General features: G+C 40.0%; 9 protein-coding genes, 1 long non-coding RNA gene and 1 other non-coding gene across 12 annotated transcripts; 7 read left to right on the forward strand and 4 right to left on the reverse strand.

Moving 5' to 3' along the window:
• Positions 1 to 21,396: 21,396 nt before the first annotated feature.
• On the reverse strand, positions 21,397 to 31,721 carry LOC117449713 (ATP-dependent 6-phosphofructokinase, muscle type-like). Its single transcript, XM_034087546.2, has 22 exons — positions 31,546 to 31,721; positions 30,218 to 30,291; positions 29,790 to 29,867; positions 28,839 to 29,028; positions 27,965 to 28,130; positions 27,601 to 27,645; positions 27,084 to 27,192; positions 26,884 to 26,979; positions 26,410 to 26,502; positions 26,192 to 26,317; positions 26,032 to 26,096; positions 25,647 to 25,710; positions 25,360 to 25,506; positions 24,631 to 24,701; positions 24,451 to 24,538; positions 24,183 to 24,335; positions 23,938 to 24,102; positions 23,267 to 23,328; positions 22,757 to 22,868; positions 22,565 to 22,664; positions 21,859 to 21,964; positions 21,397 to 21,763 (listed from the first exon to the last, which is right to left on the reverse strand). Exons 1-22 carry the CDS (start codon positions 31,634 to 31,636, stop codon positions 21,622 to 21,624), a joined length of 2,343 nt encoding a protein of 780 aa, XP_033943437.1. The 5' UTR covers positions 31,637 to 31,721; the 3' UTR covers positions 21,397 to 21,621.
• Positions 31,722 to 34,643: 2,922 nt separating this feature from the next.
• troap (trophinin associated protein) lies at positions 34,644 to 40,060 on the reverse strand. Its single transcript, XM_034087544.1, has 14 exons — positions 39,876 to 40,060; positions 39,533 to 39,619; positions 39,024 to 39,261; positions 38,454 to 38,940; positions 38,037 to 38,155; positions 37,806 to 37,857; positions 37,290 to 37,432; positions 37,123 to 37,177; positions 36,952 to 37,034; positions 36,779 to 36,865; positions 36,436 to 36,519; positions 36,052 to 36,334; positions 35,774 to 35,970; positions 34,644 to 35,146 (listed from the first exon to the last, which is right to left on the reverse strand). Exons 2-14 carry the CDS (start codon positions 39,592 to 39,594, stop codon positions 35,072 to 35,074), a joined length of 1,965 nt encoding a protein of 654 aa, XP_033943435.1. The 5' UTR covers positions 39,595 to 39,619; positions 39,876 to 40,060; the 3' UTR covers positions 34,644 to 35,071.
• Positions 40,061 to 43,410: 3,350 nt separating this feature from the next.
• Positions 43,411 to 53,471, forward strand: LOC117449721 (differentially expressed in FDCP 6 homolog). Of its 2 annotated transcripts, XM_034087563.2 has the most exons (12): positions 43,411 to 43,607; positions 45,217 to 45,357; positions 45,462 to 45,647; positions 46,479 to 46,706; positions 46,791 to 46,937; positions 49,685 to 49,744; positions 49,864 to 49,972; positions 50,078 to 50,376; positions 50,463 to 50,629; positions 51,456 to 51,654; positions 52,154 to 52,244; positions 52,695 to 53,471. In XM_034087563.2, the coding sequence occupies exons 1-12, from the start codon at positions 43,512 to 43,514 to the stop codon at positions 52,889 to 52,891; spliced, it is 1,920 nt and encodes a 639-aa protein (XP_033943454.1). In that variant the 5' UTR covers positions 43,411 to 43,511; the 3' UTR covers positions 52,892 to 53,471. The 2 variants fall into 2 exon arrangements, with proteins under 2 accessions (XP_033943454.1, XP_033943455.1); XM_034087564.2 differs by lacking the exon at positions 49,685 to 49,744 and having other exon boundaries at positions 43,412 to 43,607.
• An 839-nt stretch (positions 53,472 to 54,310) lies between these two features.
• On the forward strand, positions 54,311 to 62,160 carry ppardb (peroxisome proliferator-activated receptor delta b). Its single transcript, XM_034087402.2, has 8 exons — positions 54,311 to 54,718; positions 56,771 to 57,145; positions 57,249 to 57,400; positions 57,503 to 57,641; positions 58,002 to 58,204; positions 58,979 to 59,185; positions 59,662 to 59,905; positions 61,670 to 62,160. Exons 2-8 carry the CDS (start codon positions 56,830 to 56,832, stop codon positions 61,915 to 61,917), a joined length of 1,509 nt encoding a protein of 502 aa, XP_033943293.1. The 5' UTR covers positions 54,311 to 54,718; positions 56,771 to 56,829; the 3' UTR covers positions 61,918 to 62,160.
• A 2,200-nt stretch (positions 62,161 to 64,360) lies between these two features.
• On the forward strand, positions 64,361 to 68,218 carry mkrn4 (makorin, ring finger protein, 4). Its single transcript, XM_034087698.1, has 8 exons — positions 64,361 to 64,498; positions 65,590 to 65,712; positions 65,819 to 66,057; positions 66,133 to 66,215; positions 66,313 to 66,569; positions 66,661 to 66,768; positions 67,157 to 67,256; positions 67,340 to 68,218. The coding sequence occupies exons 1-8, from the start codon at positions 64,467 to 64,469 to the stop codon at positions 67,478 to 67,480; spliced, it is 1,083 nt and encodes a 360-aa protein (XP_033943589.1). The 5' UTR covers positions 64,361 to 64,466; the 3' UTR covers positions 67,481 to 68,218.
• A 397-nt stretch (positions 68,219 to 68,615) lies between these two features.
• fance (FA complementation group E) lies at positions 68,616 to 73,025 on the forward strand. Its single transcript, XM_034087337.1, is given in 11 exon segments — positions 68,616 to 68,895; positions 69,509 to 70,085; positions 70,636 to 70,680; positions 70,778 to 70,834; positions 71,522 to 71,665; positions 71,743 to 71,793; positions 71,795 to 71,867; positions 71,973 to 72,048; positions 72,161 to 72,227; positions 72,324 to 72,449; positions 72,872 to 73,025. Coding segments are annotated over 11 exon segments (1,533 nt in total). The 5' UTR covers positions 68,616 to 68,683; the 3' UTR covers positions 72,977 to 73,025.
• A 1,047-nt stretch (positions 73,026 to 74,072) lies between these two features.
• rpl10a (ribosomal protein L10a) lies at positions 74,073 to 76,515 on the forward strand. Its single transcript, XM_034086865.1, has 6 exons — positions 74,073 to 74,141; positions 74,567 to 74,638; positions 75,010 to 75,090; positions 75,739 to 75,887; positions 75,996 to 76,168; positions 76,299 to 76,515. Exons 1-6 carry the CDS (start codon positions 74,137 to 74,139, stop codon positions 76,467 to 76,469), a joined length of 651 nt encoding a protein of 216 aa, XP_033942756.1. The 5' UTR covers positions 74,073 to 74,136; the 3' UTR covers positions 76,470 to 76,515.
• A 4,957-nt stretch (positions 76,516 to 81,472) lies between these two features.
• On the forward strand, positions 81,473 to 81,824 carry LOC117449272 (uncharacterized). The gene is made up of 3 exons (XR_004552465.1): positions 81,473 to 81,544; positions 81,631 to 81,671; positions 81,762 to 81,824. It is a non-coding gene; the product is annotated as an uncharacterized lncRNA (long non-coding RNA).
• A 2,712-nt stretch (positions 81,825 to 84,536) lies between these two features.
• Positions 84,537 to 94,816, reverse strand: inavaa (innate immunity activator a). Its single transcript, XM_034087941.1, has 10 exons — positions 94,767 to 94,816; positions 90,378 to 90,474; positions 89,828 to 89,961; positions 89,061 to 89,183; positions 88,731 to 88,965; positions 88,575 to 88,628; positions 87,653 to 87,860; positions 87,103 to 87,249; positions 85,752 to 86,430; positions 84,537 to 85,293 (listed from the first exon to the last, which is right to left on the reverse strand). Exons 2-10 carry the CDS (start codon positions 90,439 to 90,441, stop codon positions 85,201 to 85,203), a joined length of 1,737 nt encoding a protein of 578 aa, XP_033943832.1. The 5' UTR covers positions 90,442 to 90,474; positions 94,767 to 94,816; the 3' UTR covers positions 84,537 to 85,200.
• A 2,560-nt stretch (positions 94,817 to 97,376) lies between these two features.
• LOC117448891 (protein FAM107B) lies at positions 97,377 to 100,099 on the reverse strand. The gene is made up of 5 exons (XM_034086192.1): positions 100,070 to 100,099; positions 99,416 to 99,443; positions 98,810 to 98,960; positions 98,090 to 98,234; positions 97,377 to 97,480 (listed from the first exon to the last, which is right to left on the reverse strand). The coding sequence occupies exons 1-5, from the start codon at positions 100,097 to 100,099 to the stop codon at positions 97,388 to 97,390; spliced, it is 447 nt and encodes a 148-aa protein (XP_033942083.1). The 3' UTR covers positions 97,377 to 97,387.
• A 1,757-nt stretch (positions 100,100 to 101,856) lies between these two features.
• Positions 101,857 to 102,246, forward strand: LOC117450199 (small Cajal body-specific RNA 2). Its single transcript, XR_004552576.1, has one exon. It is a non-coding gene; the product is annotated as a small Cajal body-specific RNA 2 (non-coding RNA).
• Positions 102,247 to 104,754: the final 2,508 nt, after the last annotated feature.

Genomic DNA, 104,754 nt, shown 5'->3' on the forward strand with positions numbered 1-104,754 from the left:
TGATACCCAGAAAGAAAAAGGTTTCAAATGTCCTTTTTTTTTTAGATCACACAAGTCTTTAGGGTGGTATTAACATAATGACTAACACAAACAAAAAATATTTAAATGTTTTATTTTATTGTGTGTCCTTTGTAGAGGACATCGGGTGTTAGTTATGCGATGCATACAAACAACAACATTAACATACAAGTACATTTAGACAACATTAGAGCACAACAACTCAATGCAACAAATACTGAGCCCTCATTTGTAGTACTCCATCCTTTTTTGAAATGCAGAGATAAATCTGACACTTCAGGCACTTGATGTGTGTTCCCACTGCATCCGTCTGCCATGAACCCTAGAAACCATACGTGTGGCCCATAGTCAGGGGCGGACTGGGGGGAAAAAGTGGCCCGGGGATTAATTGACAGACAGGCCCACTTAATGCGCGGCATGTATCGGCCGGCCGGCGACGAAATATGTTACTTAACAAAAAACCTATGCATTTTATGTTATTTTGGACAATTATTCATATAGTAATCACATTACCTGAGCCCTTGAGTTGCCTAGAGCAAAATAGTTAAGGCATATATTTAGTGATTTTAATGTTAACAGATCATTGATGCAATAACATTTTGACCCAATTTGCCTGACTTGACACATGGAATAAAACATGGGCGTAGGAAGCATCCTCAATGTGGGTAAGACAATTTAACAGGGGGTGTGGGCAGGTGGTGGTCCTCACCTCCTCTAGGGGAGTCCGGGGGCAAGCTCCCCCGGGAAGATTTGTTTTTAAATGTTGAAGTTAAATGCATCAATCTGGTCCATTTTGAGAGCAAAATTAGGGACTAAATCTATGACAGTCAGTAGGGGCTTGGACTGTGAGCCGTAGGGTCGCCGGTTCAAGTCCCCGACCAGACCTATTTGGAGTGTGGACTTCTACTTGGAGAGGTCCCAGTTCACCTCCTGCCGTGGTGCCCTTGAGCAAGGCACCAGACATCCCCCTTCCCCCCTCACTCCCATTGCTCCACGGGCGCTGTACAATAGCTGCCCACTGCTCCTACTAGACTCCTGGTACTAGGATGGGTTAAAAGCGAACACATTTCACTGTGTGTGCTGTGTGCTCTGCATGTGTGACCATTAAAGAGGGTTTCATCACTCCCAATTCTTCTTCTTCTTCTTCTTCTTCTTCTTCTTCTTCTTCTTCTTCTTCTTCTTCTTCTTCTTCTTCTTCTTCTTCTTCTTCTTCTTCTTCTTCTTCTTCTTCTTCTTCTTCTACACCCATATAAAACAGAACTGTAAACAGATTAACTTTTTCTTTCAACATTTATTTGAACAGCAAGTGGAGGCAAAAGTGACTGCACCCAAAACAATAAACCTGCTAGCTAACTAGCCTAAACTCAGTAATAGAATGTGGGCAACACGTTCTTCTCCACAGCCGCGCGACCTCTGAGTCAGACATCACTTCCCCCTTTTCTATCCTACGGGTACAGCCGTACAGCCACTCCCCCTGAACCCTGTTGTAACAACATAATAAACTTTTTGGGGATGCAGCTTGGGATGTGAGGACATGGCTTAGAAAGGGCGTGTCGCCTTCTGTCCTGCCAGTGTTGGCAGGACATTAATTAAAATGTCGAACTCGGACTTCATTTTAAGGACATTTCGGCCAGGGATTTAGAGCTATATTTGTTTAAGCACCGGATTGGCAAAACATGAGAGTGTGTGCACCAGTCTGCCTTGATCTATGTATTCATGTCTGTGACTCTCACAGTATCTGCTGCCCGCAGCTGTTTTATAGAAGGAAACCCTCCTTCACTTCATGAAATCTCTGCAGGTGGGGCTTGATTTTTGTATTCTGATTACATAACACCGTTACATGTATTCCGTTACAACCCAACCCTGGCCACACCCCAGTGGGCTGGGCTGGGCCGGAACACTTACAAATTCTCAAATTACAGTTTCTGACCATTGCATGTATGATATATGTGTAATGTGTGTATATGTAAAGCGCTTTGGGTCATTGAAAAAGCGCTATAATAAATGTAAGGAATTATTATTATTATTAAATGTGGGCCGGTAGGATTTAGGTAAACAAAAAAAGAAAAGGGAGTGGCCGGAACACTTACAAATGTGGGCCGGTAGGATTTTTTTTCTTTTTTATAAATTTGTTTTGTTTGTTTTGGCCCTCCGGCCCCCACACAGCGCCGGCCCACCGGGGAAACTCCCGGTATTCCCAATGGCCAGTCTGCTCCTGCCCATAGTGGACGATGGGCCTTTTTTCTGTAACTGTCTCCAGGGGGGTATACTACGAAGCAGGATTTTCGCTTAGCCGGCTAACTTCAGGGAAAACTCCGGGTTTCCAGTCCTACGAAGCTGGTTCTCTTTTTAGCAGGCTCTCCATGGTAACTATATGCTGTGCGGCTAACCTGGTCGGGACCAGGGGGGTATACTACGAATCTGTTCAACCTATCCTGGATATGTTTTGAGTTATCCGGTTGACTTAATCCAAAACAAAGCCGCTCTCGCTAAACTGTCCTACAACGCTGGCTATCAACTCGTTCGTTACTTTTCACTTTACTGCTTGTTGCACTCCTGGTTAGAAGCTAAACTGCATTTTGTTGTCTCAGTACCTGTAAATTAATATGTGCAATAACAATAAAGTTGAATCTAATCTTGAGCAGGAACAAATGTATTCACTTAGTACATATCAGACATTAACGATTAAACACATTTGTGCATTCTTTATAAATGCAAACCGAGTCAAGCCGACTCCGGAGGTGGCGGTATGCATCTTAAAGTTGTTTGCAATCCACCAAAAAACCGAGAGAAGAAGAAGAAGAAGAAGAAGAAGAAGAAGAAGAAGAAGAAGAAGAAGAAGAAGAAGAAGAAGAAGAAGAAGAAGAAGAAGAAGAAGAAGCCGACTCCGAGCTGTCCGACTTCAGGCGAGCTTTTTGAGACCTCCCCCGGCTGCGATCGGCTCCAGCCCCACCTAGTGTCAGCAGAAAGTATTCAAAATAATGATTACAAAAAAATGCAAATAATAAATTAAAAAATATATTAAACATATTTTAAGATCATGTTTAATCATCTGATTCGTCTGTACATTGGTGTTTTAGTCTGAGTTCTTCTAATTAGTGACAGTGTATGCCCATTGAGCTGTTTAGAGCCATGTGGGACAAAACCCGATCCTGCCCCTCCCTCTTACTGTCTAAGTCAATGGTGACTGTAAAAACTACACTGCGCATGCTCAGAATATTTTCCTATTTAATGTGTGTGGCAAAAAAATAATGACCATAGGGGCATAGAGCTGCCATCCCCACCATACGTCATCTCACATAATTCAGAACTGATTGGCTGTAAGTACGTGTGCCGCGAAAAGTGTGGTGTGTGAAGAGGAGATGAGAGAGCTGCAGTGACGCGCCCTAAAACCCGGAAGTAAGCTGCGCATGGCTTCCCTAGACAAAAAAGCAATGAGATTTCTCCATAGGATTTTAGAAAATAGCTCCAAATAAGATCAGTGGGAAACATAGCTGTTAGATAAACGCACGTTTTGTTCAGCCGGATAATATCCACATGTCTACCCTACTTTTATAATTTTCGAATCATAAATCTATTGATTAGATTAGATTTATGATAGACTTTTGAAACTACAAGAAAGGAGGACTTTTACAAAAAGGTAATAGAGATTTTTGTCCTGAAGGATAGGCAAATGGACTTAATCTTCAAGTCAAGGTAAGACTGCAATTCTATTGAAAATGGGATCTTACTAAGAGAGAACAATTCAATATTTAAATGATAAAATTACATTTTTTGGGTATCCTTCTTCTGTTGAACTGTATGTTTAAAATTAATTGAAGCATCAGACAAAAAAAGCTTTTGAAAATAATATTATATTTTGATTTAGGTCAAAATATAATATTTGTAAACCTGAAGAGTCAGTGCCAGTGCCTCACCAGCCATGAACCTCACTGCAGAAGCTTATAGACATCTAAGTTTGTTGTGCCCCACCTCTTTTGTACATATAAAAACGCCACTGATCTCAGCAAATGACAGCTCTGCATGCATCCCCTGAATATTATTTTAGAAACTGCTTTAATCGCGTCGCGATGTTCCCAGAGAGAACAGCTGTGAGGTCCGTGCAGAAAGCAGAGCAGTGTGTATAATATATATCACTCAGTATAATAGGCCTACTCTCTTTATTTGCTTTAGTTTAGTAGATATCTAACAAAGAGTCGATATTTTTCTAAAACCATTTAGTGCTTCACATAATAAAATACACAACGGCTGTAGCCTGATTATGCTTTAGGAACTGTAGGTGTGTGTGTGGTACAGTGTGTAGGTGTGTGTGTGGTACAGTGTGTAGGTGTGTGTTGTACAGTTCGTAGATGCGGCGGACAGACGGGTCCCGACCAGGGGGGTATACTACGAATCTAGTTCAACCTATCCTGGATATGTTTTGAGTTATCCGGTTGACTTAATCCAAAACAAAGCCGCTCTCGCTAAACTGTCCAATAACGCTGGCTATCAACTCGTTCGCTCTAGCCAGCCGTGTCCTATCTAGTTAGGTGCGCGTTCACATAAAAGGGGTGGTATCTGGAGCATTCGACCAATCACAAACATGGAGAAGCGCACTGACAGCGCAGCGTCATACGATCCTGAATGAAAAGTCAACTATAATATTAGTCAAATATGAAGAAGTTAAACTTTAAACATCCATGACTTAAACACTTTATCCAGGATAAAAGCCACACCTGCAAGGTGAGTATACAGCTGGTAACAGAACAAGTGTTTGAATGCGTACATTAACAGGTTTATGATATCACTGCCCCGTCCAAGACACGATCTGACTTTAATTACATTTGACTCGAGTGTTTCGTCAACTTAATGTGTTGCTTAAAATAATACTTCTGCATACAGTATGTGACACTGTGAGTGTTGCACAGCCAGATACGGCTCGGCTGACTCAGATAAGGAAATATATGATACATTATGATGCATGTGATATGATGTGATATGAATGATAATGGGACACATCGACGTCTGCACCATAGGTCTGCACTCACAGTGCCGCGGAGGCTATACGTAATGTTACTTTTATCTGGTTACTTATGTTGTGGCAGATATTTAATTAAGCTTTCTTAACATAATAGTATAATGATAGTTATAATAGTCCGATTGCTCTGAAGATGGGAGGTGTTATTCTATTCATTTTCACGTTCACACAGTCGGTGATTTTGGCTGGCCGTCTTTCCTGCAACCACAGTTTAAACTGTATTTCCTCCGCACACTGAGCTCTGATTGGTCAGCAGGCGTGGTGCTTTCGCTGAGTTGATCTCTTATCCTGGAACATATCCTGCTTCGGAGCACAGACTAGGTTCCAGGATAAGTCACCATGGAGATCTATAGCCGCTAAAAAGTTAACCAGCTGAGCTTCGTAGTAGGCTACCGGAAATCCCAGAAGTTATCTTGCTAAACGAAAATCCTGCTTCGTAGTATACCCCCCAGGTTAGCCGCTAAGCATAAGTTACCATGGAGATCTAGCCTGCTAAAAAGAGAACCAGCTTCGTAGGACCGGAAAGCCGGAGTTTCCCTGAATTTAGCCGGCTAAGCGAAAATCCTGCTTCGTAGTATACCCCCCTGCTGTCAGACGATCAGCTGTGCGGCGTCATCACAAACGGACGTCGCTTCACATGACGCCCCGGAGGAAAGGAAGTCCCATTGCTCTTAAAACTCATTTCCCTGCTTCTCGTGGTTTCCTTGCGTCTCTCCATGCTTCCCTGGTGGGAGGGACTAGTCGCAGGGAAACGACGCAAGTGAGGGACGCAAGGAATCCATTTAACCGAAGTGAGAAGGACCCTAAATCTCGAGGAGGGGAGTCGAGGAGGGGAAATTTAAGAATTGAGAAGCCTCTTAGGTTCCAGGATAAGTCACCATGGAGATCTAGCCCGCTAAAAAGTGAACCAGCTTCGTAGTACCGGAAATCCCTGAAGTTATCTTGCTAAACGAAAATCCTGCTTCGTAGTATACCCCCCTGGTTAGGTTGCAGGCTAAGAGCTCAACTCAGTGACAGCACTGCCTGCTGACCAATCAGAGCTCAGTGTGCGGAGTTTAAAGCGATCAAGTCATGTTACAGGAGAAAGGAAATACAGAAAAGCTGCCGTTGCAGGGAAGACGGCCGGCAAAAATCACCGACTGTGTGAACGTGAACATTAATAAAATATCCCCTCCCATCTTCAGAGCAATCTGACTATTATAACATTAGCGTTAAGAAAGCTTACTTAAATATCTGCCATCTGCCATATCACTTCATAATGTATCATATTTCCTTATCTGAGTCAGCTGAGCCGTATCTGGCCGTGCAACACTCACAGTGTCACATACTGTATGCAGAAGTATTATTTTAAGCAACACATTAAGTTGACGAAACACTCGAGACAAATGTAATTAAAGTCAGATCCACTCGTGTCTTAGACGGGGCAGTGATATCATAAACCTGTTAATGTACGCATTCAAACGCTTTTTCTGTTGGCAGCTGTATTCACCTTGCAGGTGCAGCTATGTGGCTTTTATCCTGGATAAAGTGTTTAAGTCATGGATGTTTAAAGTTTAACTTCTTCATATGTCTAATATTATAGTTGACTTTTCATTCAGGAAGTATGACGCTGCGCTGTCAGTACGCTTCTCTATGTTTGTGATTGGTCGAATGCTCCAAATACCACCCCTTTCATGTGAACGCGCACCTAATAGGACACGGCTGGCTTGAGCGATCCACTTGATAACCCGGGTCGTATTACCGTTTAGCGAGAGCGCGTCTGTTTTGGATTCAGCCTGTCCTCCTACAAAAAACGACCATATAGGTTGATTGTTCAGCAGCTAAATACGACCCAGAGTCACGTTTTAAAGTGTAGCACCTCTAGTGGTCGTGTAAGAAACAACATGCTCCTGTCGATTGCAAACGCTCCGGAGGGTCGTTTATACACAAATAACCCTCTCTGGAAAATCCTAAATTGTGGAATAGTTTGGCCATTAAAATGCTTTTTTATTAGATTTCTAGCGAGAAGTGTATATTGTACTTTTATAATCTACGTCCAGTGGATGTGTAGGATCTACAGTTTGATAGATATACGAAGATGATTTGAGGTCTCGCCAGGAGAACGTGTACTGTATATGGGGCAGCTTCCATGTAAAGTTAGCGTGGGTGAAAACAGTATTTCCGGTCTCGAAGTTTTCATAATAAAACTGGAAGTATTCCCCACACTGTCAAATGATTACACAGTTATATCTCCATTACTCATCCACTAAAAAACATCAGTTTATCCTTGTTAATTACACAATATTGATTGGTTTAAATTGTGTACAATGCTTTTGTGTTTTTAACCTTCGATTAGGAGAGACAAATTGTTTTTTCGGAGTTTAGACACTACAGAGTTTCCGAAGAGACTACACTACCCAGAATCCCCAGCTATCGTTTGGGACTAAAACATCCGCCTTGCTTTACAAACCCCGTGATTAGCCCTCAAGCTCTGTGATTGGATGTTGGGTTACGCCGAGTATGAAACAGCTCTTTGAAATGGAATGGAACCACGCCAGACTATCCAAAACTGGACTTGGACGGGTCCAGCCCAGCCCTCCCCCCCAGAATTACACATGCTGGCTATTGTGTGTTTCGCAACATGTTCTATGGCACGTCTCTACTGGGAATTGTAGTTTTAAAAGAAGATGCCAGTATTAAACTGTATACATCCCTGGAGGTTTAGGGGATACGAAACACATTGGTATTATCAAATTTAAAACATAATACATGGGTGAAAATTGCTTGTGTCCATAATGGGCAGCATTAATATACCCACATGACAGCTAAGGTCAGAAGAGCTTTATTTAACAGCTGGTCTTATGTCTGTGACCCCTCCTGTTGTTAATTGATAAGCCTGAAACATGCACTTGTCAAGGTTCAGATGCACATTTAGCAAATATGGCAGTAGCCATCGATCATCTTAAGATAAGATACTTTATTGATCCAAAGTTGGGAAATGTTTTTGTTACAGCAGCATACTACTTTGTTCTACTCCACTACAATTCAGAGGTTAACCTGGTATTTTTACTCCACTACATTTATTTTTGTTACTTTGCAGATTCTGATTAATGATGTGAAATATAAACAACTCTTAAATCAGACTTTAGTTACACCTGAGTAAAATTCAGCCTTATCAGTTTGTCTGTTTTGCACATCCTCCTGTTAATATCTTTGGACGTCCTGCACTAAACTGTTTTATTGTAGAGATCACTACAGTATCCTCTTGATATTTTCTATTCTATATTTCTATCATTGACCCCTATTTTGTATGTAGGCTACTCTTAATATTTAAATGTTTTCATCAAATATAACTTATTCAACAACTAAATTCAATAACGTGCTTTAACCACTAGGAGGTGCGGTTTAAAAAACCAGTGGTCTAGTTAATAAAACATAATAATATCAAACATAATATGACTATTCCCTTTATTGTGAAATTAAAACAGAACGGTAAAGGAAAATACAGTTTCAGTCTCTCGATGTGAAGCTTATGCATTGTAGGCCTACTATGAACCTGTATGAGGAGTTGGAAAGATAGTTCAGAAAATCAGTAATATCTTTAAAAACTACAAAAAAGTCCTTTTCTATCAGCTGTGCACCGTTATGGTGTAAATACAGACTATCTACGAATTGGATCAAATATAAAAGTCAGCCGAATTAGTGTTGATTCTGAAGGAGACGTATTGTGTGAAAAGAAATGGAAGATGTTGTTTAATTGTTGATATATTTATGGTCCACGTCACGTATTCAGTTTTGGCGGCATCTCTTCCAGTTTGTCAAAAGGTCTTCTGATCAGGGCTCTATAAATACATATCTAGGGCAGATATGTAATATTTAATGCAGCCGAACCGTGTATTACAATGCCGTTATGTGATGACTTTCAAAGAGAAAAGCAAGAACACTCGGAATAAAGTATTATTTTATTTTTTTAAAATGTTTTCCGATTTCATATCACATAAACACCATATCCCGACGTGCATTGCGGCGTGATCAAAACCTCTGAAAAAAGAAATATGTCTCTCAGAATCGAAAGAGAAAAACCTATGGGAAAAACACAAAAGCATTGTACACAATTTAAACCAATAAATGGCGTATAATTAACTAGGATAAACTGATGTTTTTTAGTGGATGAGTACTGCAGATATCACTGTTAAATCATTTGATCATTGGTTTTATTATGAAAACGTCGAAACCGGAAATACTGTTTTCAACCCGTAACTTTACATGGAAGCTTGCCACATATACCAACCCAGTCTCACGGCATTTCGTGTTCACCAACACGATTTTTAATCTATTGATTCGTGTTCAGCAACACGATTTGCCCCTTTTTTTTCGTGTTGCACAGCACGATTTTAAAAGCAATGTATTTCTACTGCCTGCAGCACGTCTTTTTCTCCGGTCCGGTCGTGGGAGACCGGAAGCTGTGTGGTTAATAAAAACATGTTCTTACTCAATATCAAGCCACAATTATTGCTTTTATTTTAAATCGTATAATTTCGGACTTTTGTTGCCGTCTGTGAGGAAAATAAATGGGGCTCAGACAATAAATGGGGCTCAGAGCCTCAGAATACGGAAATCTGTATTTTTAAATATTTATTTCCTTCTAATTCGTTATTCTTTTCAAAATAACACACTGTTATTTACTCACCAATAACACACAATTATCCTTGCTTTTATTTATTGGTTTAATTCCATAATCTCTGGCTTTTTTGGCGTCCGTCAGGAACTGAATTTCAAAATAAAAATAACCGGAAACAGACGTAGGCCTATAAGGGACATTTCGAGCATCATTGCGATTGTCAACATTTCTGAGTTTAGGATGGCCGAAGACACTACACTACCCATAATCCCCAGCTATCGTTTAGGACTACAGTCCCCTAAGGTTACGCAGAGCGTCAAACAGCTGTGTGAAATGGAACGAAACCACGCCAGACTATCCAAAACTGGAATCAAACGCCCCCCCAGAACTACACATGCTGGCTATTGTGTTTCGCAAAATGTTCTATGGGACGTCTCTACTGAACGTTTTCCCCACAATTAGAAGTTGCCAGTATTAAACACATTGGTGTTATCAAATGTAAAAGATATAATTAATAAATGGGTGAAAATCGCTTGTGTCCATAATGCGCAGCATTAATATATACCCACATGACAGCTCATTGATACTTTGTAATTCTACTCCACGACAATTCAGAGGTTAACCTGGTATTTGTACTCCACTGCATTTATTTGAGTTACTTTGCAGATTCTGATTAATTATGTGAAATATAAACAACCCTTAAATCAGACTTTAGTTACACGTGACCTGAGTAAAATTCAGGTAAGGTGATTGTCAAGTGCCAACAATCAGGAGAGATATTTGATAGTTGGTGCTTGAGAAGACTAAACATGTATCTGCAATTGACATGAATGGAAACGAGTAATAAAGTATATTCATTACTCGTTATTCTCTACTAATAGTTAATTAAAGACCGTATATCATGGCTATTTTGCACATCCCTTTCAAGATTTTCAAAGGTTTATTGACATATCATATACACAACTACGGTGTAGTTATGCAATGAATGAAACACTTGGGTCACAGGTTCCTCAACAGTGCATTACAAGACATCTATCAATATGTGTGTACCTCCACCATTAAACATATTCATATTCTGCACATTTCTTATTCTATCTACATACATAAGAATATAATTCATATGTATAATATCAGTTAAAATAAGTGCTTCAACAAAGTTAACATTGCAGGAAAGCAATATATTAGACGTTACGTACTTTGTCAGGCTTAATATTTATCTGTAGATAGATACCCCCAAAGTTTTTTTCTTATTTAAAAGAAGACCTTAATCTGTTATTTAATGTTTAAATAAAGGTTAATTCGTTTTTCTGTTTTGCACCTCCTCCTATTAATATATTTGTACATCCTGCACTAAACTGTTTTATTGTAGAGATCACTTATAGTATCTTCTTGATTTTTTATATTCTATATTTCTATCACAGACCTTCTACTTTCCCCCTATGAAAGTATGTACTCTTCATATTTTTATTCAAATATTCAAATAATATTTGATGAAACAAATATTAAGAGTACATGTATTATTAGTGTAGGACACGTTTTATTCATGCTTTCACATAATTTTACAGCATATTGCTATACTATTTCAGACTCAGTATTTACATTCTTACGTTCAAAGAAAATCAGTAATATCTTTAAAAACTACAGTCCTTTTATATCAGCTGTGCACCGTTATGGTGTAAATATAACCTATCTGTGAATTACATCAAATGTAAAAGTCAGCCGAATTAGTGTTGATACTGCAAGGAGACGTATTGTGTGAAGAGAAATTGAAGATGTTGTTTAATTGTTGAATATATTTATGATCCACGTCAAGTATTCAGTTTCGGCGGCATTTTCTCAGTTTTTCCAAAGGTCTTCTCATCAGGGCTCTATAAATAAAGAACTACGGCAGATCTGTAATATACAATGCAGCCGAACCGTGTATTACAATGCCGTTATGTGATGACTTTCAAAAAGAAAAGCAAGAACACTCGGAATTAAGTATTATTTTATTCTTTTAAAATGTTTTCCGGATTTCATATCATATAAACACCAAATCCCAGCATGCATTGCGGCTAAAACATCCAATAAGCGAGCTTAAAACCATAGCTGAGGATCTTGGTTAATCGCTCGAAATGACTACGTCTGTTTCCGGTTATTTTTATTTTGAAATTCAGTTCCTGACGGACGCCAAAAAAGCCAGAGATTATGGAATTAAACCAATAAATAAAAGCAAGGATAATTGAGTGTTATTGGTGAGTAAATAACAGTGTGTTATTTTGAAAAGAATAACAAATTAGAAGGAAAAAAAGATTTAAAAAATACAGATTTCAGTATCCTGAGGCTCTGAGTCCCATTTATTTTCCTCACAGACGGCAACAAAAGTCCGAAATTATACGATTTCAAATAAAAGCAATAACTGTGGCTTGATATTGAGTAAGAACATGTTTTTATGAACCACACAGCTTCCGGTCTCCCACGACCCGACCGGAGAAAAAGACGTGCTGCAGGCAGTAGAAATACATTGCTTTTAAAATCGTGCTGTGCAACACGAAAAAAAGGGGCAAATCGTGTTGGTGAACACGAATCAATAGATTAAAAATCGTGTTGGTGAACACGAAATGCCGTGAGACTGGGTTGCATATACACGTTCTCCTGACGAAACCTCAAATCATCTTCGTAATATCTATCAAACTATAGATCCTACATATCGACTGGACGTGGATTCTAAAAGTACAATATATATTTCTCGATAGAAATCTAATCATAAAGCGTTTTAATGGCCAAACTATCCTACAATTTAGGATTTTACAGAGAGGGTTATTTGTGAATAAACAACCCTCTGTAAAGTTTGCATTCAACGGGAGCACTAGAGGCCAACAATTTAAAAACGTAATTATAGGTCGTATTAAGCGCTTAAACAATCGACCCATTTGGTCGTATGAGTTGGAGGACTTGTTGTTTGGATTAGGCCAACCGGCTAACTCAAACATATCCAGGTTAGGTTGAACCAGCTTCGTAGTACAGGCCCCTGCTCTTCCTCCTCCTCTGAGTTGTCAACCTCTTCCCAATCACTGCCTGTGGATCCTCATCATCTGACAGGTCTATGTCTGAGTCTCCTTCAATGATTCTCAGATTTATCTCTGCCTTGGTTAGTGAGCTGCCTCCATTTGTGTTGTGTAAAATGGGGGAAATAAAAAGTTAGCAAATCCCCATGTCCTCCTCAGAGGACATTCATAAACACATTTAGTTTTAGGTCAAATCATTAATACACTGCTCTGAAAACTCACTACACTAACTCCTAAGATGTTCCCTTACTATAATTAATTAAAATATTGAACTCACAACACTGGTATTTACAAACGTACCATTTCTCTTTCTACAAATAGTGCTTGTGTTGATGGACGCCATTTTGAAATACAATGAAATTATCTTTTTCAAAGCCACACCCCCACACATGTCATATGTTTGAAAAGCCCAGGGCTGCAATCGAATAGTCCATTTAGCTTAGGAACTTTCCTAACCGAGTGAAATGACCCGGAAGTCCCTCAGTGGCAGCCATGATAAGTGCAGTTCGAATTCTCTACATGATAGGAAAGGAGGTTTCAAACTTCCTTTATAACCTCCTTTAGCTTAGGAACCACTGGACCTCCCTTACCGAAAGGAGAGGAGAAAATAGGCTTGTTTGAGACGAGCTGCGGGTCGCCTCGAAAGTAGACGAGAATAGCCGATCGCAGCCGGGGGAGGTCTCAAAAATCTCGCCTGAAGTCGGACAGCTCGGAGTCGGGCTGAAGTCGAATAGTCCATTTAGCTTAGGAACCTTCCTAACGGAGTGAAATGACCCGGAAGTCCCTCAGTGGCAGCCATGATAAGTGCCGTTCGAATTCTCTAGATCATGGGTTGGCAACAGGCGGCCCGCGGGCCATTGTTGGCCCGCCAGCAATACTATTTGGCCTGTAATTATTATTATTTTTTTACAACATAGGACCGACAGTCGCACATCAGGGTTTCCGTTAGCCGATCATTACCGGTTTTTATCTGGTAAAATTCATTAAAAACCGGTAAATTCAAAACCTGCTGGTCAAAATGTCTGGTAATAATTAGGGATGCTCCGATCGATCGGCCGCCAGTCAAATTTTGTCCCGACATATCCGTTTACATTCATAATGTCAGCGGAGGGAGGGGAAGCGGCGCTGTGGAAGAGCAGAGTGGCGAGGGAGAGCTGTCATCTTCCCTTTACAAGCTTCAAGCATGTATTCATCGTGTGATTTTGGAAATAAACGTTTCATATTCTGAAAGCCAAGACTTTGTTTATTTAAAATCAAACAAAACACCCGAACCCCGAAAAACTATTTTTTTACGCAAATCCACTTTAATTTTGAAATGAGCCGTTGCGACTTCCGACTGATTTCGATAGAGTGGGTCACATATGGCAAATGTGTGGTTGAGGGGAACCATGGTCAATTAAAGTACTTATTTAACTATTAAATACATTGAGTTTGAGTAAAATACTTGGTTACTGATTAATTTAGGTTATAATATATTAAATTGCAAAGCAAAACATGCTGTATGGGCTAATTGATTAGACCCTCCAGAAAAACGCGATTCTGCGATCGCAGAATTTTCCGCATAATCAGCAAAATGGCGCAGATTTTTAAAAAGCCGCATATTTATCAAAAGGCCGCATAATCCCCGCATTTTTCCACACAAAGTTGGAAAAAAAAGTTAACTCGTCTTGACGTGAAGTGATGATGATGCGCGACGTCATCAGCTCGCGCATCACAGAAGGTAAACAACAACGTAGAGTGGACGTGTGGAGCTCACACGATGAAAAAATCTAATCCATCTCATTTACCGACGAACATTTCTGCTAAAGACCGGGCAAAGCAGTACCCCGATGTCTTGCATGAAAGTGGGGCGAAACTATTCTGCACCCCGTGCAACTGTGTTGGAGCATAAGAGAACATCGACGGTGACGACCCACTTTGATTCATTCAAAGATTCGAAAATGCTTTCTGCTGCTGCGGACAAGAAAGCCAAACAACTCACGTTCACCCGAGGCATCAACCTCCAAAACCCTTTCGAGGGCTGCAAGAAACGAGGTGAGAAGCCTACAAGATTGAAGCTGGTCAGATAACGAACGAGTAAATGAAAACAGAATGAGGCGGAGAAGTGTGTGCGTGTGTGTGTGCGTGTGTGTGTGTGTGTGTGTGTGTGAGATTAAAATAGCCCAATTGCTTTTACAATAAATAAACATTGATTGTGTTTAATTGAATAGTAAAGGGGTTTAACGTTAGTGGCAGGTTGTGTGTGAGAGAGAATAAATAAATAAGACAGCCCAATATTTATTTTTTCCGCATATTTTGCAACTTCCCGCAATTTCACCGCATAAAATCACATAAAACCCCGCATGTTTGATCGCATAATCAAGGATTTTAGCCCGCATAATCTAGGATTTTTGCCCGCGTTTTTCTGGAGGGTCTAATTGATTTATTTTGTCCTTTGATATTTTTTAAAGGTTTTCAACCTGAAAGAATCCTAATGTGTCCTTGAAAAGTTGAAATAAAGAAAAAGAAAAAGGATTCCAGTTGTCCATGCGTCCTCTGTTGCCCCTCAAGCCTCTCAAATGTGGACAAACACTCAAATAAATGCCAAAAACCCAGAGAACTTGACAATACTTATCAGAATAAAAGTATGTTAAATAACACTGCTAATTCCTACTTTACTCAGTGGAGGCTCGTCCATTGAGGAAAGGGAGGACCATCCTCCCTAAAATTTCAGAGAAAAATGTACTTTGAAGAGAACAATAAATACACCTCAATTTAAAAGATACGTCTGTTAAAATGCAGATAATAGCCCTGGCTTTGGGACTAAAATGGGGCTAGAGAGGACGAGCCTCCCTTGGGCGGGTCTAGCCAGAGGCTCTGGATTGGGCATCTATATCATCAGTGAACCAATCAGCGGATCTGACTGCGCATCAGAGTGTTGATGGGGAGGGTCATCAGCGATATCAGAGTTTTTTCCGAACCGGGGAACAGGGGCGCTGCGTTTACCAAAATCAATTCCTTGAATTAGGCTTTGATTATGTTCTGGCCCGCCATCTTGTGGCTCCTCAAAAAATTGGCCCACGGCCAAACTTACTTGCCTACCCCTGCTCTAGAGTCTACTCTAGATCAGTGGTTCCCAAACTTTTTGTCCCCAAGGCACACCAAAGGACAAGTCAAAATCTCAAGGCACACCTATTGTGCAAAATAGCCCTGATAACACGTGTTATCACTCATATGTAAAATATCTGTAAATGTGCATAATTATTTACAAATGCCAAATAAAAGACAACTATATTACTCATGAAATATTTAGTAACGAAATATTTCAGAAATGAATTTGAAACGTTATCAAATTAGGCTTCATCAAAGCAGCAACACACTCATTTAAACCAGACAGGTCACAACATTAAAAATGAGACAAAGGAAATTCAGCACAGATAACTGTCAATGCAAGGAAGCTGCATTGTCCATGGTCCTGAACTACAAATTATAAATGTAACATTTCAGCAGAGTCGTTACTAAAAAAAAGTAATATATTACATATTACATATTACTTAAGAATTACACTACTTCGTTACTCTCTACATAAAGTAACTCGTTACTTTACTCGCAGGGCCGGCCCGCCCCTCCCTGCAGGCAGATCACGCAGACTGCTAAAGTTTCAAATGTTCTCTTTAGTTCAGTTTCCATCCTGAATGTTTTCCTATCTGACCATGGCTGTTCTCTGTCTCCTGCTATCTGTATATTTTGCGCAGTCTATCTCTGCTCACTCTGTTGCGTCGGCGTGTTCTCCTGCGTGTTGGCCATGTGTTGCACTGGAACCAGACACCGCAAAGACTTCAGCCGAGCACGTACGAACTGCGCATGCGTGAGTGGCAATAACTCTCCTTACCAGCAGGCGGCGGTAGTGTGTATTCGTCATTCAAAACAGGCAACAACCGGAAGACAGAGAAGAAGAACAGACTGATATAAACAAACAAATAGCGTGTGCGGTAGCTCCACTTTAGCATGTGTTCTTTGCAGGTGCTTGTTGAGGTTTGACGTGGTGTTTACAGCAGTGGATAACAGCTTCTGGCCTGGACACAGTTTGCACCTCACCGTCACATTCCTGTCTATTCTTCGGATGAACTCAAAATAATGGGCATACGTCCTCCACCCCTCGAGAGTTATCGCTGACTCAGCCATGTTTATGCAGCACTGCAGGTGGAGATGTAGTCGCACAGATTACGTACATATAAACCTACAAAGTACTGATATAGTAAATAAAAAAATAATTATTTTTATGTAGTTGTATATTGCAATAATAACGTATGGTTGTCATAAAATCCCACGGCACACCCGGACTTTCCTCACGGCACACCAGTGTGCCGCGGCACACCGTTTGGGAACCACTGCTCTAGATGATAGGAACGGAGGTTTCAAACTTCCTTTATAACCTCCTTTAGCTTAGGAACCACTGGACCTCCCTTGACGAAAGGAGAGGAGAAAATGCTGCCCCACAATGCGTTGTGGCCGCAGCATTTGCCGTCACACAACAGTCGGCCGTTCGCGGAAACAACTGATTATGACCGAGAAATGATATCATGAAAGTTACGGTGCTTATTAAGCATTTAAAAACTTATGTGGTAAGTTGCCAAAGTGCTTTGTTTTGAACGTTCATCAGTATTATAATCAAAGAGAAATATGAACATTAGTTTTGACTGAAATTATCAAATAAAGTCAGCATTTCACAGTCTTTACTGAGCTGTGTGGGGTTTGTTCAACTTTTAAAATATGTTTGAATGGTGATATACACAGTGATAGATGTTAAGGACTTACGTTTATAATAAATATACATCTGTATTGATTTTAAGATATTTTCATAGTTCATACAATCATACGTATTGGGATCATTTGTATTAATGTGGACCGGAGGGAGAGGGTGACGAGCATAAGTTTCACTTTCCTTTTTTATTTAAATTCCAACTTTGGTCATGAAGAATATGTTTCTCTGTTGTCCACGTTCATAAAGCATAAAACAACAGCATCAGAGCACGGTGCAGAGTCTCTAGATGAGTTTACAGTAGTCCCTCGTTCTTATTAAACATCCATGTTGTAGTCCGCTGTATAGAAAACTGTAGTTTCCTTAGTTTCCCCACAGCAGCAGACGCACAAAATGACGTCCGCTGCGCATCATAAACACGTTGGATAGTGAAAGTGCATTCTGATTCTCTAAAGCACTGCACTCTCTTCTCCTAAATCCTTTTGAATTCTCCTATCCACTATCCCTTAACCCCGTGACGTTTCACTCAGAGGTCAAGGAATAGACGATAGGGTTAGAATTTAGGAGCTGATTTGTGGACTATTCGACTGCAGCCCTGGATGTCCTCTGTGGAGTACAATTGGACTTAATGCTGTGGCATGTATAACCTCAAAGTAATAGACCAAAAACCAATGTGCACCACAGAGGACAAAAATGAATGGGTGGGTCTCTGGAGGATAAATGGAGAAAATAAATGAAACACAAAAGCCTTTAAAACTGTGAGACTGTGCAAGTTAGTCATTAATCCCCCAAGGATGTTATGGCCTACAAGGGGAAAGTCCATAGCCGCGTTCACACCGCAGGACTTTCCCTGGTACTTTAGTTCTTTAGTTCCGTTAGTACCAATAATGTCGCGTTCACACCGCCGGGACTACTCAGTGCCGGGAACTCTTTTGGAACTCTTTTGGTACTTTTTAGTCCCTGCTAGAGAGGTGGTACGAACCTGGTGACAAAAGAGTGCCAATTTCTATTCTATTTCTATTGGCTGGGCGAATTGCAAACCACGCCCCGTTAGACTCTGAATTTGTTTTGTTAGGCAGCCATTTGTTTCCTCGCTACAAAACCACATCCACACCTGAGCGAGTAGTTTTTTTGTACTTTAAAGCAGTTATGACCACACGTACTACAACACCGGAGCGGTGGAATGATGAGGAAGTGTCGGCGCTTCTGGCAATTTACTCCAAGGACGGGATGCAGCAGCTTCTACAGAAAGCAGTTCCCAACTCCAAATGTTTTGAGCGATGTTCGCTACTTGAGCTGGGAATCGTGCACAGTGCACACGGATGCCGGGTAAAAATAAAGAAACTCAGGCAGGACTATAAAAAAATTAAAGACCACAATAATAAGAGTGGTAACGATTTTCTATTGTTATTATATATATATATATATTGCCACTGTTTTTTAATACTGACACCTAACTTGCACTAAGGCGTGTCTGCTGCTATATATATTGCCACTGTTACATTGTTTTGAAACTACTTACACTTTATTTTACATTTCACACTGTTATTTAACTTCAATTTACATGCATACGACACACCTGGAACAGCATGATGCTGTTATTGTTATGTCTTGACTGTGCAATAAAACAAACAAACTGGTGAAGCTTTATTTATTGTGTCCCACCCCAAATTTGCAGAATAGAAGAATGTGAGAGCAGACAGGTGTCGGTGGTTGAATTTATCAGAAACACAAGTCTTACACACATAAACACAAGTAATCGATCATGTCATTTGTTTTAGATAAATAAGGGAAAAACACCAAACAAGGGTTGATGTCCTTTTCCAAAATCAGCCTGAGGGGGCAATATATAATAAATAAAGATAAAGTCCATTGTTATAATGGGGTATTTTATTTGTAAATTACCCTTATGAACTCCATCATGTCTGAGGTCGGAAAGTAAACAAACGCCTCATACAGCGGATGGGCTTTAGTGCCGTGGTACTTTAGTGGTACTTTAGTGCCGGCACTAAAGTACCGCAAGTCCTGCGGTGTGAAAGCGGCTCATGTCTGGAGTTCAATTCACAGTTTAGAAAACACACATTTAGGGTGTTTAACAAAAAAAATAAAAGAACAGCAAAATGTACAAATAGAAAGAGACATGTACACATACAATAATTTCACATACATACAGAAACATACTGTAGGCTACTGTTTATAATTTGAACCTTTTGTTTAATATACTGTAATAATGTGGGGTGGCATAATGGACCTTTGGCTCAGGTCACCGGTTCAAGTCTCCAAATAAAACAAGTGTGAACTGGTAACTGGAGAGAAGCCCGTTCGCCTACTGGGCACTGCTGAGGGGCGAGGCACAGGACCCCACACTGCCCTGGGGGCAGGGCCGGACTGGGACAATAAGTCAGGCCGGGAATTATACACCCAGCCAGGCCACTACCAGTTTTCTTTTGTACCATTTTGCTGGATTTATTTGTCAATTTTTACAGCGTTGCTGCCCGTAGTGATAGCCCTCTACATCTACTACCCAAAAATAAACATATGGACATGGGTTACTATTTAAAATGTGCAAATCTATTTAGGAACCTATGTGAACATATTTTAATTGTGGGTGGACCTCAAATCCTATAGGGGGGTCCGGGGGCATGCCCCCCCCGGTAAGATTTTTTTTTTTTTTTAAATGTTGGACTTAAAGGTGGGGTAGGTACGTTTGAGAAACTGGCTCGAGATACACTTTTTGTTATATTTCATGGAATGCTCTTAACATCCCGATAGCAATGAATATCTTTTTGTTTTGCTAGTGGAGTACTTCGTGACCACAGAGTGTGAACGTTGTGATCAGCTGTTTTAGCGCAGTTCTTCAGTGAAGGGGGGAGTCTCCTTCCGCAGCCGGTTGGCGTAATTTTGGCACAGTTCCGTTGTGCAGACCGACGTTAACAGCAGCCCTGTCTGTGCACACGGAGACCGACTCTGTCGTCCGGTGATCTAACCGCCTTCTGGAAAAGCTTCACAAGTACGTCGGTACGCAAATGCGCTTTGTGACACAAGTGACGGTACGCATTTCAGATTACGCACATAACCTGCGTACCAGTTATGTGCACCCCTGTACCAGAGCCATATTATTACTATTATATGGCTCTGCCCTGTACTACAGCAAAAGTATTCTCCGTCGGGACTTCCTGCAACAACACCACGCCGTTATCAAAGATGTTCTATTGAGAAGACGATCACTACGTGACAAAAGTTTTCAAAACCGTGGCTACTGAAATCAATCTTACTAACTGCTGTCTGTGCAATTTACTCCGCGCGAGTTGGCAGACTTTATTTTGCTTACTTTAACATCATTTTTCAAGGTGGGGCTAAGCCATTTCTTGGTATGGGTGTAGCCTACCCCAGCCATACCCTGGCGCTGCCACTGGTGGCACGTATGGGGCGGGCCATTCCGCACATGCGTTAAATATTTTAACGCAATTAATTAAAAAAATTAATTACCGCCGTTAACGCGATAATTTTGACAGCGCTAATATATACATTGAAAAAGTCAGTCCACAATACAGAAATATGTATGTTTCTAATTAAACACATACATTGGTGAATGTATATGATTGCAATTAAGGGATTAAAAAAAGGAAATAAAGTAGCAAAAAGAAATGCCAACATAGGGGTCAACATAAATAAATTGTTACTAAAAACCTTAGATGTATTTGTATGTAAAGCACTCCGGCCTGCTTTTGTATGGTGCTATACAGATACATTTGGATTCAATTAAACTCCACAAGTGAAATTTCCCCCTGTAGACCGGAAACTCAATTTGTTAAACACACACAGCATGCTCAAATCATAATTGGTGAATAACTTATCAATGTTTTCAATGTACATAATGGTATACTGTATTTTATTGATTAAATTCTTATTTTAATTGTTTGCTTCTCAGAACAATTCACATTCTACATTATATAAAATAAAGGACAAACAATCACATTTTTGTAAATATACTTTAATTGGTTGCTTGGTATCAGAATCACTAAAGGTTTGAGACTTGTGAGAGATACAGCATAACTGTATATACACTTGGGGATTAATTAAGGAAAAGAGTCATAAGTATCATAGATTGAGCCAAAGCCCTGTACTTCAATGCTGAGAAAGGATAAGACAGAAAGTGGGACAAGAACATTTGCCTGGCTCTGTTCTTGGGAGAATACTATTTCCCCAGATCGCCCCTTTTGTTGATCACATGCTCCATGTCGGTGTGTTCGGATGTGTCTAGTTTGATGTCGTACTTGGCCAGGATCTTCATGATGGGCCTGATCTTCAGCCACCACTGTGTCTTAGGGATGCGGTGCCTGCAGCAGAAGGAGGAGGGATGTTACTCACCATATATTTACCATTAAATTCACCATCACAATTAGTGCAATAAGTTATATGGAAAACATCTGACTCAAGATCTGTGTCTGCCTTCAGTTCAGTCAGAGGCTGGAAGGTGAGCGCTCTCTTCCTCATTCCCAGCACACAGGCAGAGTCTGGTGTATTGGCGAAGATGCGACCTAAAGGACACAGGAATTTAAACAATTGCACTCAGACTTTACTTTCATTAAAATAGCAATACCTAAATGTAAAAATACTGCATTGCAAGCCAAATTCCTGCAATCAAAATTATACAGAAGAAATAGGAGACATGTATGTATCAAGAATCTAAATCATGATTTTATATTTGATTTATATGATTTTATTGTATGCATTTCTACATGAACTCAGGTTTGCAATTAAAATGAGATCCCAATTTTGATGGGATTTACCTGATTTAATAAAGATTATCTAAGATAATGTAGCTATCAAAATGACTCATTATTGCCCCCCTGTGTGTTATATGATTACATAATTACTCATTCATTGTGTAAGTGGCATTTTAATTCTACAATTTCACAAACTTATTTTCTGTAGTTTGCATCAGCTGAACATGTTTTGTATATAAGATTTTCATCTGCAAAGTACAGATTAATGTAGTGGAGAAAAAACTAAAGTATCTTCCTTTAAGATGTAGTAACATTTAAATAAAAAGCAACAATAATAAAATGGAAAAGCTCAAGAGGGTACAAGTACATTTCATATTTGAATATGTGCAACAGAAACTGATCTGCACATACCGTGTCTGTAACACTCCTTGAGTTTGTCTGTCAACCACAGAACGGTCTTGGCACCCATCTTTGTGCCAAAGTTTCTGTCGAAGGGTGTTGGAGTGCCACCCTGTAGACAATGAAGGACAAATGGGTTTAGCATCGATCCAATTGTAATACATCAATAACATGGGAAAAGGAGGTTTTGCTGCGTGAACAGACCTGCTGCATGTGTCCGAGGACGTTCTTACGGCAGTCAAAGATGCCTTTGCCCTCCTCTGAGTACAGGTTGAAGATGAAGTCAGTGGTGTAATTGGCATTAGAGTTCTCATTCCTATCGTAGAAAGAAAAGAGACGGATTATTGAACTTTATCTGGAGCGATATGATGTGACTGATTCTTATAGTGAGCATAAGGCCTACACAGACGCAGCAGTAAAAGCTTAGGTGTTACTAATAACATTAACAATAGCTGTAATCTATTTAAGTGTTCCAGTAAATCGTGAAAGCGAGCCAGCATGCACCACAACAGGACCCTGAAACTGGAGCACCTAAATGGAAGTCATCCATCATTTATTCTATTGTTTACACTTTGGAAATACTGTCATACATCATGAAGTGAAAATGTGCTATTTTTACAACATACATCTTGAGGAGTTGTGTCCTGAAAGAACAAATGTAACATTATACTGTACCTCAATCCATATCTGCTCCACACCCGATTAAAATCCTACCTGAGAATCAAACCTCTCTTCACTGTTGTCTTCATCTTCTCCACAAGATGCTCCACGTTCAACTATAGTCCACAGATCACAATCAGAAACAGAATCCTAGTCAACCCTCATCCTACAAACATAATTAACATACAAGGAATACCTGGGATCCTGGAGACTCCAAGCATAAACAATTCAAAAATGGTATATCTCAAATGTCTTATTTCTTCTCAAAACATTAGTTATAAACAGAGTTTAATCATCTTAAGATAATACATATTAAAGGAAAGTTACAGTTAATTTAAATGTTGTATAACGAGCACATAAAAAAAATGGTCTACTACATCTGTGAATGTCTCCTTAAAAATGACTGACACAACGCCGCACCTCTTATATGGGACTTTAATTAAGACCCATAGTCAATATGAGCCACCGACTTAAACGGATAGCTGCGCTCCACCAGTACACAATCACATTAGTATTTTAAATATGCACTAATCAAAACAGAATCACAAAACCATGATATGACGTCATTATGAACACATTGATAGACACAGTCATGAAATGTTTGAAAGATAGAATACAGGACCTGTGAGATATCAGAGATATGGTCTGTAGGGCCCCATATAGGATTAAGGTGGAGAGACACTTGAAACTGAAAACTTGATAAACATGTTGTGGTATCAGCTCACCTCCAGGTCTTTAATGTTGAATTTGTCCTCATAGATGTAGGCGGCATCAGCCCCAGCAGCCAGACCAGCCATAGTCGCCAGGTAGCCGCAGTACCCCCCCATTGTCTCCACGATGAACACGCGGCGCTTGGTCCCTGCTGCTGACTGCTTGATTCTGTCACAGGTCTGCAGAAAAGACACATTAGAGAAAGGCATTAAGCTGGGTATATGTGTGCGTACTGTATGTTTGTTTTTGAGACACTGACAGCGGTGATGGTGTTGAGGGCAGTGTCAGCGCCGATGCTGAAGTCAGAGCCGGGGACGTTGTTGGAGACGGTGGCGGGGATTACCACCATGGGAATGCACATCTCCTCGTACTTCTCTCTGGCCTGAACCAGCTCCAGGCCTCCCACAAAGGCCTGCACCGCAGCGGGGAGAAGAGGAAGAACAAATTTCATGGCTTTTTTAGTGAGATCATTCAACACTTACACGACTACTGGTTTTAAAAGGAATACAAGCGATGACATCTGTTACCTCAAATCCACCGATGATCACCAAAGCGTGGATGTTGAACTTGGCAATATTTTGGCTGATTTCCTCCAACATTTTTCCTGGTAGAGATCTTTGGGAAAGAGTGACAGATTAAAGTGTGAAACATTTTGTAGTGTGAATTGTGACAAAAGCTGAGGAAAAGGGAAACAACTTGTGTTGTACCTCTTGGTGCCCAACATTGAGCCTCCTTTTCCAGTCCAGCCTGTCACTGAAGTCCATGTGATAGGCTCAACCTGCAACAAAAGAGCATTCCTAATTTAATGTTTGTTATCTAACGAATATTGAAAGATGGATAACTATTTAAAAAACAAATACAAATCACCCAGTTTGGTTTACAGCATATTTCATGTGGGTGTGTTATTTAGGGACTCTTTGAGACTAAACTTACATACCTTTTTCAAATGTATGTATGTTATTAGTATAACCTAACCAGAGTGAACAGGTCTCTTGTCCTTTATACTGTAAAGGTTTACCATTAACACCTTGTGTGTTTATATATATATATACCATTTTTTTTTTATCTAATAAACTATGTTTCAAGACTACAAATAAATTGACACTTGACATACTAATATAAGAAGTTGAAATGCATAATTTGGTTAGAGGTTCAATTGATTTTAGGTGTAACAGTTTTAAACAATATGGTTTTATAATAAATAAGAATATTTCAGAAAGCATTTATTTATAACTTGGCATGCTGTTATTTTTTCACACTAATCACAGCGTGTTTAAATCTATCTTTGCTTTTATCTTATCTACTATTTTTCAGAATCTTAACTTGTAAATTAGATCAATGATTAAATAAATAAACAAGTATTAGAAGCACATGTTTTACCTAACTCTGTGAACAGACTTCACCGAACTGTAGCAAAGACAGAAGTGAACACTTACTTGTCCGTGAGCCAGACCATCGAATCCGTCATGCACAGCCAGCATGGTGTGGCCCTGGATGATTCCCATCCTGACAGCTGAGCGGACCGCAGCGTTCATCCCAGCGCACGGAGCGCCGATGTTCATGATGGCCACATTGATGTTGCTCTGGTCAGTGAGAGAGGGACAAAGAAGGAGAAGAAAATTGAGGAAAATATGTTGATTAAAACAATAAAATCATAAATGTTATTTCCATTAAGACTTATTTTTATCACAATGCAAGGGTTTGACTTTGAATATGACCTTACCTTAACATCGGGGGGGTTGATGTGAGCCAGCAGCTTGTATGTCTTCCAGTTGTTCTCAAAACTCCTGCACATCATAAATAGATTTGAGTGTTGGTAGTTTTTCTTTTAATTATTTTATTATTCACTTCTATATTTCGTTTGACCCATTTATTTCAATTTTTTTTCAATTTATCCTCCAAACAAGTTTGTGCTATTCTAGATTCTGGAGAGTGGCACCAACAATATCGCAGATTTCTACAGATTATAGTGAATTAACAAATCAACTAAATAATAAGAAAAGTGTAAATCCATGAAAAATGTTTCTATCTGATCATTATAAGCCTAAAATAAAAACATGAAGTCTGCCATTTAAACCTTGCATTGTGCATAGCAATGTCACACTTACGTTCCTCTGAGCTTGATGGCATCTTCAAATCTGCCCTCAGCCATGGCGGCAGTAACATCTTTGGTCTGTAGCACAGTGAACAACAGAGAGTGTGAGAGAAGCAGGAGAAATCCTCAGCGCACATCTTATAAATCAAAATAAACTAAATATTTTGGCGTACCACTTGCACACACTCCATGAGCGGCAGTCTGACTGCCTGGTTCCCGGACAGGCTGACCACACAGGCAGGAGTGTCTGGAGTGGCCTCCAGCAGCGCCATCACCGCCTCCACACCCATTCTGCTGCCCTGGACAACACACACACAGATTCAGATCATCAGGTGTGTGAGTTTGAGCTGTACACTGTCCTTTATATAAAGTACTGCATTCAGACATGTACCAGAATTCTATCGAAGGCGGAGGGGGTTCCTCCTCTCTGCACGTGTCCGAGAACAGTGATGCGGGTATCAAAGCCGAGCCTGTCAGTCACCAGCTGGAGACAAAAAAAAGTAATTATGTCATTTTAGATTTTCTCCTTGGAATAATAATTTATCACACTGGCATTAGAAACAAGGGCTTGCCCCAGCATCCGAAAAGACATCCTATAAATGAAGATTCGATGAATATAATAGAAAATGTGGCAAATATTTTTATGAAGGGAAAGGCAACACTGTGTGGGGATTGTTTTGCGGTGCTTTGTTTGTCTTAAATATTTGCGTCCACTGAATACAATGAAGGGTATTTATGTTGACAACATGGCCCATTGTGTATGTCATGGTTAAGGGTGGAGGGTTTCGATGTATATTTTGTGATACATTTAATGTTGTACTATTTTTGAAATAGTAAAACATTTTAATTCGGCAGTAAGGCTTGCCTCCTTGATCTGGTCAGATGTAATCGGTTGGCCATCTCTGGACATCGCTCCCTCAGCCACAATGATCACATTCAGGCGAGAACCTCTGGCCCTTTGCTAAAAAGAAAAAAATCAGAGGAAAAGAAAGAGCTTTCTGACTGACACATAATGTATTGTTTCCTCTGAAATGCATTATCTTCTGCAAATAGAGACACACATACGTCTGCCAGCCTCCTGCACAGATGGTCCTCCCAGCCATCATCTGGGGGCATCTCTGGGATGAAGACCCAGTCGGCCCCGCAGGACAGAGCCGACACCAGGGCCAGGTACCTGCAGACAGACCCACAAGATTAACCCATGTGCCAGAAATATCTCTACAATATTCAGCCATGAGTATAGGATGAGAACATCTTGATTCCTTAAGTGGATTTACTTAATCCCAGGTCTGTTCAATTGGCTATATATATATTGGCTATATTCAATAGGTTAAATCTGGCCCTTTAAGGACCTTATTCCGGCCTTTTTGTCATTAATAGAAACAATTATTAAAATATTTTCAGATGCGTTTAAAGTTGAATTGTTGTTTTTTTAACTCCCGTCCATCTGCCCTGCTATTGATGCTGTTACAGACTGTTAAAAGCAGTATCCATTTTCTAGCATAATCATGAATGTGAATATGGTATAGGCGTTGAGTTTTAGATTGGAATGTTAATAAATACAGACACACAAGTTACTGACCCACAGTGTCTGCCCATCACTTCCAGGATAAATGTCCTCTGGTGGCTGTGGATGAACAGAAAGCATTTTGTACAAATAAGAAAAGTAAACATTGGCAAGGATAATTTGTACAATGACATAAAAAGAACACACATTTTAAGTAAACAATACAGAATCAGACTTCACAAAACATTAAAAGTGTCAGTTATTTGTTTAGTTCTGGATGAATTGTATTGCTTTGCATCAGAAATGTGATGCTTCATATACTTCATGTGTACTGCACTGTACTGCTGCTATGACCTTCATTCAAATGTGTATGTTGTATATTGAAGTGAATCTCCTCAATCACTGTGAGCCTGGGCGAGGGGTGACAGCGATGTCTTACCTCTGAGCGGTCGTGGTGATGGCGTCCACCACCTCGATGATGCGGTGCAGGGCGGAGTCAGTGCCAATGGTCATGTCGGTGCCACAGAAGTCGTTGTCGATGGAGCCCACCATGCCCACGATGTTCAGATGGGAAGATTGCTTGGCTTCCGCTTCAGAAATCGAACCTGCATAAAAACAAACACGGCAAACAGAGATGTAACGCTAATAAAAAGAAGAATATAAAGCCTGTCAAAATGTTCTTTTCGTTTACACAGGAATGATCTCTGGTTTAAAATGTAATTGCCTCCCTATCAAAGACAACATATGAAATATTTCCCCAACCCAAAAAAAACCTGAAACAACTGTGATACTCTGCTGGAAAACCACATAAACAACAAGAGTCTAGTGCAAGTAAACATGCTCCCAATATCGAGCAATATTAAGTATTGAACGTTTTTGCAATGAACATTTTCTATAAACACACATACCCAATGACCTAATGATGGCGACACATAAAATGTAAAAGGGTCATTTATATTCTTTAGGGAGATGTGTGTACAAACAATCCATGCAAAAGTTGTCAAGAAATGTTCCTAAAAATATTTAGTGGATCATCGTCAAAAGTATTCAGGATTCATCCTCTGGGGGCAGTGGGGGCCATGAATGTCTCAACAAAATGGAATCTTAATGCATCAAATAGCTGTTGTGATATTGAGTCCAAGATGTTGGATACTTTATAAAGGGTTTGTGAGAGAAGACCCATAAGTTATTTCACCTCATCTTTAACGATATTATAATGGTAGAGAGGACATGCTAAGTCGTTGGCACAGTTGAGGGGATGAGGCTGTTGATGATGTCACTCAGGACTCCTCACAGCCTCCATGTTTGTTTACCAGCGGTGACGAGGTCTCCCAGCAGCCCGCTCCACTCGCTCCTGAACGCGTCGGCTCCGGTCAGACTGCCGTCCCCCCCGATCACACACAGGTTGGTGATTCCCAGCTTCACCAGGTTGAAAGCGGCCTTCCTACGACCCTCTCTGGCGCGGAAGTCCTTGCTGCGGGCGCTGCCGATCACAGTTCCTCCCTGACATGGAGGAAGAGAATATGTTTTTAAAACAGTTACTGAAACAAACTTATTTCTTGGGTTTGGAGGAAGAAGAATTAAATAATGTTGAAGCGTTTGCTGACAGTTATGTCAGTTATCCAATATATTTTTACTGTGGGATGAGCATCACTGAGGCTTTATGAAATTGTGGAATTAGACTCATTAAGAAGTCTTTAAGTCATGTAGTAAGGCTGCATCATGCTTAACAACACAGGCACTGAACAAGCGACATCCTAGAAAGCTTACCAGCACCCGTTCCCACTCCAATGCTCACTTCAAACACTTCATTAATCTGAGTTTATCGTTCTCCTATCCTCTTGCCAGGCCTCTTTATTTAGTCAATGATCATACAGAAAGAAAATGGTAACCCTGAGCTTTACAGTGTCGCATTTCCATCACCCTTCAGTTGCAGGGATGAGAACAAATTTAATATCATCACTCAACATTTCCTAAATGTTGAGGAAGCTTTTGACTCTGAGTGAGTGGTGTGTTAAAGGTTAAAATATCAGGTCAGGTTAGGGTTCACTTTCTAGGAGATCCGTATAGTAAAATATCAGAACAATAATTCAAAATGCCTCATTTGTAGTACTTCAGATTGTTTTGCTATAATAATATCATTTGAAGGAAAGTGGTGTAATGATGTCTGCATGGTTTGACACCAGCGAAGGTGAGTGAAGCTTTTTGGGGGTGGCCTGACGCTTTAAAACACCACCAACAATCCTTGTGTGCAGATCACTCACCAGCTGAAGCATCATGGACACACTCTCCCATGTGGCGAGGTGAATGTTGTCTCCTCCATCCACCAAGCCCTGGTAGCCCTGCAAAACACACAGCACAAGAGTCAAGAGTCACAGACTTATTTGAACCCCAAGGTTAATATTTTAATGCTTTTTTTTTTCTTCTTTTGAATACTCTGTCTTAAATTTGAATTAAAATACTCTCTTGCTCATGGTTTGCATCATTACACAAAATCACTTTCCTTTTAAGGTTAAGCCTACTTGGCAATAAACTGGATTCTGATATAATAGAAACATTTGCAATAGAGAATTGGTAAACATATAAAGAATATGTTTCTTTTAAAACAATGCTCTGCCACCTTTTTTTCATAACATCAATAACGCACAAATTAATTAAGAATTCTTTAGTTATTTGTATTTACTCCCCGTACCTCATGAACAAAGTAGACCTTTGCTCCGGTGTAGAGACCAACTCTGACTGTGGCTCTCACAGCAGCGTTCATACCTGAGACACAAAGGACATGAGTCTCATTCACTCATATTATAGCATAATGACAGACTCTAACACTTCCTGTCGGATTTCAGCTTGAGACTCAACCTTTAAGTGACTGACACATTGGCACTAGATGAGACAAAAATAGTCACATGTAAAGGACAGAGTGAGTTCCTCTGGATGGGCAGCACACTAAAGGCCACTGCATGAGCTTGTGTTGTGACAGGATGGCATGTTGCAGCTCTTGTTTCAGCAGACAGCAGCTGTGGATGGGGGCGTTTCTCTCCTTAATACCAGAAAAAGGTCAACTCCACTAAATTTAGCCCTGAAGAAGGGAAATCAGGGAACGGTTGGGTACATCATTATTGGTTAGACTCAGGTTTGAAGAGCGGGAAAATTAGATTCTGAGAACTTTCAACTTTAAGTGGAGTAATTTTCTGAAGCTGCTTAATGTCAGTTTTTTAGGTTTAGCAGCCCCTGCCTGAACTATAGGGATGTCAAGACATATCAGTGAACCACCATTCCACCAATCCAATAATCAATTCAATCAAAAGTACTATGGGCACTTGTAAATGTCTATAACTATGTAAATGTATAATGTCCTTTATTGTTTTATGTTTCATGTGGAACCTATATGCTGCAGGTCTCCCTTGAAAAAGAGATCTATGATCTCAATGGGACCAATCTCGTTAAATAAAGGTTTGAAATGAAAATAAATCAAAAGACATGTTAAACAGAGTCTCTCAACAAGATATCATGCAAAAGCATCACTTTAAAACGTGTGTGTTTACCAGAGATGTTCTCATGAGTTTATTTGAAATACATCATTTGTTGCAGTATAAAAAGATGACAAATACATTAATTATTTTTGGTAGATAGTTTGACAAAGAGTAAGCAGGCCAATCTCAAAATGGATTTCTAAAGCTTATGCACTTTATCTGCTGCACATTTTATTTTGTGCTTTGCCTATCACTTGTAAGGACATTTGTAGTTTTCCTGGATACACTGCAGGTGTTTTGAATCCGAGAGACTCCGACAGCTGGCCTTCAACCGTAACACTTCCTGGAAGAAATGTTGCTTGCCCTTTCTGTTATTTGGCTCCTGGATTTACTTTGGAACTAAACATGATACTTCAGTGGCTGCGGCAAGATCAAAAGGTTGGTTGGGATTCAGCAGCGAAGCCAGAGTTTACACCCTCCGACTCGTATTGTGTTGTAACAGTTTATTCAAAACCATCTTAAAATGAATGACTCATCCTTTGCTCACCTTGTGCGTCTCCTCCTGACGTCAGCACGGCGATGGAGCGTCCGAGCCCCATCTTTGTGGGGTCCAGGGTGGGATGGAGATCACTGGACATGTTGCCAGAGGATGGGCACGACAAAGGGAAAAGAAAAAGAACAAAGCTGTTCTCTCTTCTGCTCCTCAGGGGAGGCACGAGTAAAGGCACAGGCTTTATAGACTGCTGCTGCCCGAGCCCCCTCCCACTGACTCCCTTACCCCCTCTCTTACAGCTCTCCTAAATATACTTCAGGCCCACTAACACCTGCAGCGGACAGTTACAGACAGTGGGACACAATGGCACATAGCACTCACATTTTGAATGCATTTCAAATGAGTTTTTTCCAAATAATGTGTACAAAGCAACAAATTAATGAAAAGGATTTTGAAATTATTTTGACACTTCAACATGAAATGTATGTAGGACTGTCGCTCCCAAAAATCTCCCCAAACTTATGTCTGCATTATATTTGTATACATTTCTTTATGCATTTATTGGAAAGCGCTGTCATTCAAAGTGTGAACATATTGATACATCATAGTTCATTTGTTTGGGGGTTTTAATATTACGCCACAACCATTTTTCTTTTTTATTAATCTCTCCGAACTCCATTTATGACGTTTGACATTTAATAACCTCAATAGAAACTGCCTGTCAGAATCGAGCTGATTCAGCAGCAGGGTGTGTTTCACATACCGTCATTACCATCTTCTCTGCCGTGTCGCATGGTGTTGAAATGTGCACCTTGTTTCCAGAACAAGGCTTTGACATCTGCCCCAGAGGCAGCATGGTGAATGCAAGTCAACCTGATGTATCTGGTTTCATTCATTTCAGGATGTGTGACTTTTATTTAGTCTATTGTTCATTCATTAAATCAGGGGTGTCAAACTCAAGGCCCGGGGGCCAAATCCGGCCCACGACTTCACTTCATGCGGCCCCACAAGAGCTGGCAAAGAATATAATAATATATTGTTTATTATACGGTTACATGGCGATTTACGGAAGCAGGTTGCCCATAAACTACATGTCCCACAATGCATCACAGACTTGCAATTATTTGCCCTAGACTTCTGCTTTCAGTCGTAGTTAATTATGAAGTTATTACCCTATCCGATAATAATCCAATGCAGAGGCAATAATGTAAAAATAATACATTATTTTAAATATTTATATTTATATAGTCTTAAAGTTACAACCGGCCCTTTGAGTGCAACCATAATGCTCATGTAGCCCGCAATGAAATTGAGTTTGACCCCCCTGCATTAAATGAACGTTTTGTTCATGCAGCCGTGTTAGTCAGGACTCCCTTGTCAAAGATATTATCGAATCTCAATGGTCACATTTCTGGTCAAATAAAAAAGGTATAAAACAGTCTTTCCTTGAACAGTCCAACATTTTCAATTTACTAAGGGGAGAGAAGAGCAGCAAATTGTGATATTTGAGCACGTTCAATAAACAAATATTTGAGACTTTTCCTTCACAAATACATTTTTAAGTTCTTGATTATCAAAAATTGTTGACAATTAACTCTCTGTGGATCGAACAAATTGTTAAATTGTTAGATCGTTCAGCACTGAAGCTAACAATATCATGGAAATGTATCATAGTCTGCTTTAAGCATAAATAGGTCACTGTAACTTTGATTTTCTACTAAATGTTCTCAAGCTTTCAACAGACAGGGTGTCGCTTTGACCATTGTCAGGGCTATTACCATATGGATGGAAGGTAATGTGATCACCATGTATGCATTGTTACCATCTAGCCACCAATCTTCAATAGCCTGTAATGTAAAATTTGATTGGCTAAGACTTTCCCTTTCCTGTGTCTCTTCCTGTATAACGTACTTGCCTTTCTGTTGTAACCTTGTCAGATCTTGTGCTACATTGCTAATGTAACTCTTAATTAAATAAAACAACTTGGTTTAAACTTGTAGATGTGTTAATTTCTTAATAGAAATGGATTAAGTATGGATTGTAGGAGCCATGAAACGTGTTTAGTAATCCTTTATGTTTTTATATAAGATATTTGTTTGAGCACTATTGATTGGTTGGCTTGGGTCACATGGATATGGGCGGCACTCATTATAATCCTGTTCACCTGCGTGAGGTGTGTGTGGAAGAGAGGGTGACACATGGTTGTTGTACTTTTTTGTTGACCGCAAGTTGAAATGATTGCTTCGAAGCATCCTGAATGTGGGGGGGACATTTAATGGCAAGAAATAAACTATTAAAGGACAAACATGAACTGGAGGAAGAGGAGGAGCAAACTTCAGATGGAGGAGGAACGAATGAGGAGGAGAAAGGAGCAACTTCAGATGGAGGAGGATATTGCAGCACACATGGCTAAATTAAATGTGTTGCAAACACGGAGCGTCCTAAGTGGGAAAAGTTCAAAAACAAAGCCTTCGGGTGGAATGAACTCCTATTGAACAAAGAAACCTTAAACCACAAGTCCTCTACACTGCCATAACAATATAAATACTCCACAAATGTTGCTAAACCAAAGGGAGGCTAGCAATGACTACTTGGACCCAACAACACGGCCTAATGAGAACATTTCACCTTGGTTCCATTCCTCAGAGCCAGTATCCCATAAAAAAAAATCTAATTTGAAAACACAAATGAATTATGGAGATAGCTTGAACGCAAATGAAGATCAAAACAACATACTGGGCATTATGAGAAAATGAAATAACCACCCTGTTAATACAACAGCAATGCCTTTCATCCTTGCCAAAGAGAGAGATTCCAGTTTTTGATGGTGACCCGTTCAAATATCACACATTTATGAAGGCTTTTGAGAATGGTGTTGAGAAAAACACAAACAGCTACAGTGACCCACTCTATTCCTGCTGTCGCTATATGGATTTCCAGCACAAACTATTTAGTGTTTTTAGAAATGTAACCGTTGTTCGACCTCAACTGCCTGATAAATGTCAACAGTTTAAAAATTCTGTGCGGAAAGTTTGTAAAAGCTCCTTCAGAAAGGTGCAAGACATTATTCAAGTGTAGGATTTAGACGAATGATTGTGACACCCCATTAAATAATTTTAAGATCTGAAAAAAATGCAAATCCAACATGGTCAGACAGTTACATATACATTTATTATAAACACTGTACATAAAGAAAACACAAATAACTCTAGTGTGACACTCTGAGGCATTCTAATCTATCTGTATACAAAAGCTTTAACACTGATTATGTCTTTAATTACTTTTTTTTTTTAAATATTAATTTTTTTAAATGAGTCCCTACTGTTTCAAATATGCATCATTTAACATGTATTTTTCTTTTCTTAGGAAAGCATTTCATGAGCTCAGTCATAAAGATTCAAAAAACAAAAAGGTATCTCACACAATTTAACTAGCAGCGTTCTTTGGACTTTAGTTAAGGCTGACAACAACAGTGTGGGGACCAATCAGTTCCATTTAAAAAGTATTATCAGTACTCCAGAGGGACCTTATCCCCTCCGGATATTACCAGTGACACAAATACTGTACTTGTAGTGCAAAGTCATCTCTCCTGCAGCGGGGAGCTGCTCGGAGAGGAACAGCCGGACAACAGATCAAAGCCGATTGGAAGAAATGTCTGGAAAACAAAAAAGAAAACGCGTGCAAATTAAATGGTGTCTCTGTGCGCACATACAGGGAATGTTTAATGTGTTTTCAAGGGCCATATGTTGCAAATTAAATAACTTGAATAATAACTACTACTCAGATTGTAGCTCTACAATGTGTTGGAGCATTTTGTGTTGTAAAATAAAGGATTTGTTCAATATTTTCTGAATATGTTTATTATATTTCTTGCTTTCTAAGAGTGTGAATACTTTTTATAAGCAGTGTACATGTGAATGTTCTGAATACTTAAACCATGCTTAGATTTGGTCTGTGGTGTGGACCTGGGATATAGCATCAGTCTGCCTCAGCCTTCGCTCTAATTCTCAATGTCATCATCGTAATATATGCAGTTTTATTACACATTAATAACTGCATAGGAATGAATAATTTATTCAGTTTAAATGGGACATTTTGCACATCATGTTTTGATCTGGTGACCTAGGCTGAATATTTGTTATTTTAAACACTTGGTTGACTAAAAACCTATTGATTGTTTAAAAGAATTTCAATTTGAAAACGAATATATTTGTCATTTCATTTAATATTGCAATGCTTCGTTAATACTTCTGTTCTGTAAATGCACAGCGTGTGTACTCACAAAGGACTCTTGGAAGTGCAGTGTGTAGGCCAGGGGGTTCCCACAGCGGGGCCGGGGGGGGAGGAGGCAGGGAGCGTTAGGGACGGAACAGTAGGAGGCCACCTCCTCGTCCATACGCAGCTCCTCCGGAGCAAGAAGACGCTTCCGCAGCAGCGCCACGGCTGAACTCGGAGTAGAAGGCTTCTGGGATATGAGGTCTATAATAGAAGAAATGAAACCTTAAAATATATTCACAGTCACAGTCAGGAAAGATGTAGACTTTGAGGTGTGAGTGTTACCTTTGTGCAGACTTTGTGCAGGGTTGATCTGACAGGCAGACACAGGCCTCGTCTCTTCATGTACCGGCAGCACCGGGCCATGCTCGTCATGACGGACGGAGTTCTCCTGCTTCTCAAAACGTGGAGCTCTTAGCAACGTTTTGCCCGTCGAGAAAAAAATGACAGACTCTCTCTGCGGTGCTTGGAAGAACGGCTGTCCTCCCACAATCCTCTGCTCCTCCTCTTCATCCTTGTCGGTGCCGACCCCGCTCGCTTCGACCTTTACTTCATGGTGCACTTTAGCCTAGAGGAGTGAGGGTTGACACCAAACACCAACAGACATTTAACAATACATCTTAAATAAATAACAAGAACATCCCTTTTTATTTTGTGTTCACTTCTTACAGTTGCGTTTTGAGTCGGGAGCTGCTCTGCTGGTTTCCCAGGATGCTCTTCCTCCTGATCATAAAATAATCTCTGCACGATCTCCTGATAACAGACAAAAATATTAAATGAATTATGATACAAAACCTATGATGAGAAGGATGAGGTCAAAAAACTTTAGCTGTTGTTGATTAATTAAATGTATAGCTAAATTATTGAAAACTCTTCAAGAACAATTTGGTTTTTTGCCTGAAACTGTATCTGCACACAGATTATGTTTCCCGTTTTGCTTCAAGACTTTCAAACGGATTTGTGTAAAGCCCTCTAGACAAATTATGAAATGGACATGACTTTCTGCTCTCACCTCCTTTTGTGGTTTCAGGGTGGATTTGCAGCGCTGCAGCCCGGGAGTGATGGCGAATGATGACCGATGTGATGACAGAGGCCATTTCTGAAAACAGCAGCATGGTGAGATAAGGGAGAGACTCTGACAACTTAAACAGATTTATAATCATACAATATATGTGTAATACTGACCATAGCAGACATGGGCCGATTTCTGGTGCAGGGGACCCTCTGAGGGGTCCATTGCTTCTGCGGAGTCTCTTTGAGTGCTAGAACTGAAGATTAAACAGCAGCGTCACGTCAGGGTAAAAGGACACAGAGATAAGAAGGTTTCATAAGAAGAACAACGATTCTGCATCTTACCTACTGGTCCCTCGGTTGCCTCCGCACGATTTTTTGTAACCGGCACTCGCTTAGGCTAAAACAGCAGGTGAGGCATTACGTTAAACTGTGCTTGTCATTCAAAAGCAATGTGATTAGCTTATTTAAAACAAATTGCCAGAGTGAAAACATATTGTATGCAAACCTACATGTATGACTGACGTGCCTCTGCCCGGACAGACAGGGATTCTGGGTGTGGCCCCCAGAGGCCCTCCAGCCTTCACTCCTTCATTCTGCAGGATACTTTGAAGTGCAGCGACGTCTGGGGAGAACTGCACAGACTTCATCAATCCTGGAAGAAGAGCACATGAAGACCGACATGTTGCTGGGTTACATGGAGTTATGTCCAGAACTATTTCTTAGTCGGTCTGTAATGAATGTAGAAACAATATTTCCCAGAAACTCAAACTACTTTTCCAATAGGCTTCCAATTTAAAAAGAGATGCAAGTGCAAATGCAGGCCTTACAGGCCAATAACCAAAAACAAAACGCATCCCCAAAATAACAAGATATCGCTTTACAATTCTTCGACTGGTTTGGCTGAAAAATATTGATGTGAGGAAAGGGAAAGTGAGGACACATTTGTGAATGGGTTTAACATACAACTTGTAATCACATACTGTTTATTCAGGTACACATTATGTTTCTGAACTTGTGCTGCTTACCTGAAATGGGTCCTAATTTGTGTCGACTTCTCAAGGCAGACACTCTCTGGGGCTGCAAACAAGAGAATCACCAGCATATTTGTATTAAACACATTAAAAGAAAAACAATTAAAAATGACTATTCCAAGAAAACGGAATCAAAACCTCAATAGCTACCACATCAGTTAAAGCGTAGGGACCAACACACATTGTAAAACAATCATTTAAAGAGCAATTATAAAATCCACTCACCAGATTGTTATAGAGCTTTGAGTGTGGAGTTGTAGATCCCAGACCTGTGGCACTCAGTCCTTCATCACGAAGGATACTGAGCAAAGCAGCGTGATCCGACTGGAAGTTGTCCCCTTTGTCTGAAATACATAAAGTGTCTGGTTATAATGAGCTATGATTCTAGCTATCCAACTAATAATAAGCTAAAATTGTGTTGTGAGATACATTTGTTTCCATGAAAAAAATGCAGTTATTTTTGTCCTCAAAGGGCGAAGTGCTTTTGCAGCAAGACATACATGAGGTCACCTAATAACTGGAAACAGAGTGCATTAACAAATAAGTTTGAAGATGTGCAAATATAGGCTGCAAATATATTGAAATGTATTGTGCACAGAACAAATAAGTATGCTTTTGAAAAGACAAACACAATCAACTCACCGGTTGAACTTTTGGATAAAGGGTCCTGCGCGGTCAGCTGCATGTTCTGGGTAGCATGGGATGTCTTGGCTGGATCTTTGAGACTGAGCAGGCTCATGTTATCCGAGCAGGCCTCTGCACTAACAGCAGGCTCTGCAGAAGAAGCCTCTTTGCTCTGAGGTACAGCGTTATTAGGAATAGATGATTGAGGTTTAAATAGAGTGGCAGATGTCTGTAATGCGTTATCCTTCGCCTTTCCTTTAAATGTCCCTGTTCCTTTGGTTAAATCTATATTCCGCATTAAGGCAGCCGGATGTTTAATAGGCTTTGCATTTACGTTTTGGGTTTTAAGATGATAATTGCATACACCGTTATCAGCATCAGTGCCAGTTCTTGATTGTGACACAGTGCAAGGCTCTTGATTTTCATGGCCCAGTCTTGAGCTCTTGGGCTGACAAAAGTTGAAAGGTACCGGCCGGGTGTAAGGCTTTTTCTTCCTCGTTTTCCCCTGTAGAAAAACAACAGTATTAAGAACAAATGCTTGATCTAGTTAAAACATTGAAATATGCAGGACAGGAAGAAGTAACTCACAGCTAGAGGCTTGTCCTCCCACTTATAATTAGATAGGCCGAAGTTGGACGTAGTCTGAAGATGAAGGGACTTGGCAAGCACAGGAAGCCGACTAATACCTGGTCGCAACGCTGCCCTCAGACCCATTTCTGATTTGACTGGATCCTGATTCTCAATATTAAGGTTGGAAAGGTGATGTGCAGAGAAGAGATTGGAAGGCTTTGGGTGTGCAGGCATTTTGTTATGTTCATTCTTTGTTCTGTGTAAAGAAAACCAGTCAGTTACCAAAATAATAAATGCAATTTGAGTTAGACATTGTTTGAAAAGTTGCAATTTTTACATTCAGATATATAAATATCTCTCCTGGTTTTTATTCAACAAAACATTTAAAAGTTTGCAAATGTTAAATGAAGAGGTAAGCAGGCATATTTAACTTTCTATCAGCTGCCCCAGACAAAGACAAGGTTTTTATTTCTAGCACTAAGAGCAAAGGAAAATAAAGTGAACATATATCTCTAAAACTGGCTTACCTCGTCAACTCACTGCGGATTTTGTTCTGGCTTTGTTGACGAAGGACTGGAGAGGAGTCCATATTGAAAGCAAGGTGTGAGGAGCAACTAGAGGAGCAACAAATGGCAAACACAAAAGATCAACAACACTTGAAACACAATAAGGGTTAATGGCAAACTTGCACCAGCAGAAACCTTTATTAATATCCTTCCAAAGTTTAAAAACATCACATTATCCACTCGGAATTTAAATAGAAAGCATACTAGGTCAGCTTAAGACGAGCAGAAGCCTGAGTGGTTAATGTCTTTTCTCGCTAGCACATGCTAGATGGCCACAGAGCCGTTTAAAGGAGTCGTTACATACTTTACAAGAAGAAATGTCCCGCTGTAACTTCCTTCTGTGCGTCCGAAAAAGTATTCCTGATAGGATTAAGCCCAAAATATATGTTTTAGGCGTTTAGGGCCGGTTTAAAGGTCCCTTGTTTTGTCCCTTTCACAAAGCAGTGGGCTGTCAACTTCCTGAACCCGCAGCAGTTTGTAAAAAGCGCGTTTAGCTATTGGTCGTAAAATAAGGCCGTATCAACCAATGAATGTGCCTACTTAAGTCATTGCAAAATTGTCGACCAATCAGGAACGCATTTTCATAAACAGCTCCATGGTAACGACGCGAAAGTTGTTTAATCACGTGGTTGCTTTTTGCCGCGGACTGTGTAGAATAAAAAGGTATTGTCCACCAGAGTGGAATAGATTAATGTCGCCAAAACGCAGCCGAAGAGCAACACACATCAGCAACAAGAAGCCACTGCTACGAAAAGCAAATAAAATACATCACAATAAGTACAATTATAATACTTTAAGAAGCATAAAACATTGAAAACATGGCATAATATGGAGCAAGATTTGTCTCGGTTGTCTTTGAGTTTTGTCTGGATATGTTAGTGGTATTAGTGGAGGCAGTTTGTATTATGTATTTTCTTGGTTGACCTATGTATTTTCTTCTCTTTATTTATATTTCAAGGTGTTGTAAATTATAGTTTACTACAAACACAAATTAACTCAGTGCATCTGGTTCATGTGTTGATCATTTATTTGTATTGTGATTATTTCCAAACCCAAACAAATCTAACTATCAATACTAAAGATACACGACTACACCGCAGTTAGTTTACTCTCAAAGGGCCTCTAGAGGTCAGTGTTTTTCGTGCCATCTTTGGAGTTAGCAGCAGTCTGATATAAGAGTTAGTAGACATTGGATTATGGTTACCTCTCACTTATTTAATGACTGCATTATTTATTTGAATCCCTTGACAAATGGTGAGATGAGGTGACATCAGGCTGACGTTAAATGGCTAGCAGGTGAGTTACTCTTGCAGTTTGTTTATTGTTAAAACAATGTAAAAGACTCAATAAACAATTAATGTTAACTTTTAGGCGTAGCTTTGTTTTAGCTAGTCCTGAAGCTAACAGCTAAAGGCTCATTCGTCGTAAATAAACTGACTCAGAGAGCTAACAATGGACCAACAGTTTAAGAAAAAACAAAACTAGCGTCACCATTTATTTTCACATTTCGACTAATTACGCCTCCTAGAGAATTCCAATGTTTAATGTTCAATGTTTTCATTTATAGTATATCCAGTCCCTGAAGTCAACAGAGGTGGTAAGTAGTAGGCTACATATTGACTCAAGTAGTAGCTGTACCTTATTGCAATTTGAAAGTATTGAGTATTTATTAATACACGGCATCTATTGCACGCCTGTCCGTCCTGGGAGAGGGATCCCTCCTCTGTTGCTCCCCCTGAGGTTTCTCCCATTGTTCCCTTTAAACTGTAAGTTTTTCCTTGTACGATGTGAGGGTCTAAGGACAGAGGGTGTCGTATTGTCATACTGATATTCTGCACAAACTGTGAAGTCCACTGAGACAAATGTAACATTTGTGATATTGGGCTATATAAATAAACATTGATTGATTGATTGATTAATACTACTTCATATATAAGGAGCATTTATTTACTTTAATCGTATTTTTATCAGAACAAGATTTTGCTGACAAAAAATATATTTATGATAAAACATGATAACTTGTTTTAAACGAGAGTAGGCTACCATACATATAAGCAGCTTGTCAAAAATTATCTCCACTTGGACCAACTTTATACATCATAAACATGCTGATTACACATCAATAAAAGTCAATGATAAAGAACATTGCCTACTAAAATAGCATTAAACTATAAAGATAATACATCTGTTTGAAATACACTGTCGGCAAACTGTCGGCTTTTAACTGCTCTCCATTAACAGTAACACTCAGTTGGATTGAATCATACCTTACTGGTAGGCGTCAGCATGTTATCGTCAATAATCGACTCTCTCCAGCTCTAGACTTAAGCACCGGAGTACCACAAGGTTCAATACTTGGTCCACTTCTTTTTTCCCTATATATTAATGACCTGCCATCTGTCTGTCCTGATGTGGAAACACAGCTATATGCCGATGACACTGTGATATATGTGCATGCCAACACAAAGCAAAAGGCTGCTGATAAACTGACCTCAGCTTTAGTGCTGATCACTAGCTGGCTACACCGCTCCTGTCTTCAGCTTAATGTCAACAAAACAGTTGGAATGTTTTTCACAAAAAGAAAATGCAACATTGTGTCAAATATAAGCATCTCAGGTGAAAATATTAACATTGTGCCTCAGGTTAAGTACCTTGGAATCATTATTGACTCTAATTTAACATTCAAAACACAAGTCAAAAAAGTGACCCAAAGAGTCAAGTTTAGCCTAGCAAATTTTAAATACATAAGAAACACAATGACATTGAATTCTGCAAAATTATACATGAATGCCATGATCATGTCACATCTTACATACTGTCTCACAAGCTGGGGTCAAACTAACAGCTCCACACTGAAGCCACTAGCAACCCTGTACAAACAAACCCTCAAAGTACTGGACCAGAAACTTAACCGCTCCCATCACTTCAACAAGCACAACATCCTGAGTTGGGAAGATTTAATAAAGTATAGGAACATCGTTCTGGTTTACAAAATCCTGCACAATACAGCCCCTCCACCTCTTAGCTCATTGGTTACTCAACGTAACAACACCAGACGGACAACTAGAAGCTCCACACGTGGCGACCTATCAGTCCCATTCAGGAAGAGTACTTTTGGTCAGTCATCATTCTCGGTCACAGCAATACAAAACTGGAACTCTCTACCCACTCAAATCAAAGACATACATACACATACCACCTTCACAGCTCACTTAAAAACATGGTTCACTGAGAACTACACCTGCACACACTAGTCTGTGTTAAGTATGGTGTGAGTGTTACATGTTGTGTTACATGTTGTGATCATGGATGTTGCCCCTCGTTTCTGTGATGTGATTGTGATGTGCTATATGTGACATGTACTGTATATTGTAACGTGTGTTGTTTATTGTTCTCTTTTATCCTCTTTCCTCCTTTTTATTTTATTTTATATATTTTCTTATAACTAATGCATTTGATATATTGTAATTTTAAGGGTGTCTATTACCATCTGGCCGGGGACAACGGCTGGAAATTAGCCATGTCGGCTAAAGCTGCTCCATTTACTGTTTTTGTGACAGTTCATCGATGGGGACTGTCCACGACACTATAAATAAATAAACTAAACTAAACACTAAAGTATACTATGTACCAAGTACTTGGACTTGATAATAATTATTCTTTGTTATAATATTTCTTCTTTAAAGGCCCTTTATATTTCTTTCAACATTGGAAGGCAGGATCACAGATCATGTAGTAAACGATCAGACCCTCCCTCTCCTTCACTGAGTGTGAGCGGCCTGCAGGGGTCGCTGCCTGCAGCCCAGCCAGGCACAATGCCCTTCTGACAGCAGCAACACAGTGTGGGTGTCTGCCTGTCAAACCAGAGGCCCTGTGTCAACAGCAGAGGGAAGAAGAAGAGCCGTAGAGGAGGAAACCAGAAAGTAACTCTGCTGCAGACATGGACCTGCGGTCTGAGCTGCTAAAGTCCATCTGGTACGGTTTCACAGCCCTGGATTTGGAGAAGAGCGGTAAGGTGTCCAAGTCTCAGCTGAAGGTGAGTGTGGGGTCTTCTACCTGAAATATTATACATTTGTCTCTATAAATTCACTCCCTTTTTCTGTCGGCTACCTAATTTCCTACCTCAGTTCGTACTCCATCACGTGGGCTTACTCTGAGGAGGTTGAGGTGAACATATTTGAAGTGCTTAGCAAACTAAATGTCACAAATGCAAATGTTGTTTGTTACTTTTGTTTCTGTGCTTCAGGAACTAAGTGTGTACCCAACCTGATATATAACCGTCAATGTTTAGAGCGTTTAAATCCTGTCCAACAAGGAACACATTTGTTCTCTATATTTTGAGTAAAATGCTCTCCCTGCTGAAAGAGGGTACAATATGCACCTCTGTCTGGCCAGTGGAGCACCAGAGTAACAGTTTGCTCTCAGTCTGTATATGAATGGGAGCCCTCATCTCCAAGCTGTGCTTTCACTGGGCCTCCATGTACCAGCCTGTAGTGCAAAGGGTCCTCTTGCACTGGACCTGACCAGAGAACAGCAAGTTGAATACACCGAGTATGTATAAAAGAACATTGTTACAGTGAGCGCAAGGACAAAGTGGAAACATGTTGGTTATTGTTGTCCCCTCGCTGCAGGGCGTCAATGAAGTCTCTGTATTTTGTTGGTGTCATTGTTATGTCACTTCTTGGTCTTGCTGTGGGTCAGACTCCATTTCCAGCCGCTGCTGGCTCACAGCTAGTCAGCCTCATGACATGGCTTATCCCCCTCATGCATGCAGCCTGTGTACAGGCACCATGTTCTTTCAAAGCACTCAGAAGCTAGCAGGTTGCATGCCGTGGCCTCAAAATGTACAGATGCTGTACTGCGCTGGAGACTAGAGACAGGATGTGGTTATGGCTCAACGCGCAGTGACTGGTTGCCTGATTAAATGCAACTGATATCTCAAGATGTTGCACGCTCACTTATGGAAATATATTTTAGTAAAGGTTGAAAAAACTACCCTGATTTTGTTCGTTGTTGTTACTTATAACTTATCTTCTTACTTTTCAACATGTCTCATTTATATTTAATTCCTTTTTGGGGGGGATTTTACTATTTTATCATTTCTTTATTTTACTTGACTTTTATATTTTTCAATCTTATGTCTAGATTCTATATCACAAGTCTCTATTGTTTTATTGTGTTTCTACTTAGTTTGTCAGTCCCCTGTTAAGCACTTTGTGCAGCACTAAGTGTATGAAAGGAAGCTGCTGCAACATTTCTAATTTCATTTGATGAAACCAGATAAAGGTTTTCTTTTTGGCATTTCAAACATTGATTCATAAAGTGTCTCACTCCAGGCACCCAACCTTTTTCTTTGCACTTATGGGTGTATTCAAAAGTATTTTTAGAAATACGATGCAGCAGAAATGAAACATTTCAGTTCCTTAAAGATCAAATGTCCATGGTCTCCCTGAATCATCTGAGGGTTTTTACCACACATGTTTTATCCCAGCCAGATTTACATTGTGTCGTTTTGGAAATATTGTAACATCCACTTACATGGCATTAAAAGCATATCAATTTGTATCTGATTAGCTCTGCATCTCCTTGCTGCAGTGTGTTGTCCTTAAAATCACCCCCCCCCCCTGTATATTGTTATTTTCCAGGTGCTGTCCCACAATCTGTGCACAGTCTTGTGTATCCCACATGACCCTGTCGCTTTGGAGGATCACTTCAGGGATGATGATGACGGTCCCGTTTCCAGTCAGGGTTACATGCCTTACCTCAACAAATACATCTTAGATAAGGTGTCAAAAACACAGCTACATTTTCCACGTTTTGTTAAATTGCTAAGCTTTGTAGTCAAGGCTGCTGTTATAGTCTTTTTAATCTCTGCATGTTGTTGTTGTAGGTTATTGAAGGCTCTTTTACTAAGGAAAACGTAGATGAACTCTGTTGGACTCTTACGGCAAAGAAGAACTACCAGACGGACAAAACCAGCAGCACAGTTCTGCCAGAGAGGGATGCTTTTCGGCTTTGGTGCCTTTTTAATTTTCTCTCTGAGGACAAGTACCCTTTGGTTATGGTTCCTGATGAGGTAGGTTCAACTGGAATAAGATTTAAAGAATGACAAAAATAAATAATATGTTTTTTAAAGAAGCATTTTTGGTCTGTAAAGAGTATTTAATTGTTTAAGACTGTATACAAAAACAAATATGCACATCTTCATCATCGTCAGGTGATGGTGGCTACATTTTAATGATAGTGACAATTGTTCCTAAATCTAGCCAATTGGATACTTTCAAGTTATCGTGCTTGTTTTTGAGTACAATTCAGAGAATGGAGTCAGTCATCTTTTTCCTAAAAGTGTTGTTGGGTCTTTTACAACCACTAAATACACCCTGCCTGAAACTTTGTGTTTTGCCTCATGGAACGCGGCACTCTTTTTATGCAGCAGTGTGGGCTTGTTTCTCACTTGCATGTCGTTTTGGTTTCCTGTCGTGTGTTTTTCACTGTCGCTGCCAAGACAAAACCCTCCATTTCAAGGGCAGAGTAGTTTCTATCATGAGTTTAAGAAAACATTATCCAGTTTATTTTAGTATATGCTACAAACACCAACCACTGTGCAAACAAATCTGTGATGTAGTGAGTACTGCAGTGTCGTAAATACTATTGCTGAAGAACATTTAGTTAAGAATAAACATGAGTAAAAGTTACCCTTAAGAGAGGTCAATGTTGGATGTTATTTGTAATGTTGTGTTTATGTTGAATATTTGACACTACACTTAACGTAAAACCAGACTGCTCTTATCTGCTATTGAACGAATAGCATGAATAGCTCTCAGGCTGTTATACAGTGAGGACAGGTAATTTAAATGAGCCAACATAATTCTCACTCTTGAGACCTTTGGTTTCTTTTCCTCTCCAGGTGGAGTACCTCCTCAAGAAGATTTGCATGTCTATGAGTATCGAATTCAACTGTGTTGAATTAGAAGACTTCTTCTCCCAGGACTCAGTGCAGCAGACCGGCATCACTGTGTGGGTTTTTCTGGAGATGATGAACTCGGGAAAGTTAACCAGAGGAATCGATAAGAGCATAACCAGTATGGCTATAGAGGAAGTTTACAGGGAGATAGTTGGTGATGTCCTCAAAGAGGTAGGAGACCTATCAGATGTCTGTGTTTGGGTTCATGCTCTGCATTATGTTGCTTACAGACAGTATATGTGTGTCGGGGTGCAGGGTTATCTGTGGAAGAAAGGCCAGCTGAGGAGAAACTGGAAGGAGCGCTGGTTCACTTTGAGGCCGAGCAGCTTGTCCTACTACACCGGGGAGGACCGCAAGGACTGCCAGGGAAACATAGTCCTGGATGGGAACTGCTGTGTGGAGGTAAGCAGCTGGAGGGGATCCTCTTTCAAGGCTAAACATTGTCAACACTGGTTAACTCAAGCTTCTAAAGTACTGCATTCATTGTTAGGGTTAGGGTTAGGGTTAGTGTATCCAGAAAAGAGATACATACTGCTCCTTGGCTTTCTTTGTACATGTGAGTGAAATCTCATTTTTTTAAGCCAGAGGGTGAGAAGTGTTGCAAGATGAGGGTGCAAGTGACCACAAGATGGTTTACTGTTTTATTTTTAGAACTTTCCACATCCTTCTTGTAAATAATTGTTAAATGTTATGGCTTCAGCATGTAAGAAAATGATTCAAATAAATAACTTGTTGCTCACACTGCTCACAGTCAGTAGACCAGAAGGCAGAATTTTATGTCTAAAGTGCTATTGTATATTTGAAAGCTTTTCTAAATTATGAGATGGACTGCAATACATTCTTTACTATATCTTAAAGTAATCTAACACAATTGAATTGGTACAACTTTGACATATTTAACTTAAAGGTGGGGTAGGTAAGTTTGAGAAACCGGCTCGAGATACACTTTTTGTTATATGCCATGGAATGCTCTTAACATCCCGATAGCAATGAATATCTTAAGTGCTTTGACAAAAAATCCATAAAGAAATGTCATCTGTGGAAGCCGTAGTACTGTAAAAAGCACGACCAATCATCTGAGCCGGCCCGGCTAAAATAACTGGATGGCCTACCTGCCTGTCAGCCTTCCATCTGTGCACAAACTTATCTCGTGCCCTCATTGGTAATGTGCGCGTTCGTGTGTGTTGGAAGAGGGGCTCTGGAAGGAAGTGGCAGATTTTTTCTGGCTGTGTATTTTCAAATTCTAGCGCACTCGAGCTGGTTTCTCCAAAATTACCTACCCCACCTTTAAAGTGTAAAAAGTATTTCAAATGAAGTACTCCAATTTAAACTTCACTAAAGTTCTCCATTCATTTAGATATGAAGACTTATAACTATGTTAGGGTTGAAAATCGATGCAGTAAAACAAAGATTTGTTATGCTTTTTAATCTAAATATTCTCTTTGGTGTTTTAACCTACCTAAACCACACTGCAACTTGACTGCAAACATTTTGTCGTAGATTTTATTGTGTAGTAGTGTCATGCAGAGACAGATAGCGTGCTACAGAGGTCTGGTAACCTCACTTCCTCCGCTCTAACCAATTATCAGATTTCAGGCAGCTCTCTCTCTTGAGCCACAGACACCTTTATACACATGTTCCCCTTCAACATGTTGAATTATTTTATAAACAATTTATTCATAACTTCAGTTATCATAATGCTTTCTTTTAAGATTCTGATTAAAGTGAAGGAGGGAGGTGCGGTAGAATATTGACAAGTGATGTGACAGTCTTCCCCTAAGGTCCCCATTCTCCCTTGCAAAACATTTAACCACCTTTCCTTTACCAAGGAGAACATTCCAAACCTCCGCCTTTCACTTAAAGGTGGGGTAGGTAAGTTTGAGAAACCGGCTCGAGATACACTTTTTTTTATATTCCATGGAATGCTCTTAACATCCCGATAGCAATGAATATCTTAAGTGCTTTGACAAAAAATCCATAAAAAAACGTCATCTGTGGAAGCCGTAGTACTGTAAAAAGCACAGCTAAAATAACTGGATGGCCTACCTGCCTGTCAGCCTTCCATCTGTGCATTACATTACATTACATTTAGCTGACTCTTTTATCCAAAGCGACTTACAATAAGTACATTCGACCAGGAAGACACAACCTTGAAGAAAACAGAATCATAAAGTACATCAGGTTTCATAGAGCCAAGTATTTCAAGTGCTACTCAACTGGCTATAGATAAGCCAGTCCTTTATTAGTATATAAGTGCTCTGTTAGCAGTTCTTTGTTAGTAATTCTATCGCTCGAAGTGAAGTCGAAAGAGATGAGTTTTCAGTCTGCGCCGGAAGGTGTGTAAGCTTTCTGCTGTCCTGATTTCAATGGGGAGCTCATTCCACCATTTTGGAGCCAGGATAGCAAACCCACGTGTTTTTGCTGATGGGAACTTGGGTCCCCCTCGCAGCGAGGGTGCAGCGAGTCGTTTGGCTGATGCAGAGCGGAGTGCACGTGCTGGGGTGTACAGTTTAACCATGTCCTGGATGTAGGAAGGGCCAGATCCATTCGCAGCATGGTACACAAGTACCAGTGTCTTGAAGTGAATTCTAGCAGTTACCGGAAGCCATTGAAAGGAGCGGAGGAGCGGCGTGGTGTGGGAAAATGTAGGAAGGTTGAAGACCAGACGAGCCGCTGCATTCTGAATGAGCTGCAGAGGTCGGATGGCACATGCAGGTAGACCAGCCAGGAGGGAGTTGCAGTAGTCTAGGCGTGCACAAACTTATCTCCTGCCCTCATTGGTCATGTGCGCGTTCGTGTGTGTTGGAGGAGGGGCTCTGTAAGGAAGTGGCAGATTTGTTCTGGCTGTGTATTTTCAAATTCTAGCGCACTCGAGCTGGTTTCTCCAAAATTACCTACCCCACCTTTAACATAACAACAACAACAAAAATATGAAAGTTGTCTCAATTATTATTTCGTCAAAAGTCCCAACTGAACTACAGATAACTATCCTCACTATAATGAAATAAGGGATTGTTACCTGGGCCTCTGACGTGACCACTAAGTCAATTATTAGCTCATCAATGTCACACAGTAGCAGCCTGAGTTATGTCAAACCAGGTCAAGTTCTGCTAAACAAGCATTCATTCTAAAACCATGCTTTATTATAGGTAGTAGGTGATGAAATAGTGTTTGGTCCTTCAGAATGGATCAAAAACGCCCTTTTCCCTGTGAGTTTACCATTTTTCTACTAACAACTGTTTGTTTAAGAAATGGTCACAACAAATGTTAAAAGAGAAATGAAGAAGGGATATTATATTAATTGGAATCAATGTTTTTTGTCAAACAGGTGCTACCAGACCGGGATGGGAAGAGGTGCATGTTCTGTCTGAAAACACTCTCCAAGACTTATGAGATGAGCGCATCCGACACCAAACAGAGACAGGAGTGGACTACAGGTCAGACAGAACTCATATTATCTGATACTAAACCCTGATAGCTCATGGATCATTCTGAAAAGCTTCCTCTTCCGATAGAGACATTAAACATGATCTTCTTCACAGCTATTCAAACAGCTATCAGGCTGCATGTGGAGGGTAAAACGTCCCTCCACAAAGATTTGAAGTTGAAGCGGCGTGAACAGCGGGAGCAGCGGGACAAGAGATGCCACGCCAAAGAGGAGGAGCTGCAGAGGCTGCGGGCCCTGCAGGAAGAGCGGGAGCGGGGGCTGGTCGAGCTAGATCTCCTCAAGGAGGCGCAAAAGCAGGCTCAGGCCCTCCTGGAGCAGGACGAGCAGCGGAGGCGGCAGCAGCACGAACAGATGCAGCGGGCCCTGGAGGTCCAGCTCAAGGAGGCCGAGGAGGTGAGTGTGGAGAACAAAAAGAGTTTGAAATCAGAAGCAAATTTATGTGAGTTTTTATTACTTTGCTTCTTGCTGTGCGTGTCAAGGCTCGGGTCAGTATGCAGGCTGAGATGGTTCTGAAGGAGGAGGAGGCCGAGAGGCAGAGGAAGAGGATCCAGGAGCTGGAGGAGATGCAGAAGCGTCTGGAGGAGGCGCTGCATCTGGAGATCAAGGCCAGGCGGGATGAGGAGGTCTTCCGCTACGCTCAAGCAGGGTTGAGTGTTATATTTAGCTACACATCGACACTAACACACTCTTTCTCAGCACAATAAGAAGTCATTTGTTTAGGTTAACAGCTTGTAAACAATCATCAGTCACTTGTAAGAGGGAGGTGTTGTGTGCCAACAGCAGGTTTTAAGCTCAGCTGTTGAAGGAGATCATGTTGCGTTATGTTCCTGAGGAAGTTGAAATGCCGGCAGAGGAAGTTGTTTTATGCTGCTATCAGTCAGATCTATTGTATCACTGTTTTTGTGCTATCTCAAAGTTTTCAAGTAAAAGTTTCTGATGATCCCACAAATCTGCAAACAGCTTGCAGCAGGCTCTCTGTGCATCAAGGAATGGTGCTACCACAGAACATTTATAAATATGTACCTTAATGAGTGAAATAATATGTCATTTATCCAATATTATTTACAATAAAAATGTGGGCATCAAATTATTAATCAAATGTTTAGTTGAGCTTTGCACTATGATGTCAATCAATCAACGATGAGTGTACAGTTGAATGCACTGCCCACTTTGAATGACAGACCCCTCATTTGCATAATAAAGAAATGCATAAAGAAAATAATACAGAACAAAATTATATATATTTCAATATTAATAAATACACCAAAGATATGAATGAATGAATGCCTACATTTAATTTAACTGTTATCACATCAGTTAATGGCATGTTTTTTTATTTGTTGACACTTCAATTATTTTATTTTATATTCTGGCAGCTTCTGTCCTCTATATCAGTCGTCTTTGATTGTTAATGCTTCACACTATGTCTTGTGTACAATAATGTTATTGTTTGTGTCCTCTGTTGTTTCCAGGTTACTGGCTGAGGAGGAAGAGAAAATGAAGGCCCTGATGTGCCTGCAGGAGGAACAGGAGGAGTACATCCTGAAGACCCAGAGGGAGAAGCAGGAGCTGAGACAGGAAATGGAGGTTAAGTCCCGGTCCCTGGATGAGGCTCAGAGGCAGCTGGAAGAGGTGCGGGCCAACCGGCACAAAGTGGACCAGGATGTCGTGGTAAGAATACAAAAATAAAAACCCTTAGAGGTTAATAATAAAATCAACCAAATATCAAAACTACATTTAAGTTAATGATCTATCTTAGAGGGATTGTAGCTTGTTTAGGATCTGGTTTGATACTTGAGTAAAACATTGAACCAACAGCAGCAGCTGCTCTCTTGTCTGTCCTTCAAAACCATTAAATGATTTGAAAGTCCAATCAGACATAATTATAGTCTTTGGAGACTTTATATGACTCATTTTATGAATTGTATACTTGACGATGGTATCGGTAGCTAAATCTTTCTGCTTATCTCACATAAGAGAGCCAGTATTTTAAACACCTTGTATTCTGTCAATATGTTTTTCTTTAACGTGAGAGATCCTAAAAGCTAAATGATTCCAATAGCTGATATTTATAAATCAGTTATATATGCTGCTAATGCTAACAGCAGTTTAGTTCATTATTGCTTGCAGGTATTGTGCATTTTAATAAGCTGCTCTTTTTCTGTGACAGGCTGCTCAGAAGAAACTCCGCCAGGCGAGCACCAACGTCAAACACTGGAACGTCCAGATGAACAGACTGATGCGACCCATCGGACCAGGCGGTACGTGTCCCATGGTGCAATGGGTGACATGAACAACAAGCAGCTTAATTATCCAACTTTCACACCAGCAGATGAAGTTCACACCTTAGGGATTTACAGTAAATCATTTGTAAATCCCACTTAGCTGTTTTAAATTCAGGTGTTTCTGGTAATAAATGCTATTTTCCTGGCGTCCACAAATTATATTATACGACGAATTGTACAATTGCAGAAGGGTGCAGAAAGATGAGAATCTAAATGGTGGAAAACAATGTGTAGAACATGATGAAAAAATGATATTTTCCCTTTGTTTTGTTTTCATTGCCATACTTCCTGAAATGTCCTTTTTTTATTCAGAGAATTCCTCTTCTAATTCAGCGTCCTCAAATCCAGACCACTATGCCTGACTTCACTTGCCTGCGGTGAACATTTACTGCATTTTCTGAAGCAATTTGTTTGTGCTGTTTTTAGAAAAGAGACCATCGTTGGGAAGTTCCTTCGCAAGCTTCCAGATCCCGACACAGAGAGATCCCGGGCTGCGTATCAGGAAGAAATCAGGATCAGAGGATCAGGATGAGGAGAGCAAAGAAAACGTTGACAACAGTGCTGGATGTGATTTAGAGAAACGGCACTCCCATGCCTCAAATGGAGACATGGACATCCCATAAAAACATGAATTCAGAGGCTACGTAGGTTTCTGAAAAGGATGGTACGAGATTAAAACAGTGAAACACTTCAAACTGAATTAACTACCAAAAGTACTACTGTTCCTATTAGATGTTGAATTTACTGACTTCATATCACAGAAAGAAACCATTTTTAACATTTTAGCAAGAAGATGCATTTGCATAAGCAACTAATTCTTTGAATGCAGCCTGTGTGAGGCCTGTTCGGGACATAAACCATACCTCAGTGCAAAAAACATGAGCTGTAAGCAAGATCCTGAAATAACTAATTAAGTTGTGAAGTTTAAAGGCTAATACTTACATACAATACAAGGAAGCTCATATGTTTAACTCTGTAATATAGACACATAACAACATTTCATTTTTAAATGTGGATTCTTTTGGAGTGGAAGGCAGCTTGACTTTTTTACGTAAAAAGTTGGATCAGTATTAGAGTTTTCAGTCGATGAGTATCACTCCTGATAAACAGGAAAGAGTGAGAGAGAGAGCAGCTCTCATTAAACTTCCTGTTTCTGTTGTGGGTTAACATAATTGTAAATAAAAGAGTGAATTGATTCCTTAACCTGATTTCTGTCTGCATCTTTACTGTTGAAATAAATAAAATCTCAATTGATACAATATTTATACTATGAAAATCTTAAATAAATCATATTTATATGTTTGAAATGGTTTCATTTGTTTTACCAAGGTCACACTATGGAACAAGATGAAACCCACACTGCTGAATTTGCAAACTGCACGTCCGCTTGAGTTTGAATTTGTGTCAATCATTTTTTCAGTGTCAAAATGTGTCATCGCTGACTGCTCCCACTGAAAAAGCGTTTGGGTATGAGTAGGCCATATACTGTATCTATACAGGAGTGAACAGAGACATCCTCTGACAAACAGAGCAAACTGCATGGAGGCTGGAAGCATTCTTAACTCAATAACTGCTTTCAAAAAAAATCTCATTCTTTATACACTTTAGGTCTAATAGTTTCATGGATTGGTAATTACAGAATTTTCTTTTTTAGTGTCCAATTTACACTTATATTATGCAGTTTTAAGAGGATTTCACAAGAGTAACATGTAAATCATGAAATAAATACAGACAATAAATGCATAACAAAATTAAGTATTGGAAACGTTTATCTATAGACAGGAGGAGACTTTTTAACACGTTTTTAAATACAAAAACAACTATGGGATTAAGAAATGTTTGTCCTATGTATTAATCATGATATAAATTATAATTAAGTAAAGTGAAAAAAAATTCATCATTTAGAAAAAAACAGACACTTGCTGGAAGATGTAATCCTGCAGATATGATTAAAACCAAATAAAAAATGCCCATGTTGCATTTTATAGAAACAACAGTTCATATTCGTGTTACCACATGTTTCAGACCTTGACTCCCCAGAAAGCTGTTTGTTGGATCCACTGTGTCCGAATGTGTGTGTTTGCGTGTGTCCTGGCATGTGACGATGGAGGAGGAGGAGAGGGGGGGAGTGAAGCAAAGCAAAGCTAGGAACAACAAGGAGAGAGTCGGGGAGGGATTATCAGTTCACTATGCTTATCATATGCTAGTGAGCAAAAGTGTCCAAAGTGTTTTTCTGCTCAGCGGTTTGTCAGCCACATGAAGGCCTGAGTCAATCTAAGTTTGAGTTAGCAGACTGACGTTAGCTCCTGCTGCTAGCCTGGACTTCATATCACTTGTCAACAGCCGATCGATCCTGGACGGGGCTGCTTTCGCTCACATTTTATTTTCGGCCTGTTAGGTAACTCCACGTAGCGTGAAAGTCTTCTCAACCAGCAGCACTATTGGGAGAGGTAAGTAAGCTAACTTGGCAAGCATGCTAACGTTATTTAAAGCCACTCACGGGAATGTGGGTCAGCCACGCTAACAGCTAGTAGTAGTCAACATTCAAGGTTAGCAGCTAACTAGCTAAGTGAGCTAGCCGTGCCGACTCTCTTCGACGGCCGACTGACAACATATATATATATATATATACTTATTCTAAATAAAAACGCTTGACGCCAACCGTGTTGATAACTTTGCCGTCTTTCATTCTTTTAATGTGTGTATCCAGTTACAGTCCTGTCATTAACAGGGCTGTTGCCAGATATTTCCCAGAACTAGTGTGACAGGTTGTCTGTGGGACGACGAGTTTTAACAGTCCAGGTCTGAGGTGTCCGGACCTGTTGCATAAACCTTAACACAGTTCGGACTCTGTCCTGCTATGGGACATATTGTAATAATAATATTAAGTCGGAAAACATTAATACAACTGTTGTAATAAATAGACGCTGTGTGTTTGTCAGGGCACATCTACGAACTACATGGACGGATTAATCCACTAGGGGGCCGCGGGGCAAATATTTAACCCCCAAGCCCTGTCCCTTACTGCCGCCCTCCACCAGCGATCAACACTGCTCAGTGTGTACATAGTGCATCCTCCGGTCCCCTTAAGCACCCACCAAGTACACTGTGTGCACCCTCCTTATCTACCCGATCTAAGGCAAACAATAATACAGATGTCTCCCAAAGTTTACTTTTTAAGATTGTAAAGAACACACTGTTTTTAAGGATAGTCTACATTGTTCTCTATATCTAGCTGTTTGTCTTGGGAATCGAGAGTTGTAGGCCCTTTATGCTCATGAATTTGGGGCTCTTATTTGATTCTTGGCCTGCATTTTTATTTAATGTAAAATTGTAACCTCTTTGAAATTAATTAAGAGGTGGGCGTTAGCAGTCGCTTTCACATATGCTGCATTCAAATGCTCCTCCGGAGGTCTCGTTTCCAGTGTTGGGAATTTGTTCAAATTGGATGTATTGTATGTCCTTATTTAGAGCATATTTACAAGAAGTTTATATAATGTTTACATTGCTTGACCCAGAGATAATGCGGCACTTATACATTCACTAAGACCACCAAAACATTGCCTCTTTAGTCTTTACCTAGACTTGTTCTCAACATTAATGCTAATACGTAACTTTTCGTGAACGCCAACTAATAGTTACTAACCACATAATAAAAATTACTTGTCTCCAAAAAACAGATCATTTGACAACAATTTAGTTTCTTTAGGAGCAGTGTAAGAAAAAAGGAAGCCCTGAGCCCAGAATATCGTACCTTGCCCACAAAGGTCGCTGACCCAGATTGTTATGTAGCAAACCACATGTGAGCAAAAACATGATGTGCAATATTTAATTAATACCGACTGAAAGAACAATACTTTTAATGACATCACCTTTGACTAAGAGTAACTGGGATGGACCTTCTGACATTTGAGACCAAACAATTAATCTAGAAAATATTCAGCAGATCAATCAATAATGAAAGTACTTTGCAAGTTTGTTTTCAAACTAAATTGTTGGCTGTTAATGGTCTGAGGTCACTGCTTGTCTGTTCCACTTGGCTGGTGGATAATCCAGGCATGCCTACACAGCGTGTGTATATCATGTCATAAGCCTATTACTATCAAGGACATTCCCTTGCTGCTCAAACACAACCAGTAGTAATGGATTGACTCGGAAAGCGATGCCTAAATAAACACACTGGAAGATCAGTGGGACCATTTATTTCAGTTACACTAAAAGTAAATAGCCACACTTTGTAAATTCATTTTAACCAGTGTGATTTGAGGAAAAAGGGACATAATGGGAACATTTGGCCATGTAACATGTTACAACAAGCATAACGCTCCCATTTGTTGAGAGAGTATTCACTGAAGTAGGACAGTTAACCACTCCCATGCTGGATCTATATATGATGTGTCGACTAACAGTGATGGCGTGATTGTTCTTGCTCTGAATGTAATCCTCATTTTAAGCATACATTGTTGATTTGAATGTTGCCTATTTATTCTATTCTTCAATAGTGGAACTATGATGGCAACGTGACAGGAGGGGACCCGCTGAGTCAGCTTAAACAGTAACCATGGAAGGTAGAGAGCAGCACGAGAGGGTGAATGGCCATCGCAAGTCCAAATCCCCGCAGGACACGGCCGATGGCAGGTGGTCACCTATGGAGGGAGAGTCTGGAGGTTCAGACAGCTGTGGGGGGAAAAGTGTCTCGGAGCCGATAGACATGCAAGAGTTAAAGGCCAGGGAAAGGGAAGATGAGGAGGACAAGAAGGAGAGGGATGTAGTTTCTCCTTCTAAAGGCCTGAAAGGGGACCAGAAGAAAAAAGATTGTCCAGATCAGGAGAACAAACGCAGTAAGCAAAACAGCAGTGCCGCATCCAACTACACAGGTAAGACTTTTCAAAATCCCATGACCTGCCCTCTGTAAAATAAATGGAACTTGACATAATGAGAGGACAAAGCCTTAATATTCATGCATTTCTCTCCATGCAGACCTGTCCCATACCTCGTCGCCCTCGCTGTCAGAACAGCTACGTCTCGGCCAAGAAAACAGCACAGGGTCTGGGATCAGCGTGGAGTGTAAGGTCTGCGGGGACAAGGCCTCCGGCTTTCATTATGGTGTGCATGCCTGTGAGGGTTGCAAGGTAATATTGCAGAATAGATAAGTGACATTACAAAGTTCAATAACAGCAGTTTTGTTTTGTCCAATATGATTTGCTGAACCGGTTGCTTTGTTTCAAACTCAGGGTTTTTTCCGGAGAACTGTGCGGATGAAACTGGAATATGATCGCTGTGAGCGTTCCTGCAGGATTCAGAAAAAGAATCGTAACAAGTGCCAATATTGTCGCTTCCAGAAGTGCCTGTCTTTGGGAATGTCCCATGATGGTGAGAGGAAAACAAAAATTAGCAAATTATTCTATAAACAAGGACAAGTTAATATAAAGTGTTATAACAAAAATAAATGTACAAATCAAAGACTTGGAAATGTAATCTGCTCATTTATTAAAATGTATTCTTATTGAATCTTTTCACGTATTATTTTGTCTGTTTCGGGGGTGTAGAAAGTTGTTTTCAAGCTCAGTGCATGTGAACCTATAAGCAATTTGCATTGATAAACGCTTATACAACAAAACACGTCTGTGTCAAAACACACCATTGAATATTTTATACTCCAGTTTCTCTGGGAGCATTTTGTTAACTAATAATCTGTTCAAGAAACTAAAAAGCATTTGTGTGTGTGTTCAGCGATCCGATATGGACGCATGCCTGAAGCGGAGAGGAAGAAGCTGGTGGCAGGCATGCTTGCAGATGAAGTGAGCCTCAGCAAACCAGGCGGATCAGACCTAAAGACTTTGGCCAAACAAGTCAACGCAGCCTACCAGAAGAACCTCGTCATGACGAAGAAGAGGGCCCGCAGCATCCTGTCGGGGAAAACCAGCAGCAATTCAGTACGTTATAGTCTTAGAACAGCTCAGTTCTGGCTTTACAGATGTATAAATCTATGTAGATATAAAGTAAAGGTAAACCATTATTATCAATGGGTCACAGGAAATAATTATTGCATTTATTTATAACTGCTGGTGGCTTAAAATACTATACTAATACTAATCTACGCACACTATATCGTTTTAAAAAGTAAGAACACATTTAAACATTGTATTTTAACACACAAATAGAACACCGCTTTTGTAATTTCTTAAAGGCACGCTGGGGTAAAAGTATTAACACTTAAAGAACTACACCTCTGTCACATGACTTCAATGTCACCATCACTATATCTACTATATCACTTTAGCGCTTTGAGCACCAGGAACAGCGCTATATAAATGTAATGTATTATTATTATTATTATTATTATTATTATCACTGTGTTGATGAGTTTCCTGGTTCGCCTTGATGACGTTTATTGACAACCACTGGTAGTCTCCCTTAGCAACTTGTAAGCAACCACCTTTTTTTAAGACAGAAAAGCTCACAAATGGGGTCATGTCGCTGAACAAAAGTGAAAGTCCCTTGACAAGTGTTAACTAAAAATCCTATTGATTAACTTTGAGACAAGGTAACAGGAAATGCAAAAACTCCTTACTGGGTTTAAACTTTTAGGACTCATTCCTGCAGCACTCTTACTCGCGTCCATGTCATGGTATATGTAGCTCCAAGTATTTTAAATGTACAGATGACGTTTTTGTTTTGTAATTTGATTTTTTTTGTCCTCTGTGTAGCCGTTTGTGATCTACGACATGGACACACTCTGGCAGGCTGAGAGTGGTTTGGTATGGAGCCAGTTGATTGCAGGTGCCCCCCTGACCAAGGAGATTGGGGTCCATGTGTTCTACCGCTGCCAGTGCACCACGGTGGAGACGGTGCGAGAGCTCACAGAGTTTGCCAAGAGCATTCCAGGGTTTACGGACCTCTACCTAAATGACCAGGTGAGTCGCTGCCTGCTCTGTGTGCGCTATAGGAAAATGATTTGTAGGGCGGTGCGTAACAGTTTCTATTGTTGAAATGAACTAAGTGCTGCACAGCTTCTTTTTTTTGCATGTGTATTAATATTCAATAATAAGATGACACTGATATTATTGGTATTAAACTACTTTATTCAAGTGGTGGCTGCGTAGGTTTGTTTCTGTCTTGTGTGATCCAAACGTTTACAATAAATCAAGGGTGTAGTTTAGTCCAAAGTTAAGATATTTTGACGGATACATGTTTTATCTAACAACATATTCTGCTTCCATCCATAAGAATTTTGTCTTTTAAATACATACATTTTTATTGTCATAGTGGTCAAAACTGCTGAGATATATTTATAGAAGAAAGCAGATTAAATACTCAAAGGATAATCATTGCCAAATTGAGTATTTTTGTTGAGAATTGTTGCCATTAATATACAATTGTCTGTGTGCAGGTTACTTTGCTGAAGTACGGTGTGCACGAGGCTATTTTTGCCATGTTGCCCTCTCTCATGAACAAAGATGGACTGTTGGTGGCAAATGGAAAAGGCTTTGTGACCAGGGAGTTTCTGCGCAGCTTGAGGAAGCCCTTCAGTGAGATCATGGAGCCCAAGTTTGAGTTTGCCGTTAAGTTTAATGCTCTGGAGCTGGATGACAGCGACCTGGCCCTGTTTGTTGCTGCCATCATTCTCTGTGGAGGTGAGACTAAAGCCCGTTTGAAGTATCAAGAATGTTTTGTATATGTATATTGTTGCAGTCTTCATAAGAAACCATTTTCCTCAAAAGAAATGGCCCTAGAGAGTTTAAAAAGATCTTCAATTGTATTTCTAGAACTCTGAAATGTTTGTCAGTCATAAGTGATTGCAGGCTGTTGAAAGACACCTATGAACCAATGCAGGATGAACACACTTTGCTTGAGTGCTGTAAAGTGTCTGAGTCCAATTTGATCAAAGAGATATCCCCATAATCAGATCTATGAAGTGTTAAACTTTATTTGAACTTTCGGTTTAACACAATGTAATCAGTTTGAATCCATTCCATCCATTCCAATGGTTAATCCATCAATCCATTTGATGCTGCTTGGAACGGGTTCTGGCTGCATTATTTCTACTATTATATCATTGAAAGATTATGCTAAAAACCGGGCTGGATATTTTCATAACATTGTGGAAACTGTTCATCCCAAGTTACATTTGTTTAAATATATTATTTTGTCAGTCCAAAAAATACATTCAGTTTAATATAAATTAAACATTTAAAAAAAGCAGGACATCTAAAGTTGAACACGTATTGATTGGCTTTATGATTTCAAGCCAAAGTCAACTTTATTGTCAATCTTTCAGTTTGTGTGTACAGACGGAGAGATCGAAATACCATTTCCAACAATCCCGAATACAAAAACAAACATATATATTATAAATATGTATGTGTGTATATATATATACATATACACACACACAACAGAGTTCCCGTTAGAATATTTTTTCACCGGTCAACATGTCCGTTAAAGTTTAAATCAGCCAGACAAAATGTGTGCCGGTCAAAGGTCTTCTTTGTTATTTATTGAGCTTTAAAACAAATTGATATGACTCGATATTAAACAAACTAATTATAGTAGATTAACTATTCAAAAGTGTACAGTAACTTACAATAACACTGGAATAATAAACGAAGCGCTCTCCCTCTCCTGACAGCCCGTCAGTATCTCATGCAGCTCGCGGATCAGTAATGAGTGACCCGACAGTAAAACTAAACATATCTATAACTAGTTTAGGTAGTTTGAGAAGTAATTAAAATAGCTACGTGTGATATTCTAACCTGAAGTGTGTGTTTTGTCCGCTCACCGCTACATGTGATCATGCAGAGCTGCGTGTCGACTCGTCAGCAGCAGCTGATCTCTCTCCCGTCAGATTAGACTTCACTCGCGTTTATGTCCATATCGATCAGATGCAGCTAGTTCTAGCTAATGATATGACTACCTGCTTATTAAAAGACACCTAAACAATAAGCGTCGCTATGCAACTGGGTGAAGCCACAAAGTATAGCGCAGCATTATGCATTTGTTTACATGCCCACCGGAACCCCGAGGCATTACCAACAGATCAACGCACAATCAACCCATACAGGACATCTCTTTCTCCATATTAAGTGTTAGACATTAGAATTGACTATTCTTGTCTGTCACATAAGCGGCGCAACTGATGCGGTATTGCGCTAAGGGGAAATTATTTTGACCGGACACTTTGACCGGAGAGATTTAGATTTGCCGGTCTTCAGCATATTTTACCTGTCATAGTCCGGTAATTACCGGCTAACGGGTACTCTGATACACAATCAAAAGACACATTTATACATATGCACACATAAAGACATAAATAAAAGCACAATAATCAATATATTATATCTATGTTTGCTCAGCGACAATTGTAACTCATAACAAAGAGTCCCTTGTTGTTCTCCCAGATCGTCCCGGGCTAATCAACGTGAAGCAGGTGGAGCAGAGTCAAGACAACATCCTCCAGGCCCTGGACCTCCACCTACAAGCCAACCACTCTGACTCAGCCTACCTCTTCCCCAAGCTGCTGCAGAAGATGGCCGACCTCCGTCAACTAGTTACTGAAAACGTTCAGCTTGTCCAAAAGATCAAAAAGACTGAGTCGGAGACCTCGCTGCACCCCCTACTACAGGAGATCTACAAAGACATGTATTAGTGTTTTCCAGCACAGACTCATTTTAGCAATACTGTTACAGACTGAATATACTTTCATGATTCAACACTGCATTCAGTACAAGCACTGTTCCACGTACCGGCATGGATTGAAATGTGCAGAAGAGGCAACGTCGCATAGTAGGGCTAACACAATCAGCAATGTCTTCTAAATGTCAGCATTATCCTCAGCACTGTGTGTGTGTGTGTGTGTGTGTGTGTGTGTGTGTGTGTGTGTGTGTGTGTGTGTGTGTGTGTGTGTGTGTGTGTGTGTGTGTGTGTGTGTGTGTGTGTGTGTGTGTGTGTGTGTGTGTGTGTGTGTGTGTGTGTGTGTGTGTGTGTGTGTGTGTGTGTGTGTGTGTGTGTGTGTGTGTGTGTGTGTGTGTGTGTGTGTGTGTGTGTGTGTGTGTGTGTGTGTGTGTGTGTGTGTGTGTGTGTGTGTGTGTGTTGAGCATCTGGAATCATTTGCTGCAAGTCCTAGTTTCCCACAACGGTCACTTAACAGAGAGAAAGATTTGTTTTCTCACCGAGGCTGCTCCTGTTACATTCTTATAGCAAAGCTGACCCCAGAGCAGCGTCTGGAGAGAGCTCCTCCTCGCTCACCTCGGCTCTGTGTTTGTCTGTGAAGGGAAAGCATTTTATGTTCTTAACACCAATGGCAGAGTTGAAATAGAAAAGAAAGGTTTGAACTGTGTAAGAGTTTCTTATGATGCCAATGTCTTTGGAAATAATTGTTCTCAGACTTTTGGTAAAGCTGAAGATGCACAATTCGGTTTTTGTTTACATAATCATCATCCTCATCAATGACCGCAATTTTGCCATTTGGTTAATAGAACACAAACTGGGCTGGCTCCAGCAGTGTATAGAGCTCTCTCAAAGCAGCTTTCTGTGCAATACTGTTTGTCAATAGATGTGGAGATCCAAGTTATATAGGTTTTGTCTTAAAGCCATCTACCCAAGTGGTAACTTACAGTATGGACTATGCTGCACAGATTTTGTCTCTAAACTGACACTATAAACACATTACCCACTTATGTACAAGGGACCGCATGTTTTTCTTTCTTTTGACATGCAAATGATCGTGAATTTGCCATTTTAATTTGTTTTTCTTAGTCCATTCTTTGTAATTATGTTACTAATTATTTGTAATTGTTGATCATATTTGTAGGGGCAAAACATGAATTATGATCATGTTTTATGTGTGTGTGTTATTTCATATTACATGACTGTTTATTTAGTTTAGGTTGTACCAAATATATCGTCAAGCATTTGACCAACAACAACAACAATTCCTTGATGAGGAATTAGGATATCACGCCTCAGCAGGATGTATCACAATGTCATTATTGGGAAAATGAATGATGAATTAGAAATCAACATCCAGCTATTGTATCATAAGTCACTTCTGTACTACACAAGATATAAGCACAGTCCTGGATTAATTTCCTTTTTGTGTACAATCGGAATGTTCTTGTTGGAAGCGCTACAAAGTGTGAAAGCCTTATGATACTGTTGACAGGATTCACAAGTTTCCTACTGTTTTTCTTCCCCTCATTCTTTAGGACAATTTTTCACTGTACTTACTCTGAATGGACTTAAGTATCTCAGCACTGGTGCACAAAGTCACCTTCAGAAATCTTCCCCCTGTGCGCTTAATCTGTCTTGATCCCTATCTACCTCTAATGATCTGTGACTTCATCCCACTGTCTCATCTGATCTCTAACATTTTGTTTGCCTTAATTCTTGCTATTGGTACCTGTTTGAAATCTGAAATTGCTAATGTGCAGTGTGCCAATTTAGCAAAGGGTGTGGATGGATAAAATAAGAAAGTACACCAAAAAGTTTATGTAAGCTACCTCTATGCCTGTTTTGAGTGATGGATTGACATATTTGCTCACAAAAACATGTTAAGACTAGTTTAGTTACATTTCACTTATAAATTGTATTAGACATATTAACACTGATTTTCTCAATTTTTTATCATCAGACCAACAAAGTGTATTTACCCGGGTACCATACTTTAGTTCACAGACTTTATTTGAATATTTCGTTGTAGGCCACCCTATACTTCTACTCTACTACATCTAATGGTAAATATAGTACTTATCAATCTACTAAATGTATTTGATACTTTACATAATATTAACCAGTATTATTAACAGTTTTTTTGACGAACTTAAAATGCTCCTAGGTGTATTTGTTAGCAATATAAACTGAATAATGCTATATAACTGTCCACAAGAATCCATTCTCAATAAGGAGTACTTTAACCATTGATACTTTAAGGACATCTGAGTACTTATTCTACCTCTGAGTAGTTGTCTAATACACGTGCATGCAGTTTATCAACTTCATTTACTTGTTTAAGTACTCCCTTGAAAAACAATTTAACATTGGGACTAAAAGGAAGTTGGAATACGTAACAAACGTGCTTACGTCAGCGTCACCTTTCCATTGGTTGGTTGCTATGCTGATTGGTGGAGGGAACCACCTGTCAACTATTTAGATAGTGAGGAAGACGCTGTTTGGCGGCATGCTCAAAACATACGGAGGATGGACGCAGCTCGTGGTGAAGGTATCTGTAGGTAAGCGGCAGGTGTATTAAGCAATTACCTGTAAAGGTAGTCTATCTGATGGTGAGAAACGTTACTAACGAGACTGTTGGTGCTGTCTTTAAACGCTGTTGTGCTGCATTCGAAAGCGGACGTTCTGGCGGATAAGTAACGATTTGAGGATTAAAACAATTCGCTTTGGGAAAAAAACTAACAAAGTTGGTGTTTGAGTGCGTTTTACAAGAGGAGCCATGTTAATACATGTGATGGGTGTGTGTGTAAATTAAGGCTCAGTTTAGCTAGGCTTTGAAATCGGCTCAAATATTGGCCGAAACTATTAAATGCCTTCAAAGTCAACGAGACTCTACCGTTAAATATTCTGAACATTGTCTGAATCATTAGTTTGTAGTTAGTTAAATTACGACTTTTTAAAGCTGCTGCCCTAGATTTCCCGAATACCCGTAAACAAAATAAGGGGCAACGTGTTTGCAGTTATCCCACCCCTTAGTTGTCATGGTTTGTGTATAGAGGTCTACCATGCAGGGCCTCTTATGACCACTCCAGTGTTGACTTCCATGTATTATCCTCAAAGGTTCGGGTTACTTGTTTCTGTCCTCAACTCAAAGTTAACCCAAGCTGCTTCAACACACCGTGCTCATATGAAATGATGTTCCATTCTTCTAGGTTACATGCACCTTTTTTTATAAAATCCTAAAATAACCTTTCCGCTTCTCCTAAAGTTGTGTTATTATAAATCAGAGACCATTTAGTGGAAGAAACATGCAACATTTGTTCTGATTGGCGAAATCTGGTAGGGACACAACCTATTGACAACGCCTGATTTTATTTTTATTTTGAATTCAGATATTTTCATTTGCAAAGAGTACACATACACGTCAGTTGCGGGCAAATATTTGACTCGACTGCTATGGGACTTAAACAGAAGTCTTATGTTTTAACCTGCACTAAAATAAAGATACAATTTAGGTGTTATTACTTCACACTTTGAATACCCAAATTATTCTGCTTATACACTGAATTAACCTAGCCTCAGCTATATAAAAAGATGCTGCTTTTGATGCTACATGCATGCTCGAAATTGACTACCTTTATTTTTATTACAGGCGTTTCTTGAATGGCACATGTAGATTTGGTTCCAGGTGTATATATCGACATGACTGTATACCGCCAGTTCAAATATGTAGGTACTTTCAGAAAGGTATATGCTGGTATGGTGAACGCTGTAGGTAAGCTTTCATAATTTTTCCCCAACTCTATTTTATGTAACTAAATGAAAAGGAGGATGTCATGCACACGGATTACTGTAGCTCATCCAATATTTTCCATCGCTAGGTACGTCCATGTCCTTCATCCCGTAGTTGATGCAGCTGTTGCACCTAGAAGAGGTTCCATGCCTACCGTTTCCTCCTCCAGGGGGTCTTACGCTCCACCTGACAGAAGAGGGTCAGAGCCAGCTCTTTTGCATGCTACAGTGACGTCCAGTAGGCGATCACAGTTGCTGGTTCATAGGTCATATCCTCCACAGAACAACGAGCGTGTGGCAGCAGATATTGCCGAGGAACAATCACAAGGTAATGGCTGTTTTCATGGGTGACTGACTTGGTCAGCGTTTCTCCATACTTTTATTTTTAAATTTGTTTTTACAGATGCTCGCACTCCTCTCTCTGCATCTTGGGAATCGGTCCAGAGTTCAGAAGATGCTCAAGCATGTAACGAAAGAAATGAGCAGGTTTGCTTAACTTGAGTATGATCTTTCCAAGGTGCATCCTGGCGACCGAAGAAGTTAAACCCAGAAGGCTTAAACTTGCTATTCTTTTTGCATTCAGGAGATTTCTTCTAATGAAGCAGCAGTCAATGGTGCTGCTGCTGCAGCAGCCGCTAATTCCCTGAGGATTATTGAGGCAATAGAAGCCTCCCTCCAGAGCAAAAGCGTGACCTGTGGCATCTGCATGGACAAGGTGTATGAAAAGCCAGATCCAAGAACCCATGTTTTTGGAATCTTGCCAAACTGTGATCACCCCTTCTGTTTACAATGCATTATGACCTGGAGGAAAACAAAAGACTTCGGGCCAGATGTGGTTAAGTAGGTGTTGGTAATATTTGGAATAGTTTATTGCATCTCATTACATGTGAAGGATTTCACTTGATAACCGTGTTCAATGATTATTCCCCAGGAGCTGCCCACAGTGCCGAGTGAGGTCTGCCTTCTATGTGCCTCACAGACACTGGGTTGAAGGACGAGCAAAGGAAGGCGTCATTGCTGCCTTCAAAGAGAAATTCAGGTATGCAATGAGATTCAGTTTTAACACCCCTATCAAGTGCTTACTAACTAGAACTGACTTTTTAAATGTCCCAACTAATAAATAATTGGGACCACTATCCATAATGGTAATGAAGAAGATCATCATCCTTGAGGTGTAAAGCAATTTGATTAATCCCAACATGTTTTATTGCTGGGATTTTGTATCTATTGTTAAGCCAAAACTTTGTCCATTATGAACTCTGACCGTTCACAATGTTTTATACAAAATAGGAATGCAATTATTTAACTTCTAAACTTGTTATATTTCATATTTGCATTTTTCATGCAGTCTACTATTGAAAGTTTATTGCAAAATTGCTTGAAATGTTGCCCCCCCCCCTCCCATGTGTATTGTCCTATAATTGTAGTAAAAAAAGATGCACTTACTACTCCCGATATGGATGCTGCCCCTTCAAAACGGAGTGCCTTTATCGGCACGACAAACATGCCCATCACGGATCGTTTCCGGTAAATATATTCAGTTTTATGCTCTCAAATTGTAAGCACCATATGTCTATTTTCCCCTTAACATTTCCCCTCTTGCTCAACAGTATCATACAGAAGAAGACGACTACGACAGCGTAGATCTGCTTAACCTTTTCATAGCCATGACTCTTCTCGGTGATGATGAGGAAGACGATGAGGACGACTTTGGCTTTCCTTTCTACCTATCTGAGGAGTATGGTTTCTGAGCTGTTTCTCATTTTTGTCAGTGCCTGAAACCACTGACTGGGTCATAATTCAAAAACTGTCCCAAGAAGAACCCAGGGCTGTGTTTTGACTCTTCTGTCCGTATGGAAACCCCCTCTTGAGTAGCTCTGAACAAGATCTGTGATGTCAACCATGCTCCATGGTTGGCCCAGTTTGTTGGGGTTTTTGATTAGTCAGCCTACAGCAAGGAATTTTACTGACTAGCACCCCTTCAACCAGAGAGGAACTTGCCTTTAAAATCACCTGCTGAAGTCCCTGTTTGCAAATGAGGACATGTACACTTGTCTCTCTACGCCACATGGTTGTTGCCACTGCTCTAGATGTAATCATCCCTTATCAGACTCATCTTTAATCTGTCTAATTACCCTGTGGTTAATCTGTGGCCTTCTAGTTTGGATTTATTTCACTCCTGTGGCCAAAGTGCTTTAAACATGTAGCATAATTGTTTAATTTATGCTTAACCTCTGAACATTGGGAGTATTCAATCCTGACTTCTCTTCTAGAATTGTGCATTTTTTTGGTATTTTAAAGTGTTGTGTGGATTGTAGTTTTAATTATCTATAGATAACCGTGTTATACCCCTTCTTGCTAATGTCCACTGCTGATGCCTGAAGAGATTTTCACAAGAAACCTTTTCCTAGTTTTGGCAAGAATATAAAGATTTTATTACTTTTTTTAACAAATTGTACATGTACACAAAAAATAAACATTGCTTCACACTTTGTCTCAATGAAATTGTGTTGTGCTCTTCCATTTACATTCCCGCAGTTATAAATGTGTCGAATCAACCCATTTGTGCTAGCAATTGAACTTTTAAGTTTTAAAATGTTTTCTGGCTTTGACCAAGCACAAATTCTAAGAAATGTTCAAACTCTGATATAGAAGTGAGTTATTCTTAGTTCTAATATTTACTCATGGAGTCCATTTGACAACTGTTAAAGCAAAAGTTTATAATGTAACGTGACTGTCGGCGCTCAGAAACCTCAATGATCAAAACCAAATATTGGGTATTTATAAACACCATAACAAGATATGTGTATTTTCCCTAATGGCTAGACCCAAGTTGTACCGCTAGGTGGCGATATGTAGCACAAACGCACATAAATGACACTCAAGAAGAATAAATGTCAACAAAGATGTCGGGTTACAGGCATGAACATTTACCCCCGGCTGTATAGGGACGTATGGACCCTGCAATGTTTCTGGGTCGGTTTGACGGGCAGTCTAAGCTGCTGGTTCGGGCCTTGCTGTGTGGAAGCTCAGGGGCTCACAGAGCGCTGGAGGTCTTCCACCGGCAGCAGAGAGCCAACCCCGACATGTCGCTGTCTAACTTCATAGAAACCCTGTGCCAAGACGAAGTGTGCGGTCCAGATAGGACAGGACAGCCACTGACAGTGTAAGTAAAAGAACACCTCAGAGTGGTTTCAGTTAACTTGCTGTTTACCCAGTAGCTATAAGTAATTCGAGAGGAGGCAGCCTTGTTTTGTAAACAAAAAGCGATGAAGAAATGTCTTCCTGCTAGAATTTATCATCAACTCTTGTGTATTGCTAGATTTTACCAGACCGTAAAGCAGAACACACGTGTAAGAACAGTAATATGAAACCCGCCAAATCTGAGTTAAAACAAAGTCCTAACTTTCTGGGTTTGCATTACATTTCATCCACTCCCTGTATCATGAAACATCATAGCACTCATTTGTGTTCTATGAGAGCAAAAATAATTAATATTGCCAATATTAGTAGGAAATGAAAGTCATTGCAGGTTTTTTCGGGGAATAAATGAAATGACAAAACAAAACATGTAGAACGATATATAGAATATGTGTATGTTGTATATATGTGTGCCAAAAGTAGGGAAAAGGGTCTCATGCCAATTACTTGAGACACGTCGTGGACATAGGAAGGAAGAGGTACAGAGACATATTTATGTGCAAAACATAATTTCTGGAAAAGTGTTTTGATATTTTCTAAAACACATACCCATCCATTTCTTTCCTTACCTGCTGTAGTGGACCCCTGGTGTGGCTGTTTACAGCATTATTAAAAAAAAACCTGCTGTCCTTCATCAATCTGGTCTACTTGAGTCTTCCCTGCCCCCCTGTCCTCCATCTTCTCAAATGCCTCTGCCAGGACCCTCATAGAACTCCCTGGATGACCGCTATGATAAGACAGCTGGAAAGAAACCTGGAGGTCCACAATGAGGAGCCCCTTTACACTCCACACTGCGGCCATAGACTCAAGGAGCTGTCACAGCGTTTGGTTGGTTCTGATGAAACTGGAGGATGGGCCAAGTGCTTCAGCCGTCAAACATCTGAATGTGAGCGGGCCTCTGGGTCATCAGAGCTGGGGACACAACGGAAAAGAAAGGGCATCTTCCTCGCTCTTGACTCTGATGGTGAGGACACAGGACAGGAAAGTAAACGGATAAAGGTGGAAGTCTGTGGTTGTGAAAGTCTAGATGATGAAGAAAAGAGCGCAACAACAGAGCTATCAGGACGATTAGGAAATGATACGCATGAAGAAAGGACGCCAGCAGCAGCAGCAGCAGCAGAAAGTCCAAGTGATGTCCTGCCTGAACATATAAAGGTAGAGTCTGTCACATGCATACAGGCTTTATCTGTCCTGTCTTGTATACTGAAATATATCACCCCTTTAAACAATGTTACTTCTTAACCACACTTGCCCAGGGACTGCAGATGGAAATTAGCAAACTGCTATAATCTGGTACAAAGCATCTTATCTCTCTTAGATGTATGTTCTTTTTGTACATGGTCCCTGACAACTAAACCAATAAACTAAACTAATCTGTAAACACATGCACAGTACAAGATGAAAATCATAGCCAAACATTATGCCTTTTTTATATATTTTGTATTAACAGTATACTCAAAGCAGCAGAAACGGACAACTGAGTGCACTTTAATAATTGTTATTTATCAAAAGTAATATTGTTATTGCTATTATGTTATATATTTATCACATTTGTTATCACATATCGAGTAGTCATAGTGAATATTTCCAAAGCTAAGAGTTTCTAAAGAGATCTAATTCAGTGTACTAATAAGAACATTATATTGTTTTCACACAGGTAACTAGTTGGAATAACTAAACTTGGTCTATTTTTGTGTTTACTAAGGTCTCTGTTCTTCAAATAAAAGAATTACTGGAAAGTCAGACAGAGGTAAGAATCAATGTATTTCTTTTGTAGCCAGCAGGGTTATTATAGATTGAGAGGGACATGTGGTTTTACTATAATACTTATAATTATGTGTTTACAGTGGGACCAGAGCTCCATGGAGATGTTTGAAGTGCTCAATGACTGTGACCCAGGCCAAGTATGTTCTTCACATTTGTATTGTTAATGTTTTACCCCTGCAAAAATATTTCTGTAGCTGTAAATACCACAATATTTGTATTATAGATTTTAATACATATACTCGACAGTGTGAACAGGACTCCAAAGTGCAATAAGGAGGCACTTGTGTACATTATCCTGCTAATTAAATGGATCCTTACTAAAGAAATCAATCATTTGACATTGATTGTTCTGGATCAAAAACCAACAGAAAAAGCTTTGGGCCTGAAACATTTTTTTTAATGATCTTCTCCATTATTTCTCGATCCTCTCAACGAAACAATGTTCTTCTAGTTAAATTGCAATTTATTAATTTAATATTTGATCCACCCCATTATTGTACACAGGTGTATTATACTAGAACATATTAGATTTGTATTCAAAAGTACTGTATACACAACACCAATATATACAGTCAGAAATTATAATTGAGTCAAAATCTCAAACAATTTTAAGATATTCTTTACAGTAGTAGTAATTATATCAGAGCCATATAAGAAACAAATTAGAGACCAATTGGGATACAACTTTATTAATCCTGAGAAAAAAAATCTTGTCCCAGAGATTCCCTAAAATTAGAACAACATAAAAAAAGAATATAAGAAAATAACACCTTTGCTTGCTGATTGGTGTAGAAAGAGCTAAACCCCACACTTGTCTCGTTCAGGTGGAGCTGTTGTGCAGCATGCTGCGTTTTCCAGACTTACCGGAGCAGACCCTGCCTAAACTCTGCAGCAGCATTTTGGCTCCCTCTTTCGACTTCAGCTACAGCACGGCAGCAACCCTCATCAAGAGCCTCCTGCTGCAGAAGGTCCATCTCTGAATGTACAAAGGATGCAAAAGTGTGTCCCCGTGTTTTGACACTGACAGGATATCATTTGACTGCAGATCCTGTCCCTGTCTGAACCGGCCTCCCGATGTCTCGTCACCGCGGGGAACGTCACTGTGCAGCCGCTACCCCAGACCCGTGTGCCACGCTCTGATTGGACCAGTTCTAGAGGAAAAGACCATCGGTGGGGAAAGGGTTGAGCGACAACTAAGTGCCGGTATCAGTTATAAAAGAGAACCACAACATAATGACTTTTACTTGAATTACTCCACCTTTGCTTTGTCTTCAGGGAACCCCCAGGCTGAGCTGCTGAACAGACTGGTAGAAAGCTGCCTGGACTCCCATTACAGGCTGCTGGTGCTCCAGTAAGAAAACACACCACAATGATGTATTTACTGCTGTAACAAGTTAAAGGAGCACAACAAAATAATGGATTCATAAAAGCTTGATGCAGTACTTTATCTTTTTACCCTCCAGAATGACATTTAAAATGACGTGGGGCGAGGCAGTGCTCTCCATTATCCACAGCTTGCTAGACTCCAGGGTAAGATGATTGTTATTCATGTTTAAAGTGTTTCAATGCAACTTAGTCATAATATTCTTTGTTATTGAGTTGCCTGTTTTTTCCGTTTGTTTTCAGCTTGACTTGAGTGAAGAACTGTTCACACAGTTTACTGGACATCTTGTCAGCCAGGGTCCTAAATTCACTAAGTCTGTGAAGTTTGCGAAAATGATGCTAACAGTCCTCACCAAATATAACAGTCATGTAAGTTTGTCAATGCCAACTTTATTATCCCAAATATGAAGATTTGCGTTGTCAAGGTGCAGTACACACACACCAGTAAAAACCTACCTACAAAGATGCAATATAAAGTCCCACCCCCTCAACACGACACCCACGTAAGCGCACACTCACACAGAGAAGGCATTGCCAAAGACCCTCGCTATGACACACACACACACACACACACACACACACACACACACACACACACACACACACACACACACACACACACACACACACACACACACACACACACACACACACACACACACACACACACACACACACACACACAACAACAACTGAGCACTGTTAGGTATTATGTACATTTGTATCATGCAAAAAGACTGAACGGTGGATGAAATGTCATCTTTTAGCAACTGTATCAATTTGTTTTCCAGGTGACAGCTGAGCACAAACAGTCCCTGCACAGCTGCCTGATGGTAAATGAGACCTTCCTGAAAAAGTCTCTCCAAGCTGCTTTGAAAAGAATCACCAACTCATGAGGTTTCATCTGACCTAATCTGGCCTGTTAATAAAAATATATGAATAAGAGCTTGTCTACTTTTCTGTCAGTATGTTAACCATGACAGGTTGTGACCTGAAAATGAAGCAACTCATTCCACCGGTTTGAAACGAGAAAGATATCAACAAAGTCTAAAAAAAAACAAAAAACATTTTCCATAATATTTTATTAATCGTCATTTTAGAATGAATTTTATTAGCTTTTTCTTCTTCGTCTTACAGTAAGACCACCACAACCACTGGTAGTTTAACAAATACACTGCTACTTTTTTTTAAATATGGTGTAAATCCAATCTATTTGTTTTATTTACTAAATGTGTTTTTTTATCATTAATAACGCTGCATTCTTAGTTTTATTTAATACATTTTTTTATGTAAGTCTTTACTTTGTCTGCAATAATTACATTACACATTACTTATGAGGCTCTTTTATCCAAAGTGACTTACATGCATGCAGCATTGGGGACAATACCCACAGGAGCAATATAGGGTGAAGTGTCCCTGTACCCCCCCCCCCCCCCCCCCCCCACACACACTAATCTTCTGCTGGTGTAATAATGTTGCGGGACAAATAAAGGAATTCTGATTGTTCTTCATCTTCTTCTTACTATTATTAATACCGTACCATACAATGTCTATTTCTATGGAAAACGATTTTTTTGTTGTTATTAAAACAAAAAAAATCAGAGGCAAACAATTCTGATGCATAATTTCAATACACAATTTGTTTCGATGCTGGAAATTCAATAGCTTTTTAATTTCAAAATAAGATGGAACAGATTGGAATCCACTTTTTAAAGCACATTGAGACTAATCGTGTATAATATGCTATATTTAAATTAACTTGACCTGAAACTTTATAACATTGTCATGAAATTCTAATTCTAATTAAATTCAGAAAGAAATAGGTTTAAAAAAGAATTACAAAGAGTAAATAAATGACTAATACATTTTTCTAATGCGAAGTCGTTGTTTATTTTAGATGGATAATTGTAGTATTTATTGACTGTTTTTGCACTAAAATAATGCTAGTCAGAGGATTTTTTTGTGATGACGTCAGCACACGGGCGCCTTTATTTTGCGTCACTTCCCGCTACACTTTCTTTTCATCTCAGCGAGACGACAGGGACGAGTCGCAAAAATGAGGTTAGAGCCAGTGTTATGGATAAATGTCACAATTTAAACCTTATTCCCATTTTAACGGATCGGCATCACATTTATAATAATGCGGTGTTGTTATCTTGTGCGGAAGTCGTGTAATTTAGTTCAGTTATTCACAATGATGTGAAGCGGAATGAGACCGGTTCATCTTCCGCTGTAGAAACACCACGCTTAGTTTCAGATGTAATCCGCCTTCATCCACTCATCTAAAACGATTTTTTGAAAATAATTAAGCATAGGAAGTATCTATTGGCTCTCCTTGATAATATTTTATGAAGTCTTTCAGAGCTATGGATCTGTTTTCATGAATGTAATGTCGCCGCCATAGACAGACACAGGAAGCCGGGTACATGGAGACGTTCCGCTAGTTTCATTTACTTTAACAATTTTTCTAATGTTTTATTTCACAGTAAAGTCTCCAGGGACACGTTGTACGAAGCGGTGAAGGAAGTTCTGTCGAGCTCACTGACCAAGTCAAGGAAGTAAGTACATCTTTGAAAAGTTGTTAAAACTTCTACTTTGCAATGAATTACATGGATGACAACCTATGGATGACTTTGCACATAGCTTTATCAACTACTAACCTGACATCTGGTTAAGGATCATTCAGTTAAAACATAAACACATCACTGTCACAACTTCAGTGCTACATTTACAAAATGTTTTTTCTGACTAAAAGTCCAAATACCTAAAGATTACAATGAAGTGTGACAATAGCATCATAACATCTTTCATACATTTCGAGAATCAAACAATAATGGAATGGGGAAACTCATCGTTTTTCAAATGTTAGTTTTTTCCACTAGTAGTTTCAGCTCTGTGGGGTGGCATGTCTAACTATGTGTGTCTGTAGGTTCACAGAGACGGTGGAGCTGCAGATCAGCTTGAAGAACTATGATCCCCAGAAGGACAAGCGTTTCTCCGGCACTGTCAGGTTCGACCCTTTTCCTGTTTCACCCGACCTTTTCCCTGTGTGCTTCCAGCCCTGTCTGAGTATTTAAATAAAGAAAAGCCTTGCATTTACGGCAAGTGGCTGAAATATCAGAAGTTGGTAACAAAGTCCAGACAGGCCCGGATCAGACATGGAGAAGTACTCTGGGTAGTCTGACTGAGCTGACCCAGCCTCAGCTGGTGGAGGCGATGCAGACGGACCCCTACCCTGGGTCTTAAAACATGAGGGGAGGCTTTGAGTGGCTGAGCTTTTTAAGTTCAGGTACTCATGCCGACCAATTTACTTTAATGTAACCAAAGAGGTCAGCTGGACACTGAGGTGGTATGGGTAAGACTTTTACTATTTCAAAGTAAAATGAGGAAGGTGTCATTTGGGGTTGGCAGAGTATTTGCTTTCAGTTTGGAAATATTAAAAACTGTTATTTTCAATCATGCTTAATAGGTTCCGATTAATCTACAAAATGAGTTTGGGAACCAGAGTTTGTTGATAAATGCATAGCATGATGTCTGTCACACACACGAAGCAGCCTCTGCAGAAGTTGTCTCAACCTTACTCTGCCTTACCTCCAACTGATGCCCCCGTGTTTTACGTGGGATTCGGCTTGTGTCTAAAGGTTTTGTTGATCTGCAGGCTGAAGACTCTGCCCAGGCCCAAGTTCTCCGTGTGCGTCCTGGGAGACCAGCAGCATTGCGATGAGGCCAAAGTAGCCGAGCTGCCACACATGGACATCGAGGCTCTCAAGAAGCTGAACAAGAATAAGAAGATGGTCAAGAAGCTCGGTAAGATGATTGCCCATTAGACAAATGATTTGTGATCATCAAATCTGTGGATTGAAGCTTTTTTGTCACACTTTACTTAATGAACCCTTTCCTTCTTCCTCACTGTAGCTAAGAAGTACGATGCCTTCCTGGCCTCAGAGTCTCTGATCAAGCAGATCCCTCGTATCCTCGGTCCTGGTTTGAACAAGGCCGGCAAGTTCCCCTCCCTGCTCACCCACAACGAGAACCTGAACACCAAGGTGGATGAGGTCAAATCGACCATCAAATTCCAGATGAAGAAGGTAAGCTCTGCTCAAATAAGAGTAAATGAATGCCACTTCGCTGTTAACTTTGAATCTCTCTCCTAAACACTGAAGTCATGTTGAGGAAATGTAGGTTTGGTTACTGAATGAAATGTACTTTTTGCTGTAGGTTCTCTGTCTGGCTGTGGCTGTCGGTCACGTGAAGATGACGGAGGATGAGCTTGTGTACAACATCCACCTGGCTGTCAACTTCCTCGTGTCTCTGCTGAAGAAGAACTGGCAGAACGTGCGTGCCCTGTACGTGAAGAGCACCATGGGCAAACCCCAGCGCCTCTACTAAAGGACGGCTTTTCTATTAATAAAAAAAATTTGGATGCTCCAAAGTTGACCGTTTCGGATAGTTTTTCTTGTTTGATAAAAACTTGGCATCAAGTGTTATTCACATGGAAGATTCAATTTATGAGTTTTGGATATTCACAAATACTTCACCTACCACTTTAAAATGCTTCACATTGTAGACAAATGTAATTATCTTGGTTCATAGTTCAGTCAAATCATTTTTCAAACAACTTTTATTCAAATCATAATGGGGTTACTTGGGTTTTATTGTCAGAAAAGTTCATTTACATTGAACTAATGCTGACCTGGATCACACTAGAACAAAATGCAACAAATATATGGTAGCTCTTAAATTAATAGGTAAAATAATATTTTGAAAGTTGAGCCTTATTTAGTCAATTAAAACCAGTCAATCATGGGGCTTTACTGTATTCCATTGGATGTGGTGTTTCAGTAGTATTGCAGTGAGGCCTGATGAGAGCCTCAATTATTAAGGTATATGCATTTATGGTATCTCTACAAAGCAAGTCTTCGTAGTATTATTTTGTGGATCAATATAGTATAAAGTCCTGAGGCCCAGACGAAGCCAGTTCAACAGACCCTGGATGTATAAACAAAAATGGTAGTTTCCCCACAGCAGATGCTCATTTATATAAAAGCAAAGTGGAGAAATTACTGCGGTTATTTTCTTGAGTAAAAGTATGGCTTCGAAATGCACTTAATGGTAATACTTCGACAACACGCAAAATGTTTCTTGGAGCAATCGGACATGAAACCCTAACCCCTGCTGGTCGGAAAACCTAAAGCAGGTCGAATATTCTACTCTTACTAGAATACCATAGACGCAGCACAACAATACATAAAGAAAGTTATACACATGGATTGTGACGTAAATATATATATATAAGGGCATTTAATCATGAGGTAAATCACAAAACAATAATCCATTTAACAGTGCCTCTTTATTAGGTGGGATTATCCTGTGATCTTTTGGAGTTGTGTTTTATACATTGCTAGGAAAATGATCTGCATTTAGATAATAACACAGGTAGATCCACGGTTACCCATGAGCCTCTTGGGGCAGAGGGCTGCTCTGACTGTGGATCTCTTAATAGGATTATCTATTCTCAGGACAGGAGAAATGACCCGAACACAGACTGGACTTTATTAGAATATATTTGCGTTTCCAGCAACAATTTAAATCCAGTGTTGACTGTGAGAAGGATTTGAATCATAGTTTTTTTTTCACCAGAGGAAGACATTTGTATTATATCTGTGCAGACAGCAGCGGATGTGAGGATGAACGCTCAGGTGAGTTAAATAATCTGCCAGCTCTCCTACCTGCTCCTGTTCACACTGTGCAATGATTGGGTAATGTTTACGAATATTAAGGGCACAATTAGTGACTATCCTTAACAATTTTATATTTTATTAGGCAAATGTCATATTTATCAAGCAGAGATGATTGTCTCAAGGAGTCACTCACAAAATAAATACAACTAAGTATATTAATTAATGATGTAAACAATGTATTATTATTTATTAACTGAAAGGGTATTTCTGATTGTTTGTAGATTCTTCTTATAGAATAAAAAAAGGGAATGTGTCTCACCTATTTTCAGCCTGATGCAGAGACAAACAGTGACAGCATGCCCATGATGCTGCTGGGCAGTGATGACAGTGATGAAGGTAACAAAGTGTTGATCAAAGCTCCAGGACTCAGTGTCATGCTCTGCATTTTAACTGGGTCTTGTCTTTACAACAGAAAGCAGTAAAGAGGAGCCAGCTATCACAATCTGGAACGAACTGTCCATCATAGAGCGTGTGGGCCTCAACAGGTGACTCTGATATATTTATATTTAACAAAGTATATATAAATAACTTGATTTAATCTGACTTTTCATTCAACTCCACTTCCCCAGTGTGGATATGTCAGAGAAAGATTTGGAGGTAAGGTCACATACTACTCCTTCAATCTTATAAACCCACAGTCCTCTGTAAAAATATATTCAAACGTTACATTTAAAGGGCCCTTACAAGGTTGTAAAGGTCTATAATGATTACACTAAGAAACTCACAATTGTTTGAGGAAAGACTTGAAAAAGGGTCAACCTCTCCTTTAATGTTTTAATTTTAAACTATATTTCTGTCTGTGTAGGTCATGATTTTTCTTGACATCTTAGTTTAGTTTAGTTTATTTGTTTATAGTGTCGTGGACAGTCCCCATTGTTCAACTGGGCAGCTTTAGCAATCATTGCTAATTTCCAGCTGTTGTCCCCGGCCAGATGATAATGGACACCCTTAAAATTAAAATACATCAACAGCATTATTAATACCTATTTATCATTTAAACTACAGCTCAAAACCTAAACATCCGAACCTGAGCAGTAAAATAGATGTTCTTGCGTGCAGACGGCCTTCTCTCAGATCGCCATGGCCTTCAGCTGCGATCAGTACACCCTGAAGCAGAGGCTGCAGGCGGAGGAGCACGCCCGCAACCTGGCTGAGGAGAACATCCATCTGGAGCTGACCCGGGGCCGGGAGACTGTGGAGGTGAAAAGAGACAGTAAAAGACAGGCGATGAGTCAAATAAGCTTTAAAGGTCACCTATTATGCAAAATCCGCTTTTTCATGTCTTTTATACAGAAACATGTGTCCCCTCTGTGGAAAGAGACTCTGAAAGTTTCAGGAGAAAAGATTCTCTCTCTTTTTGTCCTGACCCATTTAAATAAAAACCTGTCAATGAGCTGATCAGATTTTGGCCACTTTATGATGTCATAACGATTTGTTGGCTTGTGTAACCATTAGCCAATAACCAACCAAGATAACAGCTGCCCACCTTATCACCTGAATCTCCTCCTTTTTTTAACCAAATATCCCCTAATATAGGGGTGCTAGACTTTTTTGCTGCCCGTCATTTTGACGGACAGGATCGTAAAATGTCCGTCAAAATCCATTATTACCCGTCTGTCTGTACACAACTCTGACGGGGGGGGGGGGGCACGCTCTGTGAACTGTTAACGCCAGTGTTATGCCTTGTTGTGCATGCCCACTACACCTGCAGCGTAAAGCAAAAAACATACAGACATTTCAATGATTTGTACGGCAAAGTTAGGTTTGGAAACAATATCATTTCCTTTTTGGCGAGCATGCATAACACCGGAGCCTCGCTGCGGGGAAGCTTTGGCGCTGTTCTGAGTTTGTTCTAATCCGTCAAAATGACGGACTGCTTTCAGATTTTTCCGTCATTGTAAAAAATAAAAAAAACCTTACTGTGTATCGCTCACTGATTGGACGATGCAGCGCATGCACTGATCTGTTGCTTCTTGACATGAGAGCAGTGTCCCAGCGGAGTGAAGAAAACACATGAAACTCAGTTTATACTGTGTTTTTTTTCAATAATTTAGTTACAAATATGTGATATATCTGAACAACAAAGTGGTCAAAAATCATTTTATTCATTTATTGGAAACATTTTCATGATCGCTTTTTTCATTTATACATTTTAAGAATGGCGTTTATCTTTTTTGAGAATGAGTTCTTATTTGATTTGGGTCTACAACAGATGATCCACATTTTTGTGTCAGTAAATGTGTACTAACAGAGGCGGGGGTGTGTGTGAAAATAACGGGGACAGAGCTGGCTGCTGTCAGATGATCAGCTGTGCGGAGTCATCACAAACGGACGTCGCTTCACGTGACGCTCCGGAGGAAAGGATGTCCCATTGCTCTTAAAACTAATTTCCCTGCTTCTCGTGGTTTCCTTGCATCTCTCCATGCCTCCCTGGTGGGAGGGACTAGTCGCAGGGAAACGACGCAAGTGAGGGACGCAAGGAATCCATTTAACCGAAGTGAGATGCAACCAGAGAATCAGGGCTGAAGCAGAGGGGTTTATGGGATGCTACAAGGGTGATCTGTTTGGTATTTCGAGCCAAATACTTCAGAGACATGTTTTGTATATATCTGAGACCTATAATATATTGATGAAAAACAGTATAATAGGGGACCATTAAGTTTGAGCCCACCAGAGAGCAGACGTGTGTGTCTGTGTTTTCAGACGCTGAAGGGCCTGTGTCTGGACAGTAAGCGCAGTAAGATCCTGCAGAGGCTGGAGCTGTCTCTGGATATCCTCGGTGGGACAGTGAAGCGCATCTCCAACACAGCAGAGGTGCTCGGAGCGGTGCACCAGGTACACTCAGGTGGCCCCACTAGACTGTGGTCTCCAACCAGTGGGGCGGGGAAGGGTCTCAGAATAACTGTTTTAATAGATCAATTTCATATGACAGCAACTTCAATACATTTGTTTCATCACTGTGGCAGGTTAATGAGCAATTCCATCGGCCATTTTTATGATATTTCTAAAACCTTTGATAAATTAGACTTTAATCCCTGATTTAAGAAACAATTTATCTTTATATAAGGAAAATCTTTCAGGAAAATTAGGTTACCAACAGTGTTTATATCATTCCCTGTTCTTAGATACAATGATATAACTTCCGAAGGATAAAATACATACATTAAAAAGTCTTGTCCCAACATGGTCCCAATATGTTAAAAGAGTTAAAGAAGCACAATTGGTACAACAACAAAGAAATACCGCAAACTTGAAATCCAAAAAACACATCACAATGAAAAAATAAAAATAATAATTCTCACATAGGAACACAATGATATCTTTGTTTGCCTATGATATACATCTATGGAAAAAATGTAAAGACCACTACACATTTTTCCTAAATCTTAATCTCTACATGTATGGCAGCCATTCCATTCCAGTGTCTGTTGAATTCCAAACAGACAAATGTTGTCAGTTCAGTAAAAATCATTTGACTCAAACACATACCTAAAAATAATCAAACCAGAGAAACAGATAATGTTGCAGTTTTTTTCAGAGCTGTATATTCTTTACGTCTCTGGTAGGAGGCCCGAGTGAGCCGAGCAGTGGAGCTCATGGTGGCTCATGTGGAGAATGTGAAGAGACGCCATGACAGAACAGTGTTGGAGCTGGAGGAGACCAGGAGCTCCGTCCAGCCGCAGAACCCCTGCAGGAACCTCAAGGACCCCAGAGCATCGCCAGGTCCCCCATATTCTGTATACGGGTGTTCATCTCATTCTGACATCATGAAGTATAATATATATATTTGACTGACTTTTTTGTTTTAGATCTGGAGGAAAGTGACGGCATAGGCAACATCTCTCAACCGGTATGCAGCTGTTTGGTTATAAAACAATTTTTTTTCAGGAACCTTTACCTTTTCATCACTTTAATCTGTCTTTTGTTTGTGGGATTTCAGAACATTAATCGTCGCAGAGTCAGCATAACACTAATTCACAGCCAATCCATGGTAAGAAGGTTCCTTTAGTGAACTGTTTATAAATGGTATCATCCAGTGAGCCAGAAAAGTGTCCAGTGGTGGTTCTAGATCAATTTGACTGGGGGGGGGTCTAGTGCATTTCATGAGAGGGGGCACAATAAAAGCGGGTTAAAAAGACAAAGACAGTGTAAAGTAATTGTGTAAAATAAACATAAAATACAGTAATTGGTATTTGTTTTTGTAAATGTAAGTTACAGTCATTTGTTTCAGTAGATTCTTTTATTTATAGTATTTGTTTTAGTAACTTTAAGTGACAATTTAATAAAAAAACATAAACAGTATTTTCTTTTATAAAGATCATGAACAGTTTAATCTCCGCTGTACATCCGGTTCTCTGATTTGATTTAGTTCCAATAAATCGTAATATTATAACCTATTTTTTGGAGGGGGGCCACAGGGGGGTCCCTGATCAGTGTTACGGGGGCACTGGCCCCTGTTGCCCCCCCCCAGAACCGCCCCTGAGTGTGTAACCCTCTTGTCTGTACAGGATAAGATAAAACGAGACGTGAAGAAACGAGCCACCAGGTCCTTCAGCAGGGACTCCTTCCTCCTCAGCTCACTTCCCCGCCTGAGCCTCGAGTCCGGCTGCCCCCCCATCCCCAGCGGCGACGCATACTCCGTGGATGGCAGGTCACCGACAGTAGAGACTCAGCATCCATGTTTTCATCTGGGACACATGATCAGCATGTGGGCAGCGTTTGATTTTCCCATCATCTGTTTTCTGTTCAGGCCCCTGGATCCAGATGAAACTGCTTCAGAGGCTCCAGCTGCTGAGCTCCCTCCACCTCCTAACCCCAGCCCAGAGCTCCTCCCATCAAAACAACTGGCCCCCAGAAAGACAAACAGCAAAAAGTATAGAGTCACACCACACTGAAGAGCCTGCAGTAAACATCACAACGCTTGATGATTCCTTTCTAAAAAGATTGCTCTTCTTTTAGGAGTGTATGTGAATCAAACTTAAGTAACAGCCATTTTAAGGCTATTAGAAAACCTGCACTTTTGCAAGAGTAATATTACAAGTTCTAATATTTTATTAAATGCTTGATTTTATGAAAGTCAAGCTAATTATTTCATTTTTTGCCAAATTAAACAACTCACCGAGAGAACAGACATTTGCTGTTTGACTTGTTGGTGCTTCAGTCACAAACTTGCAACATCATTTTAAGCTAACATCTCTAAATCTCAAACATCATGACAGTTCACAAACAAACCATCAAGAATTATAGTTGTAGGAATTGATCAGACAAAACTGCAACAGTTACTTGTTGCATTTAATTTGATAAATGACATATTCTCCTGGTAATGCACCACTAAAGCAAATAACTATAGGCGACAATGTCACTAAGGATGCTATTCCTTTTAACTCAACTTTGAGGCTCTATCTTAAAGAAAACCATTTTGTAATTAATTAATTAAAATATATATTTAATATTCCATATAGCATTATGGTGCATATACTAAATCACATTTAGTATCATCAATGTGAACTCACTTGTATTGTTTTTAAAATACATTTTATTATGGATTTTACTCTTAATGCTCTGTTGGCCTGGGAATGAAGGGAACTGTGACTAAGAGACTTATACAACTTAAAAACAAAATAAATAAAAGAGTATATTTCTTCTGCTGTGTTTGTACTCTGAAACATTTTATCCACAGTGAACTGAAACAACGTTATGTCACTGTCTTTGTTACAGTTCCCCTCTGGACACCTTACGACAGCGACACAAGGGCAAAGCTGCGTTATCGAAGAAAAAGGCCGACAAGGATAAAAAGAAGACTAATGTTTGCCGACAGCTTTCCATCAGCACGTAAGTCAACATGTGTTTTAAAAGCCACTGTGAGGGAATTCTCTGGACGGACACTGACGGCCTGTTCTCTCCAGGTGTGCGTCTGTGTGGAAGAAACACCCTCTGGCTCTCTGGCTGTACCGCTGCCGCTGGGCGCTCTGCTGCATGTACCTGTTCGTGCTCCTCAGTGTCGTTACACTCACTTACATATTGTGGAACAATCTTGATGAAGCACCACAGCCATGAATATCATAATGAGGACGCTGTGTAACTGTGGGTAGAGTGTGTAGAGCTGTAACACCTATCAGTATCAGTCTTTGTATAAAGGTATAACATGTATTTTTGGTTTTAAAGGTCCCCTATTATACTGTTTTCTATCAATATATTATAGGTCTCAGATATATACAAAACATGTCTCTAAAATGTTTGGCCTAGAAATACCAAACAGATCATTGTAGCATCCCATAATCCCCTCTGTTTCAGCCCTGTTTCAAAAGTGCTGATTCTCTGTCTGTTACTTTAGATGAAAATAAGGAGCCCCTCCCCACGCCCCTCTGAGAGATATTTGGTTAAAAAGAACATAATGGTGCTCTAGGAGGAGATTCATGTGATAAGGTGGGGGGGTACCTTGGTTGGTTACTGGCTAATGGTTACACAACCCAAACAAATCGTTATGACATCATAACGTGGCTAAAGTCCAATCAGCTCATTTTCAGACAGGTTTTTATATAAATGGATCAGAACGAAAAGAGAGAGAATCTTTTTTTCTGAAACTTTCAGAATCTCTTTACGCAGAGAGGACACATGTTTATGTATAAAAGACATGAAAAAGTGGATTTTCCCCTTGAAATACTCTGATAATTCACCTTCTAGGTCACAAAGCCACACATGTAACTTTCAGGATTTTATTATAAATATACAAAACATATCAAAACTGATACAATCACTCGGTTAGTAAGAAAACACCAAACTGCAGTGAAAACATTCATCAAACCACTGTTTAAGGCATCAGTGATTAATACTCAAAAGTTCAAACTTAATAGCAAACGTTGAGTTCTCACGTCATGGTTAGATGTTAAACTTGAACTATATTTAACTTTAAAAAAAGAGAGATGCATGTTCAAATTCATATCAGCATTTTGTTAATAAATCTACTTGTTGAATCGGGGAAACTCTTAGTAACCGATAAATAAAGAATAAAATATTATATTAAGATTTGGAAATGTATTTGAAAACTAGTGTGAATGAATTTCATGTGCAAAATGTGTGCCAGACACAAAGAAATCCTTGAAACCACAGCAAATGCTTTTTAGATCTGTTTGCATGAACGTTAATTCACTTCTGAATGCTTTTAGAAATATCTATTAGGAAATGTTTTAATATAAATAAAACTGGAATACACCATACATTATGTTTTAAATAAAAAAACAACTGTGAAAAAGAGAAATGCACTCATCTGGATACCGATAGGTCCGCGTGTTTTCCATCATGTCAACATACAATCTCACAGAGAGTTCAAATAAATACAGCGATAAATAGAGAGGGATATGCAGAGCGAGAGGTCTCCGCTACACCTGGCTCACGATCTCAGCGTCCTCCGCAATGAACCACTGGAGGGGGGTCCCGTCTGCGGCCCTCTGCAGAATCACGTGACCCAAACCCTGCGGAAACAGTCATGAAATCAGTGTTCACCTCAAGCTTTCAGTACATATACATATTAGCATCAAGTGAGTTCATCAGAAGAACAATTTTCAGCTATTTTATTGTCATTATTATTTTAAAAATCAACTACTATGTGATTTTTCAAACAGAAATACCTATTACTGCTTCTCCATGTCATTAGTGTCGCATAATGTTTAAATCGTCATCCCAATGTCAACATCAGCAATAAACACATCGCGAAAGGCCCTAGGGATTTCTTTAGTTATTAAAATAGAGTTTTGAGTAAAAAACACAACTTTTAAATGTTCACCCTTTGATTCCAGAAGATAGATGGACATTGATTGATATATTAATATGAATTTATTAAATAATCAACAGACTAGCTGCAGCCGTGATAACTCCATCAAACATGCTTCTTAGGGGCATTTATCATTTTGAAATGATAATCAGCACCAACCTGTCTGAATGGAGGCAGATGAGGCGAGGTGGGGCTCCTGGCGCTCAGGGGGCTCTGCTGATTCCTCTGCAGCTGATTCCTCTGATGCCACGACTTCAACTCCTCCGACACGATGTCCCTGGGCAGCAGCCGGACGGCGTGGTTAGGGTACTCATTCAGCGAGGGCGTGCGCACCAGCCTGGTGTACGGCGGAGGGGGCTTTAGGATTCTGCTCTGGGACAATGCTGCCTCCTGCCAGTGTATTTGCTGAGGGCTGAGTGCCACAGGAGGAGGAAGGGGGGACAGGAAGCTCTGTCCAATGTCTGGGTCCTGAGGGGAGAGGGGGACAGCCTCGGCCCTGGTGTAGGCGGGGCTGGGCTGACACTGGTTGATGTTCTTGGGTGAGCTGGAGAAGTTGGGGATCGCTTTCTTCTGCGCTCCGAAGTGGAACCCGTAAGGCGGCGGGCAGAGCTTGGGCATCTCGGTGGGTTTCTCCCTGCCGGGGGAGCTGATGTAGGAGGAGGAGGAGTGCTCCGAGCTGCTGTCCTCCGAGCTGGACTGGTAAGGACGTAAGGGCAAATACTCCGGAGTACGCACCATGAAGTCAGCAAAGCATCTTCGCTGAGGCAGCCTGGTTCGTCCCCGATTGTTTTCTGAGCCCAGACGCTCCAGGTCAGCAGGCAGCTTCTTTTTGGGAAGTCTGTGGAGACACATCATGAGAAATTGTAAAATGATAGCACACGTTGTTTCCAGATTCAAAAGATATTTAGTTTATCTCCAGCCAAAGTGGGTTACTTAAAAGTTGCCTCCGTTATAAAACAGAAATTATATTAAATAGATAGAAAAATAGGATATTTCATTTCATTTTTTTACTTGTTCCGTTCATGGTATGCACAACTTAATGTATAACAATTATATATAAAACATGTCTCTATAAACACACCATACCCGAAAAGGAGCAGGGAGAAGAAAGATAATCGTATATTACCTGCCCCTTTCTCAAAGACATTTTAATAAATAGAAATAGATGGTCTGTCCTTCATATTTTCTTATTCACAGCCAATCATAACAGTATTGTAGGAAAATAAGAGAAACACAAAAACTTACTACAAAAAATACTTAGTTCCCACTTGACAGTTAACGGAAAGAAACAAAACAAAAAAACAACAACACCAAAACATCACATGTACAAGGAAAAGTGCAACATCCTCATCTGAGTCCTACTGGAGTGTTTTCAATGTTGATACAACAACATTGAAAACAATAACACTCCTGAAAAATGGGATCTATGATTGAGTGTATTCAGATGTTTATTAGTTGAGAGTAATGCTCTTTGTGCATAAGTGTGCTAATGAATCTGAGTTGTCTGTACCTGAAGGACTGGGTGTACTGTCGGCGTACGTGCAGCTCGGGGGTGGAGGGGGCGCTGCAGGAGTGGTTCTGACGCATGGCCGCGTTCCTTATGAACTGAGACAGAGGAATTATGCTCTCTGCAGGTATCTGGGTTCCTGCTGGACTACTGTGAACAAGGAGGGGAAAGCATGATGTGGGATATGAAGACAGACAGTAAGATTCTTGTTTATTTTATTTGTTATTACGTTTTTAGTATTGTTGACACCAGGGTTATTATAGTAAACTAAGTGAAAATAAGCAGTAGAAAATAATGTTGCAAACTAAAACTATATAATAACAATATCCGGTACTAAAGATGTGATTAAAATGAAACAATTACGTGGTTAAAAAAACAAAAAAATCAGACGGCTTTAAACAAACTTGACATTTAATTAATCCCCAGTTTTTTGCCATTGAGTCTTGTACAATTAAATAACAAAAGAATATATTAACCTTGGTTGACACACTCTACCCAGTGCAGTTGTATTAGATGTATTGGACGGGTTGTTATTAAACATTCAGACTCTTACCTGGACCTGCTGCTGCCAGCAGAGCGAGGGTTGGGGGGTTTCCGGTAAGGCGGATCCAGACTGGACTCTTTCCACGGAGAGTTCTGGATGGGCGAGCGCTGGTACTCCACGCTGAGCTGGCTCGATGACTGGAGGCTGCTGGATGACAGCTGGAGGGGATCGGAGTAGCCCAAAACTGGAGGAGAGAGAGGGCTGATCGAGTCTACGTCTGTGGACGATCACAGAAAACATCAAACATGTCAGTTTCCTGCTGCTTCAAAATATCACCACCCAAAATGATGATTAATACTTCTAATTCCTAAGGCAGTACTTTCTATGAGGCCCAGGTCTATACTGCATCATAAACATACTTGTAATGCAATATAATCTGCTTCGAGCAATGCATTCTAAAAAGCCCTCAAAATATTCAGAATACCTTTAACGATAATCATTACACATTATTAAGTATAAGGTCAAGCATCATAATAGTTCATTTGCTAATTTCATTATAATTCCCATAGTTGTAATACAATATCATATTTGAACAATGCCTTTTTATCATACTATATGCAGTAATCATATAAAGCCTAAGTATGAATATAATGCATTTTAGGTATGGATTGCAAAAACGATGTCAGTGAGTGACCAGCAAAATAAGGTATTTTGATACCTTACCTTTTTAAGTCATTATAAAATGCTTGATATTATGGAATGATTATTTGTATAAACCATAATGAATATATTGATATGTGCTTAGAACTATAATCGTACAGTGCTATAAGACATTTTTACAATGCATTAACACTATGTTTACAATGCATTATATTTTAGGGGCGTCAGGGAAAGGAAAGGTCTTCCTTTCTAATGTATGTCCTAATCTAAGCATGCTGGTCAGAGTCAGAGTGATGATACTCTTATATTTACAAATGTACTCTCCACTCACCATCATCCAGGGCCACCACATCAGACAGGGAGCTGTCATCAGACATGCACAGATCTGCAGACAGAAAGGACACGTTTTAAAGATGTACATCAAACCCACCGAGTGTTCAGGAGTGCGATGCGCAGTTTGTCCTCAAGAGGGCAGCAGCGTCCTCACCTTTGTTTTTGCTGTTGGAGATGCTGATGCATGGAGAGTTGCATTCACTCTTGATCCTCTGCTGGAACACGGCTTCCTGCAGATCCTTCACCTTCTTCTCCTCCCTCTTGCACTGCTGCAGTCGACTCTTCTTCTGTGGTTTGCTGAGCTTGCCCTCCAGGGACAGTTTGCGGGACGCCTCATAAATTTGCCTCTGAACAGCCAGGTCAGTTTCCAGCACTTGCAGCTTTGAATCCTAGGATAAACACAAGTTCTGACATTTAGTCTAAGCTGATAAATGATCATCTCTTTCATCGCACAAAAACATTATCCTCTGATGGCGGCTCCTACCTGTTCATTCACATGGATCAGACCTTCGTCGAGCTTGAAGGAAGCTCCGATCCTCCTTCTGACCCGGGGAAGCTTCTCATCTGGCATCAGAGGATAATCTGAGGGCAGCTCGCCAGTCAGCTCCTGTCAATTCAAAAAAGTCATGATTACCAAAGAGGAACAAGTTTGAGTACTATAGTAGTACTATAACCTATACTATTTAGACCTACTTTAAAGGTCCCCTACTTTACTATTTTTCAACAATATATTGTAGGTCTCAGTCTCAGGTGTAAACAAAACATGTCTCTGAAGTGTTTGGCTCGAAATACTAAACAGATCATTGTAGCATCCCATAAACCCCTCTGTTTCAGCCTGGTTTCAAAAGTGCTGATTCTGGGTCTGTAGCTTTAAATACAAATGACCTGCCACTCCCAATGCCCCTCTGCCAAGTGTTTGGTTTGAAAGAACACAATGGTGCTCTAGGAGGAGATTCAGGTGAGAAGGTGGGCGGGTGTTACCTTGGTACGCTATTGGCTAATGGTTGCATAACCCCAAAAAGAAATTGTGACATCACAAAATGGCCAAAATGCGATCAGCTGATTTTGCTGAGGTTTTTATATAAATGGATCAGGACAAAAAGAGAGAGATTCTTTCTTTCATGAAACTTTCTGAATCTCTTAACGCACAGGGGACATATGTTTGTATAAAAGACATGAAAAGGTGGATGTTGCATAATAGGTGACCTTTAAATAACATTATGTACATGTTTACATCTAGAGATGACTTACCGCCTCCCTGATGCAGAGCTGCCTGAGCTCCAGCAGGCAGAGCTCCAGGCGCTCCTCCAGAGACTGGTGCTTCAGCTTCAGGGCTCTGGTGTGTGTGGTCAGGTCCTTCACCGGGGACACAGGGCTGTCAGGGACTGCAGACACACAGATGTAGATGGTAATGTGCATTTAATGGATGCACGTATTAATGCCTTTTTAATTGTGTTTTGCGGGTATATCATACTGAAGACACCCAGATTTCCAGGGCAAATTTGCCAGAGGGACGATAAAGTAAGACTTAAATAAGGCTTTCTTCATCATTTGTATGACCTGAACGTTTTCTTTTTGTGCCTACATTGTGTATCAAATTCATAGTTGCTTTTGAAAAATTGCAACTTGTGAGCATCACATGATTTTATTCGTTAGTAAGTTAGAAACAAGTTGCTAAATTATAAATAAATTCAACAATCTGACATGAACTTGCACTTTTCAAGGTTTTAAGTTTGATTATGCTCACTTATAAATGACATACATGGAAATCAGATGTGGTATTTTGTGGTGATTTTCTTACCAGAGTGCACGATTATCCCGCTGTCAGTGTCACTGATCTCCTCTTTACTCTCGATAGCCGTCATCTTGACTATCTGCTCTTAAGTTTATAGAAGTACCTGTTCAAATAAGCACATATAACTGAGATTAGTCAAAATAAGATTGATCACTTGTACAGATTCCCCTGTTGTTTTCACACCACATGGCTTCATTCATGCTCCCTGCTGCTGCTTAACTTAACACAAGTGAATGACTGGCGAGTGTCTTTTCACACACTTATCCATACAGCTCTCCATCCCCCCGTCCCCCACCTCCTCCAGCTCTTTCTCCCTCACAAAAGAGGCAGACCCCCACGGTTGACTCGGCACATGTGCGGGGGTTAATCCGAATCGTGGTGCCATGGTGACGGGGCACGGTGCGGCTGGCGAGGAGAGCGTGTCTCCATGAGGCGTGTCAGAGGGCGTTTAAAGAGCCCAGACCCCGAAAAAGAAAGCAGATGGCAGCAGGAATTGCACCTGTTCCCCCCACGCACCCCTCCCTCAGCTCCTATTCAACCAGTGTCCAGAAAACCCTCAGGGGCTTTGAAGTGGAAGAATGTCTCAATGCTGGGCTTGTCCACGTAGCATCAGAGCACAAGGTCCCTGCCCATTTCACTAACACACTTTCACAAACAGACGAGCGCAATTCATGTTTATGGCCCACTCTGTTCCACTGTTGCTGTCCCTAAAACATCTGACTGACAATAAACAAAAACCAAGATGCGACAACAAGAAGAAGAAAACAATGGCGACAGCAAATTGGAGTAAACATTTAGGGATAAGTCGAGGCCTTTTAAACCTGGCCAGGGGTCTGTGGGTTCCTGTTTTGGAGAAATTGCGTCATGACAACATTTTCTTAAGTTAATCCATTTTTCCTGGATCTCACATGACAGCAACCACCCTCTCTTAAAGAAGGCCTGCAGATCAAAAGAGAACATTTGACCGCCAACTAAGTGATTAAAGGATATCATTAGCCTCAAGTATTTCGTCAAGAAGTTTCTTTATTTATATCATGGAAACAAATCTTCATTTCAGAACCAAATGATGTGACATAAATCAGGGATAAGACTGATAATAACAATCATTTGTATCAATGATAAATAAAATGATATTTTCTAGGTTAATTGATTAATCGTTTGGTTTGTAAAATGTCAACCCAAAGTTATTGAGTTGACTTTACAGTTTTATATTTCTGTCTATTGAATTGACTATAAGTAGACTAATCTTCGCAGCTCTAGTCCGGAATAAAAGGGAAGGCTAGATGAAAACAGACATGGTATAAATGATTGTGATCATAAGGCGGCCATGTATAATCCTCAGCTCATGTCTCATCCTCTGTGTTTGGAGATTGGTATCAGGCCTTCCTGTAGGGACCAGGAGGACACGGAGGTGGACAGGATATTATTGTGGATCTCAGCGGCCTGACCCATTCACCACCGCAACTCATGTGAACTGACGCAGCTATGAGCAGCTGTAAAGTACAATAAGGCACAGGCTGCTCGAGTCAGTACAACAACACTGCAACAAAGGCCCTGTATCCACCGACCAGTCTCAATAATCTGCTGTGGGCACCATATCTGCTGACGACTCGTTGTGGGGCCAATATTGAGACAAGGCAGCAGTGAGAGATGGGGAAAGGAACAGTGCTGAGTTTTTACTGTGCGAGGTCTGCTGCACGTTCAGACACATGTCTCCATGCTGCAGCGTTCTCAAACTAAAGACGTCAACAGGAATCCAGCCTGGTAATCAGAGACAGGCAGGGTACTGCAGGATTTACCCACCTACACCCCATAACTCTCTGAAGACTTTCACAAGAGTCTGTGGTCGGAGGTCTAGGCTGTGTGAGTGGGTGGGTGCTTTTGGGAAAAACAGCAGATCTCACTAAAACAGCAGATCTCACCAGAAGTTGCAGCTTATTAAGATGTTGATGCCATTTGTCATAGCTTACATACAAGCTTGAGGGAGTGCTCTATGAGAGCCAAAAAAACAATACTTTTCTTGATTGAGCGTATAGGAATAGGAATAGCAGGCCATTTCCTGGAGGGATAGCTGCTGATAGCACAGTCTCCACCCGGCTTGATTGATGTAGTCAAAACATCTTGATTGCGGGGCATGTGATCATCACTAATTAAGTCTATCTAGAAACGTGTCAGGGATGGGAGCGGACCATCCCTCCCATCCTCGCCACTCATCAGACCGTGACCGTGTATCATCTACGGAAGTGGGTGTTTATGGCAAGAGATCATGATGTGGATTCACTGTCTCCCAGACTTCCCCCCACCACCCTTTCCCATGAGCCTTTGGAGCTGCGATCTCCTGGAATGCTGCCACCACCGCCGCGCTCATTACCACTGTGGTCGGCCCTGGAATTACCAATGGGGACCATGCAGCCTCGCCGGGGAAACAGTGAGGGATGCCTGAAACCAGACCGAGGCCTCTTCAAACCCTGTAATTAAGACTCTCCACTGAGTGCTGATACCATGGAAGAAACCTAACGACTTTACAGCATGCCTTATTTCAGAGTCTGACGAAAAGCCAAAATCCATTCAGCAAAATGGATCCACTCTGCACACAATATGGGCTGCTGGAAGAAAAGTGCATCAATGTGGGAGACCGGCAGGAGGACAAAAAAGTCCTTTTTGTTGGAACACTGGAGTCAGATCTTTGTCACTGAGTGTAAAACTGCACAGACGGCAGCAAACAGTGGTGGAAAGTAACTGAGTGCATTTACTCATGTTTTGAACTTAACTTATGTTTTGAACTTACTTTCCATTACGTGCTTCTGCTCTACTACATTTTGAAAGCAAATACTGTCCCTTTAACTGCACTACATTTATTTCGAAAGCTGTAGTTTTAGATTATTGATACAAAGTATAACAAACTAAACTAATACATGATGATGTATTTCATGAGATAGTATAGTATCTTTACCAGCTGCAGCATTAAACACATGAATGCATCACACTTATAATGCAATCCAATAGTATATATACTTATATAAGACTGTAGTTTTTACCATACCAAAGTAAAAGATCAAAGTGTTCTTCCACCAATGGTGTCAACATGCAGAGATAGCATAAAAAGCCAAGGTTATTTTGAGTAGTCTGTATCAAATACAGCGACACTGTCAGGTTATTTTCTTTGTCAGAACAATACTGTTAAGAAGTGCAGGGGTCTTCGTTTTCCAGCAGAGACAATGCAGGGGTAATAAGCACCATACCGGCCTGCGCTCAGTCACTGGAGGCCATATGCTGGCCAGACACACCAGCTCTGTCCCAGCCAAACGACAGCGTAAATACAGAGTGCAAGAAGAGATGCTCCATTGTTCCCTAGAGGCTGAAGGGCTGCCCAGGGATCATGACACCTTGTCCCTCTGAGTCATCATTTCTGAGGCCTCTGAAAGGCCACTGGTGGTCATCTCAGGCTGTGGTGGCAGGATGTGGTTACAGCTTTTCACCCACAAGTACCCACCGTTTACAAAATGAAAAGGGGGACTGCGGGGGCAAAACCACACAGAGGTGTTGTCTATAACACCACAGTAGCACTGCATGTCTGTCAACATGTGGACTGATGGAGATTATGTGTATTGCAGTGGGCACAAACAACTGCCAGCAACCAGCCTGCTGCCACAATTACATTAGAGTTGTTAATCAGTGAAAGCAACATGTGCATATATGGTACAATACACAGACAAGTTACTACACTGCAGAGACTCAACCTCCCTTCCAAGTTGGAACTGATGTATATTTAACTGCATTTTTTAATGAAGAAGTCAGATCCCTTTTGGATCTTCTGGTTACTTTACTAAGACTGAAACTACTACTTTACTAAGTAAAAAAAGGCTATCACGTTACTGAATTGTCCATTTTAAATCCTGTGTAAAAGTGCACTTAATTTAAAGTACATACGTATAATAAACACACATTAGGACTACTTTAAATATCAACAGAATATGCATTATATTTTCAGAATTTTGAATGTTAAGTCTGCAAAGTGACTGGTATTTTTAAATTCAGTTAGAAAGAGAGTACATTGTAGTGATGTAGGAGTACCAAGTAATAGAAACATTACATACTCAACGTTAACTCATATAATGAAGTACATGACTTGTACACATTTACTTTAGTTACTTTACAACACTGAATAAGAGTCACCCTTATCTTAATAATATTAATCATATGTTTAAAGACTCATATAATGCAGCACACATAGCAAATTAATGTAGGCTATTGGCTCTATAGAGTTACAAAAACGTTTACCGATTTGTAACATTAACACATCCATCACACACTTCATCCAAGCTTAATGCTGGTTGCAGTAATGTTCCCATTATATATCATGTTGTTAACCTATTTAAAGTATTGTGTACTCACCTTGAGTTTATTATCTTCTCCTCTATAGCATCCTCTCCGCTGTGTTCAGACTTTCTCTGCTGCTCAGATGTGAAAGCGACGCTTGGGACATCTGTTTCAGTCAACACCACTGTCTCAGTGACGGGGGAACCATGTAAAATACATTTGCTATGACTTCTTTTTTGACACACAAGTAAACTTATTTTTCCTTTACATTGTCTTATAAACTTTATATACTCTCTCATAATTTATTTTATTTCATTCAGATAAGTTTCTAACTAGGAAATGAACATTAACATGTACCGGTGATCTCCCCAGACTCTTCATAAATGGTTTGGTCCGACGCTGCGAACTCTCCAGACACGCTCTGCTTATATTGACACAGCACGCGACCCACTGAGGGGGCTTTTCTTTTGGAAAGAGGCACAAAAGAAGAATGGCCGGGGGGAGAGACAAGTTTTGGTAAAAGCCAGGACAGCTGGTGAGTAAGTAGTGGTGGTAAAAACAAGACCATACTCACCCCGACTTTCCGCCATGATGATGATGAAAACAAATACATGTTGTTGTTTTTGGCAAGATGAAAGTCAAACGTAAAAGTAGTCATCATGCACTATACCCCTTTCCAGAATCAAAGGCTATGTTATAGCCTACGTATTCGAATACCATTTAGAAATTAATGTTTCCATCAATTGAATGTTAATTAGACCTACTTTATAAACTGCTATAGCTTAACCTACAAATACATGACTGTTGTTAATTGATTCTCACTTTACTCACAATATAAATAGTCAGGCCCACATTTAATTCAACTCAATAACAATAGTAGTAGGCTACCACATACATATTGACTGGGAAAATACAATCAAACAAATAAATTAAATGACCAATAAAGTCCCTTATTAATGATCAATAATGATGTGTAGATCAAAACCCTAGTGATTTATTTTAAATCCCTACATGGTCTGGCTCCGCTTTACATTAAATAACTCTGAACCCCTTATTCTGCTCCGAGACCCCTCAGGTCAGAGTATCAAATGTGGTTAAAGCACCACCATCCAGACTCAAAGCTAAATAGGATCATGCTTTTACTATTAATCTGTAAGGAGCATTTAAATGTAGTTGCTGGTTCAGGAGGGGATAATCAAAACGACATTTATAGCATATAATATTGTATCTGCTCATAAAATATCTTAGACATTATATCTGCAAAGTAACAGAGATATGCTTTGCTGCAGAATATCAGACTTTTTAATAATAATACATTCTATTCTAAATGCCTTTCAAAATCTTAGTTAGAAGTAGCCTAACAGATAACAACGCCATATAGATTTAAGTGAAAATCATAACACAACAGGGTTCTCAAGATGTCACAAATAGAGACAACACATAATGTAAAAGAACGACCACAAAAAGAGAAAATGAAAGGACATTAAACAATGCTATTTTGTACATTTGGGTTTTTATTTTATTTTTAACATGGCTAATTTCTAAAAGTACGGTGACATTTAGGGAGGTTTATTCCATGGCATTAGAGCTTAATGTATTAGTATCAATAATCTCATAATATTAAATGGTGTAGATAATAATAACAAACCTATTGTGTACTTTTTCCTTTTATATTCTTTACAAGTAAAGTTTCCTTATTTAAATTAAGATCTAATTACCTCTTTTTCCCACTGATTATGTATAAAGTCTAAATGTAATTCTGACAAAACAAACAGGCTGTTTTTATTTGCCTATAGCCGGTGGCTTCCCTGACTATCCCAAATGTTTCCAGTTCCTTTACCAGGCCCTTGGGTATTCCTAGCCTCTATATCCTGAAAAGGCTCCTCCAGATGGCCTGAGCTCTCTCCTCTCGTCCCGTGATGGAATGAAAAGATCAGCTAATTAAACAAAGTCCAATATCCATGTGAAAGAAGCGCGAGAGTCCTCAGGGAGAAGAGATGCATGCAAATCAATCGCCACTGCTTTGAATTGTAACAAAACAACACATCTCTGCAAACCATAAAGTATTTTATTTCCACAGCACATGGACACACTAAGATCCAGAAGTCATGACAGAAACAGATACACAAACATACACATTGTAGGGGATTTATATGAATAGAAAACGGTTCTGCTGAGAACTGTCTCTGTTAACAATTGTATAATGATCTTACAGAAAGTAAATGGAATTAAAAGGATGTGATCCGTACTCTAAACAAACGTTAATCCAAGAGGAAGTATGAGAAGTTGAACAATATAATAGGTAAATCACCATAAAAAAACATAACAAATATCCATCTTCTGGTCCTCAACCATTGTTGATCCACATAATTATAAATACAAAATAAGTACTTTCACTCCCTCATCCGCAATTGAACTGTAACAAAGTTAAAAGGGTCGCACAAAGACCCCTGACAAAAATAGAGTTAAAATGCTGCAACCTGTCTTTTTCTTGACATGGCTTTGCTTTTTGGAAATAAACATGTTTCCTGCATGATCCTTATATTAATTATAATATGTTTAAATGTAATTCTCTAAGACATGTGTAATGACATGATGCCTGTGATGCTTTTGTTTGTTTGTTTTCACACTCAGTGACAATGTGAATTGGGCCACTATGGTGAAATACTTCAGGGGCTGATGGGAGGCTCGGGGCCTCACGTCTGTGTCCGCCTCAGGTTGTCCTTCACACGGACAAACTCCGGGATCGACTGCTGGTTCTCCCGCTGCCTGATCTCCTCCTGCTCATACTGGAAAGACAAAAGAAAAGTCAGTGTCATGCACCTCATCCTAGTCCAGACCAACACCAGAAACAACATTTCAATCACCAAGAATTCAATATTTTTGGGAAATAACAAGGTCAGATTTGGCCTACAAATGTGGTTAGTTGTTTTTAAACCTTGGGATTGCACCTATTGTTATGGGTTTATTGTTGTAGCTTTTTTTTAATAATGGGCCACAAGCTAATATGTTTGGGAAAAACTGGTTTAATATACAACAATGCATTGTATTTTTAGGCTAACATATGTTTTTCTTCAAATGTTAGATCATTTAAAAATGAACACCTTACCCCGTCATATAAATGAAATGCAGTATTAAGCATGATTGGCTATTTCCCTATGAAATTGAATGAAGTGGGAGTTTCAAGTAGCAGAAAAAGTAAATACTCAAGTTAAATACCTCAACATTTGATTTCAGTGCAGTAGGCCTATGTTTTAGAGCAGACTAACTGCTGGACCCTGAAAATCCCTTGTTTTAACACTAAAAACTGCCCCTGTATGAGTTGGCCAAAGGGAATGTATTTGTACTTTATGACTGCTTTATTGTCTCTCAGCTGTTTGTCATGTGCTTCTGTTTACCTCTTGCATCTTCTGCTGCCTCTTGCGGAGCTCTGTCTCCAGATCTGAGGGCCGCTGTTTGGCCAGCTCCTCCTCCTTGTGCAGCTCCAGTCTGCGCTGTTCCAGCACTCGCTTCAGCTCTGGTCTCTCCTCAGGAAACAGGCCCCTTCAGGGTCAGTCAATCACAGTTACACACACAGTCCAACATGCTCTGCTTCAAATGTTGACCACATTAAAGGTCACCTATTATGCAAAATCCAAAATGTGTCCCCTCTGTGGAAAGAGATTCTGAAAGTTTCAGGAAAAAAGATTCGCTCTCTTTTGTCCTGATCCATTTATATAAAAACCTGTCTGAAAATGAGCTGATCAGACTTTGGCCACTTTATGATGTCATAACGTTTTGTTGGCTCGCTTGTGTAACAATTAGCCAATCACCAACCAAGGTAACACCCGCCCACCTTATCACCTGAATCTTCTCCTAGAGCACCTTTGTGTTCTTTTTAACCAAATCTCTCTTAGGGGCGTGGGGAGGGGCTCCTTATTTTCATCTAAAGTAACAGCACTTTTGGAACAGGGCTGAAACAGAGGGGATTATGGGATGCTACAATGATCTGTTTGGTATTTGGAGACAGGTTTTGTATATATCTGAGACCTATATTATATTGATGAAAAACAGTATAATAGGGGACCTTTAAGCTCAGACGGGTATGTTGTTGTTTTTATGAGCTGGACCTCCTGTACCGTTTATGGCTGAGCATCAGCTCCCGGTGCAGGTTCTGGTAGCTCGGCACCAACACTGGGGAGCCGTTCAGTCTGCGGGGCTGGAGGGCCTCGTCCCCGCTGCCGTCTGCTGTGGACTGACGGGACAGACGCTGGCGGCCAACAGACGCCTCTAAGGAACACAAAACAACTCATACTGTATCTCTTCCTTTTACTTGTACCTCCTCAGATCTGAACACTCCTTCTGAGAAGTCTTGACATGGATCAGTAGACAAACGTTTAAAACTACTGCATCATTGACGTTGTTAATTTAAGATTTTAACCACAAAGTATTTACAAATATAATTGTGAATTGAGTGAACAGCATTTAAATAAAATGTATGTCAAGTAGGTATAAGATAATTATATCAAATCATTCCTAATGTTTTCATCAAACAGATGATTATAGATCAGTCAATCATTCAAATGCATTGATTCATCTACTTGATACATCTCATAGCTTAAGCATTTAAATATAAGATTGTAAGCATGTGACCCTTTCTATCAATCAAATATTCTAATCATCAGTATAATCAATTGTTTTAGAATACTATTTCCATTTACGTTCAGCTTTTGTGTGATAAATACCTTTCTTGTGATTTCCATATCCTGGTTTCTGTAGGTTTAAAAGGATGAAATAAAAAATGAAGAGACATTCTGTTAGTATCTAGTTAAAGTATTCTATTGTTACTAGCTGAGCCAAACATGTTACCATTAATTATACTTTTTTATTTCATAAATGATTAGATTTGGGGTTCAATTAAATACTGTAATATGGTGAGCGGACAGGGCCTGTTGTGCTGCCTCAGCAGGTGATCTGTGTTGACTTGCAGCAAACTGATGTAACAGCTTTGTCAGACAGCGATCAAAACAGGACCAACGTTGGGATCCCATTCATTCAAAAAAGAAAGTGATGTAAGGATCTGCATGTATTTACACCTAGGAACACAAGATGAACACTTGGTATGCCTGTAACTCGACCAGACAGAAACCTTTGCCACACCCGCTGAAATCAGATATTCAGGAGGAGAGGGAGTAACAGATGGTAGATGCTGCCTTAAGTCAAGCATGCTTCTTTAATAAACTGCCTCACAGCTCACCATAAGATCACAGAGCTCTGTTTCTGGGCTTCCAGGAGCCCAATACTGTTTGTGTCTTGTTATGTTCCTGTCAGAGACTTTTAAGCCTCCAGATCCTGTCCCTCCTCAGGCTCTAGCAGAGAGTTTAGAGCTGACAGATAACCTGACGGGCGTCTGACCTGCTGCACGCCATTGTTCCAGTCAGAGCCTGCAGGGCTGGGATTGATTCCAGAAAAATCGCTCCACCTAATCTCATAATTGTCTTTCTCTCTAGAACAGATGCTCTGAAATGCTATAAACAGCTGACCCTATACTTTTGGTTAAATGGTTGTTTTGTTTTCATATGCATTGTAACATGAGAACCCTTACAATTGAAAGAACTAATGTTTTTCATTGTGACAAAGATAAGTCACGTCTACATGCAGCATGTGCTGTCAGCAGTATTTCTGCGTAAGGTTAATAATTTAAGAATCAATGTAGGATGGATAGAAACACTTTTGATGCTTGCCTGATTCTCCTAAAGCGATTCATAAATGAATGATTCTGTAACATGATTCTACATAATATAAAGAGGGATATTAGTGTATTGGTCATAGAATTTAAAAGAAACAACTGTAAATACAGTAACAGTCTGACAGAAGTAAACTAAACCTCTGACAGATGGCCACCAGGCGTTGGCCACTTCTTAACCAGATAAAACTAAAGTGAGATAAAACAACTCACTTTTTTTGGAGTTGACGCCATGGAAGGAAGTGCACTGTTTCTGTGCAGTAACGTTGTTTCTTAGTCCATTGTTAAGAAGAATCACATCTCCTCACATCGTCTATCTGCTGTCTGTTTCTTTGCTGAATCCAAGAATTGTTGATGAGGGCTCCTCAGAATGAATGTGCCACCTAGCTCTAGACAAAAGTGTTACTGTCCACTAAAATCTTATTACGCTTTCAAGATTACTGCACAACCCCCACAGGGAATAGGATGCTAGATTAGGTGGCTGCTGCAGACGTAAGTGCAGCTTAAAACCAATCTAACACGGCACTATAACAAGTCAACTCAAACAACATGTTGTTTGGTGAAGCATATTTTTCACTCAATAATAGTTCTCTATTAGAGATATTCAAAGTAAACACATCATTTGCAATGAGTCGTTTTTGGCATTGTATTTGCTGTATTTAAACTTGGTTAGTTATACTTTACATTGGGATAGATACTTTACATTGAGATGGATACTTTACTCAATACTTTACATTGAGATGGAAATTATTCTAAATGTGCTTAATCAACATTTCTAAAACTCGGTTTCAGGTCACAATGCCTTGTCAGCAGACAATCTAGGTTACAGTAGCTATTGTGTGGTTTCTGATCAGCTCTAAAACTGAAATGGCGTGGCACAATCTTTATCATTTATTTTTTTGTTTATTTAATTGTATGTTAATGTTATAATGCAGGCACTAACAATGCAATGTATATAAGGTTTCCAGCTAATGCTTAATAAAAGTCCTGTTTACTTGTAGGCCTTTAAGGCTCGAACCAACTAAACAAACAAATGGATTAAACCGACTCAGGATAAAAAAAACACAGAACATACAAAACATTCTGCACTGCAATTAATAGTAGGAGAAAAGTGTATGTGTTTGAGTTTAAGTGTGTGTAAAAATATCACCAGTTTATTCTTTCAAAACATTTGTGTTTCTTAAGCCACTGTATATTTAAAACCTTAAATTCAGAAGGTATTTACAATGATTCAGGTGATTTTCCTCACAAATGGCTGATTGAAAGATGTTGATAGATCAAATGACAATGGCAGTTTTATATGTATATTCCACAGTTGTGTTCATAGACTTGCTCGTTTAATGTAAGAAACAGACAAAAATGAGGAAATGTATTTTCCATTAATGGCCACATGAGGTCACTATGCTCACAAACACATGCTACTTTAAATGTCCCATGATTCCTTGCGGCATTTAGCTTTAAAGGCGACCCGGATGTTCTTTGCGCTCACAGTTTGAATGGCGTTTGAATGGTGCGAGCGTGTTAGACGAGTGTTTGTGTGAGTACATGTGGTATGTTTGAGTGTGTGAATGTGTGAATGTGTTCCTCCTAAATCTACACAGTGATCTTATTTGATCTGGTCTGAGTTTGGCTCTGCTCCGACTGGAAATGATAGGAAAAGCGCTCTCGAGCCTCTATGGCGATGAGTAGATGCGATATGTTAGCGAGGGCCTCCACGCTTCAATGTTGTGGTCAGAGGTGATGATTTGATCAGATATACTAGTTCTAGTGAGTTTGGGTTCATCTCAAGCTTCACGACGGACACTGAGTAAAGAAGCGATTCTGATCTAACCACAACCGAGAAGCAGCGTGAGGTACCTGGACGGATATTGATCGTAAGAAGCTCATTGATATACAGTACGAGGCACCGCTAGTTTTCATTGTTGCAAAAACACAATGTCATATTCTAAGGTCCTGCCCGCTTTTGTTTTTACTGATAAACTGTCTGGACGTTTACTACAACCCGGAGGTGACAAATAATTAGATGTAGGCCTCTTAAAGTTATGGTACAGTAAGTTTGTTAGAAAGATGTACCCGTGAAGAGTTCAAGAAGGTACATTTCAGGTGTTGCGGTCACAGAGTTTCAAACGTTGAGCATCTTTCAGACTAGAAGGTAATGCTTTACAAAATAAGACTTTGGACAACATTGAATACGGGGGGAAAACGTAGAGCTAGAGTATTCAAATGTAAGAGGTGAAGACATTTAAATGTACCTCGTGATTATGAGTGGTAGACGGAAGGAGAACATGTTTTGTTATGCAGTTATTTTCCCCCCACTCGTGAAGGTGGGAGCGGTTGATTTAAATTAGAATAGCTTTACTTGTTTTACCTAACCAGTTAAAAAACCAAGTATTGTAGCTGACCGTTTGCTCCACTTTACGTTAACATTCTTCAAATTCTTTGTTGAAGCCTTACCCACAAATAAATTTAAATGTAGGTGCAGCAGTTTTTCCTCCTATCCATACTGGCTGTTAAGAGATTCCTTTAGCAATTTGTATAAACGTTTGGTATAAAGCCACAAAGAAGCTTCTGTCGTCTTTTTTGGAAGCAATTGTGTAACTGAGTTTATTTTAGGACATGTGCCGCTTTAGTGTTTCTATACCTCTGCTGCAGATCAGCAAGAACCAAACTGGGAAAGCACAAGGATGAAATGTTTGCTAGGAAAACTATAAATGAAGAACTTTGAATATCCCCACCCCATTAGCTTTTGGCTGAACAATTGTTCATAGTATGTAGCCTAACATCCTTCATTTGATTCCACGTCTACTACCAGTTAGTATCGTCTTAAAATAAACATATATTGTCCTGTGTGTTTTCACTCAGTTTCATCAGATATACCTGGGTAAGATACATTCACTCTTGATCAAATGCCCTGCAATAAATCCTATGACTGACTTGTTTCTAATATTTTGTCCACCCCAAATATAACAATCAATCAATGTTTATTTATATAGCCCAATATCACAAATGTTACATTTGTCTGTGGACTTCACAGTGTACAGAATATCAGTATGACAATATGACACCCTCTGTCCTTAGACCCTCACACCGTACAAGGAAAAACTTCAGGAGAAAACCGTTTAAAGGGAAAAATGGGAGAAACCTCAGGGAGAGCAACAGAGGAGGGATCCCTCTCTCAGGACGGATAGACGTGCAATAGATGCCGTGTGTAAATTGAAAAGATAATACATTTTCAACATAGGTAGTCCAAATGTTTGGAAATGCATGTGTGTATAATAGGAAGATGAATCCACGAGGATATCCATCCAGGACTTATGATCCAGGACCACAGCCACGACTCAAGATCCAGGGCTCGCGATGCAGGACCGCAGGATCATCCATGACTCCGGCGTATATAGACACCAAAAAGAAAGACATTTGGGGAAGCTGGGTTAATCGGAACATGAGAGTACACAGGTATAGACAGAGAGAAGGAAGAAGTAAGATGTCCCCCGACAAACTAAGCCTATATCAGCAAAACTAGGGGCTGAATCTAATCAGCCCTAACTATAAGCTTTATCAAAAAGGAACGTCTTAAGCGCACTCTTAAAAACGGATAGGGTGTCTGCCTCCGGAACACAAACTGGAAGCTGATTCTACAAATGTGGAGCTTGATAAGAAAAGGCTCTGGCTCCCATTGTACTTTTAGAGACTCTAGGAACAACCAACAACCCTGCATTCTTGGAACGCAATGCCCTAGTAGGACAGTAGGGTATAATGACTTATTTAAGGTAAGATGGCGCCTGCCCATTAAGGGCTTTGTAGGCGAGAAGAAGAATTTTAAATTATATCCTGTGTTCTATAGGGAGCCAGTGTAAGGCAGCCAGAACAGGAGTAATGTGGTCCCTTTTCCTAACTCTGGTTAGTACACGAGCCGCAGCATTTTGAATCAGCTGAAGCAACTTGACTGACTTCTTAGTACACCCTGATAATAAGGAGTTACAATAATCCAGCCTTGAAGTAACAAATGCATGGATTTGTACACAATGCATGGACTATACTACACAATACGTGTGGTATAGTCCTGAAACCTCTCTGTTTGATGCAATACAATTAAACTGAACCACAACATGTTTTCTACATTATGAAAACACACTTGTCTACACTTCTCCTACATATTGTCTTAAAAACTACATATACACACATAACCTCACGTCTATGTCGGTTTCATTTATTGTCATGTTCAAATGTATATACACAATGAAGAAATAGATTAAGCATTTTATGCTACAGAACTTATTTAATATCCTTATTCCTGACTTAAATCTCAAAACATGTTATGCTCTGTCAAATAATATG

This window comes from Pseudochaenichthys georgianus, chromosome 7 (genome assembly GCF_902827115.2).
Source record: "Pseudochaenichthys georgianus chromosome 7, fPseGeo1.2, whole genome shotgun sequence".
NCBI lineage: Eukaryota > Metazoa > Chordata > Actinopteri > Perciformes > Channichthyidae > Pseudochaenichthys > Pseudochaenichthys georgianus.

Coding starts and splice junctions, on each gene's coding strand:
- LOC117449721 (XM_034087563.2), top strand. CDS start 43,512: ATGGACCTGCGGTCTGAGCTGCTAAAGTCCATCTGGTACGGTTTCACA. Junction 43,608..45,216: donor TGTCCAAGTCTCAGCTGAAG/GTGAGTGTGGGG, acceptor GTTATTTTCCAG/GTGCTGTCCCACAATCTGTG. Junction 51,655..52,153: donor AAGTGGACCAGGATGTCGTG/GTAAGAATACAA, acceptor TTTCTGTGACAG/GCTGCTCAGAAGAAACTCCG.
- mkrn4 (XM_034087698.1), top strand. CDS start 64,467: ATGGACGCAGCTCGTGGTGAAGGTATCTGTAG. Junction 66,058..66,132: donor TGCCGAGGAACAATCACAAG/GTAATGGCTGTT, acceptor TTGTTTTTACAG/ATGCTCGCACTCCTCTCTCT. Junction 66,216..66,312: donor GTAACGAAAGAAATGAGCAG/GTTTGCTTAACT, acceptor TTTTGCATTCAG/GAGATTTCTTCTAATGAAGC.
- LOC117448891 (XM_034086192.1), bottom strand. CDS start 100,099: ATGGCGTGCAGCAGGTCAGACGCCCGTCAG. Junction 98,961..99,415: donor ATATGGAAATCACAAGAAAG/GTATTTATCACA, acceptor TGTGTTCCTTAG/AGGCGTCTGTTGGCCGCCAG. Junction 98,235..98,809: donor CTGATGCTCAGCCATAAACG/GTACAGGAGGTC, acceptor CTGACCCTGAAG/GGGCCTGTTTCCTGAGGAGA.
- inavaa (XM_034087941.1), bottom strand. CDS start 90,441: ATGACGGCTATCGAGAGTAAAGAGGAGATCAGTGACACTGACAGCGGG. Junction 87,250..87,652: donor GCTGGCAGCAGCAGGTCCAG/GTAAGAGTCTGA, acceptor CCTTGTTCACAG/TAGTCCAGCAGGAACCCAGA. Junction 86,431..87,102: donor CAGTACACCCAGTCCTTCAG/GTACAGACAACT, acceptor GTGTCTCCACAG/ACTTCCCAAAAAGAAGCTGC.
- LOC117449713 (XM_034087546.2), bottom strand. CDS start 31,636: ATGTCCAGTGATCTCCATCCCACCCTGGACCCCACAAAGATGGGGCTC. Junction 24,539..24,630: donor TCAATGTTGGGCACCAAGAG/GTACAACACAAG, acceptor TCTTTCCCAAAG/ATCTCTACCAGGAAAAATGT. Junction 22,665..22,756: donor TCCTCGGACACATGCAGCAG/GTCTGTTCACGC, acceptor CATTGTCTACAG/GGTGGCACTCCAACACCCTT.
- rpl10a (XM_034086865.1), top strand. Junction 75,888..75,995: donor GAAGATGGTCAAGAAGCTCG/GTAAGATGATTG, acceptor TCCTCACTGTAG/CTAAGAAGTACGATGCCTTC. Junction 76,169..76,298: donor TCAAATTCCAGATGAAGAAG/GTAAGCTCTGCT, acceptor TTTTTGCTGTAG/GTTCTCTGTCTGGCTGTGGC.
- ppardb (XM_034087402.2), top strand. CDS start 56,830: ATGGAAGGTAGAGAGCAGCACGAGAGGGTGAATGGCCATCGCAAGTCC. Junction 59,186..59,661: donor ACCTCTACCTAAATGACCAG/GTGAGTCGCTGC, acceptor GTCTGTGTGCAG/GTTACTTTGCTGAAGTACGG. Junction 59,906..61,669: donor TGCCATCATTCTCTGTGGAG/GTGAGACTAAAG, acceptor TTGTTCTCCCAG/ATCGTCCCGGGCTAATCAAC.
- troap (XM_034087544.1), bottom strand. CDS start 39,594: ATGGACTCCTCTCCAGTCCTTCGTCAACAAAGCCAGAACAAAATCCGC. Junction 37,858..38,036: donor CAAAGCTCTATAACAATCTG/GTGAGTGGATTT, acceptor TCTTGTTTGCAG/CCCCAGAGAGTGTCTGCCTT. Junction 36,520..36,778: donor CCCTGAAACCACAAAAGGAG/GTGAGAGCAGAA, acceptor GTCTGTTATCAG/GAGATCGTGCAGAGATTATT.